Below are 113,681 nucleotides of genomic sequence, written 5' to 3' on the forward strand. Positions count from 1 at the left end.
CATTGTGAAGGTTTCCGTCTGGGGCTGCTGCCAATATACCTGAAACACATACACATTCCGGGCTGGAGGGATAGCACAGCGGGTAGGGCATTTGCCTTGCAAGTGGCCAACATGGCCGACCTGAGTTCGATTCCTCCGCCCCTCTCGGAGAGCCCAGCAAGCTACGAGAGTATCTCGCCCGCACGGCAAAGCCTGGCAAGCTACCCGTGATGTATTCAATATGCCAAACACAGCAACAGTTGTCACAATGGAGACTGGGCCCGCTCGAGCAAATCGATGAACAATGGGAGGACAGTGACAGTGACAGATACTCATTCCACCCTTGTTGACCAATGTCTGCATTTCTGAGCAAGGGCGGGTGGCCGAACCCTAGAGGAGTTACATACAGGCCCTGTGCCGGTGCTGTCCCCCAGATCTTTCCAAGTAAACACACCAGTGTTCCATCCTGTTCTCCAGCTTCTCTTCAGAATAATGGCTGCCACCTAGTTTTGCTAAAACTTGGCATTTTGTCCTTTTCAAAGCTGTTCTGAGTGTGTGGTGAAACCGCGCACTAATTCTGATGACTGGCAGCTGCTCTCCACCTGCCGGGAGGTCAGTGGAGTCCCTCCTTTGGGAAGGATCTTGCTGTCCATTTTTTGGTGGGTGTATTGTATTTTTCTTGTTGATAGGTACTTTCTGCACATACGGGGCGCAAGTCTTCTGTTTGACGTGAGTATGGTGGGTGCCCCTCCCCAGCCTGTGGCTTGGTTTTTGTTCCTCTCATGCTCAGGAGGCCCTAGTAATACAGTGTTCTTAGGAAGTCATGCTTTCACTTTCTTAGTATGTAGTCCGTAGACATAAACTACAGGATCCCATGTAACTTGTTGAGGAACTGCCTCACCTTTTCTTAGCAGTCACATGACTTCACATTGCCACCACCATTTCTCAATACTTGTTATTTTTCATTACAAAAAATATTGCAGCTGGATCAAAACAACAGTACGAGGGCAGGGTGCTTGCCTTGCATGCGGCTGACCCATCCCCGACACCCAATATGGTCCCTGCCAGGAGTGATTTCTGAGCTCGGAGCCAGGAGTGGCTGCATGTGGCTCAAAATTTAATGAACAGAAAATCATCTCAGAGGGAAGTGAATGTCATTGATTTGAGGCGCCAATGACTAACGATGTTGAGCATCTTTTAATGTGCTCATTGGTCTCTTTGGAGCCTTAATGTTGCCCCCCATAAACAGAAAAGGTTGTTGTAATATGTGACAATTTGTAACTTTCTTTTATAATATGCTTTATGTTCCACATAAGAAATATTTACTTCACAACTGTGAAGACGTTTTCCCACGTGCCCAACCTTTCTGCCTTTCACATGAAGATCCATGAAGCATTTTAAATCTTGTTTGGGTGAGTGTGAGGGAGTGTAAGACACAGTTCTTTCCAGCTGACCTAGGATATGTGAATGGATAAAAGTCTTTCACCATCACACCGTTGCCTTTAAGATAAAGCAAATGAAAATAAATAGAAGTTAAACCAGGTCCTCTGCTGGACTGCATAATCCACTTGCTTCTGCTTGTTACTGATTCCATGCTGCTTTGCTTAACAGAGTTTTATAAGTCTTGGAAACTAGCGGCATCGGTCCTCCAGCTTTGCTCTGTCTCAGGATTATCCTGGTTATGCCTGGCACTTTCCTCAAACTGGGTTCCTCTATAAGATCCCAAGGGAAGATCACCTGTGGCACCACGGAAGGAACCACAGTCCTCAGAGCTGTGTGAGTTGATCTTTTGTACCTACTCTTAGCTCATGAAATGCCCAAAATTCTCTGAGTCAGGGCTTCTTAAACTTTTTCGATTAAGACTCTTTATTGTCTAAGAAATTTTTATATAACCCTGGCTACATAAAATAGGTATAGAACCAATTTTATGATGATCGTAAATTTTAAAAAATTACAAAGACCTTACATTCAGCTACATGAAACTAGGTGGAACTGTGATCTGCAGTTTATGAAGCCAGGCGCTGAGATGCGGTATTTGAGCAGTGACGAGAAGACACGTGTGCAGAGGACAGCCCTCCCTCCCAGCAGGTCTCCTGGCATGACCTTCCAGTGTGAACTCCCTATGTGGCCACTATTCTTTTTTTTATCATTCTTTTTATCAATTTTATCATTTTCTCTACCCATGACGTATTTGATATGCCAAACACAGTAACAACATGTCTCATGATGGAAACGTTACTGGGCCCGTTCGAGCAAATCGATGAATAATGGGAGGACTGTGATAGTGATCATATTCTCAATGGCAGGGTTTTATGAAGATACATTCCAACACCACCTTTGTGTCCATTTCCCTCCGCCATTGTTTCAGGTCTCCCCTCATAGTCTTCACCGCACTTCCCAGGCCTCACTGCCCTGGTAAGCCTTGTTCTATAGACAGTTCTTGGGTTGTGTGACTTTTATTTATTATTTGTTCCCTTATTATGGGCTCTTTTGTGTTTGCTTTGGGGTCACACCTGTCTCTATTCTCAGGGATCACTCCTGGTATGCTCAGGGGACACTATGGGGCTCCAGGGGTCAAACCCAGGTTGGTCACTGCCTTATCCACTAGCCTATCTCTCCAGCCCCTCTATGGGCTTTCATATTTACAGTCACAGTCCTTCCGTTGTTCATCGATTTGCTCGAGCGGGCCCAGTAACGTCTCCATTGGAGACTTTGTTGTTACTGTGTTTGGCATATCGAATACATCACGGGTAGCTTGCCAGGCTCTGCCGTTTCATATTTACATATGAGAGAAATTATTCTGTATCTGTTTCTTACCTTCTGGCTGATTCACTCAAGATAATGCATTGTAGTTTCATCCATGGAGTGGCAAAATGCATGATGATTTTTTTCTTTTCTTATGTATACACGTGTATATATGCACACATGCACACACATGCGCACACACACTCCCCTCAGTTGTTTTTTTTTAATCCAGTCATCTGTTATTGGACATTTGGATAATTTCTATGGATCAGTTTTGATAAATACACAAATCCAAGGGGAAGGAAGATAATAATAAAGATCAAGGACACCCTGTGGGAGACGGAGGAGCCCAGGTGACAGAGTGGAGCCAATAAAAGATACAGTGAAATGATAGTGGAGAGAGTGAGAGAAGTGGAGCTGTTCCTTTGCATGGGAGATGAAATACAGGGTCTGGAGCCAGATCTTGGGACTGCAGTATGTGTGGCCTCCACAGGAATGCTCAGCAGAAGCACTGTTTGAGGCAGGAGATACTCATTTTGTGGATCACAAGCTCCCTTGTGGGGTCTAGGTGTCTGTCTCACTCCCAAATGCAGTTCCGTGTCACTGATGTGGAGCTACAGACAGGAGGACAGTGTGACTCACACAGGTGAGAAAGACCCTCTGCCCGTGGAGATGCAGACACATGGGTATCTGCAGTCAGTACCCGGTGTGGGAGGGGCCTTCGCTTACCTGGGCACATTCATGCATTTTGGCTAGTGAAACCTCAAGATGGAGCTGAAACATTCTCTGAAACATGAGATGAATTTGTGAGGCGGGAGGTCTGAAAGGGAGAGTGTCAGGCAGGAAAACCAGTCCGGGTGCCAGAGACAGCACTGTCCAGGGGGTGAAGACCTGTTTTCTCTCCTGCCATCCTTGCGCTGCCTGCCAGCCTTGGCCTTCGGTGTGGTCTTCTTGGGAAGACACCAGTGGCCAGATGGTCCATCTTCTCAGTACACAGTGTCCACCCCCAGCAGGAAGGCTTAAGAGAACAGACCTGAGGGCAGCCCAGGTTTGGAGGTGGCAGAGTTCCATCAAGGTAAGGCTCCCCAGAACACTGGAACACCCAGAGCTGAGGGTCCTTGCAGAGACACCCCCCTAGAAGGGCAGGATTCCCCGGGGTCCCTCCCACCTGGCTCCTCTGCACCTCAGTGTTCTCACAGACACTAGAAGGACACCTTCAATCAGTGGTCAGTTCATACCCAGCCCAGGCAGTAGAATGCCATGGGTCATCTCCCCAGAAGGATCACCCCATTCCTGTGACAGACTAGCACTTGGAGATGCAGACCTAGGGCATGTCCCCTGAGGGATGAGACCCGCTCCTGGGAAGTACCAATGCCACTGGTCCTTCCCTGCTCATTCTGCTCACCTCCAACAGCCTGGAGGCAGGGGAGCTGGTTGAAGGAGTCACAGCAGGTTCTGTGGAGGAAGAATTCCATTGCGGCTGAGCCATCGGGGGTGGGTGGGGAGCAGCAGGCTGGCCCATGGGTTTGTGAGAGTAAGACTTAGGGGAGCAGGCCTGGGTCTCTGGTGCAGGTTAATGTGTTCTGTGAGCCTGAGGTGACTCAGTGGAGGGAGAAGCCTCAGCAAGGCTCTGCCTGGACTCCGAAGTCACAGAAGACCAGACTCTGCTTTGTGAGCAGAACTGTTTATTTCTGTCCCTGCAGTGCAAGACACGGGAGCAGAGACTGAGGGAGGGTCCCGCTCAGCATAGAGGCCATGGGCCCGCTCGCAAGTGTCCTTCAGAGGCCAGTGGCAGCCAAGGAGAGGTGCTTCTCTCCACTGGAGGATGCAGAGGCAGCTGGAGCCTATATCCGATTCCTAGCTGTCTCCTCCCAGTGGCTCACGCCTGCCCAAGGCCTTGATCTCCAGGGCGAGTCTGTATAGCTCCAGGGCCAGCTTCACATCCTGGGGGTCCGGGAGACACTGCATGAGCATCCTGCCAGCAGCCACGGGCTCACAGCCTGTATGGACCTCCTGAAAGACACAGGGCAGGTGTGAGAGCCCCACACTGTGAGGGGACCCACTGTGAGGCTCTCCCAGGGCCTGCTGGGAGAGCCGACACTCCACACTTGGGGACTCCTGGGGACACTCTCCAGAGCACGGCCAGCCAGAGTGGCAGCAAGCCCGCTCACTCCTCTGTGCAGAGCGCTCTGTGCTGCACCCACTCGCACTCCCCTGTGGTGGGGCACCCCGTGTGTACACTTACCCACTCACAGCTGGGCACCTCTGGGTCCCATGTCCTGTTCTCTGAGCAGCTGATGGTTTGTGGGCCAACCATGTCATAGCCGGGGTCACATTGCACGGTCACATTCTCCCGCTCCACATACTGGCGCTTTTCCACAGACAGATGTCCATGTGCTATCTGTGGTTTTGCACACAGAGCTACAAGGGAAGTGCAACGTGGGTCCCCCGGGATGGTCCCGGAATAAGGTTTGATGAGTGAAGGAGGCCTTGATGGGAGAGCCACCTCACCCCTGAAGCACAGCACCTGCCAAGGCTTCCCCTCCAGTCATGTGTGGGGGTCCCTGAACAGACCTTTCAATGTTAGGACCTTCTATGGCCCCAGGTGTGCTAATGTTGCTAGAAAGAAGACGTGGATGCAGGAGGGCCTGGGCGCATCTGGTGGCCTGGCTAAGGTCCAACCCAGCTACTCTGCTGGACCCTGATCCCTTCACTGCCCCGTCTCACACCCGCACTTCAGGCCTGAAGCAGGTTGCTTCCATTCTTTTACCAGTAATACCTTTCTGTGTGAAATGGAGACGATAGTGGCAAATTAGGTCCTTTACTGTTGTTAGGGTGTGATTAAGCATGGGGACCTCTCCTGACAATTTTTGGCTAGCTGGGTCAGTAGTTTAATGCAGGAGCCAAAGGACACACCACCGCTCAGTCCTGCAGTGCCCAGTGTTGCCCAGACCTCCCTAGAAATGCTCAGGGCTGGGGTGTAACTTTTCCTTCTTGAGCACGCATGGGACCATGGAAGGTTCTAACATCAAAAGGACAAAAACATTGACTCACCCACCATGGGGGTGGGGGGTGGCGGTGGTCTCTCACTGTAAAGCAGGCACATTTCAGGACTGGACAGGTGGCTCTATGGCAGGGCACATGCAGGTGTGACCCTGGGGCTGGATTCCTGGCACCATATGTTCTGCCCACAGCACTTCTGAAGTGGCCCTGGTGGCCCCAAGCACCACTGGGCTGAGACTGGCCAGAAATGATCCTATTGAATCAGCCACACACTTTATCTTCATGTCACTCATATGTCTCCCACGACACTGTGTGATGAGAAGGCATGGAATGTTCAGGCCCTACAGGGGAGCGGGTTCTTTGAAGACCCTTGGAATCTACTCATATCTCCAGTATAAGCAGGTGCTGCCTGAGGTGGGCCAAAACTTCACTGATGCTCTCGCTCAAGACTGAGTGTGAGTCTCTGTGAGTGCAGAGGTAGGCCCACACCCGGGTTCCATGAAAGGCTCAGATCACCACAGGGAAAGCACCTCCACTGCCCACCACCTATCTTCTAAGCACAGGAATTTCAAGTGGATTTGGAGTCATCAGTGAGCATATCACAGCAGCAATCCATGAAAAAAACTAAGTCCTGGAAGATAATCTAGGACCTTGTTGTAGGTGAGTATTTCTGAAGCAGGACACAAAAATTTTGAACCTCAAGGAAAGACTGATGAGTTGTCCCAGGCTGGGATATTGTAGGATAACATTGATTTGTCCTTTCTGCCTGCCACAGGGAGCTTAGGTTTATTGGGTTATTCCCATCACAGTGCTCCCATTCCTCTGTGTTTATTTGCAACCTCTTTCTTTGTGCTCTGTTTTCCCAACTGGTCAATCACCTTTATCTTCTAATCAGATTCTGTTAACTTGTAAATATTGCTTTAATATCTTTCCCTTAAGTCCTTTGTATAGTTAATTCAGAGCAACATCCTTTTTGCATAGACACAAGAAGACAGTTAATGCTATGCTTTCGTAACTTGGGAGTTAATTGACTCCAAATAATATTCACTCCTGGGCATCTGTATTCTTGACTTAAGCCTCAGTTGCCCTTCTTCCTAGCACTCCAAAAGCAGGGTCCCGATGAGGGACTGAATGGACCCAGGGCAAGCTGTGAGATATCCTGGCATCAAAATGGGCCAGGCCAAAGCGCCATAATGCTTAACTATAAGTTAAGAATATGGTCATGAACAAATTCTGTCATGACCTGCTAGCATTAGGAAAGATTAATCTGGCCTGCGCACTGTAGTCTGGGATCTATAGTGAGATGTCCCCAGGAGAGCCACCCTACAAACTTAATATATCTCTTACTGTGTCCATACAAAATAACTAATATTAAGAAGTAGAATTAAGATGTTAATTAAGTTATTGAACTAAGGAAAGGAGAAACACACCCTGGGTGGTACTTGGCTCACTTGAGCAAAGGGCTTTCATATGTTGATTGAGCTACCAGACCTAGATGTGGTAGTGGGAGTTGGAGGGAGTTGAAAACGAGAGAGAGAGAGAGAGAGAGAGAGAGAGAGAGAGAGAGAGAGAGAGAGAGGAGAGAGAGAGAGAGAGAGAGAAGTGGTGGGTGAGTGGGAGCTCCGAGAGATGAGCTAGCAAGGGGGCCGGGAGGAGATCAGAATGAGGGGCAATGCGAGACTGGAATAGACTGGAATGGGGAGCCTAGTGAGATTGGAACAGGTGCGTGGAGAGAATGGAATAAACGGCAACTGAGGCTTAAGCCGAGAAAATATATCCCCCAGAGTGAGTATCATTCGGAGTCAATTAATTCCCAAGTAACAAAAGCAGAGCATTAACTGTGTCTATAAATGAGGACAGTGCTCCGAATTAACTATGCAAAGGATTCAAGGAGAAGAGAAAAGCAATATTTACAACTTAACAGAGTGATTAGGAGATAAAGGTGATTGACCTGCTGGGGAAGCAGAGCACACAGAAAGAGGTTACAAATAAACACAGAGGAATGGGAGCACTGCATGGGAGTAATCCAATAAACCTCAGCTCCCTGTGGCAAGGCAGAAAGGACAAACCACTGTTATCCTACAGGATGTCAAACTTTTGTTTCTCAAAATGAGGGCCACACGTGACGAGTGCTGCATCTGAACAGGCTGCATGTGAACAGCTCTGCTCTGCCCGTCATGCTGCTAACCCCTAGCTAATTCCCCACAGAAAAGCTGGCACCATGCCACCAACAGCTGGTCGGTGAAGGAGCACTTTTCAGAAGAGCTCAGTTCCTACAAAATCCAGCTGGTTCGTGCATACACGTCCATGCAGCCTTTCCTGAGACTGAGCCGTGTCCCCGTGAGATTGGTGCAGGTGCTGGCTCCGCATGGCCATGGAGAGAAACACCAGCACAAGGACCCCTGCGTGGGCATCAGGCTAGTCCCTGCTGGGGCCTGGAAGAGGTAACACCTACTGACCTGTTTCCACTGTGGTTGACTCTGACCAGCACACTGAGGTGTGTCAGAGTCAGAGTTTGCTTATTTATCTGTTGATTGATTCTGTGGTGATTGAGGGGGCCCCACCTCATAGTGCTCAGGGATCACATGGCACGGGGGCCAGGGATTGACCCCAGGGATGCACAGGGACAAGGCAAGAGGTCTATTAAGTCATGCCCCCAGCTTCCTTGGATGGTATTTAAGAAGCTTGTGTGAAGCTGGGAGCGATAGCATAGCGTTGGGGCATTTGCCTTGCCCACAGCCAGCCCGGCCGAGCTGGGTTCGATTCCTCCACCCCTCTTGGAGAGCCTGGCAAGCTACCGAGAGTATCTCGCCTCCACGGCAAAGACTGGCAAGCTACCCGTGATGTATTCAATATGCCAAACACAGTAACAACAAGTCTCACGATGGAGATGTTACTGGGCCTGCTCGAGCAAATCGATGAATAACGGGAGAACCGTGACCACTCGTATGTGTGAAGCTCAGGCAAAAACATGGCCTCTAGAAATCTCTAGAAGCAGCGGCAGTGGTGGCTGCCAGATGAAGTTGCTGGATATTCATACGAAATCAATCATGCATTAACTATACAAGAAAGGAGAAAGGAAGAAGGAGGGGAGGAGAGGCGTGCAAGACTGGAAGGGAGAGTGCCAAGGTCAATGCTGCCTGTGGCAGGAGGCTCCCCAGGGAACCAGTGTAGCCACCTTACCTCTACATTGGGGTGCTGAGGCCGACCAGTGTGAGTTTCTGCAGGAGATTTTGGGCTCTCCAACCAGAATATATCCTTCATCACACTCATACTTCACCACAGTGGTAAAGGAGAAGAATGAGCTCATGTCCTGGCCAGAGCCGTGAGCGATGACAGGGAACAGGCTGCAGTCTGAGCAGGAGAGAATGGCAGGAGTGAGGTGCTATACTGCCCACAGCATTCGGAACCACACAACCTCCCTGCCACCGAGCTCTCTCCCTACATTAGACACTACAAGAGCTTTGCATCTGCCAGGTGAGCACTTGGCTATCATCTAAGTGTTGGGATTTCCTCTAAGCAACTCAAATCCTCTATTCTGATACCATGATACCTGTTTCAGGGAATATATTCATTAATAGTTTATGTTGTTATAGCAACTGATTCCTTCAGATAAAAGAGGCTGGCTTACACTTTGATTAAGGAATTTCTATTGAAGTGGCATAACAAAGTTGATTCCCATAGCAACAGGCCTTAGTTCTGGTACATTCCCTCAACCTTTCTCCTTCCTCGTTACTTTACAAAAGGTTCTGGACGTTTCAGTAGTAAGGCATTGCATTTATAACTAGGCTTACTGGTTCTAAAATGCCTTAGTTGTTGTTTTGAAAATATACTCTATTTGTGAGTACACATTTTTGCTTGATGGATGAAACTTTTCCCAGCCATCATCTTCTACCAGTATGACAATAGAATGCAGAACTAATCTATTTAGAAAGCAATGTGCTTTAACATCTGGAGCACTTAAATAAAAGAAATTCATGCGAAAATTAATGCATTCTCATGAGGGTCTTATTAGTCACACTTTGTTCTTTACATAAAGCAGCCTCTCTCTAGAACAACTCTAATTTTCAAAGCTCTGAAACAAATAATAGTTCATAGAATTCTCTCCAAAGGGTCATATTTTTCCCTCTGCGCCTCACCCTAAATTCCTCATCAGTACTTCTCCCAGGTCTACAGAAGTCAGACTGTCCCAAGCCCTGGCACTCACCACACTTCACAGGAGGGGACAGCCACAGCACCATGGCACCCAGCAGGCACTGTGCCCGGGAAGGGCTCCTCAAGGGAGGCATGGCTCCCTCAGCAGCTCAAGCCGAAGGAGATGCAGATGCCTCTCTGAGAGGGACTCTGAGAGGAGGAGCCTCGAAAGCCCGGCTGTGTTGCCCAAGAGTGGAGGCGTGGCCAGAGCGGGGCTGCTGAGTGGACCTTGGGGCCAGATGCCCTGGCCCCTCTGTCTGGCACGGCAGGCTGCTCCTGCCGCCCCCAGGGCTGCCCGTGAGGCTGGTCCCCTAGGAAGCTGGCTTACCCTGAGTTGTGATCTGTGCTCTCAGCTCCTGGGCCCAGGGTGTTTGGAAAGGGAGGGGAGGCTGTGTGAGAAGCAGGGCCTGTCAGAAGTGGCTTCTCCAATTAGTGGCTGCAACTCCCCATAGGAGAATGATGGCGCTCAATTCCAGAAGTCTCGGTTCTTCCCAGACTCTTGAGAACCTGGTCCCCGAAGTGGTTCTTGCAGTGCTGGCCTCCCTTCCCCTTTTTCTCTGTCTCTCCTGTGCATGAAAATACCCGATGACTTGCTTCACAAAACCGTTTTAGTGGAAACTGCCCTTTTGTCTTGGCAGCAAAAAAGATGCATGTTCTGAAAGTTCATGTTGAGTGAAAATCGTGAAGAAAGGAGAAGTCTTACAACTTTCAGAGTTCTCAGATGCCGGACCTGGGGGAGGTCCCTCACTTTGTCCATAAGTGCTGAATGCAGTGGCAGGATAACCCGGATATTCCATGTGGAAGGGCTGTCAGTGCTCCTGCACACCCCATGGCTTAGGCTGCCCATAGGCCACACCAACGGTCCTGCACAGACTCTACTGTGTGCCCCCGCAGGCATCTCTTTCTGGACAAGACACAGCAGTTGTCCAAATAAGATGACAAACTCTGGCATCTTCCCTAAAGTGACCCTGCTCTCCATAGAGGAGCCAGGGTGACACTCCCCATCCACCCCCCCCCCCCAACAACAGCCCCACAGCTTACCTCTTCAAAATAAATGGGAAGTCACAAACAGAACAGAGTTGAGCGCTGAGGGACTTGGAGGTCTGGAGCCATGGGACAGTGTGCAGGGCTCTTGCCTTGTGCTTGGCCCACCCAGGTTTGACTCTCAGTACTGACCCAGGTCCTAATGATCCCTGAGTGCAGAGTCAGGAGTAAGCCCTGGGTACTGCCAGGTGTGGCCTCAAAACAAAAACAAAAGCAGACTTGGATGTCTGCTCCCCTGTGAGAGTGAGCGTAGAAGGGGCTTTCTGCACCCTGGGGAACCTCCCTTTGTGGGTGGGGGGTGGCTGCAGGGGGTGCTGTCCTGCTTAACCAACCAGTAGGGGGGTGCTTGGCTTTCAGCCCTTCCTGTCAGTAGCCTCAGCCCTGCCCCCTGGTCCCAGTGTCCTTGTGCAGAGAAAACTGATTCCTACAGACAAAGAAAAGTCCAAGACAGCTCAGAAAATTCCTAGCAAAGCCAAATTTAGGCCCAAGGCAGAGCCTACAATCCATGCCTTTCCTTCCTGCCGTGGTTTCCTTGCTTCCCTGGCAGGGCACCAATGAGCCTTTGGGAAGAAGGACGCCCAGGGGCACCTCTTGGTGGGGTGTGTGCCCCAGGAGGGTGTCTTGTGAGAGCACATGCAAGCAGAATAAGGCTCCCAGGCTCCCTGAAGGCCAGTCCTACCCACAGCCCACCCCTGCCTCCTGTTGCACACAACCATCACATAACATGTATCACACATCACACATGCACACACCACCATCCTGTGAAGGTCCACACCTAGTCTCCCTGCACTGCTGCTGCCTCATGCCCCTGAAGCTCATCCTGAAGAGACCAGCCTTCGGAACTCGTACACCTGAATGGGACTGCAGCAAACTGGAAAAGGTTTTCCATTATAAAAGAAAGGGCAGTTGAACAGCACACATAAATGTACACACCCTACTGGTGGTTTTCACTCACCACCAATATCAAGTCCCGAAAGGGATCTGCAGGACAGTGATGCTCCCTGCAGCCGGACTCCTCTGGGTGGGCAGGAGCCACCACAGCTGCTTCTTGTCTGCATCAAAGCTACTCTCCTTCCTGGCTGCCCGTGACTACCTGCCAGCACCTGACCCCAGTGCTGGGGATGGGGGGGCGGGGCTTGCTGAGAGCAGCTCAGCCTGCAGGTGCAGGTGTTACAGGTCTCATGCAGTCAGGACCAGTGGCAGGAGCTCCATGTCTGGTGTGCTGAGTGCAGACAGCCTCGGCCTGCGTGTGGTGCTACCTTGGTGAGGTGTGGTGGTCCCTAGTCCAGGGGAGGCTTGAGGGGGCCAGTTTGAACCCCGGTTTCCCAGGATGAACATTTGAGGCCCTGGAGACCCACAGCTCCAGGCCTGACTGCTGTGGGTGCTGCCTGACTGGAACCAGAGAGATGGGTGTGTTGGCCCCCAGACGAGGGTGACCACTGTCAGAGGTCATGAATCTGTTCCTACATGTTCCATGGTGCAGTTTCCCCACAGTTGTCCCAGCAGACCTCTAGGAGGAAGGACACTCCACCTTCTTCCAGGGTGCTCCCACCACCTGCACCCAAAGGCACCTATGACTGGTAGGAGGGGCTGAGGGCAGAATGCAGGGTTACCCCGGTTCAGGCAAGACTGAAGGCGCCAGGAGGCAAGCAGGCTCCCAGCTGAGGTGTCGGCTCTCTGGCCACACAGGACCAGGTCCATGATTCCCAAATGGATAGAAGCTGGCAAGACCTCACACCAGTTCTCTGACTTGCTATGAAATCACCTCAGTTTTCAGAAAGATGTGAGCTTGTGGCTTCATGAAAAAATGCTGAACTGAGGTTAAAGACATCACCTGTTGTTATTCATCATTCCTTGGACTAGGGTCCCAAACTTCCTTGGACTAGGGTCCCAAACTTTTCTATTTTTATTGGCTAATGCATTTATTTACTTATGACCTGCTGGCCACATCCAGTGCTGCTTGGGAAACTCCCAGCTTGGTGCTCAGGTCTTGGTTGGTGATGCCAGGGACCACAGAGTGTTTGGAACTGAAACTTGAGCACTCGAGTATTGAAATCCTTTGAGCTGTCACCCCAGCCCTCTCTTGTATTTTTGTAGCAGAAAAAGATCCTGAAGAACTGACATTTCTTCTCCCCAAATGGTGTAGATATTTGATCCATTGTGTTCCCTTTTGGTTGAAAATATATTCAATCAACATGAGTATATGAATTCAATTTAGCAAATTTACTTTTTATGCCAATCTAGTACAGATGGATAAATTTGAATGTTTAAAATTATTAAATTTTGAACCATGCAAGTTAAGGTACTTTCCTTGCATGTAGCTGATTCTGGTTTGATACCTGGCACCACATAATCCCCCAAACACTTCTGGGAGAGACCCCTTAGCCAGTATAAACCCTGAGCACAGCCAGGTGTGGCCGAAATAAACATTGAATTTCCACAAGGTACTTAGCTAAACATAAAATAAAGTTATAAGAAAACTCTTTAAAAGCAAGAAACTTCACCAAAAATAATACGTAAGTAAGTATCCTCACTGTGTCAGGGCTCTCGCGAACATTCACAGTGAGACCACTCATCTTCTCTGCAGCCAAGCATTTCCTCGGAGAAGACTGGTGGGGACACAGGCCTGTTCATGGGGCCTGGACAGAGGTCCTGCCCACTTCCTTCCCTCACTGCCCAGTACGGCGAGGTCCACGTCTATGCTGTGTGGGATGATCTCGTCTGCTGGTTTCCAAACCTCTCCCAGATCCAGAACAGCTCCTGGCCCTTCCTGGTCTCTTGGGGCTCCAACCAAGAGTGTCCAGACTGGTCTGAACACTGGTCATTGTCATGTGTGGGTGGAGGACAGAGGATGTGGAAGCAGAGGCAGAAAGGACTCCAGTGGACAGGAGCTGGGGCAGTGTCCATTCTCGGGAGGGGAGCACAGGGAGAGTTGTTGGACCCGGGAGCATGAACTGAGGGTCCTTCTCTGAGTGTTCCATGGTCACCAACCTGTGGGCACTGAGAATGTTGCCCAGCTGTGACCGAGGGTGGTGCCAGGGGCAAGGCCAGGGACAACATGAGTTGGGCTGCAGGCAGCTCTGTCCAGCACGGTCACCGGGGCCGGATCCTTCCTCTCTAGGATTCAGTTCCCTGGTGCTGTCCTCATCACAAGGAATGTCCTGTCAGCAGTTTGATCCCCTTTGGCCGAGACAGGAAGTCAGCAAAGTAGCTTCCTCATTTGGAAAGTAACCGGGACACTGCCCCCACTGGGGAGGGGCTCCCAGCAGCTCCCAGGCCTGCCTGCACTATGCCCAGGCCTCCCAAGTGCCTGCAGTCCTGGGAGCTGTGGTCACTGGCCGTGCCTGGCCCTGTGAGGTCGCAGTGTCCACAGGCTACCAGAAGGCATGCAGGGGGACCTTGGCACTACCCTCCTCCTGTCCACCCAGCTCTGCCCTTCCCCAGGCTGCAGGCCATGTGACCTGGACACAGAACCCTCCCATAATGACAGCCCAAGGGCCAGTCACTCTGGGCTCCATGCTTAGGGGCCAGGGCTGCCCTGGGGTTCAGTGCCTACAACACAGAGGCCCTGATGGCTGAGGTCTGAGTGAGTGTCAGGACTCGGGGCATGGGGGAGGTAGGTATCTCAGCAGATAATGAGAACAAGGAACACAGGAGACAGGGAGCAAGGGCCAGTTCCTGTGGAAGACACAGGCCGGCAGCGGCAGGAGCTGACAATGCATGTTGCACGGTCAAGGGAGGGGCTCCAAGGAGGCCCGGCTCCCTGCAGAGCAGACCCAGGCCTGTGTGTCCAGACAGGCATGATTCAGAGTTGTGCTAGGGACCTCGACTCATGCAGGGAAGGGGCCCTTAGTGCCCTGGCTCCGTGCAGGGAAGGGGCCCCGAGTGACCCGGCTCATGCAGGGAAGAGGCGACCAAGTGATCTGACTCATGCAAGGAAGGGGCCCCGAGTGACCCGGCTCCATGCAGGGAAGGGGCCCCGAGTGACCCGGCTCCGTGCAGGGAAGGGGACCCGAGTGACCTGGCTCTGTGCAGGGAAGAGGCCACCAGGTGATCTGACTCATGCAAGGAAGGGGCCCTGAGTGACCCGGCTCCGTGCAGGGAAGGGGCCCCAAGTGACCTGACTCATGCAGAGAAGAGGCCACCGAATGATCTGACTCATGCAAGGAAGGGGACCCGAGTGACCTGGCTCTGTGCAGGGAAGGGGATCCAAGTGACCCAGCTCTGTGCACGGAAGGGGCCCTGAGTGACATGACTTTGTGCAGGGAAGGGGCCCTAAACGACTTGGAGGCAGTTTTGTTTTTTTCTTCATATCCCTAACTTTGGTCATTTTAATACTACTTTCAGGATTTCAGTCCCAGAATGGGGCCAACCCAGGAGGGGGTTGGTGAGGAATAGGACAGACAGAAGAAACGGAAGGACAGCATAAGGGAGGCTTGGGTCAGACAACCCCAGCACTGAGTTTTTATTCTGGCGTGGGGGGAGGGGAGTGGGTTTCTGGGAGTCTCAGCAGATGCGGCCACATGCCCATGCGCATTCAGAGCGCTGGAGGCTGCGTGGGTCCCGCTTGACCCCGTGTCAGAGCTCTGCAGTCTGTGGAACGTTGATCCTGATCTGCTCTATTTGTAGTTCCAGGAGTTGGATCTCGAGGGAGAGTTTGTACATCTCCTGGGCCAACTTTGCTTCTTTGGGGTCTGGGAGGCACTGCATGAGCTTCCAGCCCCTAGCCATGGACTCGCAACCTGCAGGGAACTCCTGGAGGACAAAGGTGGCACCAGTGAGGAGTGGAGCAGTTTGCAGCCTTCCCAGCTTTCCCACGAAAGCAGCTGTTCTCAGGTGAGGGCTGGAGAATTTTTCCACCACCAGCACGACAGGAAACACTCTGGTTGGCACCGCCATGAGTCAGGACCTGCCTCTGCTAGCTGGACTGTGGGGAAAGCACCCTTGGGAACTTCCTGGATGATGCACCCATTCACACTTACCCACTCACACTTGGGCACCCCTGGGAACCAGCTTCTGTCCTCTGAACAGGTGATGGTCTGGTTACCAACCAGTCTGTAGCTGGAGTCACAGTGGACAGTGATGCTGGCAGTTTCCAGGTACAGAGACTTGTTCTCAGACAGACGTCCGTGTTCTATCTCTGGTCTCTCACACTCAGCTACAATGAAAACACATTTTAAAGCTAATATATAAATCATAAAACATGTGAGCATCTACTAAAAATTCATTTTAATTGCTTTTTGGTTTGGGGGTCACATGCAGCAGTGCTCAGGGCTTACTCTTGCCTCTGTGCTCAGGGATCACTCCTGGTGAGCCTCACAGGATCCTATGGGATGCCAGAGACTGAACCAGGTCAGCCGTGTGCAAGGCCTGTGCTTCCCCAGCTGTGTTAGACCCCACTAAGCATTGTGACCATCTCAGTCACTGAGTGTTAGCACCAACCAGAGACTGGGCTCGCACAGATTGATTCTGTGTCATTTGGGCCTACCAGGCTGTGCTCCTGTGTCTAGGGAGCCACTGAGGATGCTCAGCTCAATGACAGGATGAAGGTGCTGTGCTTTCAGGCCCAACAGTGCTCAGGGACCAGAACCTTGGGATGTCCAGGGGCCATGCGGCAGCACCCAGATGTGCCCTGGTGGCTGTGCTCTCCCAGGCCCCCTTTCCACATTTGTATATAGTTTTTGTTTTGATTTGTGGGTCCTACCTGTCAGTACTTGGGAGCTACTCCTAGCTCAGTACTTTGGGGTCAATCCCAGTAACATGTGGGGGGCAACCTAGTGCCAGAAGTTGAACTCAGACCTGCACATACAGACCACACCCCCATTTATCTGAGGAAATGATGTCCTGAGATCTCAAGGTCATGACAGGTTTGAACATCAAGATGGTGCAGAGTATGTGACTCCAGGCACTCATCTATCAAAGCGAATGTCTACCTTGTTATGGTCCCTGTGGGGCCCAAGGGGTGACCTTCCTCCTGGCCCAGGAGCTCCACAGTGGCAGGGACCTGGACTGTGCACAGCAGTGGGAGATAAATCGGCACAGAGGCCAAAGTTCCCAAGGCCTGGTCTCACCCTCCCCTCACGGCGACCCCTCTTCTGAGTGAGTGAGACTTGATGGGAGGGAGAAGAGTTCTCCCACGCAGAGGTTGGGGAGAAGCGGGGTGCTCCTGCAGGGCAGGTTTTAAGAAAAGTTGCCACGGGCTCTGCTGCACCTGGGAAGTGGAGAGCTTGTGGAAGATACAAGACAACTGGCTCAGGCGATGCCTGAGGAGGCCACATCCTGCTCCTGCAAGAATGAAGTGGGATCCAACTGCCCAAGAACAGGCAACTGGATAAAAAAAAACTGTGGTACATCTACACGTTGAAATATTACACAGTCATTAGGAAGAATGATGTCATGAAATTTGCTTATAAATAGATGTATATGGACAGTATCATGCTGGGTGAAATGAGTCAGAGGGGTAGGGACAGGTATCTAACATATATATGTATGTATACACACACACTCACACACATATATATATATTATGAGACTAATATTGAAGGTGAGGGTAAACAGGGGCCAGGTGGACTGGTCAATGGTTGGAAGCTTGTCTTGGGAGTGTGTATGGGGGGGGGTAGCAAAGGGCAGTTAGGATAGAGAAGGGATCAGCATAACAATATTAGTTGGAAACGATCATTTTTGACAGGAACTGAGTGTTGAAAATAGGTAAAGGGATATACCTGATAACCTTTCATTATCTGTATTGCAAACTATAAGGCCGTAAAGGAGAGTGGGGCGGGGGGAGGGAGGGAGAGAAAGGGAGAGAGAGAGAGGGAGAGAGAGGGAGAGAGAGGGAGAGAGAAGAAAAGTGCCTGTCATCGTGGCAGGCAGGGGAGGGACCCTGGAGGGTGGGAGGGAAACAGGGACCACTGATGGTGAAAAAAGTACACTGGAGAAGGAATGGTTGTTGGAACATTATATGACTGAAATCCAATCATGAACAACTCTGTAAATGTGTTTATCATGTGATTCAATAAAAAAATTAAAAAACGAAAGAACAAAACAGGAGAGAAGGAAGTGGGATCTTCATGTTTCTGCGACCTCTTGTCCGTCTGCAGAGCTCCCTTGGAACATGCAATTGTTCCGAAGAAAGTGCAGTTTCCTGCTGCCTCAGGGAGGACAGCAGCAGCAGCCTCTGGCTATTCCCATCCTTGTGAATTTACCTTTACACTGAGGAGCTTGCGCTGACCAGCCCTCACTGTTGCAGGTGAGCTTGCTCGTTCCGACCAGCTTGTACCCAGGCATGCAGGTGTAGTACACCTCATCCGTTCGAAATCCCCTGACCTTTTTGTAAAATCCATGGGCAATGGCAGGGGGGACGTCACAGCCTGCATGGTGAGAAAGGGAATGGAAAGCAGGAGGGTGAACTGTTAGCCTACCCCTTGCGCGGCCACAGGGCCCTTCTCTCCTCCTGCCTTCGCTGCCTGCGGTGTTCACCGGCTCCATGCACCTGGGTCCCCTCCTGGAAGCCTCGGCTGAGACCACTTGGGGTCTCTTCCCACACCATGTGAGCTCACATGCAGTGTCTTTCAAAGTAAGCCAGGGCAGACATTGGGGTAGGCATCCCAGGTGAGTCCATGGCCTGCGGGGTGAGTTGTCACACCCAGGAAGATTGCCCTCAACCCAGCCCCAGGATCACCTCACACACAGTGGCAAAGCAGGAATGGGTTGCGTGTTGCCCTAGCCACTGCTCTAGCCCATCTGGGACCAAGTCAGAGTTCAGCAGTATTCTGAACACTACTGGACACCAGCTGCCCCTTAGCTCAGTCACAGACCCCTGTCCCCTTCTCTACAGCACATGTGTCTCTGGTGAATGCACCACAGAAGAGCAGAGCACAGAGGGAAGGCTGCACAGATGAGGATGCTCACGGCCCTGAAGCACCCCTCTTCTGCTGCCCCGGAGTTGGGAGGTCTGCAACCATCTGGACACCTACAGAGCCCACTCTGGCCCATATACAGTGACCAAGAACTGCCAGAAGAGACACCTGTCTTGGCTGGTCTTCGCACAGGCCCTACCTCTCCCTAGCGGGCACAGTCCTGAGGGCACCGCGGGGTGTTCCCATGGCCCCGGGTGGGCTCGGGTTCTGACCACCCCATGCTCTGTTTCTAGAACAGGTCACACCTCTGACATTGGAGTGTAGTAGTTCAGGCCTAGAAAACGTCAGGAAAATGCACTGTAGCTCTGTGGGTGTGGGGGCCCCTGTGTTCAGGACCCTGGGCCTCCTGGCATCATGTGTCCCTGCTGGGACACTCATGATTTCCCATGCACTGGGACAGTGATGCAGCACAAATGAGAGCCAAGCCCAACCCTCCTCCCCCCACCCCTTCAGTATGTCCTGCTGTCTGTTCTCATTCTCCAATCTGCCAATTACATGCCAAGGCCTAGAGGTGGCACAACTCCTGGGAAGCTAAGAAGATTCTTGACAGGAAGCTGGAAACTGCTTGTCCCAGCAGGGACAGGGCTCACCCTGCAGGGCATGAATACCAACACAGGCACCACTCACTGGTCCTGCCACCACCACTCTGCCAACTCTGCACCTGCAAGGCAACAGCAGTTGCCTCAGGGTCTCCTTTTCATGACTGGAGCCTGTTTACATGGCAAGAAGCTCCCATAGCTGAGATCTTAAAACCTGCGCCCACAGAGAAATGGCCTGTGAGGGCCAGGGTGGAAGTACCAGCTGGCAAAACACTGCCCTGCCTCCTGTTAGTTCCTTCCAGGGGCCACATTCAGTGCAAGTCAAAGATCTGTCTTTCTACAGAGGTGGGTCCCCATAAAATGATGGTCAGGGACTGGGGACAAGACCAGACTGTATGGGACCTATTTACCACCATACAGGGCCTTGTTAGTCAGCAGTGCATGTGCCACTGAAACAGGGGCACCTATACAGTAACAAGTCCTGGTGGGAGCAGTTTATGGGGGAAAGAATAGTCTAGAGGAGAGAGCAGTCTGTAGAGAAAACAGTCCAGGGGGAGGAAACAGTCCAGGGCAGAGAACAGCCTCGGAGGAAACAGTCTATAGAGAGAACGGCCTAGAAGGGAACAGCCTAGGAGGGACCAGTCCAGGGCAGAGAATAGCATAGGAGGGACCAGTCTATAGAAAGAACAGCCCAGGAGGGAGCAGTTCAGGGCAGAGAACAGCCTAGGAGGGACCAGTCTACAGAGAGAACAGCCTAGAAGGGAACAGCCTAGGAGGGAACAGCCCAGGGGAGAAATTACTCCTCCTCCAGCTCCCAGCTCTCTCAGGGCCAGCAGCCCTGCCACCATGCACGCACTCCCCACAGCATGACCCTGGGCTTACTGTTCTCACACGTGGGCTCCGGACTCCACGTGCCATCACTTTGACAGCTGGATTTGCGATAATTCATGCCAGGACAAAAGTATGTAATAGTATCTTCGTAAAAGTAGGTACACATCCGGGTGGAGCCTTGTCTCCACTGGGGCAGGATATGGCCTTGCTTCAGCACTGGTTTCGGGCAGCACACCTCTAGGAACAAGAGCAGGGCCAGTGACAATCTACCCCTGGGAATCCTGTGCTCAGACACTAGGGCAGGCTTCCAACACCATTGTCCTTGTCCTGCAGGAACCCCATGCTGCTTCTTAGCTACATCTCTTGGGAGACTTCCAAAACGAGATATTGTATTAAACCTGCATGAAATGTGAACTTCTAAAACTTGAGGAACTATATCCATTGACCCTTATGCACAACATCCTTGCAAACCATATGAGATCATCCATCTCATCCCAAGAGGAAGCCCCCTCAGATGTTCCAGATGATCCATCCAGAATAAGACCACTCAGTAGTTTAGTGTGGGCAGTCCAAGTAACAACCCAGGTACCTGCCTCTGGACCCTCATTCGTGCCCCTCAAGAGAGCGAGCGTCTCTGATGGGAGATGACCATGTCCCCAACTACCCGCCTGCCAAGTCACTCAAAGTCTGTATCAGGAGGGGAGGGCTGAGCTCTATCCCCACTAGCAGCAAGGATGCTGGTTCACAGCCTGCATGACCATGGTCACCCTGGTGACCTACTCCTGAAGAAGGGCGCACTCCAGCTTGGTGGCCCTGAGCCCTGGAGAGCCAGGCCCTTTGCTCTCCCGCAGCCCCGTGGCATGCTCTGAATCTCCAGCAGAGGTCCACCCTGGCCGGGTATGGTGAGGACCAAGTCAAGATTGTCCCGGCAAGTCACAGTGGTGTGCCAGCTGGCCTAATAGGAGGGTGGCAGGTGAACCTCACAGCTTTGCATGGCTCAGATGGTGGCTGCTGTTCCAGCTGGTCTGAAGGACTTTCGGTAGGCCAACACGTTTGTGCACGTGTGACCATAGAGTCCTGGGGTCAGGGGCTCTCCGGCCTACTGAGGCACCTGCCACACAGCTAGCACTGCCTGTGACTTGCTTGTGGAGACACAGCCTTGGAGGCAACCCCAGACACCTTTGTGCCTGGCGTCTAGGCCTGGAAGCTCTCCTCCAGCCCACACACCCCTGCCAGCTCTCTTCATACCCCCCAAGCCACCCACATCCCCATGCCTCGCAGAAGGCTGAGAGCTGGTGTTAGTCATGAGTGTGACTCTGGAGACGCAAGGTGACTCTCATGAGCTCCACTGCACAGGACCCAGCCCAGGCCATTCTCCTGCATGGACTCCTACACATGGGGGTCTGGGTTCTGGATGTGGGTTTATGCTTTCTTCCCGGAGCTGTGTGTACTCACACACACACACACACACACACACACACACACACACACACACACTCACACACACACCCTCCAAATGATGTGAATTTTGTTATTATGTGCTGTCTTCAAGCATGTGAAGTGGTATGTAGGCATGGGTACTTTTTTTTTTTGCTTTTTGGGTCACACAAACGATGCACAGGGGTTACTCCTGGCTCATGTACTCAGGAATTGCTCCTGGCGGTGCTCGAGGGACCATATGGGATGCTGGGAATCGAACCCAGGTTGGCCGTGTGCAAGGCAAATGCCCTACCCACTATGCTATCGTTCCAGCCCCAGCACAGGTACTTTTAAAAATGATTGTATTGAGATGTAAGTCACGTAGTAAAAAATTCACCCATTAAAATGTAAGAGACAATGTTGTGGATTTTAGTATGTGAGCAGGAGCGTTCATATACTATCATAGGGATATTTGCACCCCTCTGTGCTGGCTGGTCACTCCCTCCTCCTATCGCCCAGCCCCTGGGAGCTGTGTCTCCTAACTCCCTCTCTCTGCCCAGATGCCTACCTTTCACCTCCATGCAGTCACACCACCTGTGCTCACACACCTGTTCCTCTCACCAGCAAGATCTCCCCGAGATCCCCACAATGCAGCAAAACCTGGTATTGTTTGCATCTTCCTGTCAATCCATGTCTTAGGTGACAAGCATCTGGGCTATGGGCCCACTGTAAGTTCTCTGCTGCACCTGACCCTTTCAGTCTAGCAGCTGAGGGAGGCTGCCAAGCCCCCCAGGGCAGCTCAAGCTGGAAGGTAGGGCAGATCCTGTAGGAAAGCTCCACTCGGACCCTCCCTGTGGGTATGAGGGTGCAGGAAGCGTGGAGGTGCGACGGCCTGTGCAGCCTTGAAGGTGCTAGAGCAGGAGCACTCACTGGCTGCTGGATCTGCACGTCCAGGGGCCTGGATACGGCACCTCCCACGAGCCCACTGGTACTGTTCCTCTGAGGATACTGGGTCTGTAAAACCTGCTGTCTCTCCCTCAGGGGCCTTCCCTGTCCACCTCACCCACGGGAGACTTGGTGAGATAAATTCTTGCCAATAGCTGTGAGCTCTTTGGACATCTGCAGAGACCCCTTGATAATCTGAGCACTTTAGCCAAAGCTCTGAAGGAGAGGCTTTGGAAGCTTTACTCCGCTACCCCTGGAGGCCCCAGAGGAGTTTGCATTTTTGTGAAGGTAAAAGACCCCAGGCATCCCTGATTCTGTGCCCCTCATCCCCATCTACAGCACACAACTCTGGGTGAGTTACAGCAACAGTCCCAAGATCCACAACATCCAAAGTTGTTGGAAGGAGTTACCAGGAGAACCTTCTTATGTCCCTACACCAATATTAAAGTTTCATTATTGCTACAAACACTTTTTACAAAGATCGGCTTGCTTTACAGTTTTGGTATCAGAATTAGATGGCTATACAAATCTCTGGGCCCTTTACTGTTCTGTTTCAAAATAACCATCATAATAGAATGGTTCTGTTAGGACAGGATGATTTTCTGTCAACTTCAAGAAACTACTGAACCAAACATGAGACGCCCTTGAGTGCTGTGCACAGGTGCCAACACTGACCTCCTGTGCTCACTTCCTCGTGATGCTGAGTGGTCGGTCCCTGGATCTGATGAACATTTGGACCATGGTTCAAGTGAACCTGGCTAGTGTCCACCCATCAGTGCCCAGGGTGTGAGGGCTTCCACATGCTGTCCATACTCACTTTGCTCACAGATAGGAGGAGGGGGGCTCCACTGGCCGTCAGCTTCACAATGGATCACCCTGTTGCCTTTAAGCTGGAAGCCATCATCACAATCAAACTCAAGAGAGTCTTTGTAATGGAAGGTGCTTCGGAAGCCACCCATCAGCTTCCCGTGTCTCACCTCTGGGTAAGGACAGCTGACTTCTGAGGAATTGTGGAAAGACAATAGGTTTGAGAAATCCAAACATTTCACGACTCTGCTCTGCTCTGGGTGGTCTATTATGGGGGCAGACAAAGTTCATGCTTGTGACTGCAGCTGGTCAACACCTCTGCCACAGGAGCACCTCAAATGGTCCTGCTGGGCCCTGGCTGAGCACATCACATCCTCATCCGTTCGGGGCCTGGGCCTAGGTTGCCAGGAGTGACACAGTATCAAGTTCTCGACCTTTCCTTTGCTGGCCTGTTTCCCCAGAAAGTCAGAGGGAGGAAGTGGCTGGAGGGTGACCCGGACTTTGGGGGAGAGTTAAGGAGCCAGAGGCTTGGATTCTTACCACGTCCTCAGTCCTCAGTCACTCCCAATGCCTGAGCATCCTGCTGACCCTCCACTTCTGCCCAGGCCCAACCTCGGCTGCAGTCAAGGACCCTGGACCCCTCAGAGGGTGCTTCTGTGAATCCACATGGGGGTCAGGGCCCCTTTGATTCCCGAGACTCTCTGTCTCCTGCTCATTTCCCAGGCAGACCCAGCTGAGTAGTCCTACATTCCGTGTGACACCGAGACTGGCCCCCATGCCAGTGGCAGCAGGTGGCCGAACACAAGAGCAGCACTGCGGTCACAGCAGGCCTGGTTCCTCCCATGCTCAGCTGTCCTCTGGAGCTGGGTGAGCTGTATGTGGGCACAGGTGGCTGATTCATAGGTGCCAGCCAATGTTCCCACTACAGAGCAACACAGTTGGTGGTTCAGACAAAGGCAGGTGCAGTAGCAACTAACATGTGACCCTTCCAGGTCAAAGATCTTCATGGCCTGCACACGGCCTGGGTTTCCTTGTCCCCGGGAAGAACGGTGAAGGGCAATATAGCACCAGGTGTCCACGTCCCCCTGACGACTGGGCTGGCTGCTGAGCTTTGACCCAAGACCTAAGAGTCCTGGACACACAGGCATGGCCTCTACATAAGGGCCCTGGACACAGAGCCGTGTTCCCTACATGAGGGCCCTGGACACAGAGATGTGTCCTCTACGGGAGGGGTCCTAACTTTATCTGAAATCATGAGGAACTGGTCCAGCAGCCAACAGGTGTCTGTGGGTGGACAAATGGCCGGTCACAGAAATCAGTTTTTTTCTTTGAGTCACTGCATCCCCCAGTAAATACACTGTCTTTTCCTTTCGAAACAAATAATTCCGATCTGAATCCTACAGATTTACTCTTAAAAGTGACTTACTATGACAAGTAGGAGGGCTTGGGATCCAGACAGCTTGAGTCTTATTTTCCATTGAGCAGGAAATGGAAGCTTTCCCTACCAGTGAGAACGGAGGGTCACAGATGTAGGTGACAGAGGAACCATAGGGGTAGAAGTCCTCCTTCGCGCTGTGCCGCCCGTTGCTGATGGCCGGAGGCGGTGCACACTGGGCAACTGTGATAGAGGGAGAAGGACTGTGTCAGCGGGGAGGTACATCAGACTCTGGGCCACCACAGCAGCAAGGATGCCATGGCTTCAGGCCCACCACCAGGAGAAGACCCCACGCAGTCCCCTCATGAGTGTCTGACTCACCAATGCACAGTGGGAGAGGATCACTCCACTCAACGCCTCTGCCTTGGACTTCACAGAAGCTTCTGTCTGAGCCAATTAAGATGTATCTGAATAAAGTAGACCAAAGATTTTTAATGCAATTCTCCCATTCTAATTCAAAAAGGGCTCACTACTTGTATAGGTATGAGCATATGTGCCAGCCTCCGTAACTACTGGAGTGTGCTCCTTCCTTTAAGTGCATGTGGAATAGCAAACCAATTGTATATTGAAGAATATGTATAGAAGAATCTAACCCTCATCTTTACTTGGGAATTCCACTAAGAAGGTGGGCACAAGAAGGTACGGACCCCACTGTGTGACTGAGGTAAACTGTGACCCATTGTATTGTGTGGACTTAGAAACTGGAACAGTGCTTTCCTGTCTGGCTGCCCCCAGGACAGGACCAGGAGAGGCAGCCTTCCGTGCCTGAGCAGAGCAGAGAGCTGCACCCCTGCTTCTCCTCTCTCTTTGCCACCCAGCCCAGAGCAGGTGCTCCTTCTGGACCCACCTCTGCACCCACACTCTGAGCCTTGGCAATGCGGCAGTGGGTAGGGCAGCTGCTTCTTCGCAGAGGCAGGTGGCCCCACGGCAGCAAGATGCCGTGAGGCCAATCTCTACAGCCACTCACCAGGACAGGTGTCCCTGTCCTGGGGCCACCCACCTCTCCTTCATGGCCGTTCCCTGCCCTGCTGGTCTCTGGCCCTTTACCGGACAGACAACCAGACTCCCGCACACAGTCTCACCAGCTCCTGCTGACCAGTCCCTCATCATACCCACATACATTCTGTCCAAGCAAACCCTCCCCAGTGCCGCTGACATTGGCAGGCAAGAGAAAGAAGCTGGAGGCAGAGGGCTTGGAAAGCAGGAGGAAAACAAACCCCGGTTTCCAGCTGGTAGGACTCCAACCCAGGAGACCCCAAGAAAGTGATACATTTGATGGCAAAAATAATTTCTCCCAGGATCCTCCCAGGATGGGAGAAGCATGCTGAAAGTAGACTATAGACCAAACATGATTGCCACTCATTGCCTCTTTTGCAAACCACAACACCCAAAAGGAGAGAGAGAACAGAGGGAAATACCCTGCCACAGAGGCAGGGTGGGATGGGGGGGAGGGGGTACAGGGGGTGGGAGGGATTCTGGGATCCGTGGTGGTGGGAAATGGGCACTGGTGGAGGGATGGGTATTTGATCATTGTATAATTGAAACCCAAGCACAAAATTTGTAAGTCTACAACTGTACCTCATGGTGTTTCACTAATAAAAATTAAAAAATATGTAATTTCTCCCAAAAGACAGGTCAGAAGGCCAATAATAGAGGGGCTAGAGCCATAGTACAGCAGGAAGGGCATCCCATGAGATTCCCTGAGTTCTGCCAGGAATAATGATTTCTGAGAACAGAGCTAGGAGTAAGCACTGAGCACCGCTGGGCATGGTCTAAATTCTCCCCTCCCCCACAAAGGGCAATGATAAGCTGGGGGGTGGGAAGTGAAATTCATATCAGAAACAAGTCTATATACATGTGCATAGGATTAGGTCTTAGAAACTCAATGAGTAATGGGGGGAAGGGCAGAAGTCATGCTGGATAGCTCACAAACATATCTCAAAGAAAGCACAAACAGAACTTAGTCCTATATTAAGTTCTTTCCTCAATGGGGAGTTTTTATCCCTTTTACTTTTCAATAAACCTTTCTATTTCTAAAAAAAAAAAGCAAAGGCAACAAATTCAGCTTCATTTATGATAGAATAACTCTATACTGAAACTCTAAGATAACTCATGTTTGTCTGTTAAATTTGAAATTTTTCAAAATTGTGATGCTTCTTAAAGTTTTAGAGCAAGGTACAAGTTAATATGAGCAACAGAAATTTGCAAACTGTGAAACTATGAAATCCCTACAAAGAGCAATTTGGCAATGTCCAAATTCTCAAACCTATGGTCAGACTCTTTGATCCAGATTTCCCAGTCTGGGAATTTACCCAACAGAAGGAATATGCACAAAATGATGTAAGACAGGTCCTGATCAGACACTGTTCAGAAAAAATATGGTACAGTCATCAAAGGGATCGCTGTCACAGGACATATGGACCCAACAGAACTGTAGTGGTAAAAGTGAATCAGTGAGAAATCATTTTATATACAAACATGGAAATATCTCATGTATGTATTGATATGTATACCAATAGCAAGAGTCAAGACTACATTTATATGTCAAATTTGCAAATGAAAACATACACTAGTAACCTGTATTATAAAAAAACACTAAAATACATAAAATAAATAAAAACCCCTGTTTAAGGACATGTGGGACAGATAGTGATGGTGAGGAGATGAAATTCTCAATATATGCCTTTTACTTGTGAATTATGTAAACTTTTAATGTAACTAATATCATTTAATAATAATTATCAATATTTTTATTAAATGCCATTTATTTTATAAGACATTTATATTAGAATTAATTAGAAATATTATTTATAATATTATTTAGATCAAGTTAATTAACTATAATTAATTTTAAAGGTATGCTTTGTAGGTTCCCTCACCCTTCCAAACAGCTGAATAATATCTCAGATCCGAAAAGGAGGTCTGTCTGAACTATCACTTGTCCGTTGCGTAATTCTCCTGGGTTTCTGCATCGTTTCTCTCGAGAGGAAGAAAGATGATGATTAGATTTTAAGTACTAACTGAGAGAGCTTCGGAATATGGGGCTGATGGACTAACTCTGACCTCTGCTTCCAGAAAGACCCAAAGTTCAGATTTAAACGTTATACTAATCCCAATTCACTACATTCTTACTATGGAGGAAAACAAACACAACAGAGGTCTCTATAATTTTTTTTCTTGTACATTTTACAAATAGTAAAGTTATTTTTACGTGTCCTTATGGAAGTGCAGTTCACAGGCTGGGTTCTGCACACTGATTGGAGAGCAAGGTCCCTGCTGGTCTAGTCACAGCCTACCTGTGCTCAGTCATGAGGGGCAGGAAGGCACAGAACAGAGGCCACACAGCCTTCCTGCTGGTTGCACCCAGCCTGGCTGTGCATGATAACAAGTCTTGCCATCTTCTTCCAAAGAGCAGATATCCAGGTGAGCTTTCCTTGAAAGTTGCACTATTAGTACTTTCTAGACACAACTTTTTAACATACTGAGATTATCTCACCCGCACAGCAAAGCTTGGTAAGCTACCCGTGACGTATTCAATATGCCAAACACAGCAACAAATCTCACCATGATACTGGGCCCTCTTGAGCAAATTGATGAACAATGGGAGGACAGTGACAGTGACAATAACTCTGGTTTTCAGTACACTGAAATGAGTTTGGGCAGGCGCCCAGATCCTGGCTAACTATTCGCCTCTATCAGGTACCTTCCTACCTGGAACTGGCTGCACATTTCTTCACCACTCTGTGATTCATCCTACATATACAAAGACATCCTAACTTAGGCTCCTAACCACATAAAAACACACAGGTAACAACCCTAAACTATCAAGGTCATGGTGGTAAAGCAACGCAAAACCCACTTGGCTTAATAAGTGAAGAAGCTAGCCCAGATGACTCAGTGAGTAAGATCCAGCTATATAACCTCTCTGATAAGGAATTTAGAATGGAATTGTAAAGGATGCATACGGAGTTCAAAGAAGCAATGGAAGTAGACTATAGACTGAACATGATTGCCACTCAATTCCTCTTTTACAAACCACAACACCTAAAAGGAGAGAGAGAGAACAAAAGGGAATGCCCTGCCACAGAGGCAGGGTGAGATGGAGGGTATGGGGGGTGGGAAGGATACTGGGATTAGTGGTGGTGGAGAATGGGCACTGGTGGAGGGATGGGTATTCGATCATTGTATAACTGAAACCCAAGCACAAAAATTTGTAAGTCTACAACTGTACCTCATGGTGTTTCACTAATTAAAATTAAAAAAAACAAAACGATGGAATGCATCACCAGTAAAATACAGGAGGAGGGCCTGGAGCGATAGTACAGTGGATAGGGCATTTGCTTTTTATGCAGCCAACCTGGGTTCGATTCCCAGCATCCCTTATGGCCCCCTGAGCACCGCCAGGAGTAATTCTCTAGTGCAGAACCAGGAGTAACCCCTATGAATCGCCAGGTATGATCTGAAAAGCAAAAAAAAAAAAAAAAAAGAAGGAAAGAAAGAAAGAAAGAAAGAAAGAAAGAAAGAAAAGAAAAAATACAGGAGGATATGAGAGCAGATATGAGGAAAATAAAAATGAAAATGCAAGCAGAAATGACAGATCTGAAAAACCTGGTAGGTGAGATGAAAAATTCATTGGGAGGCCTCACCAACAGAGTAACAGTTGCTGAGGACAGAATAAGTGAGCCCAAGATGTTTAAGAATCTCCAGACTATAGTAGATGAAAAAGACCCTCAAAATAAACCAAAAGATGACAAGATAAGATCAGGATGAAACCAAGAGGAACAACACAAGAATCAATGGAGTACCAAAGAGACAGGAATAAAACTCTGATGAAGAAGTTTATCAAGATATCATTGTTGAGAAGTTCCCAGAACTGAAGAGCACATGCACCCAAATCCAGGAGGCCAGAAGGGTACCAGCTAAAAGAAATCCAAATAAAAAGACCTGAAGATACATCCTAATCAGAATGTCAAAAACCATAGATAAGGATACAATACTGAAAGCAGCAAGATCAAACAAGGAAATTGCTTATCAAGGAGCATCCCTAAGATTCATGGCAGACTTATGAGTGGAAACTTCCAGGCCCAAAGACAGTGATGAAATATAGTGAACAAACTCAATTAAATGAATTCCACACCAAGAATATATTACACAGCCAGACTCTCATTTAGATTTGAAGGAATACACAATTTCACAGATAAAGAACAACTCAGGAACTTCATACACCCCAAACCATTGTTTCTAGATGAACTAAATGGGCTACTTTAAGATAAGACAAGTGCCACAAGTACACCAAACTCTTACATAAAGATGACTCAAATTCCCATCAGAGTAATCTCTCTCTCATGTCAATGGACTAAATACACCATTCAAGAGGCACAGAGTGACAAGATGGATTAGAAAATTGAACCCAACATTCTGCTTGCCTGCAAGAAACACATTTAGACAACCAAAGCAAGCATAGGATAAAAGTCAAAGCTGGAAAACAATTCTCCAAGCAAAAAATCCCCTCAAATCCCAGGGTATCAGAATACATAGACTTTAGGCTGAAGAAGGTTATTAGTGACAGTGAAGGTCATTTCTTAATGATCAAGCTATCATTAAGTACACCAGGAAGAACTCACACTCCTAAATGTATATGCACTTAATGAGGGATCATCAAAATACTTGAAAGAACTACTAAAAGACTTGAAGAAAGACATTGATAGCAACACAATATTAGTTGGAGACTTTAACACCACTCTGTCAACTCTCCATAGATCAACCAGACTAAAGTTCAGCAAGGAGATACTTTATTTGAGGGAAGGGTTAGTATATATATACAGGACTTTTCATCTCCCAAAAGCTGAATACACATTCTTTTCCAGTATATATGGACATTCTCCAAGATAGACCACATTTTGGGCCACAAAACATACCTCCATAAAATTAAGAGGATAGAAATTATATCTACTATCTTTTCAGACCATGATACACTTAAAATAGAAGTGAAGCACGTGCAGAAACGGAGAATCAAATCAAACACCTGGAAATTAAACAGTTCACTAGTGAACAATCAGTGGGTTAGAGAGAAAATCAAAGAGGAGATTGAAAGATTCCTGGAAACAAGTGAGAATGAGGATTCAAGCTACCAGAACTAGTGGTACAAAGCAGAAGTATTGTTAAGAGGAAAGTTTATAGCTCTGCAAGCATCCATCAGGAAGGAAAACAAGGCGTACATCAGTAACTTAACCTCACAGCTTAGTGTTGGATAATACTGGGTTGTCCTTGCTGCTCCCAAAGGGAGCTTGAGGTTTATTGAGCCACTCCCACAACAGTGCAACTGATGTGCACCCAATTCCATCAGGCTCTAATAATCTTATGTTGATTTTCTCTTTCCTTTATGTCATTTGCATGGTACATTTAGCAATGTCCTTTTTGTATAGACACAGGAAGACGATGTTATGCTATGTAACATGGGAGTTAATTGACTCTAAAATAGTATTTACTCCTGGGCATCCATATTTACTTGACTTAAGCCTCAGTTGTCTTTAGTTCCTAGAACTCTAAGAGCAGGGTCCCGACAAGGGACTGATGGACCCAGGGCAAGCTATCCTTGCATCAAAATGGGCCAGGCCAATAACTTAATACTTAACTATAAATTAAGAGCACGGTTATGGACAAGCTATGCCATGACCCAAAAAGCAGTAACTATTCAGTTACTGGGGGTAACTGGGGTAACCCTGCTGGGGTTAGGAAAGACTAACCTGGCCTGAGTACTGCGGTCTGGAATATATAGTGAGATGTCCCCAGGAAGAGCCAAACTGTAAGCTTGATATATCTCTTACTGTGTTCATACAAAATGATATTGCTAGAAATATTATAAGAAGTAAATTGACTTTGACTGTTTAAATAGATTGTTAGCTGAGGTAAGGAAAAAGCAGTATACCCTGGATGGAATCCCACTATTGGGCAGATCTCCTGGTAATCTGGAGTGCTGAATTTTTAGATAAGATTTTGTCCTTGAGTTAATCTCCTGAAGGAGAGGCTTTAGATCTCTTTGTTGTTATGATAATGTTCAATCCCACCTTTGTATACACACCCTTCATGATTTCTATATAACCATGCTGTAAGGGGTAAGAAAAGGAGTGCTGTTGGTGATGCTGAGAATTGACTCTGGAAACAGATGTTGGGGACTAGATGCTGAGGACTAGATGCTGAAGACTAGACACTGAAGACTAGATGTTGAAGACGAGAAGGTCGACTATGAGAGGTTGAAGATGAGGAGGAGAACTGAGACTAGGGAGACTCTGGAGCTAGACTCTGAACTAGACTCTGGAACAAGACTCTGGGAAGGAGGTGCTGAGAAGGAGCTGAAGATACTGAGGACTAGGTCAAGAGATGCTGAGCAGGAGATGAAGACGAGATGCTGGGACAAGACGTTGGGAACCAGAAAGTGGGGACTAGATGCTGAAGACTAGATGCTGAGGACAAGACACTGAGGACAAGTGCAGTGATGAGATGTTGAAGATGAGGAGGAAGAGAATGAAGACTTTGGGACTAGAAGGAGAACCAGATGACGACAATGACTGGAAGTAGACAACTATGAGAATGCACCGAGACGAGGAAGAAGGGATAGCAAAGGAGAGGACTTTGAGGTCCATGAGGAGACTAGGATTATGGAACGCTGATGAAAGGGACTACAGCCAAAATGATGACCACAACTGTGCCATAAGGGAGAGACCAGATGACAGGTGTGGATGGATTCATGAGTGAGTCCATTCAAACCTTTAAAGAGAACCTACTGCTAATTTTTTCAAACATTTCCATGAAACTTAGGAAACAGAAACACCCCCAAACAGCTTCTATGAATCAAATATCACCCTGATACCAAAACCAGACAGAGACACTACAAAAAAAGAAAATGACAGATAGATGTCCTTGATGAACACAAATGCAAAGATCCTCAACAAAATACTAGCAAATAGAATATCAACGACTCATCAAAACATCATATACCATGACCAAGTAGAATTCATCAATCCAAGGATGCAAGGATGGTTTAACATTCACAAGTCAATCAACATAATATGCCATATTGATAAAAGATTAAAAACCCTATGGTCATATCAACGGATGCAGAAAAAGCTTTTGACAAGATCCAGTACTCATTCAGGATGAAAACTCTCATCAAAATGTGAATTGAAGGAACTTTCCTCAATATAGTCAAAGCCATTTGCCACAAGCTCACAGCAAGCATTATTCTCAAGAGGGGCTGGAGCGATAGCACAGCTGGTAGAGCATTTGCCTTGCACGTGGCTGACCTGGTTCGATTCCTTCATCCCTCTCAGAGAGCCCAGCAAGCTATCAAGAGTATCCCGCCCACAGGGCAGAGCCTGGCAAGCTCCTGTGGTGTATTTGATATGCCCAAAACAGTAACAACAAGTCTCACAATGGAAATGTTACTGGTGCCCGCTCGAGCAAATCGATGAACAACGAGGGGACAGTGCTACAGTGCTACAGGGAAAAACTAAAAGCCTTCCTTCTGTGATTGAGGTCAAGACAAGGTTATCCACCCTCATCACTTCTATTCGATATAGTACTGGAAGTGCTCCTCAGTTAGGGAAGAAAAAGATATCAAGGGCATTCAGATAGGAAAGAAAGAAATCAAACTCTCACTATTTGAGGATGACATGATACTATACTTAGAGAACCCTAAAGCCTCTACCAAAAAGCTCCTAGAAAGAATAGACTTGTAAACGCTTTGATGTTCAGTCAGTAACGGGCTCACCAGGTTGCCTGACAGCCCCGTCTTCCCTGATGTTTCAGTTCCTACTAGCATCTCTCTCCATTTACAGTATTTGATCCTTGGAGTGGATCACGTTTTTTTTTTTTTTAATTTTTATTAGTGAAACACCATGAGGTACAGTTGTAGACTTACAAATTTTTGTGCTTGGATTTCAGTTATACAATGATCGAGTACCCATCCCTCCACCAGTGCCAACTCTCCACCACCAATGATCCCAGTATCCCTCCCACACCCCCAGGCCCCCCCATCTCACCCCGCCTCTGTGGCTGGGCATTCCCTTTTGTTCTTTTTCTCCTTTTGGGTGCTGTGGTTTGCAAAAGAGGCATTGAGTGGCAATCATGCTCCGTCTATAGTTGACTTTCAGCATGCATCTCCCATTCTGGAGGATCCTCCTAACACCCTTTATTTGGTGCTCCCTTCTCTATCTGAGCTGTCTTTTCCCCTAGCATGTCCTAGCATGTGTAGCTGGCCTCCAAGCCATGGAGTAAACTTCCTGGTACTTATCTCGGCTATTCTTGGGTGTTAGTCTCCTATTTTGTTACTTTATATTCCCCAGATGCATGCAATCTTTCTATGTCTGTCCCTCTCTTTCTTACTCATTTCGCTTAGCATGATACTTTCCATGTAGTACCACTTGTATGTAAATTTCATAACTTCATCTTTTCTAACAGCTACATAGTACTCCATTGTGTAAATGTACCAAAGTTTCTTTAACTAGTCATCTGTTCTCGGGCACTCAGGTTTTTTACAGATTCTGGCTATTGTAAAGAGTGCTGCAATGAACAAGGAAGTGCAGATGTCACTTCGACTATACTTTTTTGCCTCTCTGAGATATATTCCCAGGAGTGGTATAGCTGGGTCAAATGGAAGCTCAATTTCTAATTTTTTGAGAATCGTTCATACAGTTTTCCGAAAGGGCTGAACCAGTCGGCATTCCCACCAGCAGTGAAGGAGGGTCCCTTTCTTGCCACATCCGCACAAACACCAGGGTTGTTTTTGTTCTTTTGGATGTGGGCCAGTCTCTATGGTGTGAGATGATATCTCATTGTTGTTTTGATCTGCATCTCCCTGATGATTAATGATGTAGAGCATTTTCTCATGTGCCTTTTAGCCATTTAGATATTTTCTTTGAGAAAGTTTCTGTTCAATTCGTTGCCCCATTTTTTGATATGGTTGGATGTTTTCTTCTTGTGGAGTTTAACCAGTACTTTGTATATCCTTGATATCAACCCCTTGTCGGATGGTATTGGGTGAATATCCTTTACTATTTTGCAGACTGTCTTTATATTTTGGACACTGTTTCTTTTGAGGTGCAGAAGCTTCTTAGTTTAAGATGGTCCCATTTGTCTATCTCTGTTTTCACTTGCTTGGTCAGTGGCATGACATCTTTGAAGATACAAGTGACATCTCTGAAGAAGTGACATCTTTGAATCTTCAGTGTTGTGGAGGGTTTTGCCAACCTTGTCTTCAATGTACCTTATAGATTCCAGTCTGATGTTGAGGTCTTTAATCCATTTTGTTCTTACTTTTGTGCATGGTGTTAGGCAAAGATCTGAGCCCATTTTTTTTTTGCATATAGCTGTCCAGTTTTGCCAGCACAATTTGTTAAAGAGGTTTTTCTTACTCCAGTTCACATTTCTTGCTCCCTTATCAAAGATTAGATGATTATATGTATGGGGGGAGATGTCAGTATATTCAAACCTGTTCCATTGGTCTGCAGTTCTGCCTTTGTTTCAGTACCATGCTGTTTTAATTATTACTGCTTTGTAGTAGAGTATGAAGTTTGGGAGGTTGATTCCTCCCATTTTATTTTTCCCAAGAATTGCTTTAGCTATTAGTGGGGGTTTATTGTTCCATATGAATTTCAGGAGCGTTTGCTCCATTTCTTTTATGAATGTCATGGGTATCCTTATAGGGATAGCATTGAATTTGTACAATGCTTTGGGAAGTATTGCCATTTTGACAATGTTAATTCTCCCGAGTGGATCACGTTTTAACAGTCCTGTTTCTTACATAATAAAGAAATCCTTGGTTGAAAAATAAAAAAGAATAGATTTGTATAGTAGGGTGGTAGGTTACAAAATCAAATCCCAAAGTTTCATGACTTTCTTATATGCAAATAATGAAAGAGAAAAAATGATTTTTTTTAAATCCTGTTACCAATTGTGCTGCAGAAAATCAAGTACCTTGGAATCATTTTAATTAAGGAGGGAAAGAACCTGTACAAATAAAATTACAAGATGCTATTTCAAGAAATAAAAGAGGATATGAGGAAATGCAAACACACCCCCTGTTCATGTATTGGGAGAATCAGCATTGTCAAAAACATTAAACATATTCAATGGGGTGCCTATAAGGATACCTATGACATTTTTAAAGAAATTGATCAAGCATTCCTGAAATTCATATAAAACAATAGCCCTCCAAGAAGAGCTAAAGCAATCCTTGAGGGAAAAGAAGATGGGAGGCTTCACCTTCCCCAACTTCAAACTGTATTACAAAGTGGTAGTAATTAAAACAGCATGGTATTGCAATAAAGATACATACACAGACCAATGGAATAGAGTCAAATATCCTGACACAGACCCTCAAATATACGATCACCTAATCTTCGATAAGGAAGCAAGAAATATGAAGCAGAGCAAGAAAAACCTCTTTAACAAGTGGTGCTTGGAAAATTGGACAGCTACAGGTAAAAACATGAACTTTGACTTCTATCGAATACCATACACAAAAGTCAGATCAAAATGGATTAAAGACCTTAACATCAAACCTGAATTCATAAGGTACATGGAAGAAAATATAGACAAAACCCTCTATGACATTGAAACTAAAGGCATCTCAAAGATGAAACACCACTATTTCATGACACAGTGGTGCAAGTGAAAGCAAAGATTAACAAATGGGACCACATTAAAATAAGAAGCTTCTGCACCTCAAAAGGAACAAAAAGAAACAGTGACCAAGATACAAAGACAACTTACAGAATGGGAAAGGTTTTTCACTCAATACACTTCTGATAAGGTGTTAATGGCAAAGATGTACAAGGCACTCATAGAACTTTACAAGAAAAAAACATCCAATCTCATCCAAATATGGGGGAGAAGAAATGTACAGAAACTTCCTTAAAGAAAAGATTCGAATGACCAAAAGGCACATGAAAAAATGCTCTACATCACTGGTCATCAAGGAGATTCAAATCAGAACAACAATAAGATATCATCTCATACAACAGAGACTGGCACACATCCAAATGAACAAGAAGAACCAGTGTTGGTTTGGATGAAGGGAGAAAGGAATCCTCATTCAGTGTTGGTGGGAATGCTGACTGGTCCAGTCTATTTTGCAAAACAATATGCACATTCCACAGAAAAACTATAAATTGAGCTCCCATTTAAGCCAGCAATACCACTTCTAGGAATATAACCTGGGAATCCAAAAACACACAGAAGAAACATCATCAGTAATTCTGCGTTCATTGCAGCACTATTCACTATTCACTATTCTGGCTACTGCCAGAATCGGGAAATAACCTGAATGCCTGAGAACAGATGACTGGATAAAGAAACTATGGTACAACTACACAACGGAATACTACAAAGCTGTTAGGAAAAATGAGGTCATAAAACTTGCTTATAAATGGATGATCTTGGAGAGTATCATACTGAGTGAAATGAATCAGAAGGAGAGGGACAGATACAGAATGACTGCACTCATTTGTAGGATATTTTAAAAATATTATGAGGGCTGGAGCGATAGCTCAGTGGGTAGGCATTTGCCTTGCATGCGGCCTACCTAGATTAGATTCCCAGCACCCCATATGGTCTCCTGAGCACCGCCAGGAGTAATTCCTGAGTTCAGAGCCAGGAGTAACCCTTGCGCATCGCCAGGTGTGACCCAAAAAGAAAAAGAAAGAAAGAAAAAAATATATAATGAAACTAATAATAGTTTCCCAAGCCAGGGAAAACTAGCTTGCGGGGGTGGGTGGAGGGGATCCGGGGACATTGGTGTTGGGAAATTATACTGGTCGATGGAGGAGTGGGTGTTGGAACATTGTATGAGTGATACCAAATCATGAACATCTTTGTAGTGCTCTAACTCACAGTCATTCAATAAAAATAAAAATTAATATTAAAAAGTGAGTTTGTATAGTTGGATTCCTAGTTCTGTTAGGTGATCACTGAGCACAGAGCCAGGAGTATCCCATGAGTATGACAAGATTGCCCCCAAAGAGTAAATAGGGAAACACAAATTTGCGGTGCATTGCAAATAAGTCTTTTCTGATTATGTAGTAAAGCACAGGCTTTCTTGACAAGACGATTAGCACCTATATTTGTGCTGTCTTCTGTGTTTACTCATATGTTTATATTTTAAAGTAACTGTGATGCATGACTTACTGTCCTTATTTGCCTTCATATGTTTCCTCCCTGAGACATTTTGATGAAAGGAAAAATGAGACGTGGTCACTTACTGACACAGTTGATGGAGGTTTTCCAGTCACCTGAGTCCTCACAGGTCAGGAAATAGTTGGAGCCCGTCTTTATGTAGCCGGGTCGGCACATATACTTCAGAACAGTTCCACTTTCAAAGTCTGTCTCATTCAACTCAGTCATTGGAGCAGCATAGGATAAAACTGGCGGGGGGCCGCAGTCGCCTGGCAGCAGATGACAGGACACCCCACATTAGTGCACGTAGCCCCCTGTTTAATCCCAAGGCCTTTAGGGCAGCACTGTCCCTCCCTCCTCTGATCCAAATGGCCATTCCTTTAGTCCACTGAGCTCCTGCAATGCATGTTCGCACATCAATTACAATGACAACAGACAAAGATCATGCCTTCCTTTCTCTGCTCATCTGAGATAGCTTCTCCTGAGAGGGGCCAAGCCTGACTCGGTCAGTATTTGTGCCTCAGCCTACTGGCTCAGAGGATGCTCACAGACTCAGAGTCCTGCAACTACCTCAGCAGAAACACTTCACAAATTCGCGCATGGAGCACTGGATTCCCCAAGGAAGGGAAACAGTGATGTAGAAGAAAATGTTTTTAATGTCAACATTTTTGCCCCTTTTGGAACATTGAATGATAGAAAAGAGGAAACATGGAGTCTTTGAGATAAAATTATTTTTTGTTCAGTTCCGTTTTTTGACGTCTAGGACATCATGATGGAAGCAACTCTGCATCACTGCAGCTGAGCACAGGGGTGAGTGGCATCTGGTCACTCCAAAGAGCCTAGTTCTATCCTCCACCAACACTGACCCTTGACCCTAACTAGTCATACACCCGCATTCCTTTGGTACTTGCCAACTGCTCCTAGAGTCAAAACATTTCTTTTTGTTTTATTAATTCACCTTGGAACATAAAACTCTTAAAACCACTTCCCTTGCCAAAATGAAAAGCAGCCTGCTGTGCTTCTCGGGTGCACAGGGGACAGACACACCTCTGTCCGCTCTGTTAAACCCACCAGCAGGGAAAATCTCAGCAGACCCAGACAAAACAGGTTATTTCAAGTCATGGTTGGGTGCCAGATTGTCTTGGAATTGCAAATGCAGGAGCCTCTAGAAAACTGTCTCCTTTATTGCAAAAAGCAAATTCTCCTAAATCCTAACTAATTCCAAGTGCCCTTAAATTCCGAACCTTCAACAAACCTTCATCTCCCCTGACGAGCTAACCCTTCGTTGCTGAAGCTCCTTTTCTACTGCAGCTGTATCATCTCCTGGTTAGTCCTAGAAGTGGCCAGAGGTGGCCTTGGCTGCCGTTCACTGGCCTGCCCGCCGCTGCCCAGCCCATCCCTCACTTACCCAGAGCAGAGGCCAGCAGAGCGGCGGCCCAGGTCAACCGCAGCAGCGCTGGGCAGAGGCGCCCCGGCGGGCCCGGGAAAGAGCCGGCCTGGCGGAGGCTCCGACTAGAGGCGCGCGAAGGATGCGCGGCCCGGTACCTCCAGGACATCTTCCTGCGGAAAGAAGTGCTGGCTCTGGGCTCTGTGTCCTGTGCCCGGCCCGGGCGAGCAGAGCGCGGCCCTGCCTTGTGCACGGCCCGGCCCAGGAGACACTGTGGCCGTGGCCCCGGAGTGAACAGTGAACAGAGGCAGGGCTCCAGCGACAGCCCACTGCTCCCATTTGGTGACCTGCCTGAGACGGGAGATGGCTCCCCAGGAATTGCGATTGACAGAAAGATCAGAATGGGGCATAGGGACATGTGGACTCTAGTCTGGGAAAACAAAGAACCACCATTTTAAAAGAAGTGTTGTTTGGGGGCCACCCCTGAGTTACACCTTGAGAATGCGATGTTTGTCTTCCCATTTGACCCTGGGTGCTAAAATCAGAAGTGGGTTCTGACTCATCTGCCCACACTGTCGGGGAGCTGGGAAAGTGTCAGACCTGCACCCAGAGTGCTGGTTACCCAAGAAAACCTGCTTCTCCATGCTGTCTCTCCAGTGAGGGTATTTGTTTAAGGCTTGATCTTGGTATTCTCAAGGCAGAGCTCTCAGTTTTGTTGGTCTATCTGGGGGCACACCTGGCAATCCTCAGGGACTATTCCAAGCTCTGTGCTTCTGGGTCACTCCTAGCAGTACTTGGGGCACCAATATGGTGGCAGGGATCAAACCCCAGGCCTCCCTACATGTAAAACATACTCCAACTGGTCAAGCCAGCCCCCAGCCCACAGTCCACTCTCTCTAGCAGGGAAGGCCTGCTCTAGGCTCTGTGCTACAGATAGCTCATCTGTAACACATAACAGTGGGTAACAACCCAGTCAGAACCAGCTCCTCTCCCTCGGGGCCCAGCAGAAAGGAAAGGTGCTCCAACCCAGAGACTAAGCAGAGTCGGAGTAGAGGGACCAGAGATACCAGGACCCAGCCTGGCTTTGATCCATCAGCCTCTCCCTGTTTTGACTTCTTGGTCGAGAACTTGCTTGTTCTGACTCCTGACCCATTTTACTTATATAACCCATCACTCACCACCACAGGAATAAAGGTGCCCCTTGTCCACATCTTTGACCCTCACCCCAACCCTGGCAGCCACCTTAAAAACCAGTGCAAGTCGTTCTTCCCAAGGCACAACTGGGTTTCCCCAAGTGTCTTGTTCGTCTTGCAGGTACCTCACATCTTGGTGACACCTGGTGACACTGCTTGGAGGCTCATCAAGTCCCCAGACATCTTCTCTCTGGGGTCTGCTGGAGGCCAGCATCAGCCTGAGAACCTGCTGGACCTTCTGCATCCACTTCCACAGTCCAGGAGTGGGGCCCCCCATTCCCTGCCCACCCCCGGCCTCTCACAAAGCTCCTGCACCTGTGACCAGCTTTGTGCCAATAGCCTGAAAAGCAATTTCCTAAACAGCCTCATGTCCCAATTCCCCTCATCCCACAACTCCCCCCGTCTCCCTCTGCTCCACTCAAGTGAACCAACCTCTGCTCCCACCTCGTGAGGGCTCACTCTCCCACACACATGCTGGAAGTGACCCAATAACCACACCCATTTTTACACATGCCCAGGTGCAGGGCCACTCCTGCCTTAGTCTCCATAGGACGGCTTGCCCCACCCATATCCACCTGCACTGCTCTGGTTTGTGAACAGAATCCCTTGTTCACCCCCAAGTCCACTTTTCCCTTCTGGAATAGACTGCAGTCCCTCGAGAGCCTTAAAAAAGAGTTAAGTCATCTTCATTTTGACTTGGCATTGTGACTGATCTACTACTACTTGAGACCAGATTTGGCTTCCTTGGCAGAGCAGATGATGCCGTACACAGAGATCAGTGGTGGCTGCCCTCACCAGTCTTTAGAGCCAGCTGGCAGCCTGCAATTCCTCCCTAGGCTCCTTGGGGACCCCCTGTGGGTGCAGCAGTGAGGTAGGTCAGTTCCTGGGCCCGAGCTCTGGAGCTGCAAAGCCACAGTCTAACTCTGAGACTGAAGGAGTCACTCCCTCTCCTTGCAGCTCCCCCTCTCGCCTCGAAACATCACCACTGAATTTAGAGCATCTTATGACAATTAAATTCAAATCACCATTCTGGTCCCTACAAAGTTCAAAATTCTGGAACTGATCATGAAAAACTAAGATCACCCTAGCAAAAGTCCTCATGTTTCAATAACATGATCACTTTTTTTAAAAGAAAGGATCATATTTATTTATTTATTTATTTATTTTTCTTTTTGGGTCACACTCGGTGATGCTCAGGGGTTACTCTGGCTCATGCACTCAGGAATCACTCTTGGTGATGCTCGGGGGACCATATGGGTTGCTGGGATTCGAACCCAGGTCGGCCATGTGCAAGGTAAACACCCTACCTGCTGTGCTATCATGCCAGCCCCTCATTATCACCTCTTTTTTTTTTTTTTGCTTTTTGGGTCACACCCAGCAGTGCACAGGAGTTACTCCTGGTTCATGCACTCAGGAATTACTCCTGGCAGTGCTAGGGGGACCATATGGGATGCTGGGAATCGAACCTAGGTCGGCTGCGTGCAAGGCAAACGCTCTACCCGCTGTGCTATTGCTCCAGCCCCCATTATCACCTTTTAATTCCTCTCAAGAACCAAAGTCAACATATGTGCTGTGTTTGAGAAAAAGTAGCATGGCTCTTGTCAAAGCAGTAGAGTCTGAGAATCACTGGAAAACCCAAATTCTCCTTCCACTAGTGAATACTTTTCAGCATAATCAGTCCCTGACCCATTTACATGAGAGTTGTGTCTGAGAAGGAGAGAAAGAACTTTCTAATTTACACCAGACCCCCTTGCAGAACTGGAGAGATTGCTGCAGAAATCACCCCAAATGCCTGGTTTTATTTCTTCTTAACCCTCTGATCTGGACTCCTTCCTTTGAGCCCCTTAACATCCCACCTTATCTCAAGGGTCCCACTGACCTCAGAGTGGCTGTGGAGCAAACGGAAGAGTCCAGTGTGGTCCAGTGTTCTCCCAGGAACACAGCTGCAAACCCCCCACACCCCAGGAATCTCGGAGTCACACTCTGGCAGTGTGGCTCTACCACAGCTTCCCAGATCCCCACTTCAGTCAGGGCAGCTGGGTTGAAATGGTGAGGGAGACTGCCCGCTGGCCTTGTGAATGATTAATAGTGGACAGAAGGGCTCAGCTTAACCCGATGACAACACCCCCTGGCTCATATGTTGTAATAGTTGACCTTCTCCTCTGCCAACCATTTCCCCTAAATGAAAGATAACATGAATTTGATGCCAGGATTTTTTTCTCTTCATAAAACACAAGAGTTTTGACAAGATCTAGTGTGACTGACCTGGAAGTTTCTGGCTCTGCAGGGTTGGGTGGACCCCCGAGAGTCCTCTGTCTGTGATCCCAGAGCCAGTAGGAGGGAAGAGTTTTTCTGTGCTGGTCTCCTTCCTATCCCAGAAAGTGAAAAATGTGGTAGACTTTCCATCAGCTGCTGAGTCCTGTTGTGTGCTGGAACAGGTAGTCCCGAGGGGCGTGAGTGCCCACGCGGACCGTCAGAGCTGGGTTACCCTCTCTCACAGAGAAGCACCAAGTCCTCCCTACACTCTCTCAGAAGAGCGTGGTGGATCTACACTTGCTCTTGAATGATTCCAAGGGGCAGTCTACATTGCCTCTCAGAGGGATGCTTGGGTGGGTTTATATTGGCTTTCAGAGGAGCTTGGGATTGGATCTACACTGCCTGTCCAAGGAGGTTGTGAAGGAAGCCCCATAGCATCTCACCAGCAGCCCTCAGCGGTCTCCTGTATCAGGGTGGAGCACACAGCTGCTCTCTGGGCTGTATCTGAGGTGAGGGGTCTGGGTTTCAGCCTTACCCTTCTGCTGGGCCATCTCCACCCTCTGGGGCTGCCATGTGGGTCCTCCAGGGGCTGCTCAGACCACACCCGACTGTGCCCCTTCTCTGCACCTGTGTCACCTAAAAAAGCTGCTGAAAACCTCATCTAACTTAACTTTAGATATTAGGAAAGACTTTGAAGAAATAAGTCCCTGTGGTTTCGTTATTCTGAACCAGTCTTTACATAGTACTGTCTGGTCCATCCACAGAATAAAGGTTTACATGGGAACCAACACAAGCCCTTAAAATTCCATACTTCGTTTTAAATTAAGATCCTCTTTTTAACATTCCTGTTTCTAATGTCACTGTGGAAGGCTGCACAACATTGGCTATGCTTTGATTTATTAAAATGTGGCTAAGTTCTCACATTTCAAAAGCTTTCAAAGTCCTGTTAGCGTAGGCACCAGTGTGATGTAGTAGAGAATAATAGAGATAGAAAGACATTGGGTACCTCAAGCTTAAAATGGCTTTACTCCTGTCACATTAATCTTAGGAATGGGATGTTCCAAAAACAGCCTTACTCCATTCCTCAGCCCCTATGACATGGGACTTTCTCGCCCAAATATCCACTAGAGTGGCCCAATGCACTGTCCTGCTCCCCTCACTCACAGCCCCACCCTTGTCCTGAGCCCTCGGCTCTGCTTCATGAAGGTGTTTGCTTCCCCCAAACACAACAGGTAAAGTGCAGGCACCTGTCTGCTGTCCACGGAGGGCTCATAGCTTCTCTCAGAGAGATCTCCAAGGCGTCAGACATTATGTCCTGTGTATTTCATCATTTTTTTATTTATTGAGTAACTGTGGGAAAAGTTACAAAGCTTTCAGGTTTAAGTCTTGGTCATGCAATTATCAAACACATTTCCCTTCACCAATACTTATTTTTCACCACCAAGAACCCCAATAACTCCCCCTCCCAACTCTCCCAATGCCTGAGAGGCAGATGAATTCTAGTTAACACTCTATCTACTTTGATTAGATTCATTGTTTCGACAAAAGATGCACCAGTATTTTTTAGAGTTTACACTCCCAAATCAGACATGCTGAAAAGGCATTGTGAAATAATTTGTTTTCTACAACTGGTTACAAGAATCAAATGATGTTGCATGGACGCTATTGCGGCCGCACGATTTTGGATTTCTGGTATTTTACTTATTAAGCCCGGACGTATTTCTGCTGAGAGTCAGATAATTATGAGATTGGTTTCTGTGGCTCTGGAGCCATGGCCGTGCGGAGAGCCGCTCATGGGGGGCAACATGTGACCTCGGTAGGGCGTGAAGGACGAGCCGGGAATGCCCCCTTCCCATGAGGTTTCAGTCACCCCATCACGACCGGCTCATACCTGGCTTTCCATAAAGCTCCAAAGAGGCTGCCATCTTTCTTTCCACTATTTCATCATTTTGACAGGACTGTTTCATCAAGATGCCCCATGTGCTTTTGATGGAGGGGGGGGCTTCTAAGTGGTTCCTCCCAGCCAGTCTCTGCCCACAGGACTGGTGCATCAGTGTGAGGCCTGACCGTGTGATAGTGCTGGGCCCTGGTGCCAGGGCTTGCCAGGATGGCACCCTGGTAGCGCTGGGGCTCTAGGAGGTGCCCAGGAGTCTCAGGGACCAGGAGGTACCAGGGCTCAGGCTGGGGCTGGCCACATGCACCCCAACCTTGTCTTATCTCTGTGGCCCTTCTAGAGCGCAGAGAAACAGCAGTCACCCAGAGGTCAGAGAAACAGGAGTCACCCATGGGTCCATGGCATCCTCTTGGTTTGGCATCTTCACAGGCTGTGTTGTATCCCCTGCCTCTGACGAATTGGCTGCACAGGCCCAGCTTTCTTTTCTTTTTTTTTTGTTTTTTTCTTTCTTTTTGGGTCGCACCCGGTGATGCTCAAGGGTTATTCCTGGCTCTGCACTCAGGAATCATTCCTGGTGGTGCTGAGGGACCATATGGGATGCTGGGAATCAAACCTGGGTTGGCCGTGTGCAAGGCAAATATCCTCCCCGCTGTGCCATCGCTCCAGCCCTGCACAGGCCCACCTTCCATCCAGGATGCAAAGAGAAGCCTGACTACAGGAGCTTTGGAAATCAAATTCCAAAGTGGATGCAGGGGGTACCTAGGAGACAGATTGGATCCTTATTGCTCCCTTATCCAAATTGTCCTTTTCAAGGTGTCATTGTTTATTTTTCCAGGGAGAAGTTAATTTTGATTATTTTGAGGTTGCTATTTCCTTCTCGTCTTAAAACATGAGACTCACTCTCAGTTGTGCTCCTGGCCTCCCTTTTCTCCCACAGACAGGAAGCTGGATCTTTCCCTCCCCAGGAATGTGCTGCTGACCCCTGGTCTCAGGCAGGAGCTGATCATACTGTGTCTTCCTGCACCCTGACTTGTTAGGAAGCTGCATCTCACCCCCACAAGGGAAAGATAAAAACATATCTCAGAACCAAAAGAAAAATTTATTCCAGTGTATGCTTCTTTTGTGGGGGCAGGAGGGTGGGCTAAGGAGGACGGGCCACACCCTGCTGTGCTCAGGGTCACTCCTGGTGATGCTGGGAGCCATTGGGCATTGCTGGAAATCAGGTCCAGGTTGGTCACCTGCCAGGCAAACCTATCCTCTCACCTCTGCACACTCTCTCTCCAGTTCCTCATGGGGATGTGTCTTTGCCTGGGCTGTTTAGCTACATTATCAGAGCAATATTTTTGCCTTTTTTGCCTTTATTTTTATTTATTTTTAACAGTTTTGCCTCTAACTCAGCTTTTTTTAACTCCAGGAAATGTTTGGCTTCTTCCATCATTAAATTGCTTTCCTTTAATTTTTGGGTAACGTTCTTTATGATTTCACAAAGGTCCTTCTTCTCCTGAAAGGCAAGCTGAAGAAAAGTAGTTTTTTAAGTCAAAGCATCAGACCCGAGACCCCACTGCCTGTCTGGGGCCCATGAGCAGAAGTTTGGGTCCTGATGGACTCAGAATGGGGCTGGTTCCAATGGATCCAGTTCTCAACATTATTCTGTCTTCTAACTATACCATGCTTACTTTCTCATATAAATGCAAATGTGTGCAAAACAGCATAAACCAAGAAGTCCAGCCTGAGTGGGGCTAAGAGACAGTCTGTGACTTCCCTGGGCAGTGCTCTGTCTCAGCTAGGACTTTCTGTGCTCTGAAAGCCTGAGGAATGACAATGAGGGGAGCACGTGTGTCTGTTCATGACAGTGCAGTGACATCAGGGGCCAGCCCAGAGGCTGAGCACACGCCAGAGCATGGGCTCACCTATGTGCAGGTAGCAGGGACCACCCAGGGCATACACTCACCATGGCCTCCTCCAGCTGTGTCCGAAGAGGGTCTGGGACCAGCTCACAGGTTGGGCGTGCGCTGCTCCACTCCCCGTCCACACAACGCTGCTGCTGTGTGCCCACCAGGCGGAACCTGCCCGAGAGCGTGGGGGCAGGCGTGAGTGTGTGTCAACTCGAGGGGGGGTGCGGGGGGCAGGGGTGCATGTGTGTGAGTCCGTGTCTAGGTGGGAGTGAGTGTGTGGGCACCTGGGGGTGAGCATGAGTGTATGTCAGCATCTGGGTGGGAGTGTGAGTGCCAGAATCAAGGGTGAGAGTGTCAGCATCCGGGGTCAAGTGCATGTGTCGGTGTCCGGGGGTGAGTGCGTGTGTCGGCGTCTGGGGGTGAGTGCTGTGTGTAGGCATCAGGGAGATGTGTATGTCAGTGTTCCAAGAATGAGTGCCTGTCAGTGTCCCAGTGTGTGTGTGTGTGTGTGTGTGTGTGTGTGTGTGTGTGTGTCTGAGTATTTCAGGGTGAATGTACACATATTTCAGAAAGATGGAAATTATCTTCTTGTGTGGGGTTATACTCAGAACTTTTTAGGAGTTTTTTTTTTTATTGTTCAATACATTTAAAAGGTATCTGTCCTCTATAAACACAAATACAGAAAGTTTACACAGCCCTCAAGTCCACCGATTAAGTCCTGGCTTCTAAGGGAGAACAGACGAGGGTCACGCCCTAGGTATACCCTCACAGGTGGAAGGTCAGAGGCGACAGGCCACAGGCTCCGTGAGGCTGCAGCAGGAGCAGAGCCGCTGGGCGCCTGCTCCAGGCTGGACACTCCCGCACCCTCAGTGCCTTATTTCTGTGCACTCCTGTGACCTGCGTTTTTGCGGGGGATTTTCTTCTGAGATGCTTTAGGAAACACATCTGAATCCCTTTTCTTGTCGTAAGAACAAGTGGCCCTTCCCTTATGACAGAAGTGTGGGATTCTGATAATAGGAAAGCAGCTCTGGGAACTGGTCCACCCAAGACCCTGCATCCTAGATTTCAGGGAAGTGGGCAGGCACTCCTGGGCGCCCACCCCCATCTGAGCTGCCAGGGCAGCACAGGCTCAGTGGGAAGCTGTGTCCTTACCTCTCTTGGCAGTAGTACGTGATCCTAGATCCGGAGCTGAAATCTCTTCCTACGAAGTAGCCGTGGCTTGGCTTCCCTGGAGGGTCACAGTCTCCTGAGGGACAGGTATCAGATGATGGGGGGTCAGCACTTGCCCCTCCTGGTGTGTGTCCTCTACCCATCAGAGTCCTGCTGGCCTGACCCTGGGCAGACCCCTCCCCAGAGGTGCTCTGACAACAGAGGAGAACTTTCTGATGGGCAAAATCTGCGGGGAAGGGCATGTCTGCTGTACAGGGGAGGTCAGCGCAGGCAGAGGAAGAGCAGCTGGACCTTGAGACAGGAGAGGGGAGGGGAAGAGAGGGGAGAGAAGGGGAGGGAAGATGAAGAGGGGAGGGGAGAAGGGGAGAAGAGAGGGGGAGGAGTGAGGAGGGGAGGGAAAGCAGAGGAGAGGGGAGAGTCTGGAGAGGAAGGGAGTGAAGAGTAGGGGAACTGGTTGAGGAGAGGAGAGGAGGGAAAAGAAGACAGAGAGAGGAGGGGGAAGAAGGGAGGAGGAAGAGAAGGGAGAGGAGGGGAGAGATGTCATTTGGCAATCAGGGGAGCTGTCAGTGCTGACAGGGTGAAGCACGGTGCACTCCATCCACGGAGAAAGACGCCAGTTGCACACAGGATGTCTGGTTCCAGCTACATCTGGTGTAAGGACAAGAAAGACCAGCACCTGAAGTTTGTAGGGGAGTAGAGGGGACAAAGTGCAGCAGAGAGCATTCTCAGGGCACTGAGAGCATGAGCTGTGAGGCCAGGCCTGCACATGCAGGCACGCATGCACGATAGCGGCTCAGCAAAGGCACGTTCCTGGGAGAGTGGTGAACTTGGGCGACTGCATCTGTCCATGCAGTTAATTCTCAGTGATGCATTTTCCACTAGTCAGGCATGGAGTTGCGGGGGGTGCGGATGGAGGGCTGTGTGTGTGTGTGTGTGTGTGTGTGTGTGTGTGTGTGTCGGGGGTGGGCGGGCAGGGGCTGATGGACTAATTGGTACTGTCCCCAGTCTAATTAAAAACTTAAAACCATCCCTTTTAGCTTTTTCTTCTGGCTTTAAGAGAGGCCCTGCGGTGCCGTGGATTGGACACAAGCCTTCTGCACGCAAGGCCTTCGTTCAGCCCATTGAACCCTCTGTCCCTAGCTGCTCTTTCCAAAAGCCTTTACATAAGTAAACAACTTGCAATGCTAGAATATGCCCTTTCAAATAGGTTTCTAAATAAAAATATTCATTGAAAATTAGATCAGGATTGCACATTAAGGCTGATTTTGCCCACCTAGGGCCCTAGTAAATCTTTACATTTCTTCAAGTTTTATTTTATGTTCAGTATGTTTTCATACAGTTCTCATAAATGGAATTATTTTCACATTTTAATCCTCATCTAATAATTACTACTAAAGGGTAGAACTGCTGATTTTTCAATATTTATTTTATATCCAAAAATTAATTCTTAAGCACTTTTTGCATATAATGACATTCTGTGACCATTGATTCTAGAAATATATATACTAAGGAAACAATAGCAGAAACTTTAAAAATGTGTGCATAAATCTATATACGTAATAAGATTTATTGTTTGTTATCATCATTATTTGTTATAGCAAAACTACAGAAACAAATGAGTTCAGCATGAGACCTTATAGGCTTGAAATGACTTGATGGGCAGCGTGCAGGCTTTGCAGGTGGGAGCCTGTCTTGACCCCTGGTATAACATGGTCCCCTGCATACCCTAGAAGCCAGAGTCAGCCCCAGAATCACCATTGGGTGAGGCTCCCAAACCAATACATGTGTTAAGGCACACCACATGCAGATATTAACATGTCGGGGGATAGTTATACAAGCTGTTCTTAGAAAGACCCCGTGAATATTGTCACCTTTAAAAAGCATTTTAAAAATATATAGCAATGTTCCCTTCTTGGCCTGAGAAAGGTTTGGGCTCCCCTTGGCGGTGCTCAGAGCTTACTCCTGGCTCTGTGCTCAGGGGTGAATCCTGGTGCAGGTTAGAGAGCCCTGTGGAGGGTCTCCTGTTTCCTCTTTAAAAATAATCCCTCTTAGAGAGAGAGAACAAAAGAGAATGCCCTGCCACAGAGGCAGGGTGGGATGGGGAGAATGGGGGGTGGGAGGGATGCTGGGACCCGTGGTGGTGGAGGATGGGCGCTGGTGGAGGGATGGGTACTTGATCATTGTATAACTGAAACCCAAGCACAAAAATTTGTAAGTCTATAACTGTACCTCATGGTGTTTAACTAATTAAGAAAAAAGAATACTCCCTCTTTGGTGCTCCTCTTTGTCGCATGTTGGGCCAGCAGTGCAGCTCCAGGGATTCTGTTCTTTTACGTAAGGCTTATTCAGATTCTTGTGTTCATTGTTATTTTGGTGAGTTTTAAGAGTGTTTTGATTGGAATAGGCGAGTTCTCTATGGCCTAATGTATTTGGGATCGCCCGCCAGGATGTCCTCTTCAGAACTAGGTAAAGGAGACTGAGCTGTGAGTCCATATGGAGCGTCTGAGATAAAGCCCGACACATCGAAGCAAGTTCCCTGCCTTCTGTGCTATGGCTCCGGCCCCCAAACATTCAATTTTTAAGGTAATTATGTGTGTAGGCCCATGTGCGCATTTGTTTGTTTAAACTATCTTCACAAATGTAAGAAAATTCATGAAACAACCAATTCCTCAGAGCTGTAATTGTAATGAGAATTGTAATGAGAGAAGGCAGAGAAACATCGCTCATATCTCTGCGAGGGAGGAGTTAAGGCTCCCCCAACACTTTTTGTTATGTTGCTTTAATAAAAGCTTTAAGTCACATTGTAGAAAAAATGTTATCACTGTTGTGGTCACTCCCAGTGGATCCTGGGGAAACATATGGGATCAGATGCAGATGCTTGCATATGCAGGAATGTTCTTTGCCACTTGAGTCACAATTTTAAAATTTGAAAAGAAACGGTTGGGGGCCCTGAGCTTACCACTGCTGCTGGACACAGCAGTTCGATCTCCAGCATCCCCTATGGTTCCCCCAAGCACTACCAAGAGTAACTCCTGAATGTAGAGCCAGGAATAACCCCTGAGCACTACCACGTGTGGTCCAAAAAAAAAAAGGAAAGGAGAAAGAGCCATGTGTTCACCTGAGTGGAGTGTCGAATGTCTTTCTCTCTTGTTTTTCTTTTTTTCTGGCCTCTACTGGTAGTGCTCTAGGCTTCCTCCCAGCTCAGTGCTCCATGTTTGCTCCAGATCAGGTATAAGGGACCACATGATGGCAGGGGTCTAGCCTCCACCGACCCCTGCATGTAAAGCTATGCTTAGCCCGTTTTGCTGGCCGAGGCTAACCCTAGGAGCTCACTTGCTGTCTGGCTCCCTGCAGTGAGTTAGTGGTCGGGGCACTTTCAGGACCATCTGCCTCACTGGGACTCATGCCTGCTGTCCTTATACTCACTGCTTTTGCAGACAGGAATGGGAGGTGCCCAGATGTGGTCCTTTTGGCACTGGCTCCAGTTGCTGCCCTTCAGAATGTAACTGTCATTGCACTTGAACACGACTGTGTCATTCTCATGTACAGGCCCCCAGGAACTGGGCTCACCATTCTCCAGCACAGGGTCAGGACAGTGGCCCACTGGAGAGAGAGCAGATGGGGAAAGCCAGGCGTCAGAGAGAGTATGAGAATGAGAACTGGAAGTGCACATTTGAAATGGGGACAAACTGGCCATGCAGGGTGAGAAAGTCAGTAACCGAGGGTGGTGTGTGCAGAGTGACCAACGATTGGCCAGCAGTCATTACCCGTATGACTGGAAATTGCTGGCAGTTGCCCTTCCTGCTAAGTAGTCTGTAGGAGGAAAGTATTTCTGTCCCTTCCATGTGCCAGATAGACTCATGACTCATCATCATTTTACTGCTTGGATTTGTTTTCCCAGGTGAGAGGAAGGATATATGCAGAGGACAGTGACTCTGGAACATGGGCAGAGGTTAAGCACACTGAAGGCAGAGCAGTTAAGGGAATACCGGCACAGATATTCTCAGAAACTCTCAGGAGAAAGTGGATCTGAGTTCAGAGCTCTCCCTCTGGCTCAGAGGAGAGCAGAAAAAAACTTGTCAACTTGAGCAAATCCTTTGGATCTTAGTTATCACATTCGCCAACTAAGACAAACTCTTCTCCTCTCAAGACTTACGAGACAGACCAATAAAGAATTTTGATGTAGTGACTTCAAGGTCCGTGGTGAGGGTATAGGTCAGAGGGCCTCAAACTTCCCTTCTTAGGATCACCTGGGGAGCTTTCACAATTCCTAAATCTTTCTGATATTCCTACCAATATGGTGAAGGGCCAGAACCCAACTGGTGCATCAGAAGACCCTGGGTGGAGCCCTTTGCTTTACCAATTTCAGTTTGTTTATTCAATCCTGGAGGAGCACTGGTGTGGATGAAGAGGGTCAGCATGTTCTGGTCATCACTGACTCTGGGCCAGAGGGTAGGAATTTGCCTTTGTCTTTTGTATATGTTTATACTTTTTCATAATGTAAAAATTTAAAACAGTGTGCTATTAAACCACTGTCACTGTCACTGTCCTCCTGTTGTTCATCGATTTGCTCGAGCGGGCCCCGTAACATTGTGAGACTTGTTACTGTGTTTGGCATATCGAATACGTCACAGGTAGCTTGCCAGGCTTTGCTGTGCGGGCGAGATATGCCGGGTTCTTTGAGAGGGGCGGAGGAATCGAACTCGGGTCAGCCATGTTGGTTGTGTGCAAGGCCAACGCCCTACCCCCTGTGCTATCGCTCCAGCCCGCTATTAAACCACACCCCCTCAAATAGTTTTAATATGTGGAAGAAACTGTTTTGTAGGGATGATTGATTCTATCATGAATCTAGTTCAACTAGGCTCTATTATTCAATTTGATTCAATCAGATGAAGTCTGATTCATCTAAATCAACATTGATCAGAGTTGCATCTTGGAAGAGAACTTGCAACAGAGAGAGCTCGATGCAAGGGCTCCTGGAGGGTGGAAAAGGTTTCCTGACACCTCACGCAGAGTGAAAGAGCCTTCTGGTGTCAAAGAAGTGGCTGAGCAGAGGGAAAAGGTGGAAGAAGAGAGACTCACCACGGCAGCTGGGAGTGGGGGCGTCCCACCCCTGAGAGGTCATGCACGACAGGCTTTTCTGCCCTATGAGGTGGTAGCCCTTGACACAGATGTAAGTTCCTAGATGGTGTCCTGGCGTCTCTACTCCAACGAATATGCTGTTGTCCACAGAGGGTAGCTCTGGGCAGCTCTTTTCTAGAAGGAGAAAGAAAACAAGTTGGTTCCCCCCACATGCAGTGTGCTCTGAAGACTCTCTTGGAGTCTATTGCCCCTGTCTTCTTGTCCTGGTCAATGGTCATAAGCATCCACATCCTTCCCTTTCAAAAATTCCCAACTTTTCTTTCCAAAAGAACTACAGGATTTTCACTCGAGCTTACCCCTGAAGAAACAACTTTCTGGAGCCTGTCACTAGCTAATCAGGTTTCTTAACATTTTACAAATGGGACTATTTTGCCCCCAGAAAGAGTAGAGGAAGCAGGTTAACATGCACTTCATAGAACAGAATCATCAGTAAATAATCCCTAAGCCCCAAGGAAGGACAGAGCATTAGGCCAGGAAATTTAGGATTTTTCAATAAAGGGAATACATTTTCATGTGGTTAAATTTAACTGAGGTTGTAAACACAATGCTCCTTAAGTCACAGCCCATAGTACTGAGGTTAATTAAAACATACAAACCTTGGGAGGCAGAAATCAGCCACATTAGTGGAAGAGCATATACACAGCGACAGATCATCTTGGCATCAGTTACTCAGCACAGGTTGGAATTATTTTAACTTAGCCAGAAATTAGCTAGACAAAAGCCAATCTTCTAAAATCCCTCAAGACCAATCACTTCCCTCCTAGACTTCTCTTCCTTAGGAGAAGTTTCTTAAAACAAAAACAATATCCACTTTTAGCAGGAAAACAAAAAAAGCTCAAGGAAGTTGCTGCTGGAAAAGCTTTGTAAGAAAATAATTTTCAGAAACTGCTCAGTTTTGCTTGTGTGAACCAGAGAGCAGTTCCTCTGAACGAGAGGGCAACACTTCCACCCCAGCCCACGCCAATGACCTCCCCTTCGTTAATATTTGCCTGTTTACAGTGCATCGACTGAACTCTCTTCAATGTTTGGGATCAGAGATAGGAAAGCCTTGGGGACACGTCCCTTGGGGAAATTCCTCTCTAAGTGCTCCGTCCCCCAACTTCTCCCTGCAGAAGTCCTCCCTCTGGAGCCCAGGATGCTATCAGCTCTGGCCCTCTCCTGCACCTCAATGTTCCAGCAACAAACCAGTTCTACTCTGCTAGACAATGTGACTGAGCAGGTGGCAGGTCCCATGACGACACTGTCCCATGGGCCAGGTTCTGCAGGCTGCCATGAGGAACAGGGACAGGGACAAGCTGGTGGGACCGAATCACAGGTCAGGTTCTGGTGCTGCTTCTTTGTGACCCTCCCATGGTTACTGGTTATTCAGTCTCTTGTTGTCGGACTGAGTAAGATACCTGCACATTTGCAGGGGGGCATGGATGTTTGGGGCCACACCCAGCAGTGCCTCCTGACTCTGTGCTCAGGGATCACTTCTCCTGTCTCAGGGGACCATGTGGGATGCTGGGGACAGAACTGGATAGACTTTGCACCAAGCAATGCCCTCCCCGCTGTACTATACCTCAGGCTCCAAGTCTTATACAATTTTAGTTTCAGTGGCATGGTGGGCACAGTGAGAACTGAAAGGATGCAGCGCCTTTCCTGCCACCTGTCACTGACTGTGGGTGGCCTTGGGCCAGGGACTGGTCCTGCCTTGGGCCCACATACCCCCCTCTGCTCTCTGTAACACAACGCAGGACTGTGTTTTAGATGAATGGCAGCAGTCCAGGAGACATTTCAAGACCATCACCCTGAAACGTGACCCACACTACAATGTGTTGCTCCTTGGACCCTGGTTTAGGGGTTTTCTGCATTTTTTCTTCACCTCAATGGGTTCTTACTGATTCAGAATTATTAGGACTTTAGAAAATTACTATATTATTTATTAGTCTTATTAAATGTATATACTATTTATATTTATAATGTAGTCTATAATAACATATCACTAATATTTCTCCATGAAATATAAAATTATTTACTTTAGATTATCACTATCACTATCACCCAGTTGTTCATCGATTTTCTTGAATGGGTGCCAGGTAACATCTCCATTCATCCTTGTCACGTGCTAGTGTAGCCAGATGGCATACTGGGGTCTCTTTCAGGGTCAGGGAAATGAGGACCATCATTGTTACTGTTTTTGGCATATCGAGTATGTCACACATAGCTTGCCAGGCTCTGCCGTGCGGGCGGGATACTATCAGTAGCTTGCTAGGCTCTCTGAGAGGAATGGAGGCTTTTGGGGCAGCCTCTAATCACCTTTACAGGTGTTTCCAGTCAGGCATATATGTGGGCAGGATACTCTCAGTAGCCTGCCAGGTTCTCTGAGAGTGAGAACTAGAGAATAAGAGGTTTTTCTGGGAGCTTGGTTTTATAGTCTCTGGATCCTGGCCGTTGATGGGGTTACATGGCAGTTGGTGGGTGTAACTGTCTAGCTACTGGAAGATGGGGGAGCTGGGTAGAGGAGGTCCAGTCCTGAACCGAGCAGGCTTGGAGATCTCAGCCCCGGGTCCCGCACACCTGGGTTCCTCTGCCGGTTCCTTTCATGTGTGAGACTTGCCCAAGTGTGTGGACCGTGGTCTTAGCATGGCTGTGGCTGAGTCCCAGAGGTCTTCAGCTGCCAGGGCTCTGCTCGGGGCGGAGAGGGAAACTCAACCCGCCCTCCTCCAAGGGGCCCTGGTGAGGACAGCGGGGGCAGGAGACTCTGCGTTGTTCTCTTCCGGGAGCTTGGTTTTATAGTCTCTGGATCCTGACCATTGATGGGGTTATATGGCAGTTGGTGGGTGTAATTTTAGATTATCGATTTGCTCAAGCAGGCCCAGTAATATCTCCATCGTGAGACTTGTTGTTACTGTGTTTGGCATATTGAATACATCATGGGTAGCTTGCCAGGCTTTGCCATGCAGCGAGATACTCTCGGTAGCTTGCCGGGCTCTCCGAGAGGGGTGGAGGAATCAAACCTGGCTCAGCCAGGCCGGCTGTGTGCAAGGCAAACACCCTACCGCTGTGCTATCATATGCATAGAAAATACAAGTATCCTCACAAAGTTCAGGTGAGATTTTACTATCAAATAGAAGAAAACTGTTTTTAAAGTATTTGGACTTGGTTATGAGCACCCCAGGACAGGCAGCATAGACAATGAGCACATGCAGACCCTTTGAGTGAGAAAAATCATCCAGTCTCTTGGGAACTGGCGGGACAGGGCTGGGAGGGCTTTACCTGCAGTCTCAGGTAAAGTGGGGAGGTGTGGGAGGTGGGTCCATGGAGATGCATTCAGTGAATCATACTTGAACTTTGCTCTTATTTGGGTTCAGGGAGTCCAGCTCTGGTCAACTTGATCATTGCAACGGGAAACCACGTGGTGTCTAGAGCACTGGGTGCCAGCACTGTCTCGATATTCTGTACTTCCCTCCCACATCACTACAAAACACCCACCTCTGTCTCCTGTTTCTGGCAAGAGGAGGAAAGACTTCTCTGGTGATGGTACTTAGGTAAACGGCCCACACAGTCCTGCACGGGGAGCAGATCTGTGCACTAGAGAGGTCCCAGGGAGTAATTATAGTTTGGACTTACAGTAATTTCAACACTGGAAGGCTTTACCTGGACACAACCTACTGGAACTTGAACATCACCTGCAAACTGGAACACTCTGAATGGCAAAAACTATGGGCCATCAAGGTTTTGAATGAAAAAATACACGAACTCAAATTTTGGAAAGAAATGCTTGATAGATATCACTAAATCACTCCCAGACACGCTTCTCATCCCATCCATAAATTGTAAACATGAAGTGGGTTAGGGAAGCAAGCCTGGGAAGCCCAAGTTACCTGAAAACAAGGTGTGTGGGTTCCCAGTGCAGACTCCAGACCAGACCCTCATTCTCCACCATAGTGCTCTGTGTTGCGGGGTGGAGGCCATCACCTATAAGCAGGTTCCCTTTCAAGCAATCAAGCACCTTCAGGGTGGTATTGCTGGAGACAGAGCCCCTTATACATGAAATGCTGCTCTCAGAGGATCCTTCTGAAACTTTTTTACTTAAATAAGAAACTCACCTACAAGAACTTGAGTTTTACAGCCACCATATTTTCACCATCTAAATGTTGTACCCGATGTTTCAGTAATAACCAGCAAAAAAGGGGGATTGGGAGCCACACCTGTGTATTTTCAGGGTCTACTTCTGGCTCTGTGCTTCAGGATCACTCCTGGTGGTGCTTGGTAACCATATGGGGTGCCTGGGATCAAAGAGAATCAACCTCATGAAAGGCAATTCACATGCATAATGGTTACACATCACTTTGTTGCCAAAAAAGTGAAAAGGAAAAAAAAAAGCACAAAATTTGTGTTCATTATGCTGTGAAATACAGTAAGTCATTGCATACAGTGAAAAATCTGTTCAAAAGTTTTCAGAAATTCAAAAGAGACCTCTGAAGAGAGTTATTCTACTGGAAATTGGCAGGGACAAAGGAAAAAGATTCCACAATTAGGGATGCTTTCTTACCAATGTCTTTCAAATCCCTGAATTTTCCACCAGGTCCAGTAAATAAATATATTCTCTTCCTCTGCTAAGAAAAAGTCAGTATCAAATGGAGGTCTCTCTTTTCAAAAAGATTTTGTGTTTTGGACCATACCTAGTGATGTTCAGACCTTACTCCTGACTCTGTGATGCTCTGGGGGACCATATGCAGTTGAGCATCTTCAGGGTGGTATTGTTGGACACTGAGCCCCTTAAACATGAAATGCTGCTCTCTAAGGATCCTTCTGAAACTTTTTTACTTAAATAAGAAATTCACCTAAAAGAACTTGAGGGATCGGACCTGGGCTGACTGTGTGCAAGGCAAGTGTCTACCCCATACTATCTCAACACACCTTCTCTCATCTTTATATAAATGTCAAAAGGAAAAAATCTGGGCAAAAATCATCATTCTATTTCCTGAACCCAAGCCAAGGGGCTTGCCATTTGAAAGCAAACATTCCAGGGACACAAGTTGTTGCTAGAAAACCACTCAGGTACTAGCAGGCTGAGAGGACAGACTTGCTGTCCTCTAAATCAGTCTTTGCATGGTTACAAGAAGAGGTTTCATCTACGGTCATGCCACCCTGAATGTGCTCGATCTCGTCTGATCTCGGAAGCTAAGCAGGGTCGGGCCTAGTTAGTACTTGGATGGGAGACAAGAAGAGGTTTCTACAGAGATAATGGGAAGTATATTTAGGGAGGTGGGTTGTAGGGACGAGGGGTCCGTGCATTTTGATTGAGAGTTCAACTTGCCTTTAATCTTTGTGAAGGATGAGGACAGGGTTCTTGGTTTTTAGTTTCTATTAGGCAGGTTTCAATCCAGTTGTTTCCTTCCTACTCTGAGGACTAGGGATAGGATTCAGAGCAAATCCATCAACCCTCCCCTCCCCCAAAGTGTATGCAAAACGGGTTTATCTGCCTTTGCTAGGGAAAGAGTTTTGAGTTTGTGTCAAATTCTAGAATTCAGAATGAAGAATAGAGGTTGAACACCATGGAGCAGTGATAAATCCCGTCAGCCCCCGTGGGGAAGCACATCCAGCTGCCATACAGACAAGCCAGGGTTCCCCGAGACTGAGATTGCTCCCTAAGTCCCCATGAAGACCCTGGAGGTTTTGAACACAATGTAAGAGCTAAGAAGTAAAGCAAATGTCACTCACCACTGGGGTTGTCCCTGACATCCCCAATAACCACATTTTCAGCTACATTGGAGAGTTCAATGAGTGACAGGGTTCTAGATATTATAAATCTTAGTTTTAACTTGTTTGGAGTCCTAGACTTGACAGAAACCCCGTCAGATGGCTCGATTGCTAAGGCAACGCCTGAAAAAATGCTTGGAGATCTTCCCCAGGAAAGGCCTCTTGGGGCTGGCATTGCCACTGCCCTAGGTGAGGTTGCAGTTTTCAGTCATTCCATTCTCTCAGTCCTTGACCTTGGAGGATTTCTACTTATTCAGTTAGGTTGAACGTTTCAGTTTATCTCTGCTGCTGCCCACCCCCATGTTACAACAAATAAAGCCTAGCATCTAATATAGGTTTTGTCCATGGTGACCGAGGAGGCAGAGAGCACAAAGGGTCAGCTTTTTCCCTTCCAACAAGAAACTCCAGAAGGGCAGGGACTTTTAAAAGGGCGATTGCCTTGCAGGTGGCAGGCCCAGGTTGAATTCCGGGAATCCCATATGGTTCCCCAAACACCACTAGGAATAATTTCTGAGTATGCAGCCAGGAGTTATTCCTGAGCATTGCCAGGTGTGCGCCCCCCCCACCCCCCCCCCAACAAAAAAAGAGAAAATCCTGATAAAAGGCAGTGCATAGCAACTGATAGGTTGTAGGATAACAATGGTTTGTCCTTTTTCCTCTGCTGCAAGGAGTTTAGGTTTATTTGGGTTATAACCATCATAATACTTCTGAAGTACTCCCGTTTTCTCAGTACTCATCTTTAACTTCTCTGTGCTCTGCTTTCTCTGTTAATCACTCATTTCCCTTAACTAGAACCTGTGACTTGTAAAGTCAAATTCTTCTGAGATCTCTAGATTTGTATTTGTAAGTGAAATACTGTTTTTCTCTTTTCCCTTATGTCCTTTGCATAGTTTACTTTAGAGCAATGTCCTTTTTGTATAGACACAGGAAGACAGTTAATGCTATGCTTTTGTAACTTGGGAGGTAATTGACTCCGAATAATATTTCCTCATCTTAAGCCTCAGTTGCCCTTAGTTCCTAGCACCCCAGAAGCAGGGTCTTGACAAAGGGACTGGATGGACCCAGGGTAAGTGGTAAATTGTCCTGGCATTGAAATGAGACAGGCCAAGTGCCATAAAACTTATAATAAAGCTAAGAGCATGGTCATAGATGAATTGTCATGATCCAAAGAGAAGTGACTGAACAAGGACTCTGTAGCATTAGGAAGAACTAGTCTGGGATCTATAGCGAGATAGTCCCAGGAGAGCCACCCTTTAAGCTTAATATATCTGTTTTCAAACAAAATGACTAGAAAGATTATTAATAAGTAAATAAAGGATGATTGTTTATGGACTAAGGAGAAGTATGTCCTTAGGAATCTCTTAGCAGGAGATCTTCCTCTTAGAAGGACGGGAAGGGCTTTACATATGTTGATTGTGCTATCTCACCTAGGTGTAGTTTCTACCCCCAACTCTTGGAGGTTGGGCTCTAGACCAAGACTGAGTCTGGGCGTGGGGAAGAGTAGCATGAGGGACAGGAAATGGGAATGGGGGGCAGTGTGAGGCTGGAATGGGGCGCGCAGTGAGACGAGAACAGGCCCGCGGAGAGAATGGAATAAACAGTGGGACCGAGATTGGAATAAATGGAGACTGATACCAACCAGCCTGGCGGCCCTGTTCCTTCCTTCATGCTTCAGTTGGTGGCAACTGCAGGCTGGGGTGGGGAAGCAGCTCAAGGCCACCGAACACACATGGGTGGAACAGAGTGCGCACACTTATTTATTGATTACACAATAGTCAAAGGTATCCAATAAATTCAGAAATTTCAGAATATCTGGGGGCAATAAAGATCTGAGTAATAGTACAGAGGAGAAGGCACTTGCATTGCATGTGGCATCTTGGGTTTGATGCCTGGCACCCCATATGGTCCCCAAGCACCACTGGGTGTGGCTCAAAAAACAAATAAAATGCATAAATAAAAGGTCCCTCCTTTTAAAAAAAATATCCAACTGATAACACTTTGAAATCCTAATGAACTTAACAAAGACAGGAATTACTAGTTAGAACATCCATTTAATAATTGCCATTTAATAATTGGGGGATAATTTTAAAGAAGCTAGCTTCAAGCATATTTTTTACAAGGCTACTCACATTTTGTGCATATATGATTTATGAAATAACCTTTTGTGTGATTTTAAAAACTTTTTAATTAAAAATAACTTTTATTGTATTTATTACAAAAGCAATGCACATTCTTCACATGGTCTAGCAAACTTTTATTTACCTAGAAGATAAACTTTTCTCCAGAGAATTTCATCTCTTGATTTACCTTTATAATAAAAATAAACAGATAAAAAGTGTCCAAAAGAAATCCACTGTGCCATAAGTTATTACCCTTTTACAGAAGACAAAAACCGATATTCTGAAATTTTAATTTCACACAGAACATTAGACTTACAAGTTCAAGCTACCTGTCTACAAAAAAAGCTAAAAACAAAACAACAAACCTGACAACAGTAGTTAATTTACATTTTGATTAAAGACATGCAAACACTAACATGGGGACTTAAGAATGTCTCAGACAAGTGAATAAATAACAAAAACAGCCTGTGATCAGCAGGAGATGGTTCCCATGATGCCAAGCAGCATCACTGCAGTGCAGATGCAAAGCCCCATGCCGTGAGGCCGTCTGGAGTTCTGTACTTGGGTCGATCTGTGCGTGGCTGTGTCTGTGGCACCTGGTATGGGTCCACCAGGCCTTCTGTGCAGGAGTCTGTCTGGGAAAGCTGTGTGTGGGTCCATGTTGGGGAGATCTGTGCATAAGTACACCGAGGAGCAATGTGCGTGGGTCTGTCTGGGGGAGCTTAGTGGATAGGGAGAGCAAGACCTGGTTCCTCTTGCTGAACTGCCCGCAGCCCAGCTGCCCACATCTGAGGCAGTGACCCAAGGCTTGGCTATAGTCTAAGAACCATTCGAGAAAGCTGTATTTAATTCTTCTTCTGCTCCTCAACCTCTTACTCAGCAAGTGGGCAAGTGAAAGGGGAAAGCTTTAACAGCTAAAGTCACTATTTTTCAAAAACAGAGATGTCCTTTAGCGCTCCCACACATCCTCCAGGGCTAGGTGTGAGAATCACATGTTTAGTCACTGGCTGGAGAACAATCCGGCCTAAAGAACACACTGAGGCCTGGCAAACCCTACTGCTCCAAAGTTTCAAGTAGGAGACTTGTCTTCAGTAGAAGCAGAGGACCCTCAGGGTATATTCCTGTAAGTGGTATTGCTGGGTCAAATGGGAGCTCAGTTTCTAGTTTTTTGAGAAACGTCCATATTGTTTTCCAAAAAGGCTGGACCAGTCGGCATTCCCACCAACAGTGAAGGAGAGTCTCTTTCTCCCCACTTACACGCAAACACCCAGTGCTTTTGTTCTTTTGGATGTGTGCCAGTCTCTGTGGTGTTTTGATCTGCGTTGATCGGCGTTGTTTTGATCTGCATCTCTCTGTTAATGATGAAGAGCATTTTTTCATGTGCCTTTTGGTCATTCAAGTTTCCTCTTTGTGAGTTTCTGTTCATTATCCCATTTTCTGATGGGATTGGGCTTTTTTCTCCTGTAGAGTTCAACCAGTGCCCTGTTTTTCCTTCATATTAATCCCTTATCAGAAGGGTATTGGGTGAATATCCTTTCCTACTCCGTAGGCTGTCTTTGTATCCTCATCACTGTTTCTTTTGAGGTGCAGAAGCTTCTTAGTTTAAGATAGTCCCATTTGTTTATTTCTTGCTTCCACTTGCTTGGTCAGTGGCATTTCATTTTTGAAGATACCTTTAACTTCAAAGTCATGGAGGGTTTTGCTGATCTTTTCTTCAATGTACCTTATGGATTCTGATCTGATACAGATGTCTTAATCCATTTTGATCTCACTTTTGTTCATGGTATTAGGTAGAGGTCTGAGGCCATTTCTTTGCTTGAGCTATCTAGTTCTGCCAGCACCAAGAGGCTTTCCTTGCTCCACTTTATATTACTTGCTCCCTTATCAAAGCTGAGATGACCACATATTTGAGGGTGTGTGTAAGGGTATTCATCTCTATCCCATTGGTCTGCGGATCTAATTTTGTTCCAGTACCATGCTATTTTAATTATTACCACTTTGTAGTACATGAGGTTGGGGAAGGCGATGCCTCCCATCTTTTTTCCACCCAAGAATTGCTTTAGCTATTCACTGGGGGCTTATTTTCCATATGAATTTCAGGAGTGTTTGTTCAATTTTTTGAAGAATGTCATGGGTGCCCTTATAGGGATTGCATTGAATCTGTATAATGCTTTGGGGAGTACTGCCATTTTGACAATGTTAATTCTCCCAATTCATGAGCACTGGAAGTATTTCCATTTCCTTGTGCTCTCTTTTATTTCTTGAAGTAGCGTTTTGTAATTTTCTTTGTACACATCCTTCACCTCCTTACTTATGCTGATTCTGAGGTACTTGAGAAAAAAAAAAGCAGAGGACCATCAGCTCTTGAAGGCACTGCATGGCTCTCATGTCTCCTGACCCCACATAGCGGGTATCTCTGTCCATAGCTGGAGGCCCATGGATGCTCCTGGCTCCTTCACATGATGGCAAGGATGCCTGTTTTCCCCTCCAGGTCTCCTTTCGCAAGCAGAAAAACGTTACCCACCCCAGCCACCAGGGCACAGGATGAGAGGGAAGACGTGGATGTGAATCTGGGAGACATTTACCACCAGTAGTCAAATCCCGGCCTCAAGGGGCCTGAAACAAGAAACACTCAATGAAAAGTTGCTACAGACATGGCTCTCCCATGAGCACCAAAGAGGCCAGATATCACAGAAGTCGAATCCCTCTAAGACCCACCATGGACCTGTTGGATTTTTCATGTATCCATGTGGCAACAAAGCAGTTGCAAACACATGCATATTGTGTTCCAGTTGACGCACACTGCTGGGCTCTGTGCTGGAAAACGATCCTGAAGAGGCGCACTCAAACTTGCGGTGCAGAACAGGCAGCTGGGAAGCCATCCTGGGCAGGTGGGAACCGTCAGGGAGGAGCAAAATCGGCCACCACAAACCAGACCAGCACAGGTGATCACAGTGAGCTGTGGGTGGCCCGACATCCTGAGGCACAGCAAAATCAGGTGGGTTCCAAGAGGGGGCGGAATGTGGTCATGGTCCTCCAGGACTCGCCTTTATACCCCCAAATGTCCAGTGCTCACTTGGCTTTGGGCTCGCGCTAAGGTAGAGCTGACAGCCCGTGCTCTCCCACAGATCTCACCCACCGGAGGTCTGGCCTCAGACTCCACACCATCAGGACAGTGACAGGAGGGATGCTGCGGAGGAGGAGTGCCTATGTAGGGCTGGAACGGCATCTGCCTAGAAGCCAGAGAGGGAGAAAAGCACATTACACCAGCAAACTGGAGAGGAGCATTGACCCAGGGCCCTTTCCTGCACCCACACAGTACACCAGCTACTAGCACACACCAACTGCTGGGTGTCACACAAGCACAAAGGGAAGTGCCATGGGCCTCTGGGCTCATACTAGACTCAGAGTGGCGCTGGGCTAGGCAGGCCCTCCTGACCTGGGCCAATAGCTCCATGCTCAAGCAGTGGAGGGTCCAGGGCAAGTGTGCAGGAACCACAGGCCCAAAGACTGTGCCAGAGACCCTGGAGTCTGGAGACCTTGGTCAGTGAGGGTGGCCCCTAATCTGAGATCAGAGGTCAGCCTCATCCCATAAGCAGAGGTTAGATGTTTTCTGTGAAAAACTCCTCCCCCTCCAAGAGCATTCTCTAACATCGACCTGAGATCCCATTCAGTAGATTCTGACACGGACGGGTCTGCATGCCTCATGAGCTCCTGCTCAGATCGTGATGACAGGGCTTATGGTGTAGGAAAGGGAACCAATACCACCTCTTGTTCCTGTCCCAGAAGGTGGTGACCACTCTTACCCAGTGACTGCAACCCCTTTACAAACAGGAAGGAGGCACTCAGAAATGCTGAGATTTCACAGAGGGAGGGAGGGACTGCAGAGGGGTCACAGAGTAGTGTGATCAAAGGTCACATTTCTCAGTTCTTGGAGAGCCATGGGCAGTTCTAGATCTTTCCTAACACCCAGCCCCTCTTCCCCAGGAAATGTAGGAGCACCCCAACTGCCCCACAGTGCAGATCTGCCCAGGCTGCTTGAGGATCTTGCCTCCCAGGAGGCAAAGGTTTGGGGAAAGGGGAGGAAGTCAGAAAAAATGCAAACCCAAGCTAAACAAAAAAATCCAGAAGCCTTCTGATAGGTTCAAAGTACTTAGCAATTTTATTTATCTGTTCTTCACACAACTCACAGGAACATAGTTGAGGTCGTCATTCACACCTTATGTGGACCTGAGAGGCCAGCAGATGAGACCTGAATGCCGTAAAGACTTAGTGCCTGGGAAACCTGCAGAGTGGCCTGTACCCCCAGCTCACCCCCAACCAACCCGCCTCTACTCCAAGGAGCAGCAGGTGAACAGCACTGTGTGTCTGGCAAAACATCACCATCAACACGAGACAACTTTGTCACTCCAACAAATATTTATTGTGTACAGGAAGAAATGTACACAAGCAATTCTGACACAAACACATGGATATTAGAGATCCCCAGTGAAAGGGGCACTGGGAAAAGACCGTGCCAACTCCTCTGTCAACATCTGGACGCAGACCTCACTCTGTATCTCCACTCATCAGACAGGAAGACTCACAGGCAGAGTAAAGTTAAATCAACATTGTCTTGGGACACAGGCTGCTGACGAGAACAATGGCCCCTCCTCTACAGGACTGGACACACAAACACAGCAACATGCCAGGAAAGCAGGGGTCAGGAGTCCTGAGACCCGCAAGCCCAAAGAAAGGACCCTACTCCTGAAGGGAAGGCAGGAGGCAGGAGCCTGGAGCCTTGCTCCTGGATTCTTCTCTCCGGCCTCCTGAGAAAGGGTCAGACTCTCCTGCTGTGTGATGAAATACACCCTCTCAGCCTCCTCTTCTGGGAAAACTAGCAGCTGGCAGCACTGGTAAGCTGGAGGCAAATGACGAGCCTGGGGATGTGGGTCTGCAGCTGGGGCCCAGATGGGTACCTAGATGCGTGAGCAGGTAGACCCAAACCAAGACCCCAAGGTCTTGCAGTCCAAGATCCCTCTACTCCCCCCTCACAACCTGGCGCTGAACCACCCTCACCACAGAGCAGTGGCGAAGTCAGTGTCTGGCTGGGCCAGAGACTCCAGCCGAGGTGGCCCTGGATGGGACTGGACACACTCCCAGGCTGTCCTCCCTCCTACCTGCTCCCAGACCCTGTCTTCTCAGCCTGCTGCCATTCTGCTGTGGCCATTCATCACAAACTACGCATATTTCCTCTGACAACCTCCCCTGGAGCAAGGCACTTCCCTGTGCTGATGTGTGCTTCCCTTCCCAGGAAGCAAGAACGCCATGGTGGCCACACCGTGTAAGGCCTAAAGAGGGGCAGCAGGTAGCTCTGTCTTAAATGGAATTCTGGACAGAACCAGGCGGGCAGTAGCACATGCACCACTCCATAGGACACGCAAGAATCAAGGACTGGGGGTCAGAGAGCTAGTACAAGGCACTGGCCTTACAACCCCAGTACTACCCCCAACCACCACTGGGGTCACTCCTGAGCACAGAACGAAGAATAGCTCCTGAGCACTGCAGGGCATTCCCCTCACTTGTCTTCCAAAAGAACCAAGGTCTGGAGGCAGCTTGTCTCACGCTACAGGGAGGCTAAGGGCAGTTGGTAACAGTGATGGATTCCACGCACCCACAGATGCGACGAATTACAGGTGGCCCTGGAACCTGGATTAACCCATTAAAGCACAGCAGCCTGCTTTCGAGGAGCCGCTATTCAACCCTACGATCTGCTCACACTTAATTCTTAACAACAGACTCATCAGAACCACGAGAATTCAGAGTTTTAAGCTGTTTTATCTGAGAAACTGCTAACCCAGTTTTGTACAGCAAGTCCTCACCTATTTTCTTAACAGGCTCTTGCAGACTTAAAAGACTAAATAAACCAGCCCCCAGAGAACGTCATTCTGCTCCATGCCCCTTGTTTCCCAATGACCTAATTCAAGGGCCTGCCACATCTCCACACCCTACACCCCCCAGTGCATTTCTAACTGGAGTGACGCAGTCCCAGGGACACGAAGAATGCACACGCTCTTTCAGACCCCAATCCCAGGCAAATCGGAGGAAGGCAAGGGGAAAACGAGCCCTCCCACTCTTCAGCCTCAACCCCACAGTGCCAAAAAGGTGGTGAGGCTCTGAGGATTTCTAAATGCCACAGCTGGAGCCGGAGAACTGGGCCCAAGCTCACTGAGTCCACCTGACAAGACCTGGCTGGAGAACAGATGCCTGCATAGGGCACCTCCCGGGATGCCAGCTGGAGCCTGGCCTGCTGCCTGCCACCCTTCCTCAGACAGACACACCCGTCACAATGCCACGGGTGGGGTGGGCAGCAGGCAGGAAAGGGCTGAGACACACCCCGAAGAGATGGAGAGGGGGGAAACATGCTCTGCGCCCACCCCAGCTGGCCTAGCCATCGTAATAACAGAGATTAAACACCAGAATGGGGAGGACCAGGCACGGTGGGACAGTGCACCCCTTGTCCTCCAGACGCCCTCTGCCCCCCAAGGGTCATCCTACAGTGTCCAGCTCAGCTAGCCCTGGGTGGGGGAGACACCCCCAACTGTGGCGTGGCTAAGTCCCCTCATTCTGGAGCCGACCCGGGCTTGGGGCTGGAGGTGGGAGGCAGAGGGGGCAGGTGCAAGCGCGGGGGTCCTTGGGGATTAGTGACAAGGGCAGGAGGCAGGCTGCAGGGAACACACGGTCACACCACCGGAATGCTGACTTGGTTCTTCGGCTGGTTGGCCCCTTCTTGCACGTCCAGGGCACGGAGAGGGCTGAGGGGCTGGAGGGGCCGGCTCCCAACACTGTAATTTCTCGGACGCCTTACTGTATTCGAACTGGACAGAGGTGTAAAGCTGTTCCTTCTTGTCCTTACAGGGGTTTGGTTCTTGGGGAAGTTGTTCTGATCAGAAACGGAGGGACACCACAGGAATGAAAACGATGCCAGATGGTCATCCCCAAATGTTGCCTGACGTGTGCAACCGTACCACCTTCTCAAGCCTGTGCCAAGGCAGGGCCTGCGCTCCCCGCCCGAGAAGTAAGAAGCTCAAAGGGCGACACGCCGAGGGCCTTATTTGAAGAGAAGGCCCAGGCAAGAGAAGGGCTGCTTGGGCTGACCTGCAGGGCAGCTGGAAAGCAGCTCTGCCCCCTCACTCCCACCCCTTGTCCCCCGCTCTCTCTAGACCCTGCTCTAACAGGATGGGGTAGGGCTCCAAACTCGGTGTCAAACAGCCACACCATGACAGATGCAGTGACAGCCCTTCCCATGGGAGCACGCAGACTGAACAGGCGCCAAGTCGATCTGCTTTCCATTAGGACACAGGAAAGTCCCAGTCTGGCGCTGTCAATGTCTGGGGCGTGGCCCATGTTTGCTCATTCAGGGAGATACTCACAGCTGGCCTGTCACGGTGAGTGTCCACAGCCTCCACGTTGAGTTTGATTGTTTCCACTTTGCAGCCTGAGAAAACAAAGACCGGAGGACCTTGGGAAAGAGTCGGTTAAAGGACCTCTGTACCCCACACAATCCCATCATCGATACGTCACTCACTCTGCAGACAGACTGAACCTGACCGGCACAGAGAGTGACGGGCCTGGACTTCTAGACAAACCCCAGGAAAACTTAACTACCCTGAGCACCCTCGTTCCCGCCTCCTGGCGTAGTTACCATAAGCCACCGGAGTGAGTTTGAAGATGGTATGCAGGGGGCACCTCAAGTACGGCAGCTCTCCTGAAAGCAGAAGGGTCAGCGGTGAGGGGCCTCAGGGCCAGAGATCAGAGCTTCAGCGCCAAAACCAAGCCAAGCAAGTGGGAGACCCTAAGGGGCTCTGGATTTTCGGGGACCACCACTAGTGCTGCACCCCCTCCCTCCCCTATTCCCCAACCGTGAGGACCAGGGAAGCCACCCAGGAGAGGTGAAGGAAAAATAAGTGTCTGGTCCCCACAGGCCGGCCAGCATGGGCAGGGGTGAGGGAAGGGTGGAGGGGCAGCCTGAGCATCCTCTCTCTCTGCCGGAGCAAGGACCAGAGACGCTTCCACTCAACCTTCTCCTTTTGGCCAGAGTAACAAGTGGGGACATTCAGCCCTTTTTCTGACACTGCCCGGAAGGTCAGCCAGTTAGCCCAGGCTGGCCACGGCAGCCCGGGGGCAGCTGGAGCAGCAGGAAAACCTGAGGACAAGGGCAGTGGCTGCTGGCACCACCCCCACAGCCCAATCGAAGTGGCTGGGGATGAGCTGCCAGCGGCAACACGCCCCGAGCCAGCGCGCTAAGTGCCACTGGCCACCTGCTCCCCATGGACACTGCCCCGCTCGCCAATGTCACCTGCACCCTTATCCAGGAAGTAGGCCAGAAGGCAGCGCATGACAGCCTGGTGGCAGATGACGAGGACGTTGCCCTGGCGCTCCAGCTCCATGATGGCGGGTTCCAGCCGCTGCACCAGGTCCTGGTATGACTGCGGGGAAGCAGGGCGGGCTGGGGGCTGGCTAGTCAGGTACACGGGGCCTCCGCCGGCTGCCCCTGTGCACGCTGGCCACTCCATGCTCGGCATCCCGAGAACCCTCAGGCCCTTCGGGACAGCATCAGAAAGAGAAGACACTCTCGGGCAAAGGGGTCTGCACACAGCCTGAGTTTCCCTCGGAGGCTGACGGGCAGCGAATGTGAGGAGCACGAGCACTGCCCTCTCCCCACTTCTCCCCCATCACCTCACACATCCCTGGAACACAGAGGGGAGCCGCACCTCTGTCCCGCACCACTTAACTGCCTGTGTGAGCTGGGCAGCGGCAGTGAAGAGCTGGAGCCAGCGCATCACCATGGCACAGACACATGCACTCCAGCGGGGTCGACTATGGGCACGCGGTTCCCCTCTTCATCTGTACCCTCAGAATTATGCCCAGCCCCGAGAAGCGCTCGGGAACTCACCTCCCCGCCAGGGTAGCGGTATAAGTACTTCTCCTGGTCTCGTAGTGCAAACTCCTCGGGGTGCTGCATCTTGATCTCCGCGTAGGTCATCTCCTCACACACACCCTGGGAGGGCCACAGAGGCTGAGGAGCTTGCCTGATGGCCAGCGCCTCACCCCAAGAGGTCAGTGGGGCCAAAGGGATAAAAAAGCAGGGACCCGGGGTCAGAAAGTAAGGCACTGATCTTGCACACGGCCAACCTGGGTTTGATCCCAAATACCCCATCTCGTCCCCTAGCCCACCAGAAGTGATCTCTGAGGGCAGAGCCAGGAGTAAGCCCTGACCACTGCTGGATGTGGTCCATCCTCCACCTCCCAAAAAATGGGGGAAAAAGAAGCAGGGATGCAAAGTTTGGAGCAGCGTTCAGAACTGGTGCCACAGAGAAAGAAAACGGTGGGGTGGGAGGGGGGAAAGGCTAGTACTGCACCCAAGACAGTTGGAAAGGGCGTGTCCAAAATACTGGAACAAATGACATTGATAGAAACAAAAGCGGTGGTCAGTAGCCGGTCCCCCCACCATGGTCAGCCCAGTCCTCGGCGCTCCCAACGGTCTTGGTGCACACTGGGGGGCGGGGCCCTAGCTGGCGAGAGGCCAGGCAGACAGGAACCCGAATCAAATCATGGCCATGCCCAGACAATGCTCTGGTCAGTCCCCACTTACGGCGTCGATCTCGTTGAGAATCTTCCATTGCTCATAGGTCACCCCCAGGGACTCCGCCGTCTGGATGGTCCTTTTCAACTGGCTCGTCCACACCTTCAGGTCCGTGATCTCCTGCTCCTCCAGAAACTGCCTCAGAGCCTGGGAAAACTGGTGTGAATGGAGATCATGTCAGCTCTCCCCACTTCTCCAACATACACACACTAGTAAACCAGGAGCACTGCACAGCTGAGTCAAAGTGCCACAATCAGAATAAACCTAAGAGAAATGGCTTTGAAATGGGCTTCACATGTCCTGCACAACAAGTGTGTGACAGTTGAATGCTCAGAGCAGAAATGGTTTCAAGACAGCTATAATCAGTGAGCAAGAAAACGCCCCAGCCCCACATGTCCGCCTGCAGTCTGAGACCAGGAACATGGGAAAGATGAGGGGCGGAGGTGTCCGCCGCCTGCTGTGTGGGGCCAGGAGACGCACCTGCTTTCCCCGCGCGGAGAGGCCAGAGTCTCCCCCGATCTTCCCGAGGAGATTGAACTCGCTCTCCCCGTGGCGGCACAGGTAAATGGTACGGGGCTGCACATGGATGTTCATGAGGTAATACACGATCTTGCTCTGGATGTAGTCCTGCACCCGGTTCACCAGGAACCGCTGGCCCACGTTGATCACCTTGATGAAGGAAAGGTCCCTGGGACAGAGGAAAGAAGTCCCAGGAGTGAGAACCTGGAGTTTCAGAAGGAGGGAGCTCCCCCCGCCCCCCCGACAAATGGCCTCTCTGCTCCACACCCATGCCATGGATCCCAGGTCTGCATGGAGCCGGAGGAAGAAAGGAGGGACGGGAGGAGCCCCGAGCCATCACATTGTGAGGAGGAAGCCCCCACAGAAACCAGCTCCAAGAGAAGCCAGCAGACGGAGCACGTGTGCTGCAACTTGGGAGACATGCGCTGTTGAGTGTCTGAGGAGGGGGGTCTCAGGGCTGCTCACATGTGTGGGGCGGGGGTCTCAGGGATGCAGTGTGTGTGTGTGTGTGTGTGTGTGTGTGTGTGTGTGTGTGTGTGTCTCAGGACTACTCGGGTCTCAGGTCCCACAAAGTGCGGGGAGAGGGTTGCAAATTCCCTCCACACCCAAAGGCACCCTGTAGCCAGCACAGGATTGTCCTTATTATGAAAATAAATGCTACTTCATAAAGCTCTGAAAAACCAAGGGTAGAACGACGCAATTAAGAAGCACACAGGACTCTTGTCAGCAGAGGCGGTGCTACCCACAGTGATACTGCTCTACCGCCTGAACAGTCTTGCTCCTCCATCCAGAATATCCACTCACGGCTCTGGGCTGCCTGGAGAATTGCTAATTACACAAGGCAAGGGTCTTCAGTACTTGCATCAAGGAACACCTCAAACCCTGGACGGTCCCTATGATGAAACGGAGATGCCCAAGCCACTGAGTGGACTCACAGCAGGCCACTCAAGCACCCCTTACTCTATGTTGAGGGCAGGCGAGACTCTCAGTTAACCCAGAGGTCAGCCAACCTGGCCACACCCCGTCACAGGGCTCTATGTGCATGGCTGTTTCCAAAGTGAACCCAGTAAGATGTGCTGGCTTTAGACAAGTCCACTGCACACTGCACCCTCAGGTCAAGAAACTTCCAGGGCAAGAAAAGACGTACCAACCAATCCTGAGAAGATGCACGTCTCACAGTGTGTTTCACGTTAACATTACACATCACATAGAGATCGCATGTGTCAAGTGTATACACAGAGAATGTTTCTGTGCTCACATTCCTACCGACTAGAACATGCATACACATGGCCACAGATCACCCTCCAGCTCTGCCCCTAGCTCAGCCCTTGGATCCCAGTTCTCCACTGGGGCTCCCTGGGCAAGAGTGAGGACCTGGAAACCAAGGCACAGGCAGAGACCTCTTGTCATCCTTCGCAGGCCCCTCATGCCTACCTGAGGAGGCAGAGCCCACCCCGAGAGCATACAACATCTCTGGATTTAGGAAGACCCACAGCTGACCCCTTAGCAGGGTGGAAAGGTGCTTCGGCATGAGGCCGGTCTTACTTGTCGTAGCTGTCAGGGTCCAGGGGCCGGTAGGTGACCTGGTAGCACTCAATCCTCTTCAGAAAATCTTCCATCACGTTCTCTCGGTTCCTTTCAGGGTAGTCCGGGCTCGATACCTTCACTTCCTGACTCGTGGCAAGCAGAGATGGTCAGACCCAGCGCCAGGTGACCAACAGGCCCTCCCTGACTGGGACACTGAGGGTCCTGGCCCCGCCCTCATTGGAGCGAGACTATCCCGGGCCCAAGACACCCTTCAACCTTAATCCTTTAGGTTCTTGACAACAGAACATGCTTTTAACACCCCAACCACTGACAGCAGGGAGTCTGAAGGGACGCGGGTCTGAACAGGCCCAAAGCCTCCTGACAGCCTGGGAGCTCATATCCATAGGAAGAGCATTACCATGATGCCCACAGGGCTCATCCCCAGGCACAGGCGGAGCTGCTCTGGGCACCACCTGCACACAGGGCCCTAGGACAGTGCCCACCCTCCCACCCAGGACCCACCCAGGTTTACAGGGGCCAGGCCCATGGGCTGGTCTTGGTGCCTGCAGGCAGACCCTTGCTCCATTCCTCAGAATCCTCTCTTCCACGGACAGGAGCAGACACAGAAGCTACCTGTGCAGACCACAGGGCCTTCCTGGATCTTTCTGTGAGGGTGAGCAGCCCTTCCCTGTCTCCTCCCGTCACTCAGCTGGCATGCCCCAGGCACCCCGCCCCCCTCCCCGTGCCGGGGGCACCTACCAGGATGTTGGCCGCAATGACGTCTGGATCATCACAGACAGATTCCACAAAGAACACCTGGAGGAAACAGGCATCAGGGCTGCACGCATGCATGCACACCTACGTGCCCCCAAGGGACCTCCGCCATCACAGGGCCTGACAGCCAAGGCTCAGCACGGGCACTGCACACAGTGCTCACTTGCCCCCCCTCTGCCCCCCGCCGGCACGGCATCGACACCTTGAAGGAATTCTCCTTGGCGAAGTTCAGAATCATGTCTCTCCGTTCCCGAGTGGTGTTGGTGGCATCGAATACCTGTGCGGGGACATATGAGACAGGTGAGCAGGGGGTGAGGAAGGGAGCCACGAGGCCGCGCTGCCGGAGGAGGGACCGGGGAGGGGCCGGCAAGGCTCACCGCAATCTGCCCGCAGTCCTCGGTAAGGTACGCTTTCACGTCTTCCAGGGCGACCAGGGCACACTGCCTGCCTCGGCACAGGGGTCAGCAGGGTGTCACCCACCTGACACGGGCCCCGCGCCCTGCCCCCACGAACAAGACTCACCTGCGGATCTTCATGGCCTCCTCATTGTCATGCCGGAAGAAGTCATAGGACTTATAGGACTTGACCGCCTCCCGCCTGTACACGCCGAGGTTAAACACTGCAGAGACACCCGCCCTCAGCGCACCGGCCAAAGGAGCTTGGTGGCTCCTGTCGGAGCAGCCAAGCGCATGGAACAAGCACAGACCAAGTCCAGCAAGGCAATTTGCTCAGCCGCTGGCTGTCGGATCAGCTGGGTTGGGGTCCGACATGACACAGGCTCTAACCCATGACTGCACTCAAAGGCCTGATCCCTGAATGCTGAGCCAGGAATAAGCCCTGCATGCTAGAGTGTGTTCCCCCCGCCCCCCACTCAAAGCAAATCAAACCAAATAGGTCTTTGCTGCCTTCGGTAAGGCCTGCGGGCCTTGCCCAGGAGGCCGGCCATTAACAGAGCACAGCAGAGCAAATGGGCATCAGGAATGAGCACGTGTCTGCCCGGAGCCCCTGGGCCTGGACCGAGAGCCCGTACCTCCTGCAGCTTGCGAGGAGGAAGTCACTGCCCCCTTCCAGGAGCAACCGCACCTACCTTTGGTGGGCACACCAATCCAGTTGAGATAACGGGTGAGTTTCTTGGACACGTAGGTTTTGCCACGGGCTGGCAGGCCAATCATGACAATGAGTGTTGGAGAGTTGGTCATGTAGGAGGCCCAAGCTGGAGAGCAATGAAAGCAGTGACAAGGCCAGCCAAGGCCACCCCCAGCACTGCTGGCCCTCCCGAGGCTCAGGGAGAAGATGCAGGCCTTATGCTGCAGACAGCACCAGGGCTGGACAGTGTCCTAGGCATACGTCAGCTCTCAGGGCTATGGGAAGAACAAGCCACCTGCGAAGAGCTGTCCCAGTTGTGCCAAGCTCCCAAGTGCAGTGAGAGCAAATGGCACGTACACGGGTTGGACCTCTGAGCACTTTTCTCAGGACCTAGCGCCCAGAGGGACCACGGAAGAGTGAGGATGTGGGTGCTTGGGGCCTGCTCCTGGCAGAGAGCCCTGCACAGATGAACCTCCCGGGCCCCCCAGGGCATGTTGCTGCTGCTGCCTGGCACCCCCAGTGGGCCTCTGGAAACCCTCAGGCTGACCAGCGGCAGACAGTGCAACCCACCCCCTTTCAGTGATGGAATTCTCTTACACTTTTTTTTACGGGAGTTAAACTCAGCTTTCTTAGGTTCCCTTTACGAACACATTGGGGGAAACGAGGGCTTGATAGCTCTCCTCCTACAGACAAACTGGAGCTCGGGGAGAGAGGAGCTCTGCCCACATTCCCAGTTAAGTCAAGGTCGGTGCTCTGCCCAGTCCTGGCTCCACAACGGGCGGCTGGGTTCCAGCTGCCAGTTCTGCCCGCACCGGCTAAGGGAGCTGAGTGAGGCCCTGACCCTGATGGTAACCAGAAAGGACACTGGTTCCAGGCTTCCCCTCCTCATTCGGAACAGCCCAAGGCTCTGAAATACAGTGCTCATTCAGGTGTGTCTCATTAAAAATCTCTTGCTTTTGTTCACCAGATGCCACAGAAGTGCCAATAACCTGGTATCTGTCGGCAAGAGATGTAGTCAGTTCTGCATGTACTAAGGAAGCTAACGTTTGTTATCGGTGAGCGCTAATGAACAACCCCCAATCTCCATCAAGCATTTCCAACTATCAGAAGCAGCTAATAGTCTACAAGTTTTCCAAAGAGCAACGAGCAACCCCTCACAGCAAGGCCACTTTCCCTGTTATTTCTGAGTGGAGTGCTGCTAGATGGAGTCTTGGCTGACACTTATGAAGGTGTGTGCCAGGCTACTCCATGGCACTGTCTGAAGTACCCCAGCAGAGCAGGGCCCATGTATCTCCCCAGTGCAACACTACCAGACACGGCAAACCAGGGCCATTGCACATGGAACACTGCCACACGCAGAAGAAGCATGTGGTCACTGAGGCCACTCCAATCCCTGCGCTCACAACAGAAAGAGGCTGGAAGACTGACCAACAGCAGCTGGAAAACCAGGAGCCATGTCTTCCTTCTCACGCAATTCCTGTGTTGTTTGGTATTTTTATCTGTTCCACACCTACTCAAGGTATCGAAGAATGAAAGACACAAGGAGAAAATGAGAAAATCTACACTCTCAATTCATTCCTGTTTCCTAGTGCCCTTGGTCATCCGGGGACTCTCAGGTTGCTAGGAGCACTGAACCCAGAGCCGCTCTGAGGTTTCAGCCCCCTTAAGTCACACTACAGCTCTCCAGCCCAGAGCGAAGTGAGCCAACATGTATGATCAGCAGCAAGGGGGAATGGTGGCACAATTCAGTCACACTTGCTGTGTGAGCACCAAAAAGCAGAGTCTGTCCCAAGAGGCTGGAAGAGAACAGGAGATGGCCCGAAGTGTGCTTCTCCTCTGACGACGGCTACCCTGGTCTCTGCTACAAGCACTGAGGAGAGGACGGGGTTAGTGCGTGCTGGCATTGGAGAAGCCAGGTCATTCAGAAGAGGAAGACGGTGGCACTCGGGACGGTGGGATTCTGGAGCACAGAACCAGAATGAGTCAAGAGAGAAGACAAGACACCTGGGATCCCTATTTCCTACCAAAGCCCCAAGACAGAAAAGCTGCATTAGAGAAAGCAGGTGGGCGACTCCAGTGAGGCTCAGATAGCTGGAAGCATGCTGGGCAAATGCACCAGGACGGTGAGACCTACTTTCACCCACACCCGGGTCTTCTGCTCACTTCTAGACGAGAATGTGTTTCTGCAAGACTGTCAAACCAGAGGAGAGAACTTTGTTTACAGAACATACAATTCCTCACACAGTCCTTTTAAATAGTGAGCGCTCAGCATAGCATTCAAGGTATAATTCTGATGAACGAGACATGCAAACATGAGAAATAACGTACCTTAACTATGTACCTAAACCCAAGTACCTAAATCCCTCTACTCACTAGCATTTCTCAAATCCTTCTGGGTAGGCCCACCCGACGGTAGAAAGGCGTAAACTCAGGGGTAAAGGAGACAGGCTGGCTGTCCGGGAGCACACAGCTAGGAGGCAGTAAACCCAGGACCGGAGCGGGCAGCACACGAACACCTGCCGTCCTGCTCTCTCCTGTGGGTGTCTCGTCCTCATCCTGACGGAGAAAGGGGCCCTAACGAACACAGGGGTGCCACTTCCTCTGCTGAAGTCTCACAGCAGTCATCGCTGGGGCAAGGTGCAGAGGAGACCATGAGTAATCATGACACTTGCAACAGAGTGGTATCAAGGCTCTGGGAAGTTTGGCTTTGGATGGGGGGCGATCCAGGTCATGCAGTCGGCTGTTTCCATCTGCTGATATTTATAGCCACAGATGTGAGAACTTAAGGACTGTGCTCAAGAGGGCTGTGATCCTGAAGCAGGGCAAGGCTGGAACAAGCTCCCCAGAACCTTCTGGAAGTGCTATGCAGGCTGCAGTCTGTAACAATGCCCAGAAGGCAGATCCTGAGGACAGAAAATACTTCCTCTGCTAAGCCACCTGTTGCCTAATAGACTGTCATGAAAATGTTGCTTGGAAGCCTGCTCGCAGATGAAGGACCCAGCAGAGGAAATACCTCGGGAGGGCTGGGAACGCTGCTCAGCAATGGAACATTTGCTCTCACGCGTAAGGCTGTAGCATGGGTTCAGTTCCTGGTATGACGCGGTCCTCTAAGCACCCCAGGAATGACTCCTGAGGATTGTGCCACAAGTAGCCCCTCAGCACCATCAGCTGTGGCTCGAAGACAACAACAAAAAGTTTGCAAAGCAGAGGCTAAACCGGGGAGAAACAAGACACCCAAGACAGGGTGAGGGGTCAAATTCCAGGGGTACCACCCTCACGTCAGCCACAGATACAGCCTGCCATTTCTGCAGTACCCAGCTTCCACCACATAAGACTGCCCATCAGAGACTGCACGTGAACCAGGAGCAATCCAGCACACCACCACAAGTGTCATCTCAGGTTGCCTGCTCTGTGGGGTTCCAGGACCCAGATCCACCAGGTGACCCAGACTCAGCTTAAGAAAACATATCTGCTGGGTTAAGGCAGACATTCCACTGACTACTGGTTTCAGACAGGAAGTTTACCAAACTGACCCTTTCACATTCCTATGTCAAAGAATTACTTCTCACTTCCACCACTGCAAAGTCTAGGGCTACAACCACGCTCCCTGGGGGACACAGTCCCTCATTCCCAGAACTCACAGCATTTCTTCTCAGACATGCGGAAGCTGGAGGGTTTGGGCTCATAGCTGTTGTTGTTCTGTTCTGGGTTGGGCGCAGGATTCCCAGACATGGCAGTTCTCCGAGAGACGTCTAGAAAGAACAAGAGGGCTGTAAGGAAAGAAATCCTGCACCGGGGAAGAGCAGCAGAGCCAGCCTTGGATGCCCTGCCCATCTCCTTCCCCACTTGGCCAGGCTCTGGGGCTCCCTGTTGCTTCCTCTCCACCAACAGGCTTCCAGGAGACCTTGCCAGTTTAGGGATCAAGCCTCACACAAACTTTCTCTCTTCAACACTTCCTAAAGTCCCGTGATGAAGTCGACTCTGCTGAAGGACCACTTCTCCGCGTGGGTGGAAAAACTTAACCTGCAGGGATCAGTGGCCTGAACCCCTCCTGATCCCTGGCGCTAGTCTAAGACTCCGGCAGCAGACTCAGCAGGGTGTGTGTGTGTGTGTGTGTGTGTGTGTGTGTGTGTGATGAAGCCGGCTCTGCTGCTGAAGGAGCACTTCTCGGCGTGGGTGGAAGAACTTAACTCGCAGGGATCAGTGGCCTGACCTGAACCCCTCCGGACTCCCGGCTCTAGTCTAAGACTCCGGCAGCAACTCAGCGGCAGCAGCGGGGTGTGCGTGTGTGTGTGTGCGTGTGCGCGATGAAGCCTACTCTGCTGAAGGAGCACTTCTCTAGTCTAAGACTCCGACAGCCGACTCAGCGGCAGCAGCTGGGTGTGTGTGCGCGCGTGTGTGCAGGCTGGGGGTACAGGGCCGGGGTGGAAGGGGAAAAAAATCGAGCTCATCACCCAGAAACTCCGGCGCTGCAACTGCGGGGGCCACCTGGGAGCCGCGTCCCCGTAGAAGCGCAGCTGGAGGTAGGACCCAAGCGACTCTCCCCAGGCCACGCCCCGGCCCGACGCCGGGAGCCGCGTAGATCCCGGCCCCAAGGTCACCTGCGGCGCGCCCCGGCCCGCTGCAGCTTCCGAGCTCGCTCCAAGCCGCCGCGCCCAGGCCGCGGTGCGGGGGCCCAGCCCCGACCACTGCGCGGGGTCCGCACCCCCGGGCCCTGACGCCCACCCCTCTCCCCGCCCCGCTCACCGCGCGCCCGCCGGAACCGCCGACGCGGCCGCCGAGTCACGTGGAGGCCGCCGAGCTCACCTGGACGAAAACGGGGGCCAATCCGGGCGCGGGCTCCGGGCAGGGGGCGGAGCCTAGCGGCAAAGCTCGCGAGTTCGCGCTCGCCGGGGGCGTGGCGGCGCGTCGCCCGGCAACAGCGGGGGCGGGGCTCGGGCAGGGAGCGGAGCCTAGCGGCAAAGCTCGCGAGTCCGTGCTCGTCGGGGGCGTGGCAGCGCGTTGCCCGGCAACGCCGGGGGCGGGCCGACCGAGCCTCTTCGCGGTCTCGCCAGAGACGAGCCCGGCGCGGTCTTGCTTAGGGGGCGCCTCCCTCTTTCTGGGGGCCCGGGGCCGTGGACTGGCGTTTCCCTCCCTTGAGCCAGGCAGTGGAAGCGCGCTTGGGTTTGAGCCCTGGCACCGCCCAGGCACGAGCAACCCGTCTCCCGCCGGCCCCGCGGCCCCGCGCCTGCGCCGTCCGTCCCGCACGCTGTGCCCGGGTCTCCGGGGACCGCCGGGCTGGGCGGGCGCCTCACGCCCCCTTTGCAGGCATGCCCGGCGCTCGGGTCCGCCGTCAACATCCAAGCGGCTACTCGCTGCTCTGGGCAGTGAGCGAGGTTCCTCGGATGAGAAGCGGCTTCACGGTGTCTGGGTCTTTCTCCACTGGCCACAGTCTAGCAGATCAGCCCCGGCGCCCTGCGCGGCCGCACCAAGCCCCGCGCGTGCGGGTCCCTTTGCACAGGTCTGTGCCTAGCACTGCGGGGCCGCCGAGTCCCGGCCCCTCCCCCGCGCCAGCGGTGTCGCGCCCACGCGCGCCGGTGCAGTGCTCCGTCCGGATGTCGCGGGCCCAGCTCTGGCCGGGGGACCCTCCCTCGGGGCGCCCGCGTGGCTCGCCCACGCTGATGTCGCTAGCTTTCTGTTGTGGCGGGTGGACTGGTCATTGAGCCGCAGCAGGTGACCCCAATGAGTCAGCGATGGGGCGGCGCGACCCTGTCGTGCGCGGCTGCCGCCTTTGACTCACGGGCATCCTAGGCATCCCGCCGGGCCTGGCGCGGGCTGTTTGCGAGCCGCAGTTTACTCATTTCCGACCTCCCTAGGAGCCGGTCACGCGCCGCTGCAGTCATTCGGGCGCCCCTTCCCCGCCTTTTCCCGGGAGCATATATACGGTCGGAGCCTGGAGTCCGACCCGCAGGCAGGCAGCCGAGCGCGCCGAGCGAGGCGGCGCGGGCCCTTTAAGAGAGTCCGCGCTCGGGAGCGAGAGGTGGGCGCCGAGCCAGCGGCGCGAGATCTGCCGGCCGGAGTCCTCGCGATGCTTGGCCCGGCCAAGGGCGGCCATCTTGGGGCCGGCGCGGCGGCCGGTTTCCCCGGCGGCGCTGCGCTCCCTGCCAAGGGGGTCGCGCCGGGGGGCGGCCCGGCGGGCACCATGTGGCGGCTCCGCTGCAAGGCCAAGGACGGGACCTACGTCTTGCAGGGGCTGTCCAGCCGCACGCCGGTGCGAGAGCTCCAGGGCCAGATCGCCGCGGTCACCGGGATCGCCCCGGGCGGCCAGCGCATCCTGGCGGGCTACCCGCCCGAGTGCCTGGACCTCAGCGACGGGGACACGGCGCTGGGGGACCTGCCCCTGCAGTCGGGTGAGGCCGGGTGGGGTGCCCGGGGGTGGCCGGGGCCCGGCTGCGCGCTGCTCTGGGGCGGGCACTCGCGCCCGCGGCCCCTCGGAGCGGCGTGGGCGCCCTGCTGCGTCCCGGGGGGCCGCGGCGGGGCGGGCGGGCGGGGGGCGCCGCGGGCAGCCCGCGGCCACCCTGCCCCTTGCCCCGCGGGTCTGCGGCGGCCGCAGGTTCTGTCCCCGGCCGGGTGAAGGTCACGCCGAGCGGGTGTCCCTCCTTCCCCGGGTCGTGGCCACCGGCGTGCTTGGGAGTCGGCGCTTCGTGGCCCTGGGTTCTCCCTGCCGGTCCGCGCACCGCGGGGCCGGCGCCTGCAGCCTCGGGTCCGCCTGCAGCCTCGGTCTGCTTTCTCTCCGGCAGGGGACATGCTGATCGTCGAGGAGGACCCGGCCAGGCCCCGCACTTCCGCGTCGGCGGCGGCGTGGGCGAGCCCCGGGACCCCGGGCCCCACGCTGCGCAGGACCCCGGTCCCCGCCGACAACTCGTGCCTCTTCACCAGCGTGCACTACGTCGTGGAGGGCGGCGTCCTGGACCCCGCCTGCGCCCCCGAGATGCGGCGCCTCATCGCGCAGACGGTGGCCAGCGACCCCGACGCCTACAGCGAGGCCATTCTGGGCAAGAGCAACCGAGAGTACTGTGACTGGATCCGGAGGGACGACACCTGGGGAGGGGCCATCGAGATCGCCATCCTGTCCAAGTATTACCAGTGCGAGATCTGCGTGGTGGACACGCAGACCGTCCGCATCGACCGTTTCGGGGAGGACGCGGGCTACTCCAAGAGGGTCCTGCTCATTTACGACGGCATCCACTACGACCCGCTCCAGCGGGACTTCCCCGACCCCGACACCCCCCCTCTGACCATTTTCTCCGCCAACGACGACATCGTTCTCGTGCAAGCGCTGGAGCTGGCCGACGAGGCGCGGAGGAAGAGACAGTTCACGGACGTGAACCGCTTCACCCTGCGGTGCATGGTGTGTCAGAAGGGATTGACGGGCCAAGCCGAAGCCAGGGAGCACGCCAAGGAGACCGGCCACACCAGTTTTGGGGAAGTGTGACCTCTGCCCGCTGAGGGTCGAAGCCTGCTACCTCAGACCCAGGGGCCCTGGGTTCTTAATAAGCTACTTGTGTTCCTAAAGAACAAAGGACAGGATGCTTGAACCAACCTTATTAAAGCCACTAAGACACTGACATTCCTTGTTACTATTAAAAATTAGTGTGCAAGTTTACAGATGTGTCCACGGTGGTGGTACGTGCCCGCTCTCTGCTGGGGTGACAGAATAGGTGGCCCGTGCTCCGTGCTACACTGCCCCGAAGATTGCATGTTAGTATTAGAGACTAGCAGCTGGCAGAATCACTGGTAGAAGAAAAGGACTTTCCATTGTGGGTCATGTGGACTGCCTCATGGGAGGCCACTGGACAGCAATGGCCGTGTCTGCAGTCATTGGGTCCTTAAAAAAACAAAACAAAACTTGAGTTGATAATTTCTAGATTATGAATTGATTCTTCAGATGAAGATATCAGAATCATCACACCTGATTTTGTATTGCCATTTGGTAGACTTTGTAAATGTACTTTGGTTCTAAGTACACGTGAAGCAGTTTTTACAGGGATGTCTATTCCTTGGAAAGGAATTACCTAAAAACAGGAGCTCATAGTGCCTGATTTAGGGTTTCTTGTGTACAAGAGTAGAATAAATGAGGGAAAATGTGCCTGAGTAGCTTACTGAAGCTTTAAAAGAATGTTGGCCTCACGTATGAATGTGATTCATTTATTAATCTTTGTCATATTTGGATGAAATTCTGAAAGGTGTTTTTTTTTCTTTTTATTGAGGTGCCCAAATTTGAGTGCTTGATTTTTGTTTTTTAATGTAAAAATTTGCATGGATGGATTTAATTTAATCCTTGCCTTATTGAGCTTTCTCAGAGTTTGACTTCTTGATAAGTAGATGCTTAGCCGTTTGCTGGGGGGCTGTGCCCGGGCGTGCCCTCTGAGAGTCACTTCACTAGGAGATCGTTCAGATAGAAGTTTTCTACCTCTTAATTCTTCTGAAGACCAGGGATGCTAGATTTGTAATTTGTCATGTGAGATTTAATGTCGTGAAGTTTTATTATCTCATTTTTATTCAAATATCACTTAGGAAACCAGTGGGATACTTTCAGCATATCTTGGCAGGTATTTTGAAAATGATACTTGCTTTTGATAACTGTCTTCTTGAAGGCAGTCCTTATAAAGTCAGAGAACATGTAAGCAATTTAGGGGTTAAAGTACCTTCAATGAACAATTCAAAAAGCATACTTGAAACTGTTACATGACATTAGTGTGCATAGCCATTTTAGGCAACCTGAGGTGTTATGATGGGAATCACTTGAAAGTGTTTGATTTTCTATGTTCTGAGCCTTAAAAATAGCCCTTGTGAGTTGGCAATACTCAAATGTTTGGCAATCATAGTATGTACAAATGGATATTATTGAAAATCTCTTTATACTCTCTGATGTCTAGTTTAAGTGGTTTGTGCATCTTTATTTCCCCCAGCAAATATTATATTTAGAATCATGTGTTAGAAATCCTACCACTGGGTAACATCTGACAAGCTTACCTTTTTTTAGGTACTTGAGCCAAACCTGATACTTGCTTACTGAAATTTTGAAAAAGTCTTATTCACACAACATATATATTAAATCATTTATAACGTACCAGGCATGCATTGGTTTGTTTCCCAGCAGAAATCCTTGTAACTTTAAAGTTGAGTAAAGGTAAAGGTAAAGGCCCTCCCGTTGATCGTCGATTTGCTCGAGCGGGCCCAGTAACGTCTCCATTGAAGACTTTGTTGTTACTGTGTCTGGCATATCGAGTACTCTCGGTAGCTTGCCGGGCATATCGAGTACTCTCGGTAGCTTGCCGGGCTCTCCGAGAGGGGCGGAGGAATCGAACTCGGGCCGGTCATGTTGGCCGCTTGTAAGGCGAACGCCCTACCCACTGTGCTATCGCTCCAAAAAGTTGAGTATTATATTTTTATCTGTATTAGGTTAACTCTAACATATAGAAATAGAATAGGATTCTGTCATTTTAATTGTTTTTTTGTTGACACATTTAAGATTATACCTTCATGTGAAGTATTTATTCATGAATTCTTATTTTATTCTCTGTGCCCTATTACCTAGGTTGTCCATATACCAGTTGGTCCCAGTACATTCAAATGAAATACCTTTTTAAATTGGTCCAACTACTGAGAGTATTAATTCTTTAAATCATGTTCTTATCCTGTGAAATTAAAGATGAAGCTCTATTTGCGGACCGTTTGATTTAATAAATTAAAAGCCTGAGTTTGTGCTCATCCTAAACTCAAGCTTATAGTCAGAGAATGTAAGGACATTTTTTGAATAGCTCTTATTGAACTCATGTAAGTTCTGATTATTTAGAAGTTTTGACTTTTAGAGTTTTGAAAACCTATGGGCTTAGGACTTGGAATAAAAGGAAATTTCAGGTTTGCCCTTGAACAGAATGAAACACATCAGTTCCTGTACCATATTTAACCACCAGGCAAAAAATTGGTTTCAATGGTGGTTTTGCTTTTCCCTTCACTCCCTCTTTCCTCTTACTTTTCTTTTGGATTTATTGACTAGGAGAAGGGCTTTAACGATGCACTTCTCTAAGAGGATTTCACAAGTTAAGTTCAGTATGTCCAGGGAATTTTGTAACTCAGTGACTGGGATGCATCATCTGCTAACAGGTCATACTGATTTCTATTTCTTGTGAGCAAAAAACAGGCCCCGTGAAGTGGTTCCTTTGAAGGTTAGATTGTTGAACTTGATCCTGTTGCCAGAAGTTAATAGTCATGCCATTTCCCAAAGCTCTAGACAGACCCAGGGAAATCGTGCTCAGGAATGAGTGAGTATCTCTCCGTACCCTGAGTGCCCATGCCTAAGATGCTTTTTGAACTTATCTATTCTGTGTGGGCATTAAGACGTAATTAATTTCAAGTTGCCCTAGGTTGACCTAGTTTCACTGCGTCTTTAGTGAGAACTTCAAAATGGGGAGTACAATAGAATGATTTTATTAAATCAGGTTGATTTTAACATATATTAGAACTCATGTTACTTCATGTGTTGAGACACATTATTTGCAGCACTTTAAAATGAGGTAAAAGTTTACATGTATGTCCTTTCCAGGGATCTTGTTACAGACTTACAATCTATTAAATGGAATTCCTAATGATGTGTTCTTGCTCAGTTGCCTCATCAGTGTGTATTGTAACCAGTGGCACAGTGTTCTAGTGTTTTGATAAGGTAGAATTCAGCTTCAATGACTATTGTGCTCTGATGTTCAGAATGTTACTTTTTCCTGTAATGTGATTGTTTTTATCATTCAGATAATAAAATATTCATATTTTTCCTTGCAGCCCAGGAATGACTATAGCACTCTGAGTGTTATATATTAAGCCAAGAGTCTTAATACTCTGTTTGCTTCTTGAGAAACTAAGGGAGATGAAATTTGAGTCAGGTTATAACCGTCATTTACAAGCAGCATTTTTTGTCTAAATTGATGTGAATATAATATACTAATTTAAATGTTTTCCATTAAGAATTAGAATGGGTGAGCATATTTCATCCAGCTTAAAAAAGTCCCCCTGATTGTGAACAAATGTTGGTTTGCTTTGTTTTTTTTCCCAATTTCAAAAATTAGCTGGCATAGTTGTTTGAAGGAGTGATTATATTGGTGCTGACTATGCTGATGTGGGCCTTGGTGCATGTGAATCTAAGAGCTTGCTAGGCCACACTGTTTTACTAGAAAGGGAGAGAACCAGGACACCTGGGCATGTTCCTCCTCGTGACCTAGGCTCTGGAGCATTTCCCAAGCAATGCCGTTGCCACAATGTACCACCCCTATTTCTTAGCACAGAATGTAGCAGGACAGTAAGTGAGGAGCTTGACGTTAAAAGTATAAAGTCATGATTATAAGCATTTTGCTTATAATGCCTGATAACTTTTTATACCTGCTTTTAAAAATACAGGAGCTAATAATTGTAAAGCATTTAGGAGCTAATAATTGTAAAGCTGTCTTAAGTTGTGGTCAACAGAAGGTTCACTTAAGAACAATGTACAATTCCTACCACAATTACATGAGCCTAACTTTGAGTGGGTGTCCAAGTGTTCAGTGAGTTGTTGCCCTCACTGTGCTTCCAGGGACCAGTGTACCACATTCCTATCAGTTTCCCCCAGCATCCAGGTGCCATTCAGGACTCACTTTACAGAAGTATTGAATTCTGCTTAAGATACACAGTGACTATAGCCTGTCTAAGAGCTGGAAAAGGACACTATTCCTTTATTTCCCCTGTTAGTGCAGTTGAGCTGGAGGTACCTGAAGCAAGAGGGAAACCACAAAACTGAGGTTTGTTTAAACCTCTAGGACATGACTTGAAAAAATAGGGAACAACAACAAAAGTTCTTTTACTTGGTATAAGCAAAATAAGCTTTAGTGATGAAGACAGTATGTATTCTCTTACATAAATGGTCTTTTGTTTGTTAGCAATTTTCGAAGTCGATGCACTGCTCTTCCCTGGGAGATAACCTGACTTTTTACAGCTCCAGTGTGATTTTTGCCATTGTCACTAGGAATTGTTGGTTTTATTTATGAAATATATATGTATATGTGCGTATACATATATGTTGTTTATGAATTGAAATGCTGTATGAAGTGACTGGAAGAAATAAATGAAGTAAAAATGTTATCTGAGCATGTTTTGTGAAGACCAGTGACAACCACTCCACTCATTACATCCAACAAAAACTAATAGATCACTGCTCTGACTTCTATGCCATCTGCCCAACCTCAAAATAGGTGGAATTCTAGTAATTTTGACAAGAGAAACTAGAATATTTCTTTTCAACCTATACCAGAGTGCTTTCAAAACATTTCTTTTTTTGACTCCAAGTTCTCCAGGGTGTCAGCTCTGTCTGTTGCTTGTCAAATTGTCAAAGTGACAGGACTGAAATGCTTTCAATTTACGATGACTAAGATAGTATGAGCTTTGACAATACTGACATTTGGTTATTTTACACAATACCAAGTTGTTGAGATTGGTCATAGACTTTAAGTGAGTAGAATTTGAGGCAGAGAGATAGTACAAAAAGACGCTTGCCTTGCATGTGGTTTTACTACAGAGTTTGGGTGAGTATGCAGTATTTTCTAGACTTGCCTTCTAAGTCACAAAGTGATTTAAGTATTCAGAACCTAAAACACATCTGCTTTTAATTTATTTAGCATCTATTTGTCAGTTCATTGCTATGTATGGAGGTTAAGGAACTGTACAAATATAATAAAGGGGCCTTTTTTTTTCTTTTTTGGGTCACACCTGGCGATGCACAGGGGTTACTCCTGGCTCTGCACTCAGGAGTTACTCCTGGCGGTGCTCAGGGGACCATATGGGATGCTGGGAATCAAACCCGGGTTGGCCTCATGCAAGGCAAACCACACCCATAGTATGTGGAAGAAGTAACATCCCTACTATAAAATGGTGCATTACATGAATATATGTATGCTGGTGCATTCCATAAGTTGATGATTCTTCAAAGATTCAAGAATGTGCTGAAAATTTTACTATGCTTTTTACCTTTTAAAAAAAGGGGAGCATAGAAAACAACATTACATATTGCTCACACAAACACTAATTTTTTTTTTATACAAGTATTTCTTTTCAGAAGACATGAGTAGTGAGGCCGAACAAGCAGGGAGTCAGGCCAGCCAGTGAGCAGGCAGGCTGGGCCAGTGGACAGTAGCCAGCTACTGTGCCCAAAGACTGCTCTGTCTTAGTGGAAACAAGTGGGGTAGGACTAAGGCAGGAGAGCTTAAGGGTGGGTCCTGGCACAGGGCAGCACAAGCCAGGAGCATGAAGTAAACAGGAAGTACATAGATAACAACTTTCATACAGAGGTGGATGAAGAAATGATACAGAGGCAGATGGGGCCATCTCAGGAAGCTAAGTTATGCCCTGTGGAGACTTTGGATTCACCCTGAACACTAAACACGTCAGAATGCGTTAAGACAAGTGTGCAAATGGTCGTGGTCTTTGTGAAATGAATTTCTGTAGCCTCTTCTCTGTAATGCCTGCCCACCCCACCTCCATTCTAAACAATGAAGTCTTGAACAGACAAAGAGTATGAAACTCTGGGAATAAGAGACTAATAAATAAATCTCAAAAGAGAGCAACAAGCTTCAGAGATGCTGGACCCCAAAATCATCATCCAGTTAAAAGTTTAGCTTGAGCTGTATCACCATTTAAACTTTAGAATTCCTGGAGTGCGTGGCCACAAATGCAGCTGCACAACACCTCAAACTACACCAGTGATATACTAGGAGGAGCACACCACAGTGGACGGGATATAAAATAGAAAGCAACCAATCTTGAGTAAGCATATGTTAACAAACATGGTAGTAATCTCTTATACACGGGCATGATTTCTCCAGGGTGAGATGCAATAATCCCAACACTTTTCTAAGGAAATCTTTTTTTGATCATTTTCAGCAAATTAATAAGCAATACAAAATAAAATACGGAGGGCCTGTATTGGGGCAGGCTTGGGTGGTGGTGGGAAAATTGGAAATAATGGTGGTGGGAAGGTGTAATGGTGGTGGTGGAGTTGATGTTGGAATATTGAATGTAATCATGAACAACTATAAAAATAAATTTTTAAAAAAAATCTGGGAACAGAGATGAGTCTTATCTCAAGACATGGGAGTATCACAGTGAGTCTGGGAATACGACAGGTGCCAGGACGAGGGCAAGAGGACAGGTGGCAGGGGCAGAGAGAGGATAGTGTGAAGACAGAAGAGAGAGGACAGATGTGGGGACAGAGTGGAGAGGACAAGAGGGAGGGAGGAGGAGAGAGGGGGGAGAGAGAGAGATGATCAGCAACATTCTGTCTGCCCTCTTCCTCCCGTCTTCCTCCCTGAAAGAAAGATAGGGGCCTTTCCTGATTCTCCTACATTGATTTTGTTTGTGGGTGCCATACTAAGTAGTGCTCAGGACTTACTCCTGGTTCTGTGCCCAGGAATCATTCCTGGTGGGCTCACGGGACCATATGGGGTGTTGGGGATCGAATTTGGGTTGGCCGTGTGTGAGGCAAGAGCCTGCTAGTTCCAGCTCCTAAATTCTTGTTATATACTGACAGTGAGCCCACAGAGAATCTCCAGTTACCATTGGGTTATCCTTGTTAGTGCGTTCAGTTCTTTAGCAAGTGTACAAGCAGCACAGTCTGAAGCTGGATTGACTCCATGATGCCACGCCTTGGTAGGGTCCTGCTGCCCTTCCTGCTCCCTCAGCACTACGGCCTCACCCTTGCTTGCATGTCAACCTGATGTGATGTGCAGCCAATGGTTTTGATGTGTTGCTTGCAGGGGACTAGATGCTTCTCAAACCTCAGCAACCCCAGGCAGAGGAAATGTGGGACACCATGTTTATTCCTGGCATCAAAGACTTGAAGACTTGAATGGCTACAATTCCCAAACAAAAGGAGACAGGATACCTCTGACTGTTGAAGTGTCATTTCCGTTTCTGTGTGTCTGAAGTCCCCTTTATTGGCTCTTCTCTGTAAGCCGACTAGCATCTATATCCAGACTTCAACTCAGCTGCTACTAGCTCTAACTATGATCTGTGTAAGTTAGCCGGCCTCCCTGTGAGAGGCTGGGCTATACTAGCTGCCTGCCCTTTGCTGCTGAAATAGCGTCTACCTGGAGTGATGCACTAAAACACTTAAGCCAGCACAGCCTGGAGTAGGGCAAGAAACTTAATAAATGGGAGCAACTATATGGGCACTGATTTCAGTTTCTTCCTGTCATTTTGTTCAAATGACAACCTATATCCAGAAAAAAATCAAGTTTCCAGATCAGAGTTGAATGTCATCAAAGTGACTCCAGGCCCGAGGATCCTCCCTGAAAGGTGGCTCCTCCCCCTTCTCATTTCAGAAGGCTTTACCTGAAGGTACAGATGCCAGTCACTGCCTAGGAAGGAGAAAGGAATAGGAATTGCTAAGCTGGTTGGCAGCTTGCTTTATAAATACAGGAAGCAAGCTGTCCTGATGTGCCTAGAGCCTGTGACCTGTGCGCTCAGGAATGGAGTCTCACCCATCACCAGGATACGAGAGTAGCATGGCGCCCACCTCCAGGGTCCCAACACCTTCCGACGCCCAGTGCCTCCAGCCTCAACTGCTCTTCCTTCTGTAACCACTCCAGTTCTTGTCAAATCGCAGAGTCTTGCGGGGCCATTTGGCCAGGCCATGTGCTTTAGTTGTTCACACTTCACCTGTGAGTAGGACCATCTGGCCCTGCCCTACTGCTTCACTGAGCAGGGCACCCGTTTGTCCTGTGACTGGCTCCACCCTTTCAGTGACTGAGCAGTTTCCCACGGCAGAGATGGGGCCAGGGTCTGTGGGCATTTGGGTTGGTTGTGTTTTCTGGTGATGGGGAGTTAGAATGTTGACTCAGTTGCGGATCAAATAACTGGACTATTTTCGTGCTGTGAAGATGGGGGCACACATGACCTTTTTCAGTTCTTATCTTTATATTCTGGATAAATGTCCAGGACCGGGGCCCCAGAATCGCATGGAATTTCTATTTTAAATTTTGCTGTTTTTTGGTTTGGGGGCCATACCCAGAGCCGCTTGCATTCCCTCTCAGCTCTGTGCTCTGGTGCGCCTATAACTGCTCAAAAACAAACCAGCACACACATTGCAGTTCATGGCAACACCCTATCCAGTCAGTCTCAGCTTCCTTTGTTATTGTTGTCTTGTTTTTTGTTTTGGGGCCACACCTGGCAATAGGGATTACTCCTGCTCTCACTCAGGAATTGCTCCTGATGCTCGAGGGACCATATAGGATGCCAGGGATCAAAACCAGGTTGACTGCGCGCAAGGCAAATGCCCTACCCGCCCTATTATTGCTCGGGCTCCCGTCCTTAGCTTTTTAAAAAGGATCCACACAACTCTCCAAGCCCGTGTCCTCCCTGGAGCACGTATCTCTGTGTCTTTGCTTGCCTTTTTCTACTCTGGAAAAGCCTGTGTTCTCTCTCAGTATGACTTCTTCCCCTCTCCCCCCGCCCCCCCCACACACATCTTTCTAAATAAATTTCAGTAAAACCTACCTTCTATGTATATATATAAAAGTATCCGTACAGTTTTCTATGAGGCCTTGCCAATTGGCATTTGCCCCGCCTGTTGTTCGCCCTCAGGCGCTCTCCTTAAAGCGGAGGGCTCCGGCGTGGTGCCCTGTCCTTCGGTCCAGAAGCCGAGCCGTGCTCGGGATCGGGGCCGCCGGCAGGACACGCGGGTCCCGGTCCCCACCCCAAGTCCAGTAAGGCAAGAAGGCGCCGCAGGGCGCGTCGGCGGGAGCTTCGCTCGTCCCCGCCGCCTTCAGGGGCTGAGCCCACTCGCGGGGTCCTGAGCCTCCAGGAGGGCCTCGAGGATGGGAGCGATGGGAACTGGCTGGGAAGGCGAGGACGCACGGAATGAGGCCGGGAGGTGAGCGGCCCTGCTGCAGGCCCCTCGCGGGGGTCCCGGGAGGCTGCGGCCGGGACGGCCTAAAGGGCGTTTGCCTTGCACGCAGCCCACCGGGGTTCGATTCCCAGCATCCCATATGGTCCCTCGAGCACCGCCAGGAGTAATTCCTGAGTGTGTGAGCCAGGAGTAACCCCTGTGCATCGCTGGGTGTGACCGAAAGAGAGAGAGAGAGAGAAAAAAAGTGATCACCTTCGCCCATCCCTTCCCTGGACGCACCCCCGCCCGGCCCAGGAACGGCCCCTCCCCTCGGCCCTCCTTCCCCTGCGAACTGCGGCCTGGGCACCGCAGATTGGCCCTGCCAGGCCCGGCCCGCCCACCGGGACCAACAGCTGGATGAGGCGGGGCTGGCGGGTGGGCGGGGCGCAGGGAAGCAGTCTACCTGCCAGGTAAGTTAGGAGGAGGTCAGGAGAACACAGGGCAGGCCAGCGGCCAGGAAGAGCTTTTCCCTCTCGTCCGCCCTAGCCCGGAGAGGTGAGTTCACCACTGACCCACTACTGCTGACCCTGCAGCAGCATTGTTGCTGCGCATGTGCGGGCGGGGGGTGGGAGAGGGGGCGACGTGGGGAAACCCTCCGCTATGTCCCAGGTTTTCCAGCCTGTTCCTTCCTCCCTGGGCTGCCTGGGATTGGAGTAGGTGGGAAGTTTCTTCAGTGTTTTATGAAGACCAGCGCTCGGGTGCAGCTCTTGTCCATCTGCTATTTTGACGGATAGAGAGGGGTAGGAGTGACCATGGGACCCGTGAGAAGACAGGGCCCTGGTCCCCCTGAGGGTCTGTCAGGAAAGCCTCAAGGTTTTGTCAAATGTCTGTCTCAGGTGAACCTTGCCTTGGGGTCCCATGAGGCCACTGCAGTGGCATCCAAGCTCTCAACTATTTGTGAGGCTATTCGCAAGGGGGTGGGAAGTTTGGGTTCACTGAGAAAATATCCACCAGGTTGCCAGTTCATTTGATAACAGATAGCATTGATAATAGATAACTAGTTGGAGGGTCTAGTTTATGGGGGTTCAGTCAAACTGATTTTCCAGCACTTCAGGTCCTAGGCACAGAGACCGGTGAACAGGAAGCTCCTTGGCTGTGGGTAGGGCACCCAGCACGCAGAGGTGGTGCTGAGCGAGGCTGCACCTGGACGTTTGGCATGAGCTGGGCTTCTCGGCAGTGAAAATGGCCTGCTTCTCAGCAGCTGCACTGCGCAGGGTGCCACGCTTTTTTCCCCCCTCAGACCACTGCAAACAGGAGGACCTAACAGTGCTGTGTGCTCCTGGGACGCAGGATACAGCAGCTCACAGTCTTCCAGGCGCCTTCTCCAGCTCAAGGCACATCCCTGGGCGCCCTGGGAACTACAGGCATACCTAGTCTGAGAGAAGCTCCTCTCGGGACCCTCAACCGACGGGGTGCAGACTGTCAGGAGGAGACAACAGGGCCTTGTGTCTGCCTCAGGGGCCCGGTGCCTGTGCCCGCCTCCTGCGGATGCCCCAGCCTCACATGCCTCCATGTGTTTGCTCTCTCCAGGGCTTGCTGGTGCAAGTGCAGTGATTAATGTTTAATGTCTGAGCAGGCAGCCTGACTGGGCTGGGACCTCTCAGCCCACTCCCTTGTCTCCAAGGAGGTCAAAGGTTAAGGGATACCAGACTGCCCCCCTTGAGTGTTGTCCTCAGACTTCTTAACAGGCAGGAGCCAGGTCTTGATGACCACCCTGAAATAGACCCCCAAGTTCCAAGCTTGCAAAGTTGGTGGAAAGAAATGTCCAGACCAAGTGAAGCTGGCCAGAGAGGTGACCAGAGAGACTAGCCACACTTGAGGCTCTGTGTAGGAACAGGCATAACATGGTGCTAGATGGGGCAGCAGGTACTGAGTCTTCCTCAGGGTGATTTACAGACTGGGCCCGTGGCTCAGAGACCAAGTTGCATAGGTTTCTCTGAAGTTCTCTCTCCTTTAGACACAGCTGACATTGGGACAAGGTTGTGACCAGAACAGCAGCTTCAGGTGTTCCGTGGAAGGGGAGTGAAGGGAATGAGTGATCTTGGGCTCGGGTGTTCGGAGGGTGAAGTGGGGGCGCCTGCAAGGCTTCTCAGGCAGAGGGTGGTCATGGAGTCAGGTTCTAGCTGTCCTCTGCATGGCTGCCTGCAAACTGCTGGGCTCTACCCCTGCTTGTCCCAGACAGGAGAGCAGAAAGAGCTGGAGCAGAAGGGACTGTCTCCACCTGTCTGACCGACCCATGCACCAGAACGTAGCCACTCCAGGATGAGTCTGGTGAGCTGCCACAGTGCTGTCTCTTCCTGCTGCTCTGCTGTGGAAGGAGGGAAGTTCACCATGCAATGGGGAGTGGCCTGGGCAACCACGTCCTCTGAAAGGGAGAGGTGGCACCTTCTCACCCACTCAGATGATTAGATGAATTGCAGTGAATCACCTTTAGTATTGACCAACTGATATTTCAGATAAGAAAATGATCCAGAAACTGACCCTTGGATCCACACTGCCTTTCTCAAAATGATGCCGTTGTCTTGCATGGTTTTGCAGTCCTCATACTTCACAAGTGCTCACAAATGTTAGTTTGACTGAAAACATTGCCAGAATTCCATAGAGCCACATATTCTCTGGGAAGTAAAATACTTAATTATAAAAACAGATGGAGGGGCTCAGCACTCAGTACAGGTCAGTGCCATGCTCGAAGGCCCACTCACACCTTCGTGGCCAATCTCAGTTCAGTCCCCAGGCAACAACAGGTGCAGCCCTGGAGGCGTCAGGCCCTACTGGGGTGGTCCAGGTAGCCCCCAGCATTTCAGGGTGGGATCAGACTGTATCCTCAGGTCCTTGCACGGAGTCACCTGTGGGTTGGCTGAGTTCCACCCGTGGGGCCCGCAGGCATCCTGAGCGCCTCTCAGATACCTTAAGTAAATGAACTAATTAAATAAGATAGATGCAGAGAGAAAGGAGTCGATCTCCCAGCAGCTCATCTCAGCAGGCTCACTCACCCAGTGTTTTCTGAGCATCTCTGTGTGACCAGGTCAGGGGGATGCCCTTCACTGCTATGCTTTCTGACTCCCAGGGACCTGGTTTCTCTCTTCAGTGGCTAGTTCTTCTCTTCCTGCCCCCTTGAGGGCCTCCTTCCAGGCAGAGGGGCCTTGTGCTTGCCTGTTCTATGAATGGCAGACCAAGTCACCCAGTAAAGCTAAATCCGGTTTTGGCACTAGAGACACTTATTGGCAAAAGCCTATAGGACACCTGCCCTGGAATTCAAGTCCCACATCCCGGTCTCAGTTGGAACAGACTTTTCTAGAGCATCTTACCTAGAGTTGTGGTCAGGGAAGACAGTACAAAGTGTGGCCTATTGTGGGGGTCTAGAGACTCAGGATCAGGCCAACGGCCTTCCCATTCTTACTTTCTCTCCTTTCTGTTTGACCTCAGCACCATCTTTTAACCAGGTTTTATTAGAAGTTGTGTCTTGGTTTTTTTTTTTTTTTTGCCTAGAAGAGTCTTTTGGTGGGGACAATGTCTCACAAACAGGCAATGGGAGTCCTTGGGACAGTGGAAGGGAAGCCCTGTGTCCCCAGCCATGGAGCCAGGACCTCTCAGCCCCTCCCCAACCGGTTCCTTCATCAGGGGGCCTTCTTGGGAGCCACCAAGGGGAGAGGGTTGGAACCTGACACTGGTAGTAGTAAGAATGTTGCTCTGCGGGCTGTGGCCACCATGGCCAGGTGCTGTAAGCACAGGGCTTCAGTGGGAGTACTCCCCGTTTCCACTCGCTGAGAGCCAGGGGCCCACCAGACTGTCTCCGGGTGACACCGGCAGATAGCAGAGCTGAGATTTGAGCACAGACCTCTCATGCGAGAGGGGGCTGGGGGACGGTTGCCCCGAGGAGTGAGGTCTCTCCTGCCCGGACCCTCCTTCCACCCTCACTGCAGCTTCTGTGCGCGTGGGGCCATGCGGGGCCTCCGTGGGCTGGTGCTGCCTGTGGCCCTTCCTGCTCGCTGCCTGCTTGGTGTCCCTGCCGTATGCTGCCCAGGGCTGGGCTCACAGTAGCTCTGATCCTTCTCTTTCAGGCCGGCTGGGGACCTTCTCCGCTTCTCTTCGCTTCCCCTCTGGGGGCCCTTTAGCTGCCCCTGCACCGCACCTTGCTTCCGGCTATGCCTGAGAAGGAGCCGTGGCCAGTGGGGCCTGGCTCAGCACCCAGGACCCAAGTCGGCAGCTGTGACAGCATGAAGAGCCCTGCCTCCGCCTGCTCTGGATCTGTATGTACCTCCATGCTGCTGCCTGCCCTGCCCCACCCCGCCTGCCTCCGCACAACCCCGCCCTTCCTCACTGCCCTTGGCCTTTCATCTTTCTGTCAGGTTATGAGTCACCCCTGGCTCTAGAGAGAACAGGTAGAGACAACCTTGGGAGTGGGAAGACCGCCGAGATTTCTGTTTCCATAGGCTGGGTTGGGGAGAGAGAGCAGGCTGGCGACCTGAAGCTGTGGGGACACTTGACTCATAGGGACCCTGCAGTTCTTCGTGATGAGCAGCAAGATGAGAGGCCTGCCCTCTGGAGCCCCACATACCCAGTGCTTGGTCAAGAGTTTGTTGGACCGGGGCTGGAGCAATAGCACAGCGGGTAGGGCGTTTGCCTTGCACGCGGCCGACCTAGGTTCAGTTCCCAGCATCCATATGGTCCCCTGAGCACCGCCAGGGGTGATTCCTGAGTACAGAGCCAGGAGTAACCCCTGTGCATCTCCGAGTATGACCCAAAAAGCAAAAAAAAAAAAAAAAGAGTTTGTTGGACCTTGGGCTTCATTCTTTACCAGTCAGGTGCTTCTGTTTTCAGAGGGATGAGATATTACCATAAGGCTCTTGGAGGCAGTAAGCCAGAAGTCTGTAAGGCTCTTGACACACAGCTCTGGGTTAAAGAGAAATGGCAGGGGGGTGTCGGTGGCTGAGGGACTCCACAGTCCCTGCATCTCCTTCTGCCAAGGCCTAGAACAAAGCACTTCTCCTGGGTCTGACTAACCATGTCCATGAAGCAGGTGCTGTCTGGCAGTGCTGATGGGTGACCCCAAGTGGGAATCCCCTGTGTTCTTCATGGCCCCACACGTCACCGGCCTTGGAAAGGCAGGTTGCATTACTTTAACGAAAAAGAGAGAGCTATCCACAAATGTGAAGGCTAGCTAGGGCATGCAGAGTATCAGGACTGGGAGAGAGGTCTAGGTTTTGGGTGGAACGCAATCCAGCTGGTTCAGAGAGTTTGGGGACAGTTTGATTAGAACCCATGATGGCCGGGATATGGACATCCTCCTGACTCTGTGAGGCTGAGCCTGATGAGTCATTCCTAGCCACTGGACAGGCAGTGTAACAGGTATGGAAAGTTTCAGAATGAATCATCAGCAGAGCAGAAATTCAGAGCTGGGTTTTCTTGGCAAGCCTTCCGGAGGGTGAGAGCCATAAAAAGCAACTCGATTCAGGGAAGCCTGGTTGGCCCAGGGCCTCTAAGAGCTGGTGTGGGTTTCCCTGGCCATGTGGGTTTCTCAGCCCTCAGGGGAGCACAGGGAATCAGAGATAGTTCCCACCAGCCCACCCTCACCTACTTTCCCCCATATCACCCGGCTCTCCCAGTGGATTTGCAGAAGTGTCCCAAATCACAGGACAGGTTTGATTATACCAGGAGGGGACGCAGCCACTTCCCTTCTCTGCTCATCTCTGACCTCTCCCATGAGGGCAGAACTCTGTGACACTTTTCTGATCCTGTTGGAGGGTCAGGAGCCATGAGGTGACCTGGTATGTTCTCCCATACATCCTACATGCCCCCTGAAAGGGACAATGACCTTCTGCTGCCGCCACCCTACCACAGACTGTATGCTCTGTCCACTCAGCCCAGCCCAACTTTTCAACCCTCCACCTGAAGTTAATATTTGCTTAAGAAATGCACACTTATTTGAATGTTAGCCAGAACCAGATGCCATAAAAAAAAAGTAAATACACCAAGGAAGAGATCCTGTGTGGAATGCACTTCAGAGTCACATGTAAGCAGGCTGGTCCGTGACTGGACGTCTTGCTGTCTTCACCGACTGACTTGGTAGCATCTCCAGTTTGTCCTCAAACTGTCCTTGACATGCCAAATCTAGTAAGCAGAAATGCCTTGAGAAGGAACTCCGTTCAGGTTTAAGGTCAATTGTATCGCCCATGAAAGTTAGTGCTAGATCACAGACGTAACAAGTGCCATCCTTGCTTCAGGCACCATGAGGACCCAAATCCAGGACTGCCTCTGATCTGGGGTCCCCAGCATCCCACCCAGAACCAAGTAAGGAAGGTCACTGATCACCAGTGGGGCACAGCCACTTTCCTTCTGCCCAGCCAGCCAGAAGGGCTATGCCCGAGGGAGGGGCGGCCGCCCACCTGTCTGTCCTGAGCAGCAGTTTCAGGCAGCCTTGCCAGCAGGCGGGCAGAGAGCCTTGTGGAAAGTTTCCAGCCTTTCAACATTCCTGCCTCACTAAGGTGTTTCTTACCCACAGTTTCTGTAGCTGTCTCTCCCTCCCCTCCAGAGTGACAGCAGCTTTGACTTCCTGTCTGCTGAGGAGAAGGCATGCCTGCTCTTCTTGGAGGAGACCATTGGCTCCTTGGACACTGAAGTTGACAGTGGACTGTCCACTGATAAGTCTGAACAGGTCACAATCCCTCAAGCACCTGCAGCTCTGCCCACCACACAGCCCACCTCTCAGGGTAAGAACTGCTCTGGGCAGCGTCTCCACCAACCTCCAGAATGGCCCTTCTGGGTCCTCTGCTCTGGGGACTACCCTCATGTGTGCTTTCAGTTACAAGAAGGCCTCATCCCAGTGGGAAGAGGGTTCCCTCAGGGGACCTCCCACCTGTCTCTGGAACCTGGGACTTGCTGGGTGTGACCAGCTCCACCCTCCTGTGGAGAAATGCTAAGGAGATATGGTCACAGGGGTGGGAAGCTGGGTTGAGGGCTGGCTGGGTGCTCCTGGGGCAACCAAGTCAGTTTGTGCTAATCTCGAGGGCCCAGAAAGCAGCTGCAGGAGATAAGAAGTGGGCCCCGCTCACCCCCCGGTACTGAGGACACACTGAGGGAAGGCACAGTGCTGATGTGGCCCTTAGCGTGGGCCCAGGGACACGCCCCTGGAAGCAGGGTGCTTGCTCAGTGGTGCAGTCACTGAGCAGGGTGTCCCAGAGACTGGTCCTCTGGGAGGAAAGAGTCCCCAAGCCCACATCACTAAGGCAGGAACAGTGTGACCTGTGGAGCCAACCCCTCAGGTGCTTCTGGAAGGTGAGGTGGAAGAAAGGGGACCTGGTCCCGCTGAGCAGTGCCACCTGCCACCCTGCACTGGTCAGCACTGCCTCCCGGCCCAGAGCCCAGCAAAGGCTTGAAGGGCCCCTGCGAGCTCTGTCTCGGCCACTGTGGCTGGCGTCCCAGCCTGTCTCTGTGGTGATGCTCAGTGAGTCCCAGGGAAGCAAAGGCCCCACTCCCCAGCCCTGTGCTGCAGGTCTCACTCTGTCTGTCTCCTGACCTTGCAGACCCTGCAGAAGAGGCAGCGTCTCCACCACACCCTGAGAGGGGGCCTGGTTCTGAGCTCCATGGGGTAGCCCAGCCTGGCTGGGCCTTCTGCACCGGCTCCCACAGCCTCCCCAGAAACATCCATATCAGCAGACACCGTTCCCTAATGGGCAGAGCCCCTGAGACTGCCAGTCACCCCGCAGGAGCTTCTGAGGGGCTTGTCCAGGCACCTAACCGGAAACAGAGTGCCAAGGTCCCAGCTGGAGAGGCAGTACTGGGTGAAGTTCTCATCCCCCCACCAGAGGGGTTCCGGGACGTCCGGCCTGCGCTGAGCTCAGAGCCCCAACTGCCCTCCGGATCAGGGCAGCAGCTCAGAGCCCTGCAGAGAGAAGAGACTCGGTCAGAGACCATGGCCCAGAGAGCCAATGAGGCAGGAAGTACCCGGGCTCCTTCGGGAGCGTCCTCCCAGGATAGAGCTCAAGAGAGTATAGCCAAGTCAGGGGGTGACCCAGAGACCCTGGCCCTCATCACCACCCCCAAGGCCCGGAAACTGCCTCCAAACATTGTTCTCAAGAGCAGCCGCAGCAGCTTCCATGGGGACCAGCATACCTGGCTGGCCCGTCCTTCTGAAGCTATCTCCGGGGACTCTGGCCTGGCCTCTCCGTCCCTGCAGGAGCAGAGGCGGGTGCGCCGCGAAGCTCTGGAGAAGCTGGGGCTGCCCCAGGACCAGCAGGAGCCTGGTGCTCATGTAAGCAAGCACGGCAAGCTCAGGGACCTCCGTGCTCCAGGCCCGGCTCTGCCTACAGCACCCGCTCAGCCCACACCTCCCGTTCTGGCCCCTGGAGCCCCCCAGGTGCCTCCTCCAGGAAAGGCTCCTCCCCAGCGTTCTTTTCCAGACAAGGCCCAGACTCCTGCCCAGGATCCCGCTGCAGGGAAGACTCCGGTGCTCACATCCAGGCCCATTCCTATTCTGAAGTCTCAGGGGTCCCAGAGCCCCCCAGCTCTGCAGAAACTCGGCTGGGAGAAGCCTTTGCGGGAGAGCGGCCTCCCTGGTCTGAGGCAGATGAGCTTCAAGTCCAACACTCTGGAGAGGTCGGGCGTGGGCCTGAGCAGCTCCTTCTTTGCAAAGAAGGGTCCCGGCCCCCAAGCCAGCAGCTCTCTGGAGAAGGCCTCCTTCCTGGACAAGACCTTCTCTGATGCCCAGCGTCGCCATCGTCCCCGCCCTGCCTCCCTGGGCACTGGCAAGGACTTTGCAGGCATCCAGGTGGGCAACCTGGCCGAGCTGGAGCAGGAGCAGACCTCCAAGCACCTGGCCTACCACGGACAGAGTCGTGACAAGCTGCCCCGCCCTCCCTGTGTCAGTGTCAGGATCTCCCCCAAAGGGGTCCCTGATGAGCACAGAAGGGAGGCCCTGAGAAAGCTGGGCTTGTTGAAGGAGTAGAATGGTGGCCAGCAGGGCCAGAGGATCCCACATTTCCATGAGGTGCCTTGGAAGTGCTGGGAGAGACAAACCCACGCACACATATGCCCAGAGTGGTCGTACCTGCACAGTCCACTTCCTGAAGATGACTTCTACAGGAGGTGTGTATGAATGTGTGCGCAAGTGTGTGTGAGTGTAAGTGTTTGTGTACAGTGCGTGTGTGCAAGTGTGAGAGTGGGTGAGAATGGATGAGTGTGAGTGTGTGGTGTGTGAGGAAACATGTTGATGGGGGAGTGTGTGTACATGTGAGTATGGGTGAGTGTTTTGGTGAATGTATGTTAATGTTGGTGAATATGCAGACTTCTGAGTATATGCCTGCATTTGTGAGTGTGGGTGTGAGAGAAAGCTGTGTGTTTAGAGGTCTGCTTTGTTGGAGATACCATTGCAGTGGTCAGGGTTCACCATTGCTGGACATGTGTCCCAGGAACCCTGTTATAAATGGGATGGACTCAGGCCTTGCTGGATCCTCTCTCAGGCAAGATCCTCTGGACCAGGCACCTAAGAGGAGCAGGATGTATACTGTAATTCAGATTCTCAGCTGGCAGACAATAGAGGAGCCCTGTGTGTTTGTGATTGTGGCATGAGTGGCCTCAGGGCTCATCTCTGCCTGGGGTGGGTCCTTTGCACAGAATCAACAATTCCACAATAAAACATGTATGAGTCTCACTCCTTGCTCCTGTTCTTCTGCTCCTCATCCTCATTTAACCAGCACATCCCCATGCCTGTGGGGCCAGTCTCCCCCCAGCAGGGAGCCAGAGCCCAAATGCTGAGACTGTGCAGACGTTGTTGATGTGGTAAATGATATTCATCTCATCAGTCACTCACTGGCAGACCTATGTGACCCACAAGTCTCTAAAGGTGCCTACACAACACTCAACCAATCTGTTTGGGATAGTGACTGCCTGTGGGAAAGATTACTCTCCACGGTCACTGTCTGAGGAGGGAACAACTGTTACAGACACTATCTGAGGAGGGGGTGGCTGTCTGTGGACACTGTCTGAGGAGGGGATGGCTATTCATGAACACTGAGGAGGGGGCGACTGTCCATGGACACTGTCTGAGGAGGGGGTGACTATTCATGGACACTGAGGAGGGGGTAACTGTCCGTGGACACTGTCTTAGGAGAGGGTGACTGTCCATGGACACTGTCTGAGAAGGGAGTGACTATTCACTGAGGAAGGGTGGTTGTCCGAACACACTCTCTGAGGAGGGGGTGAGTGTCCATGTTTACTATCTGTGGGGGGGGGGGTGACTATCCACTTGTCAGTATCCACAGACACTGTCTGAGACGGAGAGACTCTCTATGGGCACTGAGGAGGGGGTGAGTGCCCGTGGATGCTGAGGAGAGGGCAACTGTCTGTGGACACACTCTGAGGAGGAGGTGACTTTCTGTGGGCACTCTCTGAGGAATTGATGACTTCCCCTGGATACTGCACATTAGAGACCGAGTGGAACCCTTCCTTCTAATTCCATGGGCACAGCGACCCCCCTCTGTGCCATCTACACAATGCCGCAGCTAAACACAAAGGCGCACCAAGGCCCTCCAAGCCCTCAGGTGCCCCGAAACCCCAGCTGTCTGCAGTCAGGATCACGTTCAGTGTGTGTCTGAGCCTTTCTGTGGAAAGCAGTAGTTACCCTGATCCCCTGGGCAAGTCAGGCCAGGTAATAAACTGCTCAAAAGCTTGTGGGGACAAGGCTGTGTGCAGGTACTGAGTGCCCTGGAAAAGTGTGTTTTATGCTGTGCCCTGGTTGGGGTCCAGGAGCCCACAGGTGGGGGAGCCATGATGGGAGGGATCATCTTGTCATTTGAGGGTTTCTGGGTCACATTAGGGGTCAGAGGTGACAAAACATAGCTCTGATGAGAGAGCAGGGGAGGGACAGAACTCCACCCTGCTGTGGCATGTGTGGTGTGGGTGTGCCTGTTTCTGTGTGCACTCTCATACCTCCTCCTTCATCACCACCACCCAGGTCAGGACCCATGTGTCACAGCTGACAGGTGATGTGGACACCACAAGGCTGACCAGGCCCTGGCTCATTACAGACTCCCTCAAGTGAGAAGCCTCCTCCCCTTGCTGCCCAGGACTTCCTAGACGTGAATATTCTGCTTAGCTGCTTCATATGAATGTTTGGGTTTTTTTGGACAAAAATTACTTTGTATTTTTTCGAACATTCTTAAAAAATGTTGGAATAAAGCACTGCGATTTACAAAGTTATTCATAGTTGAGTTTTAGATGTACAATATTGTAGCACCAATCCCACCACCAGTGTCAACTTCAGTCCACGAGTGCTCCCAGATCACCTCCTGTATCCCCCCTGCCCCCCTCCCCCCCAGTCTTCTATTTTGACAGGCACCTATCTAGGTTTGGTTGTTAAAGCGTGAGTCTCTTGATTTCAGTATTTCTGACTTTGTTATCTGGGTATTTGGCTTTATCATCTTTTAATACCACCTTTGTATCTGACTCCCCTGACCTGGTTCTTGTTACTTCTCATCTGTCTCTTCTTCCTCTCCCCTTCACTCATTTTTTCCTTATTCTTCCTATACACTGGGACCAAGGTTGTTCTAGGCACATCATAAGACACTAAATACCCATCTTCCGGAATTGCCGGAATTGCCGTATCATATTTGATAGGGTTCAAATATGGTAACACCTACGAGGGCGATTAGAGGTCGCCCCAAAAGCCTCTATCCCTCTCAGAAAGACTGGAAAGCTACCAAGAGTATTCCGCCCGCACGGCAGAGCCTGGCAAGCTATCCATTTTGTATTCGATATGCCAAAACCAGTAATTACAATGGGTCTCATTCACCTGACTCTGAAGGCTTCATCCATCCCTTTAAAACATTGCATTCTCTTATCCAGTTTTTCTAAATACTACATGTGAGTGATATCATCCTTTGTTTATCCTTTTCCTGGCTTACTTCATTTAACATGATGTCCTCTAGTTCCATTCATGTTGCTATGACTTATATGATTGCGTCATTCTGTACAGCTGTGTAGTATTCCAGTGTGTGTGTGTGTGTGTGTGTGTGTGTGTGTGTGTGTGTACCATATTTTAATGATCCACTTATCTGTCATTGGACATCCAGGTTGATTCCAAATCTTAGCTGCTGAGAGCTACAATGAATAATGAAAATATTCTTTTGAGTGAATATTTTTTCTGTTGGGGGGGTGTTAAATACCCAAAAGTGGAATTGCTGGATCATATAGATGCTCAATTCTGAGTTTACTGAGAACCTTCCATACTGTTTTCCCTAGGGGTTGGATCAGACAACATTTTCACCAGTAGTGGATGAGAGCTCCTTTATTACCACATCACTGCCAACAGAAGTTGCTCCCAGTATCTTTGATAAGTGCCTTTCTCGTTGGTGTAAGATGATTTCTCATTGTCATATTGACTTGTATTTACCTAATAATAAATGATGATGAGCATTTTTTCACGTGTCTGTTGACCGTCTGTTGGTCTTCCTCAGAAAAGTGTCTGTTCGTTTCCTCTCCTCATTTTCTTCTATAGGACTTTAAATTTTCTGGTTGATTGTTATGAGTACTTCATAGAACCCTTTATCTGATGCATTGAGTGTGAATATTTTCTCCTACTCAGTTAGCTGTTCGGGCTGGAGTGATAGCACAGCGGGTAGGGTGTTTGCTTTGCACACAGCCGATCTGAATTTGATTCCTCTGTCCCTCTTGGAGAGCCCGGCAAGCTACCAAGAGTATTCTGCCCACATGGTAGAGCCTGGCAAGATCCCCGTGGTGTATTCAATATGCCCAAAACAGTAACAATAATTCTCACAATGGAGACATTACTGGTGCCCACTTGAGCAAATCGATGAACAATGGGAGGACAGTGCTACAGTGCTACTTTATAGATTCAGATCTGATCTCAAGGTCTTCTATTTACTTTGAGTTGAATTTTGTATAAGGCATGAGATATGGATCCAGCTTTAATTTATTGCATGTGGTTATCTAATTCTCCCAACACTATTTGTTGAAAAGGCTGTCTTTATTCCATTTCATGTTATCAGCTCCTTTGTTAAAAATTAGCTGACCATTTATATGGGAGTTTATTCTTGGATATTCTATTTTGACCCATTGGTCTTTCTTGATTCCAGTACCATGCTGCTTTGGTCACTATGAACTTGTAATATAGATTCAAGTAAAGTAGTGAGATTCTTCCGAATTTCTTGTTTTTCAGTATGATTTTGGCTATGTGGGGTCTTTTATGGTTCCACACAAATTTTATAATTGCCTGGTCTAAGCCCTTTAAGAATGTCGTCTGAATTTGGATAGGAATCACACTGAATCTATATAGTAGTATAAGTAGATGGTCATTTTGACAGTGATCCTTCCAATCCAGGAACATGGAATGTTTTTTTATTTCCTAAGATCTTCTTCAATTTCTTGGGTGTTTTGAAGTTTTCATGGTATGGAACTCTCACCTCTTTTGATAAACTAGTTCCTAGGTACTTGATGTTTGTGCATACTAGTTTAGATGGGATAGACTCTTGGATCTCTTTCTCTTCTCTTTTACTATTTGTATAAAGGAATGCAACCAATTTTTACTTATTGATTTTGTAGCCAGTCACTTTGCTATGTTGGTTTATTTATAGAAACTTTAGAGTGAACTCTTTAGGTTCTTCGATGTATATCATCAGATCACCTGCAATTAGAGATAATTTGACTTCCTCTTTTCCAATTTCCATCCCCTTGAGTTCTTTTTCTTGCCTGTGATGTTACTTCTAATACAAGACTTCTAATACAAGAGAAGGGACAGTGGGCATTCTTGTCTTGTCCCTGATATTAGCAGAAAAGCTTACAGTTTTTCACCATTAAGGATAACGTTAGCGAGCTATTGTTCTCTGCCTTTCTCTTCCCATTGCTGACGTGGGTCGGTTCTCACCAACTTCCAGCTCACCATCTTCTGACCAAACATCATGCCTTCTATTAAGTTGCAGAGTTCCGATGGAGAGATATTTGAAGTTGATGTGGAAATTGCCAAACAGTCTGTAACTATCAAAACCATGTTGGAAGATTTAGGAATGGATGATGAAGGAGATGATGACCCAGCTCCTTTCCCAAATGTTAATGAAGCAATATTAAAAAAGGTTATTCAGTGGTGCACCCACCACAAGGATGACCCCCCTCCTCCTGAGGACGATGAGAACAAAGAAAAGCGAACAGATGATATCCCTGTTTGGGACCAAGAATCCCTGAAAGTGAACCAAGGAACACTTTTTGAACTTGTCCTGGCTGCAAACTACTTAGACACCAAAGGTTTGCTTGATGTTACATGCAAGACTGTTGCCAATATGATTAAGGGGAAAACAGCTGAGGAGATTCGTAAGACTTCAACATCAAAAATGACTTTACTGAAGAAGGGGAAGCCCAGGTACACAAAGAGAACCAGTGGTGTGAAGAGAAGTGAAATGCTTTGCCTGACACTGTAACACTGTAAGGATTGTTCCAAATATAAGTTGCACTGCTCTGTTTATAATTGTTAATATTAGACAAACTGTAGACAAAAGCAGCAGCAAATCAATTGTATTAGCGAATATTGTCCTCTTTGCGTGTGTAGTTTGGGTACAGATTTCAGACCCAAAGCTTGAGTTTCTTCTCTTATGATCAAAGTTTTTTTTTCTCCCTTTTTTCTTTTTTTTGCTCCGAATAAAACTGAACAGGGGGTTCTCTCTAGAAAGTGGCATCTTGGACTTTCCCTCTTTTGTAAAGCGATTTCTGCCTAGTTTATTGTCTAGTTGACTTCAGTGACCTATTAAAAGTTGGCCTTGTAAACAATAAAAAAAGAATAACACTAGCTATAGGTTTTCTATCGATAGCTGTTACTAACTTGGGAAGATTCTTTCCAGCCCTATCTTATAGAGGATTATTTTTTAAAATCATAAATGGGTGCTGGATCTTATCCTCATGTTCTATAGCACTGCACTGTAGCACTGTCCTCCCATTGTTCATGGATTTGCTCAAGCGGGCTCAGTAACGTCTCCATTGTGAGACTTGTTGTTACTGTGTTTGGCATATCAAATACGTCACGGGTAGCTTGCCAGGCTTTGCTGTGTGGGTGAGATACAGTCAGTAGCTTGCTGGGCTCTCCGAGAGGGGTGGAGGAATCGAATTCAGGTCGGCCAGGTTGGCCGCTTGCAAGGTAAACGCCCTACCCGCTGTGCTATCGCTCCAGCCCTCCTCCTCCTCCTCCTCCTCCTCCTCCTCCTCCTCCTCCTCCTCCTCCTCCTCCTCCTCCTCTTCCTTCTCCTCCTCCTTCCCCTCCTTCTCCTTCTCCTCCTTTCCTTTCCCCTTCCTTGCCCCTTCCCCTTTCTCTTCCTCTTCCTCTCCCTCTTCCTCCTCCTCCTCCTCTTCCTCTTCCTCTTCCTCTTCCTCTCCTCCTTCTCCTCCTCCTCCTCCTCCTCTCTCTTTCTCTCCCCTTTTGAGTATTGTGGTTTGCAATATTGATACTGAAAGGTTATCAAGAATATCCTATCCCTTTACCTACTTTTAATCCTCAGATCTTGTCCAGCGTGATCATTTCCAGCTATCATTGTCATACTGGTCTTTTCTCTATCTTCCCTACCCTCTGCTCCACATACAGTTGTGCTTAGTTCCAACTATTGACCAGTCCTCCTTACCCCTGTTTTTCCTGGTCATGGATATTAGTCTTCTACTATATATATATATTTTACATACCACAAATGAATGCAGTCATTATGTGTCTGTCCCTCTCCTTCTGACTCATTTCACTCAGCATGATACTCTCCATGTCCATCCATCTATAGGCAAATTTATGACTTCATTTTTCCTGACAGCTACATAGTATTCCATTGTGTAGATGTGCCATAATTTATTTATCCATTCATCTGTTCTTGAGGACTCAGGTTGTTTCTAGATTCTAGCTATGGTGAATATTATTGCAAGATCATATCATTTTTATCTTTCCTTTTACTGTTGTGGTATATTATGCTAATTAATTTGCATAGGTTGAGTCATTCTTGCAACCCGAGGATAAATCCCACCTAATCGTGATATTTGATTTTTTTTATGTGCTGTTGAATTCGATTTAGTAAGATTTTGGTGAGGATTTTTGCATCAACGTTCATCAAGGAAATTGGTGTGGTCTGAAATTTTCTTTTTTTGTAATGTCTCTGTCAACTTTGAGTATCAGTGTAATGTTAGCTTCACATAAGGTGTTATTGAGGATTACTGTTTCTTCAATATTTTGGAAAAGCTTGAGAATCAGTGGCAGTAAGTCTTCTCTGAAGGTTTGAATTAACTCACATGTAAACTCATCTAGGCCAGGACTTTTATGCTTGGGGAGAATCTTACTGTTTCAATTACCTTGCTTGTGATTGACCCGTTCAGGTGTCTACTTCCTCCTCCTTTAGTTGTGGGGGATTACATGTTTACAATGGATTCTGTCCATTTCTTCTAGGTTCTCCGGCTTAACAGAGTATAGTTGTTCATAGTAAGTTCTCATTACACTGGATTCTGGGAACATTTTATAATTTCTCCACTTTCATTTCTGATCTGAATTATCTGAACACTTCTCTCTCTCTCTCTCTCTCTCTCTCTCTCTCTCTCTCTCTCTCTCTCTCTCCCTCTCTCTTTCTCTCTTCTTGTGAGTCTAGCCAATGGTTTTTCTATCTTGTTTATTCTTTCAAAGAACCAGCTCCTAGTTTCATTGATTCTTCGTATTGCTTTCTTAGTTTCTATATTGATGATGGCCTGGAGCAATAGCACAGCAGTAGGGTGTTTGCCTTGCGCGCAGCCAGCCCGGCTGAACAGGGTTCGATTTCTCCACCCCTCTCGGAGGTCCTGGCAAGCTACCAAGAGTATCTCACCTGCACGGCAAAGCCTGGCAAGCTACCCGTGATTTATTCGATATGCCAAAAACAGCAACAACAAGTCTCACAATGGAGACGTTACTGGGCACGCTCTAGCAAAATCAATGAACAATGGGAGGACAGTGTTTGTTATATTGATGATTTATGTGCTGGTTTTTATTTTCTTTGTCTTGATAGTCATTGATTCATTTGTTGTTGGTTTTCCAGACATTTAAGGTGTGCCTTTACCTTAAATGTGCATTTAAGGTGTTGTTGATTTTATCTTTTTCTTCTTTCCTTCTGTGGGCATATATTGCTATTAGTTTCTCCTAAGTTCCACTTTTTCTGTGTCCCATAGATTTCGGTAACTGTTTCTTCATTAGCATTAGTACCAAGGAATCTTTCTATTTCTTCCTTGATTTCCTCTTTGATCCAGCTGTTATCTAATAGCATGCTCATTCTCCAGGTGTTTCTCCTCATATTCTTTTAATTATTAATTTCTATCTCTGTGGCATTGTGATCTTATAGGATGCTTAATATGGTTCTTATGTTTGTGAATTTATGCAAGTTAGATTTACATTCTAAAATGTGATCTATACTGGAGAATATTCTGTGTATATTAGAAAAGAATGTGTATTTGGCTTTTTGAGGATGGACAGTCTTGGAGTAATCAAAGAGTTTCACTCTTTTAGTTCCTCATTTAGGGCTTTTGTATCTTTATCCTGTCTAGTGGGTCTATCCAGTGGGGACAATGGCATATGGAGGTCTCCCACTACTGTAATGTTTCCATTGATGTACTTCTCTAGGTTTGTGAGAAAAAGCTTTACATACTTTGCTGACCTGATGTCTCATGCCTATATGTTGATTAGAGTTAGTATTTCTTGGTCTATTGTTCCCTTGATCAATGAGTAGTGACCATCTCTGTCTAATTATTTTCTTTAGATTGAATGCAATTTGGTTTGATATATGAGGCTATCCCAGATATTTTTTGTTTTTCATTTGTATAATTGTTTTCCATCATTTTACTCTGCACCGTGTCTATCCTGTAATTTTAGATGTTTTTCCTGGAAGCAAATGGATGTATTTTGTTTCCTGATCCAACCTGCCACTCCATGCATTTTGATGGGAGAGTTCATGTGAATGTTTCAAAAAACAAACAGAGACATGGCTTCTTGCTTTTATTAACTGCCCAGGTCAGTGTGGGATGCAAGAAAACCTTGAAGTGAGACTTGGAAGGAGTGCCAGCTTGACCATTGACCACATAGACTGGTCAGCTGCATCCCACAATCCCGAGTCTTAGGATCACATGCCTGTACCTGAAGCCAGATTCTGGGTCTCTTCTTGAAAAGTACAATGAGGTGATATTTGTGATTTCCAGACCCAGAAAATCCCTCTCTACACTATCTCTAAAGTGTGCCCCTGAAGTGCCCCAAGTATCAGTGCCTTTCTGCAGGAGAGGAAGCCAACATGTAATGAAGCTAGGATCCTCCTCCTCCCAAGTTGCATGCTTAGTAAGAGGTGGTGGGGCCACTTGTGTGCTGCCATGCTGGGGTGCCATGTCTGTCAGCATGGGCCTCTGCAGGGGCCACAGATTCTAAAGGACCACTCTCCAACTTGTGCCACCAGGATGGGCCTCTCCATGGGTTACAGACTCTGAGAGCACCTGCTGGATGTAGGACACAGACTCTGGAGGACTTCCTGCACCCATGCCTCACCCTGTTGACTAAATGGTGGGTGCCTGGGAAGAAGGGTGAGGCAGGGCCCGCTAGACATAGGGTCAGAGAGGCCTCCGCTGCATGGGGAGCAGAAAGCCCACCCCTCACTATATCCCAGCACTCACAGCCGAGAAAGGAGAGTCAGCGGCAGTCCGAGACAAGAGACTGGTTGAGGAACAATAAACAACACACAGCTCTATCGCTCTTATCCGCACATACTTGTGATCCCTTTCACAGCTTCACAAAGGCCTGCTGCCACCATTTCATGGCATACCTATAAGTCCGCTTTGGTCTCCACGTTCTCCTGCAGCCCTGGGAGAAGGGTTGGGGAAGGTACCAGCCTGGGGCCTGGTGAATTGGGGTCTGTGCTCTGTAGCCGTTGTGTCTCTGGAGGCACTCACTGGAGCTCTCAGTGCTATCCACTTGGGGCTGTGTGAGACTCACGTGAGACACATTTGTACAGACTACTGGGGGTCTTTTCACGACTGGGCAGCTGTTTCCAGGGCTTCCTCTTCTGTTGTTGTCTGGGGCTGTGAGCTTCTCTTCAGGGATGTGCCAGTGCAGCAGCTGCCACTGGGAGTGAACGAGCAGACCGCACAACAGCAGCCATGAGGCCCAGTTCTTTAGGCACAGGGAGTCTCAGGGGGAAGAGCTCGGAGCTGAAGACGACCCGACCCTGCTTCCACTTCAAGTGGAACTCACTTCTGTTGAGTTCTGTAGGGAACCAGTCACTCTCCCATCCATGTTTTCATCTAATCAACAAAACAATTCTTCACTTCTCCCCCTAAGACTCTTCTAATCAATGAGTTCACAGAGCCGCAGAAACTGCCTGGCTATCCCAGGTCATAGGTGAGAGCAAGGGGATCCATGGGCTTGTGCCAGTGCTGATCTCACAACTCACTTAACCCGAGCACACTGCCGCCCCAGAGTAAACAAAGGGAGAATTCGCACCCTGTTTTGCAAGGTAGAATTGACCAGGGAGATAGGTCAAAGGGTGGACCACGTGCTTTGCACAACGGAAGTCTTGTTCGTCTTCAGAGAGTCCCCAAAGTACTGCTGGAAGTGACCTCTGAACCCTGGGTTGGCCCTCTAGCCCTCTAGCACCAGGTATGGCCTAAGACCACAAAGGAAGGAAAAAAAGAAAGAAAGAAAGAAAGAAAGAAAGAAAGAAAGAAAGAAAGAAAGAAAGAGGGAGGGAGGGAGGGAGGGAAGGAAGGAAGGAAGGAAGGAAGGAAGGAAGGAAGGAAGGAAGGAAGGGAAGTTTTTGAAAACTCATGGAGCTCTCTAAATAGAAGGGGCAGGTACTCATTCATTTTATAAACTATTCCATGTGAATCAGAAAAGCCAGATCAGAGAAGAGCTCAAAGTCTGGCAAGAGGAGCTGAATTGTGGTGTGTGGACACTGAGTTCTAGGAGAAATGGTTCTATGGGGAGCAGGAAGCAGCATATGACAAGAACATATGACCCAGCACGGTCTGCAGGGAGGTTGCTGTGGGTCAGTCACCTCAAAAGGAGACCAAGGAAAGGTTGCATACTATGACGGGATGAACATTCCCTTCGCAGTACCTTGGGAGGACTCCAGTGGGCAGCAGCAAGACAAGATTGGCATTTTATTCAGGCCACCGCTACAGCCAAGACATTTGGGAGTGGGGCACATTGTTTGAGGTTGGAACCAACAAACCAGGAAGGATAGATCACTCGAGCTTTTGATTACAAGTAACAGAGTCCTTCATGGTTTAAATGAAAAGGATTATTTGCTTCCAGAATGAAAATTCTTGTTGTAGGAGGCTGTTGGCATGGGTCTTTCTTGTCAGGGAGTGTACAAAGGAGGAAGGAGATGAAGTGGTGGGGGCAGTCATCAGCATCCTGCAAGAGAAAAGCAAGATCCTTGCAGAAATGCTTATATGCTCTATTTTTAGCTAATGAGACAAGCCTCCTTTCCCTGATAAGGAGTAAGAAGGGCATGGGGTGTGTGTCCCGTTGGCAAATCCAAATTGTCCTCAGCAGTTAGAGTGAGAGATATAAGCCACCAAAGACAGAACCCTTTCTCGGCATGTTCACAATCTAACCAGAAGCTTCTTGCCTAGCTGGGTGTGGAGCATGAAGGAAAAAGACCCTCATATTATGACCTAGACACATGGATGGACAAATGTGCAGATTTCACAGCAGTGACAGAGGAGGAAGCAAGGAAGGAGATTTCACTGGCACAGTCTTCTGCGGTAACTCTGAGCAGACCTGTGTCCAGGTAGAGGGGGGTGGGCACTGGACATGAGCAGGGACAAGGCTGTCAAGGAGAGGACAGGCAGAGCAAGAAGGGGCCCTGGTGGCTATGGACAGAACAGGAGGGAAGCTCATGAGACAGGTCACCCCACCAGTTCCGTGTGATCACACCAATGACATCTCACACCCCCAAACATCAATAGTTGTTCGAGGGAGAGAGCTCAAAGGCCTGATGGCTCAAGCTCCATCCCTGAGGCACGTGTCCAGTGAGCTCCACCCTAGCACCACCTGCAGAGACACTTGTGGACCCTGTCAGAGTTGGGCCCAAGTTGTGTCATATCATGGGGTCCCAATACCTGAGCATCAGGCCCCATGGCTGGCCTGAATGTTGCCAGGACTAGGCCCCAGGTTCCCTGGTCTCTGCTTGGGAAACACCCAACACTAAAACCCCAGTTAACAACAACCAAGCCTTAAGACTGTCTCCTCCAGAGCAGCGGCTGCCCAGTCTGTGCCCTTGAAGCCCAGTACCCTGTGGAGGGAAGCCTGTCAGAGCTGGGATTTGTTGCAGTGAAGGTACGTGTCAGCTCCCTTGAGTAGAGCAGCTGCTAGCTCCACGTGGCTCAGTGGATAGCATGACAGAAGAAATGAATTTCAAATTTTATTTAATTTTAACAGAATTGAACAGTTTTCAACAGCTGCACTATGTGTTGTCCATACAGGCTGCACGGATCTGTTCTGGAAGCGATCCCAGGCTCTCCCCTCTCGAAGCCCTGCTCCTTCTTCAAATAACCTGTCTTTTCCCGGTTGGGTCAGCAGGAGCCCAGGGGCCAGAACCAAGAACCTGCTTCAGGGGCCAGAGCAATAGCACAGTGGGTAGGGCATTTGCCTTGCACGCAACTGACCCGGGTTCAATCCCCGGCATCCCATTTGGTCCCCCGAACACTGCCAGGAGTAATTCCTGAGTGCAGAGCCAGGAGGAACTCCTGAGCATCGCCGGGTGTGACCCAAAAAGAAAAACAAAAACAAAAAAACCAAGGACCTGCTTCTCTTCACTGTCTCCCTACAGTTGTGGATACTGGTCAGCCCCTTTCTCTTGTCTCAGGGAAGCCTACTCCTTCTGACTCCTCTGCCCCTGTCTACCTCCAGCTCTCCAGTCCCCTTGGTGGCTCCCTCCTGCCCTCTTTTAACCCAGGACTGGCCCAATCCTGGGTCTGTGATGTTCCAAGACTTTCTTGTCCTTCCTGGCTTCAGACATTCCACCTTCAGAGATGACTTAATCCAGAGGAAGAAACCTTTCACAGGACCACACTTTAATTCTATGCAATGTTTTCACCACTGTCTGAGAGTGCCATTTTATTTATTTATTATTAAGTCACTGTGAATTACAAAGTAATTCATAATTGAGTCTGAGACACACACTGTTCGAACACCAATCCCGTCACTGGTACCCATTTCCTCCCCATCAGTGTCCAAAATTTACTCCCATCTCCCTACCTGACTCAGTGCTAGGCACTTTTGTCTCTTTTTTCTAAACTCTGTGGTTTATAGTACTGTTACTGACAGGGTATCATGCATGTTACTTTAGGGGTCCCTTTCCTATTTCCCTGTCTTATTCCCTCCACCCCCA

The 113,681-nt window shown here is 49.6% G+C and overlaps 6 protein-coding genes and 1 pseudogene across 7 annotated transcripts; 3 read left to right on the top strand and 4 right to left on the bottom strand.

The window, feature by feature from the left end:
• Positions 1-4,330: 4,330 nt before the first annotated feature.
• LOC130020148 (apolipoprotein R-like) lies at positions 4,331-10,445 on the bottom strand. Its single transcript, XM_056110807.1, has 4 exons — positions 9,935-10,445; positions 8,911-9,081; positions 4,970-5,145; positions 4,331-4,737 (listed from the first exon to the last, which is right to left on the bottom strand). Exons 1-4 carry the CDS (start codon positions 10,014-10,016, stop codon positions 4,582-4,584), a joined length of 585 nt encoding a protein of 194 aa, XP_055966782.1. The 5' UTR covers positions 10,017-10,445; the 3' UTR covers positions 4,331-4,581.
• A 4,948-nt stretch (positions 10,446-15,393) lies between these two features.
• On the bottom strand, positions 15,394-42,678 carry LOC130020165 (C4b-binding protein alpha chain-like). The gene is made up of 11 exons (XM_056110825.1): positions 42,493-42,678; positions 39,442-39,593; positions 38,120-38,302; positions 27,740-27,839; positions 25,182-25,267; positions 24,852-25,043; positions 23,436-23,618; positions 20,306-20,491; positions 18,171-18,335; positions 15,948-16,123; positions 15,394-15,720 (listed from the first exon to the last, which is right to left on the bottom strand). Exons 2-11 carry the CDS (start codon positions 39,587-39,589, stop codon positions 15,544-15,546), a joined length of 1,596 nt encoding a protein of 531 aa, XP_055966800.1. The 5' UTR covers positions 39,590-39,593; positions 42,493-42,678; the 3' UTR covers positions 15,394-15,543.
• A 3,165-nt stretch (positions 42,679-45,843) lies between these two features.
• Positions 45,844-53,913, bottom strand: C4BPB (complement component 4 binding protein beta). Its single transcript, XM_056110762.1, has 6 exons — positions 53,567-53,913; positions 52,911-53,084; positions 51,255-51,431; positions 47,811-47,904; positions 46,715-46,829; positions 45,844-46,276 (listed from the first exon to the last, which is right to left on the bottom strand). Exons 1-6 carry the CDS (start codon positions 53,622-53,624, stop codon positions 46,085-46,087), a joined length of 810 nt encoding a protein of 269 aa, XP_055966737.1. The 5' UTR covers positions 53,625-53,913; the 3' UTR covers positions 45,844-46,084.
• An 11,070-nt stretch (positions 53,914-64,983) lies between these two features.
• On the bottom strand, positions 64,984-79,175 carry PFKFB2 (6-phosphofructo-2-kinase/fructose-2,6-biphosphatase 2). Of its 2 annotated transcripts, XM_056110566.1 has the most exons (15): positions 79,116-79,175; positions 78,011-78,121; positions 74,371-74,496; positions 73,806-73,902; positions 73,661-73,727; positions 73,486-73,560; positions 73,269-73,325; positions 72,528-72,652; positions 70,944-71,151; positions 70,473-70,619; positions 69,774-69,878; positions 69,177-69,306; positions 68,523-68,585; positions 68,251-68,315; positions 64,984-67,760 (listed from the first exon to the last, which is right to left on the bottom strand). In XM_056110566.1, the coding sequence occupies exons 2-15, from the start codon at positions 78,099-78,101 to the stop codon at positions 67,560-67,562; spliced, it is 1,557 nt and encodes a 518-aa protein (XP_055966541.1). In that variant the 5' UTR covers positions 78,102-78,121; positions 79,116-79,175; the 3' UTR covers positions 64,984-67,559. The 2 variants fall into 2 exon arrangements, with proteins under 2 accessions (XP_055966541.1, XP_055966542.1); XM_056110567.1 differs by lacking the exon at positions 74,371-74,496.
• A 1,261-nt stretch (positions 79,176-80,436) lies between these two features.
• YOD1 (YOD1 deubiquitinase) lies at positions 80,437-83,582 on the top strand. Its single transcript, XM_056110568.1, has 2 exons — positions 80,437-80,758; positions 81,149-83,582. The coding sequence occupies exons 1-2, from the start codon at positions 80,437-80,439 to the stop codon at positions 81,841-81,843; spliced, it is 1,017 nt and encodes a 338-aa protein (XP_055966543.1). The 3' UTR covers positions 81,844-83,582.
• Positions 83,583-95,160: 11,578 nt separating this feature from the next.
• Positions 95,161-100,323, top strand: CUNH1orf116 (chromosome unknown C1orf116 homolog). Its single transcript, XM_056110557.1, has 3 exons — positions 95,161-95,564; positions 97,847-98,024; positions 99,021-100,323. Exons 1-3 carry the CDS (start codon positions 95,460-95,462, stop codon positions 100,256-100,258), a joined length of 1,521 nt encoding a protein of 506 aa, XP_055966532.1. The 5' UTR covers positions 95,161-95,459; the 3' UTR covers positions 100,259-100,323.
• Positions 100,324-105,151: 4,828 nt separating this feature from the next.
• LOC130019971 (S-phase kinase-associated protein 1-like) lies at positions 105,152-106,086 on the top strand (annotated as a pseudogene).
• Positions 106,087-113,681: the final 7,595 nt, after the last annotated feature.

Source organism: Sorex fumeus, unplaced genomic scaffold (genome assembly GCF_029834395.1).
Source record: "Sorex fumeus unplaced genomic scaffold, SorFum_2.1 ptg000010l, whole genome shotgun sequence".
Classification (NCBI taxonomy): domain Eukaryota; kingdom Metazoa; phylum Chordata; class Mammalia; order Eulipotyphla; family Soricidae; genus Sorex; species Sorex fumeus.

Excerpts from the sequence above, each read along its gene's own strand:
- YOD1 (XM_056110568.1), top strand. The coding sequence starts at position 80,437 with ATGCTTGGCCCGGCCAAGGGCGGCCATCTTGGGGCCGGCGCGGCGGCC. Across the intron at positions 80,759-81,148 it reads GGACCTGCCCCTGCAGTCGG|GGGACATGCTGATCGTCGAG; the intron begins GTGAGGCCGGGT and ends TCTCTCCGGCAG.
- LOC130020165 (XM_056110825.1), bottom strand. The coding sequence starts at position 39,589 with ATGTCCTGGAGGTACCGGGCCGCGCATCCTTCGCGCGCCTCTAGTCGG. Across the intron at positions 27,840-38,119 it reads AACCTCCATCAACTGTGTCA|AGAAACGATGCAGAAACCCA; the intron begins GTAAGTGACCAC and ends CTTCCTCTCGAG. Across the intron at positions 16,124-18,170 it reads GCAAGCTCCTCAGTGTAAAG|CTGAGTGTGAGAGACCAGAG; the intron begins GTAAATTCACAA and ends TTTTCATTGTAG.
- C4BPB (XM_056110762.1), bottom strand. The coding sequence starts at position 53,624 with ATGATCTGTCGCTGTGTATATGCTCTTCCACTAATGTGGCTGATTTCT. Across the intron at positions 53,085-53,566 it reads GCTGATTTCTGCCTCCCAAG|AAAAGAGCTGCCCAGAGCTA; the intron begins GTTTGTATGTTT and ends TTCTCCTTCTAG. Across the intron at positions 46,277-46,714 it reads CACAGCTGGAGGAGGCCATG|CTTGCCTTTCAGGAGAAGAA; the intron begins GTGAGTGTATGC and ends ACTTTTCTTCAG.
- PFKFB2 (XM_056110566.1), bottom strand. The coding sequence starts at position 78,101 with ATGTCTGGGAATCCTGCGCCCAACCCAGAACAGAACAACAACAGCTAT. Across the intron at positions 72,653-73,268 it reads TCATTGCGGCCAACATCCTG|GAAGTGAAGGTATCGAGCCC; the intron begins GTAGGTGCCCCC and ends GCCACGAGTCAG. Across the intron at positions 68,586-69,176 it reads CTTCCTGGATAAGGGTGCAG|GAGAGCTGCCGTACTTGAGG; the intron begins GTGACATTGGCG and ends TTCTGCTTTCAG.
- LOC130020148 (XM_056110807.1), bottom strand. The coding sequence starts at position 10,016 with ATGCCTCCCTTGAGGAGCCCTTCCCGGGCACAGTGCCTGCTGGGTGCC. Across the intron at positions 9,082-9,934 it reads GTCCCCTCCTGTGAAGTGTG|ACTGCAGCCTGTTCCCTGTC; the intron begins GTGAGTGCCAGG and ends TCTCCTGCTCAG. Across the intron at positions 4,738-4,969 it reads AGGTGCCCAGCTGTGAGTGG|GAGGTCCATACAGGCTGTGA; the intron begins GTAAGTGTACAC and ends TGTGTCTTTCAG.
- CUNH1orf116 (XM_056110557.1), top strand. The coding sequence starts at position 95,460 with ATGCCTGAGAAGGAGCCGTGGCCAGTGGGGCCTGGCTCAGCACCCAGG. Across the intron at positions 95,565-97,846 it reads CCTCCGCCTGCTCTGGATCT|AGTGACAGCAGCTTTGACTT; the intron begins GTATGTACCTCC and ends CCTCCCCTCCAG. Across the intron at positions 98,025-99,020 it reads CACACAGCCCACCTCTCAGG|GAGCTTCTGAGGGGCTTGTC; the intron begins GTAAGAACTGCT and ends GTCACCCCGCAG.